The sequence below is a fragment of the Paramormyrops kingsleyae genome, chromosome 7, assembly GCF_048594095.1.
Source record: "Paramormyrops kingsleyae isolate MSU_618 chromosome 7, PKINGS_0.4, whole genome shotgun sequence".
NCBI lineage: Eukaryota > Metazoa > Chordata > Actinopteri > Osteoglossiformes > Mormyridae > Paramormyrops > Paramormyrops kingsleyae.
This window is the reverse complement of record NC_132803.1, coordinates 12,904,998-13,049,176: the sequence shown is the minus strand read 5'-3', so window position 1 is coordinate 13,049,176 and position 144,179 is coordinate 12,904,998. Positions and strand designations below refer to the sequence as shown.

The window sequence follows — 144,179 nt, the reverse complement described above, 5'->3', positions numbered from 1 at the left end:
ATCCTTTTACAGAGTTACATATGCGGCATGTCCGTGTTTAGTCCAGGAAAATTCCTGAATTTTGGAATGGGAAGGGCACTAGTGCTGAATGCCGGTCAATCCATTAGGTGACATAGGCAACCGCCTAGGCACCATCTTCTGTGGAGACACTGACTAATTTCACTGTGTCTCAGATGCGGGTGCTGGCAGTGAAGCTTGCCTGGGGTGCCACATAGGGTTTGACTGGTACTAACGGGCACCTTTGGTAATTAAAGGCACACTGGCTTTTTACCATATTTTACCTTACTGCGATTCGCACACGAAGGCTGGTCTGGGCTGTGATGGATGGCAGCCTGTGTGAAGCTGACAGCAACATGATCTGCATTGCAAACAAACAGGGTTAGAGTGAGGGAGGGAAAGGGGGCACACACACACACAGGGTTAGAGTGAGGGAGGGTAAGGGGGCACACACACACACACAGGGTTAGAGTGAGGGAGGGTAAGGGGGCACACACACACACACACACACACACACGCAGGGTTAGAGTGAGAGTGAGGGAGGGAAAGGGGGCACACACACACACACAGGGTTAGAGTGAGGGAGGGTAAGGGGGCACACACACACACACAGGGTTAGAGTGAGGGAGGGTAAGGGGGCACACACACACACACACAGGGTTAGAGTGAGGGAGGGTAAGGGGGCACACACACACACACGCAGGGTTAGAGAGAGTGAGGGAGGGAAAGGGGGCACACACACACACGCAGGGTTAGAGTGAGAGTGAGGGAGGGAAAGGGGGCACACACACACACACACACACACACACAGGGTTAGAGTGAGAGTGAGGGAAAGGGGACACACACACACACACGCAAGGTTAGAGTGAGAGTGAGGGAGGGAAAGGGGGCACACACACACACACACACACACACGCACGCAGGGTTAAATTGAGAGTGAGGGAGGGAGAGGACACATGCACACTCTCTCTCTCACACACACACACACACACACGCAGGGTTAGAGTGAGAGTGAAGGAGGGAAAGGGGGCACACACACACAGGGTTAGAGAGAGTGAGGGAGGGAAAGGGGGCACACACACACACACACAGGGTTAAATTGAGAGTGAGGGAGGGAGAGGACACATGCACACTCTCTCTCTATCACACACACACACACACAGCTCTGTACATGAACTTTTTATTAAATTAAACCTCACTGCCCTGGTCCTACTACATCTGCAGAATTGTGAACTGAACCTTTCTCTTGCAATAACTGCATACCCATGTTTAAAAAAGAAGAAAACCACAAAAAAAAATCATCAATGTTTGTGGATGTAGTCGGAAATGGCGATCCACATAAAACATGCATCTGTAGTCTGAAAATGTGTAGGAAACACTTCCAGGTTTTAAATGGCGGACTCAAAACAAGTATGGAAATGTTGTTATTTTCTTCTTGACTGAACACTGCTGAAGAACCAGATGTGAGATGATTGTTCTGACGGGGGAGTTGGCTGTGGGCACCATCCGCTTCCAGCTCTTCCTTACCTGTCTGCTGAGACTAATCAGACAGAACAGTACAACCGGCTGCTGAATATTTCCCTAAACAAGGGGACGCTGGGGATGGGGGTGGGGTGCCATTGTACCCTGAGAGGCCTTTTTGTTAGCCGGTTACCTCTGCAACTCTTCAGATGTCAAGGACTGTTTGCATCATTTAATTCGCAATATATATACGAAGACATCCAAGCACAGCCGAATGCTATGGAGCTGAATACATGGATGCACGCGTTGGTTTGACTTTTTGCCTCCGCGGGTCGGGTTTGAAGCACAGTATGGCAAAGGAAAGCTGTATGCTTCCTGTTTCATTCATAAACGCCTCTTCAGAGAGCGAGAAGATGCCTGATCTTGTCACTGAGGAATCTGGGCACTCTCAGGACCCATAGATGACCTCCAACTGCCTGTTTTATTGTTCCTTTTATTTCAGTCACTTTTAAGATTTCTCCAAAAGCCCTTTTGCACACTCCTCACCTTACCCACCAAGGGTGAATTTTTCTTTCTGTACTATTTGAGTGGACAACAGAAACACTGGCCATTATAGTGTTTTGAGGTTTCATGCCTGTATATGCGCGGCCTGGTGGCTAGTCTTCACTGATTACACACCAGTAAGAGCAGGGTTAGCAGAGCAATTAGCATTGAATTAGCAGAGCAATATCACAGCTGTACATAAAATATTGCAATCCACATAACATAATGGGAAATATACCGGAGCTCAAAGGAGGACAAATTGTTGGTGCGCGTCTGGCTGGTGCATCTGTGACCCGGACAGAAAGTGTTTGTAGTGCATCGTATTCAAGGTAATGTCAGCATACCGCAACAAAGGACAGATCACATCCGACAGGGGTAACCGGACACAAGAGGAAGCTGTCTGAAAGGGTTGTCCAGGTACCAACCAGGACTTTATCCAAAAAGCCAAGGACATACCTGGAAATCACCTTGCCCATATTACATATTCAAGGGCTTATATAATCAATATTTAAGCCCGTGTCAGGTGCTGGGCCCCCTGAATCTGTCAGGGTATCCATATCCCTCAGATGCCCCTGTCCACAGCTGCCCAACTCACTACAAAATTCTCTCTGCTGTTTCCACCAAAGTGCCTGTCAGGAGCTGTACAGGCACAATTTTCATGGTCGGGCTGATATAGCCAAACCTTGGGTCTCTTGTGCCAAATGCCGGTTTCAGTGGTGCCAGCAGCATAAATCTTGGGCTATGGACAATGTGAAATGTGTTGCTCTCAGTCCATCTTCGCTGTCCACATACCGGAGAGTTACGGTGTGCTGAAGCCCCAGAGAGGGACCAGGACCACCTGGACTGTTGCGTACCCAGAGAGCAGGTCCATTTATGTACATTAGTGTTTGTACATATTCCGTTTCCATGTGATGCAAATGAATTGGTAACTTACTTTTCTATAGCTATTGTTAGCGTTAATAAACTTAGCTTGCTAGTAGGATGAGTATATAATAAAATGCATTTTCCAACATCATTATCTCCTTATAAAAAAGTTTACAATTTGTTGCTTTATTTGAAATTTAACTTTAATTCGAGCTTTTGTTTAAGGTCAGTTTTGACCTGGCCTGTTGTGCAAATTAATTAATAGGACTGTATGATACAAACACATTTTCATAGCTAACTGTCTATTATATAGGACATAAAGTATTAAGTATATACCAGAGATGCCAGGCTGAGGTAAAGGGTTGGACTGGTCTGCGTTGGAGGCCCAGAATCTCTAGTGGCTCCCTTGAGTGGAATCAAAATCCAGTTTGTCTTTTCCACTGCTCCCCCCGGATCTGTGTTCATTTTTAATTGGCGTCCTACATGTCATCTGCTACCTTGGCCAGCAAGCCAGCAGGGCATAGGGATGCAGCCTTGACTGGCACCTACTGACAGAGTGTCAGGTGTCTTTCTGCTGGGAGGGGGGGGTCGGGGCTGTTGTCCTGATGTCATCCTTACGTGTTAGAAAGGGAAACTTAGAAAAGGTCCTTCAGAAAACCCCTGACAGCCTACAATCTGTGGGTCTCCAGGGAATCGCATGCTCTGCTCCTCCGTGGAAATACAGCCCATCTCGGACTTGCGTAATTTCGCTGGGATAAGAGGAAGCCAGAGAGAAGCAGCAGCTGTCTGTCACCTCGGGCCAGGTGATGCTTCCATGTAGTGTCTGATTTCCGCTCCTGACGTTTCCATTTGGCAGCCGATTCCCCGCGTTTGTCTGGTGGCACGTAATTCACATCCGATGGCCGGGGGAATTGGCCCAGGATTTCCACGGAGACATACATGGGCTTCTTTCCCATTTTATCCCACTTTTATTCCCCCTGAGCACTGTGACTCCTGCTCGGGAGATAAGATCGTTTCTGCCACCAACAGACAGGAAAATGAAAGATTAACAGCGAGAAAAATCTATGGATTAATATTAAATACATCCTCTTCCTCCTTAATCTGCTGTTATTCAACATCAGAGGTGTCTGTGTGAAATTGAATTCTGCAGTTGAATCCTGTTATGTGTTACGTGTCTTTAACGGCATCCATGGCTGTGGGCACGATGTCATATGACCCCTGCACTGGAGCAGGGCGTCTTTTTTTCGCTGGTTCGCGATGTGAGGTGTGGTGATTGGCTGCCCACCTGCCATCCATGGTGACACGTTTCCACGTTTCCCATACAGCTTGGCATCGCACGCCCATTGCTGTGATGCTGCCCCATCCACGGGGTCACTCTTCACGGACAGCAAGGGGTAAATGCCCCGGAGCTCAAAGCTCAACCGGACTGTGCCAACAAACACCCTTCTGGAAATTCCTGAAGGCTCTCCCGCATGTTTGTGATGGACAGCCAGGAGTCTGCTGTGGTCTGCACTGAGTGACTTTGACAGGCCTGTCTTCCCCGTAACTATTTAACTGGGTGTAACAAATCGTCCGCAGTCTGAATGTTTCATTAAACATTTAAACACAGCATTTTCAACAGAGATGTTTTCAGCAGTCGTTGTAGATGATGATGACGGCCAGAAGTGGATAGTTCAGTCCAGTAAGTAAAAATCCAGACCAAAATTTTATTTCCACAAACCAGATGAGTATAAAATGTCACAGAGTACTCAGCTGGTTGGTTGAAACAAAATCTTGGTCTGGACTTCTACTCTCTGGACCTGAACTACCCACCGCTAATGACGTAAGACTGCTTCTGTCTTCTGGAAATGAGAAGGACCAGAAGCTGACTGTGAGGCGGCAGGTCTCACATGAGACCCCCGGTCCTTCCTGCTTCCTGACAGGGGGACAGTGTCACACAGTGACACGACAGGGCCTGAAAGGGAGGAAGGTGGTGGACGGCGAGAATGAAAATCCACACTTGTGTTACAGAGAGAGAGAGAGTGCTGGTTCAGCCCTGGAAATGTGAGTGAATGTTTCCACCCTCTGCATTATTCCCCTTGAGGCAGTGCACTTTGCTGAATTGTTCTTTGGTAAAAATCTTCAACAGTATACAGTATTTTTTCCCTACTTTAGTTACCTGACCAGCTCCTTTCCTTGTTAGGAAATTTCTTTACACACTGCAGCAGAGCTGGGTGGTAGTGCCATCAAGCTGCAGGTACCTGACAGCCCTGTAGGAGGTGCTGGAACTGTAGCCAGTTGAGATAATCTGACTGACTTGAACCTTGGCTTTGCCTAGCTGCTGAAAGCCGATTACACTCTCCATGGTGTATCAGACACCTTCTCAAAATACTTCATATACAATATATAATGGAGGAGAATGATCTCCAGAGGTCACAGATGTGACAGAGCCCATGTCTCCGGAGGTGAGGCTCCTCTTTCATTCTCTGGGTAAACGCCTTTGCCAGCAGTGACCGTGGCAGATGGCTGAGAGGGCGGCCTGCTGGAGAGTGTGACCGAAGGCCATTTTCCTCTGCATCGGAGTGACTCAAGCGCCGGAGATAAGATGCAGATCAACTGGCTGCCACAGGCAGTCAGAATGGTAAAGATTAACACTGGTGAAGAAAAGAGGGGGCTTATGTTTTATATAAACCATTTTATTATTGTGAGCACTGAACCCATCATCTGGACACTGGTTCACCTGTAACTTAACCTCAGGTATGGCTGAGAAGTTCACAAGCGCCACCTATTGGTGAAAGCGTTTACTGTAGCAATGCAGACGTGTACCTCAGAAAATAATGGTACGGCAGACATCTTTGTACCCCCCCATCTTTTAACAATCAGCAGCTATTGAATGTCCCTTGTTAACATTGACTTTTTATATTTTCCCTTACAATGTGCATGAAAATGATAAGGGCATTTAGAAAGACTTATTGCAAGATAAGGGCTCCCTTCATGGGGGGGGGAGTAGCGGCATGAGGCTGGTTCGGGGTGATCATTGGTGTTCCCATGGCAACTAATCACTAGCCTTCTGCCCACAGATGCTCGAGCTAATGAAACCCAGCTGGCCCTAATCGGACTAATTGGCTTGTTTGGACCTTACAGTGGGTCAGCTGGATGGACTGGGAGCAGCGAGGTGTGGTTGGAGAGCTCCTCTCTGCACATTGGGTTTCTGTTAAGGGTTTTTAAAGTGCTTTTATCATGTTTGAATTTCCAGAAGGGACCTTGTTCCAATTTTAAGACCTGTACCAGGCCTTTGTTGGGCACGTTCATTAAAGATGTCAGTTGGCTGTCATTCTCCTGGGGGTTGTAGGTGGTGGCTGCTTCTGCTTTCTGCTCCGCTATACTGCCCCCCTGAGTGTTGCTGCGTCACCGAATACATCTCTCAGAACGGCTGCCTCTGTCGCCGTGTGGCGAGGGGGGTGAGGTAGAAAGGTAGAAAGGGATTAATTCACTCTTCAAAATGAAAACTCTGCTAGGATCTAGGTCCTAAATGAATTAAAACAATACAGACCTTTAGAATATAAGACTTAGCAATCAAGAAGTCCCTACACTAATACTAGTAAAAGAAAACAATGGTGAATAAGAGGAGAATGTGCCACCCCCAAATACTGACAGGTTAGGTGTACTAAATAGTAGCTTCAGGACTCACACAGGTTTTCCTGGTAAGAAAACCTTAGAGAAGTCGTGCCAGTCCATTAGTGATGGCCTCCTTCGCTGAAACAACACCCCACCCGGGTCTCGCAGAGACCAATGTTATAAGCGCTGCCTTTCCTGGGAAATCGCTAAAGACTTGCGCGTCCAATTACGGCAGCCCCTCCATCTGCCGCACGCCGCTTGTCACGTCTGACTTCGCCCGGCGGAGCTGTCAGCTAATTAAAGCTCTCCGTAAGGATCCGGGTCTCTGAGTGATCGGGCCGTCATGCCCCCGCCCCCCCCCACCATGCCACCCGGCTTTGGGGAGGTGACACGGCCCAATTCGGATCACGTTTGTCACCCACAAGGAGACATCTGTCATCTCGCCGCAAGCTTGGACAGTCCGGTCACTTTTGTCAAGTGGCTGGGGGTGTTGTGATGCTCATTATTTAGGCACACCCCCTCTGCTCATCCTGTTCGTAGCTCCGGTCCCTGTGAAGATTGATCCTCAATCTCACGGATTTCTGACCTAGATTTGGGGGACAGGGGTGCTGTCACACGCGGCCTCACTGTGCAGTTTTATAAACTAAATCAGTCCTCAGTGTCCCTGCACTGAGCTTGGGACGGTAACGGCTTGCAGCCCCACCTTGGGGGGGGGGGGGGTTTAAAGCTGTTTTTTCCAGAAGGACTTTATTCTTACAGAGAACTGCAGGGTCAGCATCTCCCCAGGTTCCCAAAAGCCAGCTTTTTAAACACTTTCCCTGTGACTCACTTGCTCTCGCCATACCGGTTTGTTACAGAGTTAAATAAAATCTGGGGGCGTCACCTGGGAGTGACGTGACTGCAAAATGACTATCGGCTTCATTATGTCTGAATTTCCTGTTTAATGGATTCTCCTGATTGACCACCCGACACCCCCCCCCCCACACACACAACTGAGCTGTACACACCTTTCTGCTGTAACAAACTCCTTTCTCTGTCAGCTTTTTAAATGTATCTAAGGCAGATTGAATAGTCATTGAATATGCCCCACAGTGGCACTAATGACGTGTGATTTAGTTGCACGTTATTCAGACCAATTTGCTTGGTAAAGTGACATTGCTATGAGGTATCAGCATTTGTATTTACCATAAGAAAAGCTGTAAGAAATGAAATTTCTAAGAGACCCTGTTTCTTAACTACTTCACTTATATGAAACCTTATTGATTTCTTTCAGACTCCGTGATGTGTGCAGTTAAAATGGTCATTCAAGCGCATCTTGTATTTCTCTTTGTTTAATGATGAATGAACCCCCCTTTTACAGAAACCCAAAGACCGCAACAGCTGTTATTTAATCTGAAGTTCGTCTTAGTCTTATTTGACCTTATTTAACTCCTGTGCTGTTGATGACTCACTGGTGGTCTTTGTTTTGGGACTCAGCTGTTATGTTTGATACGCGACGTCTCCTCTTCTCAGAGTCTGCTGGAGTCAGCGTGTCCTCACATCATACCCTCTGCAGAGTGCCGTGATGGTTCTGTGTGTAGCGATCCTCCTGACACGTGTAAAACTCTGAGGGACTGGTCTTTGGGACAATGTCAGACTCATGTCGTCAGTTTCACACAGGGGAAGATCTGAGGGATAATCAGTGGTGAGCATAGGCCCCCAGACAATACCTCAATCAGCATCAACCTCATTAAACATCAGCCTGATGGCTGCCTCAGTCAACATTTACTGCAAGTGCCACTGGTCACACTCCACCATGTGGGTCCTTCTCACCTGTGTGTATATTGGGGGAATGCAGGGGTGCAATGTCTGTCCCCTGTGGCAATGGGTGGCAGCAGAGTGTAAACATATTTAGAGAAAGTGTTGATCTGCTGTGCTTTGCTGATTAGCTACACATCTTGTCCGATTCCTCCTCCGTCTCCACGGTGACAGTCCGCCAATGTCTGACACGCGACCTATCGGTCATCAGCCTGGGAACGGGAGATGAGGATTGGCTATGAATAACCCCGCCCGCAGTGAGGGTAACGGAGGTCCGTAGATCTCCGATGGTGCACCTGCGCATGTGTGGCTCCGACGTGCCATTAATTACCGTAAACAGAGTCTGGGCGAGGTCACACAGAGCATTGCTTAACGAGCACTCCCCAGCCAGCATAACGAGCCTGACACTGATGGATGAGATTACAGGAAGCGTTAGCAGGAAAAGCTAAGCTCGACATGACAGGCTCAGGGATGTGATGACAAATCGATATGCGCCGGAGGGGCGGAAGATGGAAAAAGGTGCGCACTTTTTAGAAACTACTTTTAGGTACAATTTCGGGCTGCATTCAGCAGAAGCGGTTTGCCTCCGATTAATTTCAATTAGTGTCAGAATCTTGCAAAGCCAGTTCTTTTGGAAAAACTCCCCCTAAACATCCCATGGGTAAAAACAAAGTAAATACTATAAAACATTTAATCTAATGTTTTTGCGATATGAATTGCAGTTAATCCGAGCATTACAAATTTTTGGAAAATCTAATTACCAATGTCTCTCCCGCAACCCTGACCTGGATCTGCACTAACATGGATATCAGTGTCTCTCCTTTCAGGGGGGGGGGGGGGGGTAGGTGGTTACTGGGGTACTCGGGGGGGCAGGTGAATTTGGAGAGCGTTTGGATTAGATTATATGTTGTAATGACCCCCCCCCCACCCGCTGCACACTGACTTTAACTGAAATCTGAGATTGAGTTTTTCCCCTCCGGGACGCTGGAAGGTCCTGCGAGATGCTGTTTCTGAGGCTTCATTTTCCCAGATACATGATGCTATGATTCTAATCTGATCTGACCAGCAGATCAACTGAGCCTTTTTTTACAAAGCGAGACAGACATCCCCTCTAGATGCTGCTCTTCAGCACGTCTATTTCCAAAGTCAGAATGTCGAATCGCTATGTATGAGTCTTGGAATTTTAGAGTCCTCATTAAAAACACAGACCACATAATCAATATGTCTCGTCTTATTGGCTAACAAGTATTAGTAGCCCTTGCTTTAAATGTTATTTGTGTGTTTGCACTGTTCTGTAGCTGAAGGCAAGCATGTTTATGTTCAGATTAACCTGTATTATAATAAGATTAACCCGTAACACACCTGCCATCACTGTCAGCTCTTTTTGTGCCCTGACTCTTTTCCAAGATTAAAAATCGGTTTGTCCAAATTGTTGGTGATGACCTGACCTGAGTGCTCTCTGATCTGAGTGTCCCCAGAAGGCCATCTGTGCAGAGCTTCTCTGTCTATGTGACCACACTCTTCCCGAGGCCTACGGTAACAATGCAGCCTGGACCGACGTTCAGTCGCAGTCCTACGAGCTTCCAGGGCCCCTACTGTGGATCTGTCACAGTGCCGTTTGCCCTTTAATCAGTCTGTACCAAACTTGAAAACCTTCCTCTTCTACTGGAGAGGCCGAGAATGCTGGCTTTGTGAGTCTCTCAGTCACAGCATAGCACAAAAAAATAAATTAGCAAGCGCTGCTGTGCAATTGATATGTATAAAATAATAGCGGAATTAATATTTTGAGTGTTTTTCAGGTACCACAGCCTGGATTTTTTTCTAAAGTTACCCCCAGCCCTCCAGTTTCTCTATATACTAAGTGAGGCCCTCCACCCACTAGAGCAGCCCTATTCAATAGGCGGCCCACGGGCCAAAACCGGCCCATCAGTCATTTTCGACCGGCCCGCTGACTACCTCTTACTTATTAAATAGCTGCGATTTAACTGTAAGCGCGACAGTTTATAACATTTTACGGGACGTCGCGCAGCTGTTTACGCTCTTGATGGAAGGTTTATGACAGTTTACAACAGCGGGAACATGTCGCATTCAAAAGAGAAAAGACGTAAGGTTGACAGCGAAAATAGAAAATTTAACAACGAGTGGACTGATAAGTATGCACACATACAAAATGCTGAGGGAAAACCCATGTGCCTTGTCTGTCTTGTCATATGCTCGGTAAATAAAGAATACAATGTGCGGAGGCACTTCAAGACGACTCACAGTAACTTTGATAATGAATATCCCCCGGGCTCAGAGGCTCGACGGAAGTTATGTTTGTTCTTATTTGTACAATATGATATCGTTATTACTGTTTATGTGAGTTTATGACTGTGACATTTGCTCTTATTTGCACAAAATTGTAATTATTGTTTTCTAGGCTTTATTTTATTTAAGCAAAAGCAAATACTGTCACTGTGAGTTTGTGACTCAGATGTCTGTTAAAATTAAAGCTGGCTATGTTTTGCAGTTTTTATTATTTGCACTAGAAGCCAGTGGTTAATGCTATTTGACTCATTTAAATAAAATGTTGAAAATGCAGTGGTGCTTTGTATTAATGGGGTACAATACAAGAAATACAGAGAAATGTGCGGCCCACTGGCAAAAGCCGTATGACAATTTGGCCCAATGAAAAATCTAATTGAATACCCCTGCACTAGAGGAAGAACTTTTGCTGTTTTTTTACTGACGTGCTGGTCAGTACCAAGACTAAATGGGCATCTCTAACTAGAGATGCACCGATACCTATCGGCGCCGATCCAGACCTATTTGACGGATCGGGTATCGGCCATGCGTGACCGATCCACGTCCTATACTTACTTATTTAGTTTTTGGCAATCAATCGCACGACAGCTCTTTCCCATTTTACATGTGTTTTTTGCGGCATTCAAATCGAACGCTATCGCTAACCCCTCAGTCTTTTTTGCTACGGTGTGAGTACAGTGACTTCCGCCTTCTCTGACGTCATGCACATACCCTTACCCCTGATTTACACTGGATGCGTATCAGCTGCGGTGCAAGTGCCATTCCGTCCGAGGCCGTCCGCCAATTCACACTGGACGCGTTTGTGGTCCGTATCTGATCCGGCGCGCCGCTGATTTGCGAGATCACATGACCACGGGAGAATAACATTTAACATAACATGTATCTATGTTTCTATGGATAAAATAATGTGCCACTCCTATATAGGTTACTGAACACTTTATTAGGAGTTTACAAGTACTTCACAGTACAGGTTACTTTCATTAATTAAAAATCAAGTATATACATAGTTAATTGGAAGATTCAACTTAGAGTCAAATCCCAAAACTTCTGAAGTTTCACTCCACGCCTTCTCCTTTCTACTATTATCCTTGTAAAAAGGATGTCTGGGGTCGTACACAATTCCGTGTTTTTCCACCTCCAAAATTATTTTTTCCTCGTCCATGATGTGACGGATAATTGGCGCATGCGCTCTGTGTTGCGTTCTTGATCCGTATCCGTCAAAAATAGACTTGATGCGCATCTCGACGGACTGCCGGACGCGTGACGGAACAGAGACATAGCGGAGACGCAACGCAGCGGATCTGGTGTAAACTGATGCATTGACTTTATTGGCGGCGATTGCCTGCGGCTGGCGTGTCGGAAACGCACCGCAGCGGATACGCATCCAGTGTAAATCAGGGGTAAATCAGGGGTCAGCAGTACGAGGAGCGTAAGATAAGACGTGACGATCTGGGAGTATTTTATGCTTTTAACGGAAACCAGTAGCAGAGCGATTTGCAATCTATGTAAAATAAAGTTTTAAGGTGGGAATAGCGTTTAATGGACAATCCCATTTAACAAAGCACACGCAACTGCGAGACAAAACAAAGCAATGGATGATTTGGGAGTCGCTAACTTAATTGGACTGTTTTGCGAACTCGCTGCAGTTTGTGATACAAGAGGGGCTGCCATCGCAACAAAAGTGTAACTGCGCTGACGCCAATGGGAGAAAAACTGTGTTAAAATTTTAAGCATTCGCCACTCGTGTATACTTGCTTTGAAGATATTCATATTGAACTGCAAATGCCTCAAAAACGCTTAAAACAAACGAGGTAGAACAGTACGTTATGTATGTTTGTAGTAGCCTAATTAAATATTTTTTGTCGTACAATTTTTTCCGTCTGTATTTACTAGCTTAAAAAAAATAATATATAAAGTATAACAAAGTAAACAGAGCTCTTGTATCGGAATCGGATCGGAACTGAAAATATGGATCCCCCCCCCCCCACTGTAAAGGCTCTCAGTACACTAATGGGTGGGAGCATGTCACCTCTTCCACCACAGAGATGGAATGTTCCGGACCCCTTAGTTGCTGTTGCTGTTTGGCACATTCCATGCATTGGTAGGGGGGTTCTTGGGTACTCAGGTGTGCAGGGATTGACAGGTGGGTGCCATAGCAACTGCCCACTGCATGTGATTGGTGACCCTGGGCCTGAGCCACCTGCTGTGCCTCTCCCAGGCTGTGGGTCATGCTGATGGAGGGTTGGATGGGGAATGAGCATATGCATATTAATTTGAGACACGCAGCAGTGTTAACCCTTCAGGCCCCGCAGCCTCTCACCTATTTATCTTCAGTGTTTTGTGTTAATAATAATCCGGAAAGTACACTTTAAAAATTACACACATACATTTCATAATATGTCAGTCAAATAAGGAATTAATTAACATCTGTAGTGATATCAGCTTGAGTACTAATAAAAGTGATAGTCAAGAGTGTAAGATTCACTCCCAGGTCAGGTTGCCCCTGGGGGGAGCGCGGGGAAACCTGACCAGCACCTGACTTATCTCCGAGAGTGAGAAAGTTTCCATAGAAACATTTCAGAAGGCAACTGGGAATGTGGGTGGGGACGCCAGAGGCTGGTCTGCCACAAGGTCCTTCGGCATTTGACATGCTCTGAGCTCCAGTGACGTTTGAAGAGGGATCAAATCCCCCACAGCTGTCAGTGGGATGTCAAAAAGGTGTTAGTCAAAACTAAGGTCTGTCAGCATGTTACAGCAATGAGCCCCCTGAACCACCAAAAGGCGGGCTACCGTATGCGACACTGAGACCTGCATAAACAGAGGCGGGCTACCGTATGCGACACTGAGACCTGCATAAACAGAGGCTAGCTACTGTACGCAACGCTGAGACCTGTGTAAACAAACGCTAGCTACTGTACACAACGCTGAGACCTACGTAAACAGAGGCTAGCTACTGTACGCAACGCTGAGACCTGTGTAAACAAACGCTGGCTACTGTACACAACGCTGAGACCTGTGTAAACAGAGGCTAGCTACTGTACGCAACGCTGAGACCTGTGTAAACAAACGCTGGCTACTGTACACAACGCTGAGACCTGTGTAAACAGAGGCTAGCTATTGTACGCAACGCTGAGACCTGTGTAAACAAACGCTAGCTACTGTACGCAACGCTGAGACCTACGTAAACAGAGGCTAGCTACTGTACGCAACGCTGAGACCTGTGTAAACAAACGCTAGCTACTGTACGCAACGCTGAGACCTACGTAAACAGAGGCTAGCTACTGTACGCAACGCTGAGACCTGTGTAAACAAACGCTGGCTACTGTACACAACGCTGAGACCTACGTAAACAGAGGCTAGCTACTGTACGCAACGCTGAGACCTGTGTAAACAAACGCTGGCTACTGTACGCAACGCTGAGACCTGTGTAAACAAACGCTGGCTACTGTACACAACGCTGAGACCTACGTAAACAGAGGCTAGCTACTGTACGCAACGCTGAGACCTGTGTAAACAAACGCTGGCTACTGTACACAACGCTGAGACCTACGTAAACAGAGGCTAGCTACTGTACGCAACGCTGAGACCTGTGTAAACAAACGCTAGCTACTGTACGCAACGCTGAGACCTGTGTAAACAAACGCTGGCTACTGTACACAACGCTGAGACCTACGTAAACAGAGGCTAGCTACTGTACGCAACGCTGAGACCTGTGTAAACAAACGCTGGCTACTGTACACAACGCTGAGACCTACGTAAACAGAGGCTAGCTACTGTACGCAACGCTGAGACCTGTGTAAACAAACGCTGGCTACTGTACACAACGCTGAGACCTGTGTAAACAAACGCTAGCTACTGTACACAACGCTGAGACCTACGTAAACAGAAGCTAGCTACTGTAAAAATGTAGGCAGTGCATGTGCAAGTGGGCCTCATTAACCAGCTATCCGAAGACTGAACACCTTTTGGTCTGTAGAGGATCATATGAAGGGGAAAGAAGCTCCATTATCATCCATCGTTCTACATTTGCTGTTTAATTCTCGTTTTGGTACACAGACATTGACCACACCGGCCCTTTCTCTGGCCTTTGTATTTTCAATCTTCTTATCCGCTCGCACGGAAAGTCTGTTTTATAACTGACTGGCTCCTTATTACCTATTCTATTTCCCTGCTAAATTGGAAGGGGGTTCTCCCATTCATTGGTATTCATATTATAGCCCTTTTGTTATTGTGTTTTTGCTTGTAATTCACATGCATACAGAGTTTGTATATCACCCTGTTTAGCTGATGGTCCTTATAGATGAGGCTGGTTCTAGTAGACTGACATCAACACTAAAGTGGCTGCTGAAGTATCATTATTATTTCAATATTTTACACAATATTCTGTATGAAAGCAACTCAAATATGATTAATTGTGATGTGGCATTTGACTCAAAATGAGCCCCTGTCTAAGGTGTATAACTGTAAACATGAAGTCTGGCGCTGACTGACATGCGCAATATATGGACTAACTATTGGTGGCGCTGTTCCATCTTTTATTTGTCTTTAGTTTTGTGCTTACAGTGTGTTGTGCTGCTCTGTGCAATGAGCAGCTGTGTTGATACTGAGCTGAAGCGCAGTGCAGTAGATAGAATATCGATCCATCTTCTATCCTCTTATCCTGGTTAGGGTCACGGAGAGGTCTGGAGGGCCGAAGGTAGGGGCACACCCTCGACAGGACGCCAATCCACTAGATGGAATATTATCACACAAACGACACGTGCCTTAAGGTGTGACAACAGCAGTTTATCATTGGTTAAACTGTATGTGTGAGTAACTGATGTGGTTTGATCCATCCTATTTGTGGGTATAAGCACCTTCAGAACAGCCGCATCTCAGCCCCAGCTGAGTCTGCTAGGGTCAGACAGTGTTTCCCAGGATAAGTTTGCTACATTTTCTCGGACAAGATCCGTGGCGAGTGTTTCGAGTTGATAAAAGTGGAAGATGAGGATTGTGTTTCCTCATCTGGACAGCTGTGCACTGAGGGGCTGAGGTGTGGTGAATATACCCTGGGATTAAGGAGTCTTCAAAGGGACACGTCAGGTCTGTTGTTCTGTGGTGGCGTGATCTGTTGTGTAATAGGGCTGAAGCTTCTACCTTCTGCAGCCAAGGTGACCTTGTGACAAAAGTGTACAGGATGTTAGACATGTAGAGTTAAGCGTATGCTAATTAATTTTACTGTTATACATATAGAGAAATGATTTGTCATGTGGCTGTATTATCAGTTAATTTGTGGTTTGCTTAAATGATGAATTTGTGGAATGCAAAAGTAAGACAGAAGAGTGGCATTGGGATGGTTCGGGGATTTCGGTATTGGAGTGGAGATGCGTTGGACAAAACACAGTTGAGGAAGACTGATATTTTTGTTTCAGCCCCAAAGGAAGGAGCTGAATAAAAAGACAATGCAGAGAATAGGTTTGTCACAAATGTATTTTATTGACACCATTATGAAACTTGCTTTTGATCTGAGGAACTTACTGGTTAAAATCTCTCTTTTTTGTCTATCCTCCAGAGTCTTTTTGCGTGGAGTCTGATTCCCTATTGTCAGAACAGAATTGTCTGAGCACATTTGAGTAAGTTCTGATCCAAAGCTCAGATTCTGAATTAAGATGTCCAGCAGCACGCACACATCTCCTAGCCAGCGCTGGGGGTGAAGAGTCTGCGAGACCAGAGCAGTGTTGCTGTGAAATTCCAGAGACAAGCTTTGAGGAGCGACGTTGCGCGTCCTAATTAATTCTCAGTGCCGGTTCATTTTCCTTGCTGACGCGTGTTTAAAGGCAGCTGCTGTTTATCGGTGCTCTGGACCACACAGAGCAGAGTTTCCTGAAGAACGGAGCCTCAAGCTACAGGTCCTGCTGAAGCCTGATAAAGTCACGCGTAAATCAGGGCAGAGGGCCATGATCTGGGGGGGGGGGGGCTGGTTTTCTCCAGGAAAAGAAAATAAGGAAATGAAATAAACTGCAATGGAGCGTTAACAAGGCCCGGCAGGTACACTCAGCTCTCCAGATCCTAGAGTGAACACCATGAGGATGATGCCGGTGATGATGATGCCGGTGATGTGCATCAGAGCACATCTCCGCGCCTGAGTCTGAGGAGCTCTGAGGTGCCTCACTGTCAAGAGCGCCGAGTTTCTCACGCTTCATGTTCGGCAGTGCAGATTTATGCTGCAGACCTCTGTCGAAATCAGGCCACTGCTTCACATATTGCCAGACTGGTTTGCATGGGCTAGACCCAATGATTTTGCTGGGGTGGCAATGGGGTAATATTTTGCCAACTGGGAGGGGGGGGGGGGGTGGCTGGGTCCCTTTGTATATTTTGGCAAACAGAGAGGGGTCCCCCTTGGTTTATTTGGCCAGTCGGAGGGGAGTCCGCACAATCAACATATTGAAAGTTTGGGCTGCTCTGGTTCACATACTATTATTTTCCTAGGGGTGGTAGCTGGAATGACCACATATTTACTGGTGGGGAGAGCCTTAAATTCTGCCCTGTGCTAAGCTGCTGAAGGGCCGTTTTTACCAAACGCTCCCGATCAAAGTGCCCAGAACCAGGGGGGCCTTAGATAGACCCAAATCCTCATTGTTTTATTGAAGTTATATCAACATAATTTGCCTCGTAATATGTACAGCATTCTGTTAAGGACCCTGAATTAGACGTGTTGCATCCCTGAAATTGGTAAATGTGTGACGGCCGGAAATTGTTTCAGACCCAGCAGACCATGAAATGTAGAACGTCTGAATCTTCGCGGGTCTGCAGCTGTGAGAGACGCGGGACTCCGTCACCTTGTGTCAGGGCCGCATGGGCAGGTATGCGCAGCACCACAGCTGCGATATTCACACTCCTTAAGTCATTAGTAATTACCAATGCAAATTCTATCACTGCTAAGATATTACATGGTGGCATCACAATAGTAATCATCAGGCACATTTGTTTTCTGTAATTGTTAATAAAGTAGTATAAATGAAATGTGAAAGGTTCACTCTGGAAGTTAGTGCTTCTCTCTGCATCACAGTTTATTTTTTTCCCAGGTTGGTAGAATGTGGGGTTGATGCTGTCTGCTTGCGTTTAATCTTCCTGCTATCCTGTCACGCATGTGGTAAGATTAGGGCAGTGTGGCTAGTCTGACCTGGTATACTGTGTTCCTACTATCTCCGATGCACAAAAATGTCTTCTAGGTGTCAGGTCAGACAGAAACGTCCTAGTTTTCCATAACCCCCAATCGGAAGCAGGGCCGCGGTGATACTCGGACATATCCTGGGAAAACCCGATCGTAGGCCAGAGGTCTCCCTCGATGCAGGCCCATCGCAAGCACACACATACCTACACATACAATCACCTTGGGCCATTTAAACACTCCGAACCACCAACCAGCTGTACCCACACGAACCTGGGGAGGCTTTGCAAAGCCCACGCAGAGCTGCGGGAAATCAAGCCCTGAGATCCCAGAGAGACTGCAGCGCCACCTAGTGTTGGCCTAAACTCCTTCCCTGCAGCTGTATACTCTCTGTTTCCCCCCTGCTTACCCATCTTACGCTCCACATCTTCTCAGGTCTGGTGCCCAGTAAGTACATGGGTAGGCACTGCATCATTTTGTTGCCAACAAAACAGAAACAGAAACAAAATCCCCTTATGCAACTAAATGTGCCCAGAAACCTGCCACACGGTTAGTGTCTTTAGCAGAGCCCCACAGAATGGCTGCGCTGCTGCCTGTGCTCCCGTGTACATGACCTCCAGTGTGCGTGTGCTGGGTGTCCAGGGTGAGGCACTGGGGACTGGGACTGACCACCCAGAGTCCGTCTGTTGTGCCATGAGGCCAATCGGCGCCCAGTGGTCAGGTGAGTGATGTGGGCAGGGCATTAAATCATAAGTGAGCCTCCGGCTATGGCTGAGAAAGTCATCTTGGGCGTAATGAGAATAAGCAATGAATGGTCTGGGAAGGGGGCGTGGCCATTGCCGGACTGAAGAGTCAGGTGACCAGTTTTCTTACTGATAGTTCCACATAACTGCTTATAAGGAGGTGTTTGATTGGTTGCTCGGGTGCTGTGGTTTTTGGTGGCTTGAAACCCTGACACTTTGCGGCCTAATTCCTGTGCCCCATGATTCTGCTTGCTGTTCAAATTGTTTCTATTTTTAAAACAATCTTTAAAAAATCCGTCCAGCAGCTGTCGTGTTTCCCATTCATATCCCTAGAAAAATGATACTGTTCCACATTAACATGCCCGTGAAGGTTAGCTGTTCACTTCTGAGTCATCAAGGCGTCTGTGTATGAGTGTAGGCAATTTTGTCAGATGAACAAGGCCAATATTAAAATGAACTGCTAAATTTAGGCAGACTTGCCGGACAGATCTTTTTTGCGGTGGCCATTAGGAGCCCCACGTTGTGTAACTGTAGAGAGGCATGCTGTGAAAACCGCAGCACGTGCATAATGCTGCCGGCTCCATGGCCGCCCCATCACGGCGTCGCCGTCCCTTTAAATATGCATTGCTTTTTAGATTGCGCCCTGCGAGGATTCAGCTCTCCCCTCTCTCCACAATGAGCTCGAGCTGCAGCATTGACACTGATAACAGCTAATTTCAGCTTCAGATCAATCCAAGCTGACAGAGGACGGATCAGAACGGGAGCCACGGCTCTGGGGAGCGTGCCGATCAGCGAGCATCTCGGCGGACGCGGTTTACAGAAGGAGGGCAGACCGTTAGTTTTAGCACTGGTTTGGTCTTTTTGGTTAAGACAAAAGAGGTGGTCAGCTGAACCTTTGGGGTCTGCGATTGGCTGCTTGCAAGCAGACCGCCTTCTCTGGAGAAGACTTTACTGTGGGTAATTTGGAAGGTTTTACAGATGGCTTAAAAGCTTTAGGGACAGGGCTTCTTTCATTAGTTTAGTTCGAACTGGATCAAACAGGTGGGCAGATCTGGAGTCTTTGAACATCAGATGCTAAGCATTCTGGGGGGCAGGGGGTGATTTGTAAAAGTTCTCAAAGAAATGTTGAATTAGTCTTGGGTAACTTTTTTTTCATAACATCATACCTTCCAGAAATTACACCATGGTAAAGCAACGTGAAGGCAAATTTCAAAATGCCAAGATTTTGAAATACCGTGGTATACCCAAAATACCATAATATTGTCCAAGCCTATGCTGAACCATATAGTTTCTAAGTGCATTAAACAGCAGTAAAGTTTTGTAAATAAGGGTAGTATTTATTTATTTAGAGAGTGTGTGTGTCCCAGTGAAGGACCATGAACTCCCTGTGCCTCCTGCACAGTCCCTCTTACAGGGTAAGGTGGTAACCCACTTCAGGAAGGCTGGCTGACTTTATTTGGAATATGTTTAATTGCTTGGGAGTCCCCAGTGGTCTCTCTGAAGGAGCTACCATTATACCAGTTATCGTATCCAGGCAACCAAACTAATGCGGGCTCAACGCTGAAGACGGACAGGCGGCAGCCTCGACAAGCCTCTGGCAGTCTCACCGCATCATGCGCATCTCTGCAAGCTGTCAGTCCTCAACTGCTGCCTGTCTGTCCCTGATAGCAGCCCCAGGAGAGCCCTCTAATTCCCAGGCTGGCAGAACATTAAACGGCCCCAGCGGTACTGGATGCCTGGTGGCCGCAGTGTCGCGTGAAGGGGACCAGTAGTGTCAGGGACCCCCGCCTTCCGCAGACGGCTCCCTGCGGGGATGTCTGACCCTCTGACTCTGTGGAAATGATATACGGTTAGAGGATCACGTCAGCAGTGAGAGCCCCCCTGCCATGAGTCTGATAGACTATTGGCTGTGGCTTCAGGGGTTAACAATGGGTTTGCCAGCTGGGCCCTGAATTTTTCAATGATGAGTCCAATTCCTTCCCCACCTAGTGCCCTTATAACAGATCGCTCCACTTCGAAGTGTATAACAAAACTGAGGCATTATACCTTTGGAGTCAAAAACCCTGCTTTACTTGTGTCAATAATCTCAAGAAACAGCTGTAGTGCTCCACCCATGAAACTGGCCACAGAATAGTGATACATTATTCATTCCCTTCTCCACCTACCCCATCTCGTTCTCCATGGAACACACCGACAATGTACAGGTAAGAATATGGGTTGGGGTCAGCAAGTGTCCAGTAACCCTGGTGCAACTGGGGGTTAAGGGTCTCACTCAAGGGCTCAATTGTCGCATCACTGCTGGTCGTGGGGTTTAAACTAACAACCTTCCGGTCATGGGCACTCCTAGTCCTAATCTGCAGGGCCACAAACCACCCGCAATAAATAGTAGAAAAACAAAGTTTCCGGGATGGTAAATAGATGTCAGACAGTTATCTTGACTGAGGTGCGTATGGCATCTGGCCATGATTAAACGCCTTCTGTGGTGTTTCAAGCGTAAGGTTATAATTGCCCGCCCGGGCTCCGATCCGCTCTCCCTCCCTTCATCCCTTTCTTGCTTTCTGTGAGTAGTTGCTTTGGTTTGACCGTTTGTCCTCACAATATAGAGCGAAACTGTGGGAACAGCGCGTCCAGTACTCCGCACAGGATATCAAGCCCTCGCCGGGGGACATGTATTAACCCCCATGGGGTTACTGGGTCCCTTCTCCAAAACCCGTTTAGATAATGGATTTAAAGCCGCAAACACACTAAACTCTCCCAGCTGTCTGTCTGATGGTGGAGCCATGTCTGTCCCACTTCTGGGTTTAACGTATTACACTTGATATATTGCGTAGATGATGGCGTGGGGGGGGGGATGAGAGTGTCAGCGCTTCTCAGAGGGGTGGACTGGTAGGCGGCGCAGCTGACCCATGGCCTAGGTCCCCTGCTGACATGCAAAACATTCATGAGGATTAAGGAGCTGACGTCAGGCATATTATGCAGACTCGTGACATGCTACTTTTATATCTCTCATTTTTATGTATACAATCTCATCATGGTGGGAGTCAACACGAGAAATATTTGGTGCAACATTTAAAATAATTTTGAAATGTAATAGTTTGCCCCAGGGCGCAGTGTACAGTTGTTCTGCCACTGGCTGCACAAGTCGGAAGTGTCCCTAAGATTTGCACCCGGATGGTTTTCAGATGATCTGCCACATGATGTTCCTGCTTCTCACTAAACCATATGTTAACCTTGTTCACTGCAATGCATGGCTCAGCGCTGGGGGGGGGGGGGGGGGGATTTCATAAAGGCCCTGTCATTAGGTTTATGCAACAAAACAGCACCATGGTGTCACGTCACTGGCAAGGATGAAGGCGAAGGCAGGCGTCGGGGAGGAACCAAAAGGGGCTTTATTACGGGAGACTACAATATGGACAGGGCAAATGAAATAGCCCACAAGGGGCTACAGTACAACGGGAAGAGGAGAAGTAGGCAGGAGCACAGGGCACACGCAGGAGCACAGGGCACACGCAGGAGCACATGCAGGTAGTGACATCAATGACCGAACTGAGGAGCACAGGACTGAAGGACACTTTATATAGGGAACATGAGGGAGCAGCCGAGAGGCACCTAGGGTAATCCACATGAGGGCTTTAAACAAGTAACAGGTGTGGCTCGTTAGAGAATGAGGGGGAAGGAACTGTGATGTTGATGGTATTTTATTATTATTCCCCTCACACTAGGTTGTGCCTCAAATCCGTGCGTGCCTAGTATGCATCTTCCTTCGTGCTGTGCCGGTTTCCTCCCGGTGATTCGGTATCTCTCAATCGGATGTGCGTTGCGGTGACCCTTCACTGCATATGTGCTTATGAGAAACTCATGGATTGCTGTTTCTTATTAAGTTTCTCGAAGGTTGTCCTGTTGAAGTGTATACGCTTCACCTACTTCGGATGAAAGCAAAGAAAATCTATTAGACGCCTTTAGGCGATGATTCAGTGCCGTTAAAAGCAATATACCTGTATCTGCAGCAGAATATAGGCACCGTAGCTTTATGATTTATTTTTTTACTTTCATGTCTTTATATCAACTTATTTATGGGTTTGTTGCCACAAAAAAAAAATGACTTGTTCTTGTAGCGGACACAGTGCTCGTTACTTACTGAAACCACAAAGATAATCCACTGCTGCATGACATTTTATATAGTAAAATGAATTATATCCTCCTGAGACCCAAGGAAAAAAGTGTCCTTCAATTTTAGGATATTTGTCTTTGGAGGAAATAAGACATCTTACAATTTAGATTTTTTCAAATTTATTTTTAATTTCACAGCATGTCCTCTTTAGCGCACAACAGGAATAAATACGTTTCCTAACATAAGTGAAAAGATAGATGCAAAAATAAAATGTCCACTACAATGGACATAAATGAATGGGTGGAGTCTCAGGAGGATATTCTAGTGCAAATTACTTATTAAACTGGCTCATTTGTCTGCTGGATATTGCTGTGGTCATTTCAGTCACATGTAATATACCGATTAATGAGGTGAGTGGCTAGTAGTGTCACCTCACACCTGGCTAGGGGTTAAGGTTGTCATAAGGTTCTCCATGGAAATGAACAGACAGTCCCCATAACGATCGATATGAATACAACCATGTGTCTGCCTGTGCAGGCACCCCATCCTGGGTTGTTCCTTCCTTTGCGCCTGTAGCTTCTGGGATAGGTTTCGGACCCCCACAACCATGCACAGGACAAGCAGGTACAGGAAATGGATGGACAATGATCAATGAAAAACCTTTCGGATGAATGGACTCAAAGTTTTATGTGCATTGTGGTGATCAGGACGTTAGGCGTATTTTAGAGGGGACCTTTAGCCCGCCCCCCAAAAAAAAACCAAACAAACTTTTTAGGCCCTCCAAATAAACGTCTATTTATTGGCTTAAGTTGTGAATAGTTTTTAATATTAGATATAGCAAAATGGTTAACAATACATACTGTAATCTATCCAAATGTCACATTGCTTCTCCAAATACACGCTGTCGGCTACCTTTAGGACCCGGGGGAAGGGACTGCACTATACCAGTATTTCAACGAAAAAGGCTAAGGTGGCAGCGGGCTGGGCTTCGGAAGGGAGACGTGAAAGGAGGTATGTTTTGAGACAACTTTCAGCTAAAACGGGAAATCTGTGCAGCTGTACAAAACCTGATAATGTGAAAAAGAAAACTACATTTTAAGACAGTACAGTAATGTTATAAAGTATACAGTAATGTTATAAAGAACACATTTTGCAAAAGCTTCTCATGTTACCTCAGGACGTCTAAAAATTTCCTTTGAAAAAAGACTTTGAAGAATAAACCAAAAGAACAACATATTATAGCTAAACCCACAAAGAATTTAATAAATATATACATTTCAAAAACATTCACCTTAAGTTTTAAAACCCAACAATAACACAGATTCCGTTGTGAATTTTACCTCCGACTACATCCCGCTTTCTTCAGTGCATTTAAAAGCGCGTCTCACGCACTGTAGTCTTTCCGTTGCTGGTAAGATTGAGTCTGGCTGAACTGCTTTCCTTTGTCACTGTAAATTAGAAAAAAAAAATCCATCCGCTGTTTATCTAAATCAACCCACCACAAAATATGTCTGTTACGTAAAGCTTGTATTTATTCATGGGGTTGCGCCCCCATAAGTTTCAAATCCTAGAGTCGGTGATTATGGTGGTGATTATGGGGACATTACTGGTGTAAATTCTACAAATAAATAAATAAATAAATCACATTTTCTTGCCTCAAGGACATGTCCCTAACAATATTATGGGAGTACCGTGTGTGTTTAGGCCGGGGAGAGGGAGGGGGGGGGGGTGGAAGCAAAATGCCCTAGACAAAAAATGCCTCAGATCCATACAACGTATAGTTACTTTGAAGATGAATGGTATAAATAAATAATTTTACAGCATGAGATTCCACTGTGTTACCTATTTAGCAAAATTATTGTAATGGTGCCACCTGGTGGATGGAACATAGTAATACAGGCAGTACACTGTGTTGCGTAAAAGAGGTGCAAACGACAGACAAGAGTTGAGAAGTGAGACTAAAAAAAAAAACACGACTCTGAGAAGTGTTCACATCCCCCAGTGACTGGGGAAAACAGGTTTGATGTTATTTGGTCTACAAGGCAGCTGTTGACAATGAATCATTTCTGTTCACTGGAGGCCATAGAAACCTCAAAGAGGAGAAATCCTAATTAGAGCCCTGCATATTTGAGGAAAGGCCCTGGAGAACATGCCTGAGGGTAGCAACTCACTAAGTGGTAATGTAGCTGCCTTTTGGTGGGGGGGGACAAGCCACACAATGTCAGAGAGCCTGAGTCAGCTCTCCTTTGCTGCAGAGATATAGTGTGGTTTGGGGTGTCCTAATAAGTACATGGGAGAGCATTAAGGGCTCTAGGTTGTGCAGAAAAGTTGGGGGAGGTTGTTTATGGCATGCCTGTATGGGAGCTGTGCCTCTCTCTGCACTCAATGCCATTAACTGGGTTGATCAGCAAGTAATTTTGAGACTGGGCTGTTGATCCCCTCACAATAATAGAAATTTTAGATTGCAACTCCATCGAGAGTTCATTAAACATCTCTGTGCCTGAACTAAATTGTTCTGGAGCTTCCAAAATGTCAAAAGTGGGGGGATGTGGTGCAGATGGCTGTTTGGGGGACCGGTCAAGGGGGGGTACTGGTGACTTTCAGCCTCAACGGACAACGCATCACATTTCCCTGCTGAGCCGCATGGAAGTATGGATCATAGTCACTCCCACAGCGGGCGAGTAATTAGCCCCTGTCTCCGGTGCCGTCCCAGTGCTAGGATGGGGGGGGCAGGGGGGTCGGTGCTTTGCTGCGGTCTGAGTGCAAAACGCTCAGCTGTCGGCGACGTGTTGATAGCAACTAAGGGAGACATTTTTTTCTCTTCTGCAGACATGATTATTTCCATCCTGTTTTTATCACATACGGTGAAATTGAACTTAATTAGATCCGGATTTTTCAAAAAGATCTTTCCGCCAGATATCATCTGGCAGCCGGATAGTTTATTTATTTTGACACACCTGTAGAAACTTGTGTGCAAGATGATCAGAGGGAGGTTGCCTGGCATTTTTAACCAGAAACAAAGAAAAGTGAAAGATGTCTGGCGTGGCTTTAACCGTTAGACATAGGGTACTATTTTGTTTAAATATGATCATTGTTTGTTTTTTTCCTAATCCGATCCTCGGGGATTCTCAGTCAGTCCATGTTCTTGCTCCTTCTGAGCCGCCTACCAGACCGTCCACATTTTTGCTCCTTTCTAGCTTCAGCAAAAATGTGGACTGTCTGTGGGTCCCTGATGATTGGACTGGGAAACACTCTTCTAAAGAACAGGATTTAAAATTGGTTTCCGCTTTTGGTCAGATATAGGATGTACATTTTTCTAAAATTACACTGCGTATGTTGAAGGTCATATTTAACAATCCTAGACATTTAGTACATTATTTACATTTTGCGATTGTTTTCGTAAGTGAGAGACTGCTGGTGACCTTTTCCGAGACTGTTACATATGAGAGCAGTTAGTCTCAAATTTGTCTCGTCTGCCTCCCAATGAGAACACACAGACATAATTCCTCTCTCCCCAAGCATCAGGGTCCCTTTTTTGCACCTTAAAATAATAAACCCTGTCACACATATTTCAGCTCGTTGTGCCAATACTGTTAAAGAAATAGCGCATGTTTTCTTCACTCTAATAAGGAATTTCAAATTTCTTTCATTATATCAATCGGTGTTCCCCAATCCAGTCCTTGGGGACCCACAGACAGTCCCTGTTTTTGCTCCCTCCCAGCTTGATTGGGAAACACAAATTTAAATGATTTAATATGGAAGGGCAGAGTGGTAGTGGTATAGCTTCTTGCCCCCGGGGTTGTGGGTTTGAGTCTTGCCCCAGCTCTCTTTGTGTCCAGTGTGCATGTTCTCCCTGTAGCTTTCCATCCACAGTCTAGAAACAAGCAATGCAACTTGATAAGTGTCTCAAAACTGTTCATACCATCTAATTCTGTGAGTGAGGTTGTGCCCTGCAATGGACTGTCTCCAGCTCCAGCATGTCTGCTGCCTTATGGCCTGTGCTTCCTGCAGACTCCTCAGGACCTTGCTTTGGGTGCACTGGTTCTGAAAGCCATATAGATTAATGCAGTGCTTACGCTGTAATGTCCCAGATTAATGGATTGTGGTTTTCTCAAGGAGTTTCAAGGACAAACAAATTGACTGCATTGCAAAAACTGTGGCTCTCTGTTAGAATGGGTAGCTTTAAGAAGTGGCCTGACTCTTGAAGCTTTGCACTGCACTTGTTTAACTTGGCAGAATAGTCATTCTGAAAGTCATTTGGATCTCTTGTCTTGTCGGTCTGTTTGCTGTTCAAACAAAGCAGGCTTTCTCTGCCAGACTCCTCACCCATCTGTGATTTGGGGACATGTTTGGTGATGCGAGCTGCATTGTGCGGCTTAATGGTATCAGTGCACTAAGGCAGCACCCGACTGGAGGATGGAGAATCAGAAGGGAGGAGCCAGCTGGTCTACCCTTAATCTCTTTGGCGCCAAACCTGGACTAAAAGCAGGATATCAAACTGAGATCTAATCTTAGGCAAAACTCTTACTGTTTCATTTAAGGTGCTGATTTTACATCTACTGTCTGCTGTCGGGAATAATCAGCTCAAGACAACACATGGGCGTGTGCCCAGTTATATTGCAGAGAGATATTACTCTGTGTCGCACTTAATGCCTGGCTTTTATCAGCCATTTTCATTTCCTCTGGTCCCACTTTCTGTCCTTTTGAACTTTTTCCTCATAAAACCTCAGAAAAACCATAAAAACCTTTGTGGAAGATGACCTCTACCTTGTCACCCTTATGGCTCGTTTTTTCCCCGGCTGTGTATTAGGCTTGCCACGATAGACGGTGTTGACGGTGTTACCAGTTTTAAGACGCAACACCGGTGACATCACTTTTCCACCGTGATACCGTCCCCACATTTTTTATTTTTTTTTAAAGACTGCTGACTTGTCATTTTTGTAGCCTAATGTAATTTTGGAAGTTTTTCTTATATATTCGTTTCTTGTTCATTCGTTTAATCTTATTTAAACTTTATTTATTTATCTTTCTATTTTATTTTCTTATTCGTTTTAAAAACGTTCTAACATAGGCTACGTAATAAACGTTCTATGGTTGTTATTTGTTTGGTACCAACTTCCACAGTTTTTTCAGCCTGTAGCATTGTGTTTTTTGTTGTGCTATGTTAATAAAAGTTCTGTTTAATATCAGTGATTTTTTTTTTGTAGTTTCGTTGTCGTCCATTCAAACAATTGACGCCGAATTGCCAATTCCCGCAAAACTAAAAGTGAAAGTATAATACGCACGCATTTATAAGCTATTTAAAAGCAGGAGGAAAAGAGGAAACCCCCACGGTGATACAGGTATTACCGGTGTCGTCACATGTCCATTAACCGGTGGGGAAATTTCCTCATCGTCACAACCCTACTGTGTATGCAGTCCATGCCCCTACTGACAGGAGCGAGCTGTCCGAACGTCCGAATAGACGCCCCCTACATGTAGTGTCGACATGCATATGTGGCCAGAGCGCTTTAATCTTTCTGTCACGGGTTGTCAGTTGAGATGACAATGAAATGGCACTTTATTTGCCATTCGTGCTAGTACAGGTATCTAGGAATACTTCAGCTTTAACATATCCCATCCTGCTCTCCTGTGAGACATATATAGGTGGGAGTGAGGCTTGGGGTCAGAGCACAGCTTCAGACATTTATCCGGATCATCTTTCGAGGTTAAGGCCTCAACGGTGATGCGAGCGCGGAATTTGAACCCACGGCCTTCCGGTCACAGGTACAGAGACCTGACCCTCAGAGCAACTGCTTCTTTGCGTTTTTGAAAAGTCAGCTTGTGTGACGAAAGACGACCCTGTTGGCACGGACCGAGGGGCCTGCCAGCCGCCTGCGTGTGAGCGTGGATGGTCAGGCAGATGGGCTGTGATAGGCTGGGCGGGAGGGGAGACCCAGTGAAAGATCAGATGGATTCTGGGAGAAGCAGCCCCAGTAAACAGGGTGTCGGCGGAGGGTCTAGGGTCGGGGAACAAGCCGGAACTTCCCACAGACTGAAATGTGACCGACAGGATGGGATGTGGCTGCTTGAGCTTCTGATGGCTTTTTTATAAGTATAACAAGAGATGACGTAAAATCAAAGGTACTGAGAGGTCTGAGGACTTTAACTGGGCCTGACCCCACGTGGCTGTGGGCTGCGAATGAGAGAAGGGGGCTCTGACCCCTTTGGGGGGTCAGGTGGGTGGGCAGGCGGAGGCTAAACAGTGTTTCACCTCTAAGGGTGACATGACTTTGGTAAGGAAATGCCAGCACGTGACCTGCAGTCGTGATCAAGCTCTGATAGGGAGATGCCAGGGTGTAACCTGCAATCCGATTGGCTCTTGTAAGGAAATGCCAGCGCGTGACCTGCAATCGTGATCAAGCTCTGATAGGGAGACGCCAGGGTGTAACCTGCAATCCGATTGGCTCTGGTAAGGAAATGCCAGCGCGTGACCTACAATCCAATTGGCACTGGGGTTTATTAGACCTCTGTGATTTTGCAGCCTGGGTGCCAAGAGTCAGGTTTGACTAAAGATGTCCGTATATAATCACACTGAGGGTGTTTATCAATACCAAGAATGTACTGTATTCTTGGCAAGAATGTACTTGTTAACTTGCCTCCCAAGAATGAATTTTGGATGTAATGAATCGTGGGATTGTTCTCGTTGGCGAGGATGCAACCGCTGGATCCCTGATATTTGGGGTTGGGCAAGAAAGACATCTGGGGATTTTTATTGTTCATCATACCTAATTCTTTTCTTGAGCATTGGAAGATGAACACAAAAATGGTGTATAAAATATATTCATTGCATGCAAAATTGAGTTTATGTGCTTATGTGCATATTTTCGGGAGGGAGTCTGTAGCTTTCATCATGTTCAAACAGGGGCCTGTGACTCAAAAAAGGTTAAGAACCACTGGCATAAGGCATCTTGTTGTTCTTAAAGGGGCCCCGTCCCCATTTTCTCTTTTGTTTACATGACAGTTGAAACCCTCCAGTTTGTATCACGTGTGATTCTACGAGAAAGTCACCTATCGACTGCTTTGTCCTCTGTCGAAACTGCAATCACGCTGTGCTTAATGTTTTATTAAAATTGTTTTAAACTAGCGCAAAGTGAGGCACAAGCCAAAGTCTTTTCTGAATACGGTGTGTTAACCAAAGCATGTGAACAGCAGTGCATATGACGGCATGTTTGGGAGAACAGTGATGCACAGAAGGAAGCTATGGCTAGCTGAGAGTTTCTGAGTCTTTATTAATAGGACGAATAGCACTTAGGTGGAGAACCGGTCTTCTTTTATTGGGCTGATTTACCAATACATGCCTCTTGATATTGCCAGGTTCTCGCATAAATCTGCGAGGCTGGCCATTCCCACAAGCCTTTTACATCAACGTGCAGAAGCAGCATAATTGGGTTTTAAGCAAGTTGCAGCATTAAGGGTGATTAAACTGCGGGCCGGGCCGCTCTCGGAGCTTATCGATCCCAGGGCTCAGTTTCAGATGCAAAGCCCTCAGTGTAATGTGAGGCAGGGGGGGCTTACACCAGAGAGGGCGAACTTGGCGCTGATGGCCTTCAGGGGGGCGGGCTTCCTCAAGGGGGTGTTAGAGATCTGAGAGGAGCTGAAATCTCATTAAAAGTGGGATACTTGCACTGTCTTATGTATCTCTTAATTGCTTGAAATGACTCAGTCCTTTCATATTAGTGTCAATCTCTTTTTACCTCCTACTTACAATCAGCAGTTAGACAGAGTAGTTCCGGGGGGCATAAAGCTAGATTCTCCTCAGGTCGTTTCCATCGAAACACAGCGAACCATGAAAAGTCCCTTAAATGTGATCACTGTTATTACTGAGTCATGGTATCATTTGGTCTGTAACAAAGATCCATCCATGCTCACCATAAATTAGTGATGACAGCCCGTGGGAGCCAAAATGCTCGTTTTCCTCAAGAGTTTCAGCATCTCGAATTGCGATTCTCCTTCAGACGAAAGACCTTCCCAGGAAGCACGTTGTTTTTATGACTTATGCTGCCGTGCATGTCCTGCATCCGATATCTATGGTGAAATGTTCACTGATTAAAGGTACAACAGCAGAGCTCCATGTGGGATGGTGCCTCCAGTGCTTTAACTGCTTTTCTACCTGCCCGCTCCGTGCTTCTTTCCCCGGTTCCCCCAGTAGTCTTATGCTTCCTGTTCCATGGTGTCACCACATGGTGACAGGCCGCTCCATCACCACACAGGCAGTCACCTGGACTTGGGTAAAATGGATCGTATTGCACTTCTGCTGTGAACCTGTGATACCCTGAACAGGAAGTACCACAAGGAGTTTTGCATACCCTGTCCAGAGGAAGAGCATGAATGGTGGGGGCAGGGGCGGTGTTTGTGTAGTATGGGGGCATCTGTATCTGGCCTCTGGTTGACGGATCAATTTAAACGATCTCGTCTGTTTTTAAAAAGGCACGTGGATCTTAAAGTGCCGCTTAAGGAGCGTGTTAATTAAGTTGGACTGCTCCATTCCAGAGCAATTGGATCAGGAATCAGGTTCTCCTTTACCTCACTGTGTTCAGAGCGAAAGTTAATTCCCTTGAGGATTAATCCTGCAGACAATGAATAAATCTGCTGGGGGGGGGGCTCCTGCCGACAAGTCCCTCAGGTCAGAAAGCAATTCCACGCAGTACTAAGTAATTGCAGGTGGAATTTAAGCATATGAGGGTTCCTGAGGTGTTAGCACCTCCTACAGGTTGGACATGTGCCTGCAGTTTGACATAATGACATTGTATGCACTTTGTAGTGATTTTAACTGTGCATTTAAATGCACACATTGCCGTGTTTTTTAGTCATGAAACTCATTTTTAAGCTGATGAACACCTGTGTGGACAAATTATTTTTTTCCCTTAAGATTACATCATACTATGGAGCAGATGCATTTCATTAGTTAGTGTAAGGCTTTGAAAACCATGGTGGGCAGGATACACATGCTGTGAACCAGACTAGTTTCCCTGGATGCTGAAGGGCAGCATATTATAGATATGCCCACTACAGCTTTTGAATACTGATCTCATCAGCACTTCCTTAAGTTACACGTTAAGTCCAACTGCTGTTGGCTGCATTACTCAATAAAATAGGCTCATAACCAGTCAGCCACTGGGACCAGCACTTGTCCACAGGGCTCAGGCCACAGTCCCACATTGGGTCTGGAATTTCGGGGAAAGTGAGCACAGGCTGTGTTCCTTAGCGCTTAGGAAAAACACCACTGGGGGCCGCTGGGATTCCCGCAGAATTCACTCCTATCCCACCCCTGCGAAAATTGCAATTTTTATTGTGCTGCAAATTGGAGCGGTTGTGCTATTGATTTATTAGTTTGCGAGGCTGGTTATTTATCGCAGTGCTGCAGCCTGAAGACGGGGGCTGGCAGCGTGCCGAGGGAGGGGTTTCTGCTGTGGGGGCTGGCTTCTCAGGACGGCTATCCCCGTCCCCGGCTGGTTTGGGTGAATCGTGTCCAAGGAGCTGGAGCCTTCTCTGGCACTAATTGGATTTTAAATGTGCGTTTTAGTTATTTTGATTATGCATAATACCCCCCGCCCCCCCAGAACAGACTCCCATGCCCATTTTGGTTCGCTGGCTGGTTCCCAGGGGGGCATAGTGGGGAGTCTGCAGATTCTGCTCACCGCTCCACCCTTGACTTGAACATCACGCACAGCCTCCTCTCATTTATCCTATCCATGCATGAGCTTTAGGTGGATGGTGCTTTTCTTTGCTGTAAACGTCCTGGGACTGGGACCGGGGGTGGCTTTGCAGGTTGAGACTCTGTGCCCATGATGAGAAAGTCCCTGGTTCAAATCCTGTGGCTGGCAGTGATGTTACCATTGGGCCCCCAGTTGCTCCAGGAACTGGGTGACCTTGCTCCCTCACTTGGACAATGGTTTATTAATAATGAGCAGCAAGTGGTGGACGACCCAAGTCAAAATTTCACCACGCTTTGCATCTGCTTCGCTGGCGCTGAGGGTGGTGTTTAAACTGGATGCCCGGCTAGATTCAAAGAATCCCAGGATGCCATGCAGATCTTTCCCACTATTACCCACGTGCGTGGCCAGGGTGTCCCATGGTGTCACCATCCTTCTGGAAGCCCCATCGGTAGCTGGCTTCCTTTAGTCAATATATATACAGTGGTACCTCAGAACTCGAACTTAATCCGTTCAGAAGTTGGGTTCGAATCCTAAAAAGTTCGAGTTCTGATCGAATTTTCCCCATGAGAAATAATGGAAAACCAATTAATTGGTTCCCGGCTTTTTTTTGCACATTGTGTGTTGTTTATATAATATCTATCAACAGATATGTATAATGAAATTTAGTTCCATACTGCTTAAGTAAACAAACTTTGTGGTTTTTGTGGTTTTACTGAGAGATGTTCAAAATACCAAACAGCTTAGTGTCAGTGGTTATTTCTGTCATGGGTGTGTTTAGTGTTAACTTAGCGCGTGTCCTTAAAGTTCCCTCACTGTTTTTTAAATATTACTTATCTGGGCTTCAGTTCTGCAGGCAATTCGGAGAAGTCAAATGCCTTAAAAATGGGACACTCAAGACTGACGCGGATAAACGATCTCGTTAGAGCCCAAATCTCTTTTCTTACAAATTGCATAGCCTTGTGGTGGTAAATATTCAGTTTGCAAATGGGTTTTTTAAAGGTTCTGGTGCTGTTTGTTCTTGCTGTAGAAAACCAGACAAGTTAAAGGGCAGATATATTAGAGATCAACAGCATGATTCATCACATCTAGACGGAATCAGAATATTTTTATCTGTACGATTCAGCACATTCATATTTGACTAAATCACTGTTGGACGCCTTCCCATATCAGATTTACATTTAACTAACTGCCTGTTTTGGGCTTATATTATTGTCTCATTCACTGTGGGCTTCACATCTGTCTGACGAGTTGCACATTGATACAGTTTCATATTCAGTTGGAGTCATTCAGGATAAATACTTTGTTCAAGGGTCCAAAAGCATAGTCTTTGTGCTGCATTTTGTGAGGTTTCACCTCTTGTAAACCCCCACGCTGCAGTCCTGCCTGCCTGACCTCGATCAGCCTGCTGCCTCTCCACCACCCCCATCCACATCTTTCCCTCTTTTTTCTACTTTGTCCTCAAAACTCCCCAGTTTACCAGCACTTAATTCAGTCCCAGGTCTCACTTTGCTGCAAATATAGAGGAATTAAAAAGCCAGCTCACCCTCAGTCTTGCCAAAACTCTACACCTCTACCCTTCATCCTCTTTCCGAGTCCTAGCGTGAAGTCAGGGTCTGTTCAAAGCTAGGCCTTCCAAAGGAACAACCCTCCTGCTCTGTGACTTAGCCACCCCCCGGTGATTATTCTCACCGCTCGGTCCACAGGATGTGACATCATTGACCTCAAGATCCTTCAGACATTTGTGGATAAGCCTGGCGTCACGGGTCCAGGATTAACTTGCATCCTTTTGTCCTCTGAGGTCCAGCTAGGTGACCTTGCACGTCTCCCCCTCCTCACTGCAGACCTTGAGTTCCCCCAGGGCTCTTGTGAAGAGAGCTAATATGTCTGCCTGCATCCTCACCGCATCCCCCCCAGCCTCGTTGGCCCCCCCTTCCTGACATTGCCTGCCTACCTGATCCAGACCATTAGTCCTGCACCCCCATCACCCGATGCGGTTTATAGGATGTGTTGGGGAGTCGGTCAGACTCACCCAGAACCTCCTCTCTCTCTACCAGCTACCACCTGAAGGCTAAATCAGATTTGAAAGCCTAGAAAAAAGCCACGTAAAACCCGTGTGATTTTAGCAAACTTTATACCCCACGAGGTCACAGCAGTCCGCCATTGTGACCTCTTACTCCCCCTGTCTCAAGAAACAGAAATTACACTCTCTTTGTCTCACTCCTCAGGCTGTGGAATCACCTCTTCTCCAAGAAATAGCCCATAATATCTCGAAACTGCAGTTTAATGGGATATTTGGTTCAATTTCTGCTGCTCTACCAGTGTATGTTATTACTTAAAAGACACCCTTAAACCTTTTTAATGTAGAGCTGTATGAGAGCAGCCAGGCTCTAAAGCTGACCTTTACTTTAAAGCTGATCTTTACTTTGTTCTATATGTGCCTAATGCTTGTATGTGTCGACCTGTAGGTGCTGTTTGATAAAAGCTCCCTCTGAGTGTGTGTAAGTGCACTTAGCTGATCGACTAGCACATGCCAGCTAGAGGGATGGGTGTGGAAATGCTGTGCAGGCAGTGCTGAAGGGTCACTTCCTTTGAACGAAGGTCTGTCCACTAATCCACGCAACGTTAAACATGTTATGCTTATTCCTTGTTGATAAGCTGGACAGTGACTGGTGATATAGTCATGCTATTGCCATCTAGTGGCCAGACGTAAAATGTCATTCTTTTTCTTGAACTGATCTATACCGGCATCGAATGTGTCTGTTAATTGTATTAATTTCTGAGATCTGCTCCTTTTTGTGCAGCGTTTAGCATCAGGCTTGCGCCACCCCCAGTGGTGTACGGTGTACCTACAGTTGTCCCTAGCTCTGCCCCTCGTCATGTGATGCCCTTTTAGTGCCACCCTCTGGCCTGAGGCATTCTGGACCTCGGTCATCTCCGCTTTAGCTCCCACGAGTCTCTGCTCACTGAGTCCTGTGTGGGTGGCGTGGGGGAGAGCTACCAGCACCCCTGTTTAAATCCCGTTTTAAATTGCTCAGTCAAATGCACATGCATATATGTGTAGATTTATGCATCCCTGGACTTTTGCAGCAATTACTCCAATGAAATGGATGCAGTCCAGACAGTTAGTGGAATGTGATGGTGCCTTGTAGAATTCATCCTGTAGGGCTGTGGTCGCATTGCTCAGATGTAATGTCTGTCTGACCAGCCACCATGTGGTAAGCAGGGATAAAAGAAGTGAGTTTCACCTCACACAAAAATGCTAGAATGAGCTAATTAACAGCTTAATCAAAGTAAATTTGCCTCTCTGTGTACTGCCTTTAAGGCTCCAGAGGAATTTCGGACCAGTCCGTGTCTGAGCCCACCCAGCCCTGAATGGTGGATTAATGTCAAACGGATAAGGGAGGGGTTGGGGGTGTCTTGTTACTCACTGCTGACCTCTACAGGATGCTGATCCCATGTGCTTCATCCAAGGGACCATGTGTGGAGACCAAAACTTGTTTTATGTGGACAAGAGGCGGAGAATATGTGACCATTATTATCCTCCAGTCCAGAGAGCACATGGGGTGTCGATGGGTCAGGACTTTTGAAGGTTAATGAGATTACGGGGTTGTCTCTGACAGGGGAGTTAGGTGACCTTAGTTACACGTATTGATTCCGATGTCCTGACCAGAGAGAGACTCAGAAGCACGGCAGATTGCACAAAAGAAAATAGTTAATGCGTCCTGAATACCATAATCCTGAAATCTATATAAAGGTCAGATCTCTAAATGTAAATTCCTCTGTTGCTATTTTCCGTTGGCTAAATCTGACCTCCGACCCAAGAGTATGTAAATCTCTCCACACTTAAGCAATGACCTTCACCTGGATGTGTGGACTAGAAAAAAGATGATAGATGAATTGTGGAACGTAATCACTCCACTGTCCACATTGGGGTGGCGTGGTTCAGACCCCTGCTGGTGGCTGCACAAGCCGTGCCAGATGAGTTTAGCATAAATAGTAGGACTCCTTCCTCACATGGGCTATTCACAGCTGCCCTCCTGTACCATTGCTCCTTCTTTATGAACGATGGCTCCATTCCTGATGGCGGCCGGCAGCCTTTCACACCAACCCTCACCGTACGTTACAGCAATATCAGCAACCCAATATAAAATTAGCCCTGACCTATCTACAGGAGTCTGGCCAACTTATCACAAAGTTCTCTGTTCAGTCACAGTCAATAGTTCTGCTTGCCCACACAAGCATATCTGATAGTTAGGGAAACAAGGTGGATCCAGTCTGATGGAGGGGTCTGCTGTTGTACCTTTGAATGGTTTCTTTGCCTGAATCACTTTAGGGACTGTTCAAACAACAAAGTGTAAGATTGGAGTAGCAGGCTGAGGTGCTGATGCTTTTGTATGCCGTAATCTTGGTGACAAAATGAAGATGCCGTTGAAGGTCACTGTCACCTCTGCTCACAAGCGGCTGCTGACTTTTCAGGTCACTATCCTTAGGGTGTGTATTGATCTGGTGTCATTGGATTGCTGCCTACGCGTGATTTATCTAAAACACATAATTAAGGGTCTCCAAGTCATGATGCGATGATCTCCAGGCGAGCAGCAAATCCCAGCAGAATTACTCCTGTCAGACAGAGCCATGTGGAAGATGAGCACTCCTAATTACACAGGTGAAAGGCTGGTCGAGTGTGCATGGCCATGCTGCTTTGGTGATTGGACAACTCACCGAGCATGTGTAAATAAAGGACATACTGATTGGACGGCTCAACCTGACAAATTAAAGGAAGGAGGAAATAGAATGGGTGGTTAAATCAGCTTTTAAAAATATGATAGGGGTGCAGAAATCACAAAAATGCGGTATGACGGAATAAAACAGTCAAACAGATCTAAGGCCGGAAACCTGGGATATGTCCAAATAGTAGCCTTTGAGTGGTGTATGTAAACTGACCTTGACCAGCCATGTGTGTCGCCAGCCGTTTCTGGCCAGCTACCAAAGCAGGTGTATATGAACATATGCAGAAATAAAAGCTCATTACAGTAAGTCACACACTTCCGACACACAGATGTCACACGTCAGGTGAATTTCGCCGCTCTTGCGCTTGGTGATGCGAGCACCCTGATCTGCTCTCCCCATGCGTAATGACACTGGTGTATGACATCAGCACCCTTACATTTCAGCAGCTGTGTCCCACTAAACTCGTTGAGGTCTGGGGTCTGTCCCAGGAAGCAGAGGCTGTACGGAGGGAGACATTCTCTACGGGTCGCCTGATCGTCAGAGGACTCAAATGTCAATTTAGTTTCTTTGTGAACTGTGCGGGGGGGGCGCATACTGAACCCTGCACATGCATAATGTGTTTCATTCAAACCGGAGATTCTGGAGGTGGAGAGCCACTGATCTGGGGTTTGGATCTGTCCATCCCAAAACCTGCATTCTGCCCTACGGAGCTGGAGATACACAGCATACATGTATAAATTCACAGGAAATATACTGCAGGTCTCCATCCTTATCAAACATTCAGTTGCACGGCCTTTACCGACCAGGAGGGGGCAGTATAAGCATGCATGTACGATGAGAGTGGGCTTTGAGCCGGCAGCCAGCTCCCCCCTCATACCACCGCCTGGGTGCGTCTATGAACAATACAATGTGATGTTTGATGTCATTGTCTAAATGGCTGCAGTCTGAAGGACACACTTCCTGAATCCTGGAGATGAAAAACCTGAAGGTCTCATCTTTATGTATCTTTGAAAGTCCTTTTTAAAACCTAGCATTGGACAGTAGATGGTATGCAGTGCTGGACTCCCGTTTATCGCTGGAACAGCATCGATGTTCACGTTCCCTGACCTGTGGTGGTGATCCTTGCTGCCCCCCCCCCCCCTCCATCAGGCTGACCTCTGGTGCTGCAGGAATCATGGGGATGCCCCTTGAACCATAAAACAACATTACTGTCACTGTCTGGGGCTCTCTGAGCAGGTGCCTCTTTGCTGCCGCTCTGTCTGTTATTTATAAGAGCGATTGCTTCTTAATCGATGTCTAACGGTATCATTATAATAGCCCGTTTCCGCCAATGTCTGCATGTGTTTGCTCTTATTCGACACTACTGCAGCTCTCATCTCTGCCCCCTGGATGTCTGCTTGTTGCTAGAGCCCTGAGATCTCGGCAGAGCTGTGACTCAGGTTCTCGTGTTTGCTGTTGTCGTTTCCATTGACTCCATGACTCACGCTCTTCTGTCAAGCCTTGGCATTGTGGGTAAATTTATCTCCACCTTAAGCTCCAGGATCACCACCGGCCTGGATTAGCCATTTCTCCAGCTCTGTGCTTTGCTGAAGAGATTTCAGGTTAAGTACCTGCTCAAGGCTATAACAGCTCACTGACTTCTGCTTAAAGGTACAGCCAGCTGCCTTCTGTGGAATTGAACCCGTGACCTGACATGGTGCACCTCCTCCTTTGTTCTTCCTAAACATGGCAGCTCCCCAACTTGACATCGAGCAACAGATTGGCCAGATTGTTCTCAATTAACCCATCGATTTCATGAATCAATTCCAGCTCGTTACAATCTGCAAACGAACAGCGGTGTGTGAATCCACATGCGCCTGCGAGGTTCATAGCAATGGCTGTATCTTCTCTACACCCGTGAAAACTGCCTTAGGGCTTGATAGAAAGTGACTCCGATGAACAGAAATGGAAATGCTCATTATTAACCAGAACCCAGTTGGCTCTGGAGGCCAGGACTGAACCCCGTGCGTATCACGTTGGCGGAAAGTGTGGGTCAGTTCTGTTTAAGACCAGAACAAACACAGCAGGACAAGAATGAACAGGAGATTTCAGTAGAGCTCATTAACTGCACTCCTCTGTGGCTGAACGTTGCATTTCTGTCACAATTCAGTCTTTGTTGATCACAAAGTATCTGATATTATTTTAAACAAATGGACAAAGACTTTTTATTTGTGAGTTGTATGGAACCCCCCACATTTCTAAGCTATTGTTTGTGATGCATTCGTTCTCTTTATGTCTTTCAATGCAGTCAAAACGTTTCCAGTTAAACTCTCTGTGCTGAATCCCCCTTATAACTGCCATTTTTACAGTCCTAAACATTCTCTTTGTTTATTTTGGCCAAAAGGGCAGTTTTCGGACACATTCCCTGACAACTTCTTATCTCCAAGCAAGCTGGAGTTTCCTGATGACCCTTCTGTTGAATGTACATAATTATTACACTCTGCAGCTCTGTATCTGAGAAGGTTTACAATTTTTGGACGACACAGGACAGTTACAGAAGTTATTAAAGACTTGCAGGAACTTTGTAGAAGAAAATGTTCCTTCACTTAACCCTCTTCCCGGATTCGAGCACACACATGATCACATCCAGTTCCACAGGAAATGGAATGTTCTGAATGGTCATGCTGTCTTCCATAGGACCCAAATCACAGAGGACCTTGTTAATTAATGGACATAATTAAACGGCCTCTGTATTTAAGTAGGCCCATTGTTGTTTTTTTTTTTATATATATAACGTGACTATTTTTAATAGTTCCAGTTAGCACACTGAGATTCCCGGGGGTGGGGGGGGGGGCAATTTTCAACCTAATTCTGATGTGTGAAACATGAGGCTGGATGAATGGTCTGAGTGAAAAGACTGATACAGTACTAGTTCTCTGGTGACGATCCTGGGTATTTTATGATTTCTGCAATCAGTAAGGATCCAGCAGGGACACAAAGAGCAAAGGTCTGTCCATGGGGGCCTGTTGAGCTGGTGATGAATTTGTTGTGATTTCCAGCACAGAGGCTAGTTTATGTTGTGTTAAAGGAAGGATGGTTATGGTTATGATTGAGCCACTTCGTTTTTAACTGTGCATTCCAGCGTGAGGGTGTGGGTGTGGCACAGGTGACCACATGATAGCAGGGAGGCGGCGCTACGTGTCATTGCAAGGCCACTTGATCTGTCAAGGATCCCAGACATTTAAAGTGAACTTGGATAATTAAATCCAGGCTAATCTGTAATACTAAATGCCACTGGATACTTTAATGTTAAAATCACTTAGTTTTATTAACGTTTAGTGTATCCTGTGCTGCTGTGAATTAGAAAATGAAAATGATCATTTGAAAAATTGTCCATGGATTATTAAATTATCTTCAGAGACTGTTAGCTCTTCATTTACTCCAGCGGCTGCAGCCAGGCAGCACTTTGACGATACAATGGCAAGGCCCCCTCTGGAATTCGGACTGTTAACTGGTTAAAAGTCAAGCTGCTTAAGCACCTCCTGCTTCCTGTGCTTGTAACAAATCGGCCTGCTTCTGTGGACCCGCAGGTGACTTTTCAGCAGGACACAGTTTTTGCTGTGACCTGCTGGGGTTCAGGAATGTCAGCAGATCATACAAGGTGCTGTTCCCGTATTGGATTACCCCCGTACGCTCCTTAAGTGTCTGCTTCCAGGTCCAGACTTGCTGACAGCGGGACAAAGGAAACACAGGAGAGGGAAATTAAGTAATTAACCATTTGGCCCATTCAGAAATTAAACTTCCATTCACAGCTATTACAGTGAAGTATGTTTGCCCAATAGCATTATGGGAGTCCTTTAGCTCAGTGCAGTGTCAGTTAATATGTGGTGTGTTGATAATACCAAATAAAATTGCAGGTGAAAAAATGTGCTCTGAGCAGGAAAGGGAGTTTAATAAAAATCTTAATATCCTCGATTCAAGGTTAGTGGTTAAAGTCACCGTGGTGTTACTGCCACGAAAATCTAGCCAAAGACGAACGGTTAAAAGTAACTAGGTAAATTTAGTTTAGTATTTAAGATCTTCAAAGGTAGACAACCCCCAATTGTGTGTATTCATTACATTGTACACTTGGCTACCAGTTCAGTTCTGAGTCTCATCCATTTAGCTGCTGGTTGAACAGGAGAGCCGTGTGGAGCCATATAGTGGAGTTTAGGAGGTGATGATGGTGGCCAGTGTGCGCCACTCCCTAATGTCGGCGCCCCGTGAAATGCCCGCGGGTGTCGGCTTTCGGGACAGCTAGTGCCACACTGTAGCGTAATTGAATTTCCTCCCAGATAAGCTGAGTGTCTCTCCTCCTGTAGCGGGATCTGACAGCCCTGTCTCCTGCATTACCGGCCCCCGTCTGGAATGTCAGCGCCGCTTGCCGTTCTTGCAGTAAACCCGCACGCTGCCACCACTCCCTCTCTCCCGCCTGGCCCTGCCCGCCACGGCACGGGCGGCCCCGCAGAGGTTAGAAAGCCATGCTGTGGGGAGGGGGGGGGGTGCTCGGCCGCCTGGAGTGTCGCGTTACGCTTAAAAGGCGAACGCCATCTGGAGAGAGAGACACGCGAGCCAGTAGCTAAGTAATGGACTTACGGCGAGCAGTCCCAGAAGGGCCTGCTAATGCCTCGTTAAGAAACTGTTGATTCTATTTTGCCCCGTTTTTATTGCCACTAAAACGCTGCTATTGTATTACCAGGAAGGACAAACAACCGCACGGTCACTGAAAAATAGGGTTTAATACGTTATCGGGGGCCAGTTGCCTGACAGTGCCGGGTGCGGGGGGTGGGGGTGGTGGTTCAGAGTTAGGCCTGGACTCCATCTACTCTACTGGCTGCAGTTTGGGACGAGCTGTAGCTTAACACAGCCAGTCAGATGTGGTAAAGTAACATGCGTTTCTTCAATGTGAAAGATCTTGCGATAATGTTTTGGGGCAACTCCCTGTGAACGTTCGGCTCAAACTGCCAATCTCACTCAGTCTGTGGGTCGTTAAAAATTACAATTCCGTACCACTCCACGTGTCCCGGCAAACCCACAGTCTGGGACTCCAACCAGCTGGGCCCGGGAACCCAAAGGCCCATGTAGGTCATCAGGCGGCCGGGCTCTAATGAGCGGCGCTTTGTTCGAAGGTCGTTAATGATTAGCTCGCCGTGACGGGCCCGTTTTGTCATGGAGCCCATCTGCATTTCCGAGAAGCTGTTTTTGGTCAGGATTCTCTGCTGGGACGTGGACCGTGGCTTGGCCGGCCCCTGCACCACCAGCAGGGAACACGTCAACCTTCAGTGGGAAGAGGAAAGATTACCCCGGGTTCGCGGCAGGAAGTCGGCAGGCTGGCATCCATTAGGTGGATGGGGCGGCGCGAGGGGGGGATGCCGTTGAGGAAAATGGGCTGTCAGGCGGGCCTGTGATAACATATCACTGGACAGGCCTCCGTCCGCCTCAGTAATGGCACCTTTTTTTAGCAGGCCTCCCAACACGCTCCTCTAATGATGGACTCTCCCGTCTCTGAAAATCCCCGCTTGCACCGACGAAGTCTCGCTTCTTGGATTAAACACCTCCGTCCCAATGCAAGTCAGAGGCAGCTATTAACCGACCTCCCATTTCTGCTGTAAACAGGATAAATTAAGTCCAGGGGTGGAGAGAATGAGAGATAGAAGACCTGCCTTTGTCTTCCCCTTCAAATTAATTGTTTTTTAAATTCCTCAATCTATATTTGGAGTCACACGCAGCTCGTGCTAAATGAGACTGGGGGAAGGGGGTGGGTCCGGCAGTGATTGACAGTGACAAGGACCTGCCACAGCGCCTTGTCCTGCAGGGAGGCTTCCAAGGACACCTATCAATCAGTGAGGAGCCAGCCAGGGGGGAGGCAGGGTGGAGTCACCCGGGGAATCATCAGGGGCTGATGATGTAGCGCAGGATGGCGGCCGTGGGGCCGGTTTCCACCGCGGCCTTTGATAAATGGACCATGGGCCGAACACAGAGCCGCACATGTCTGTTATAACAAATCCCCTTCCGGGGTGGGGGGGCATCCCATCCAGGCCATAAACAAACCCGGTTGGTCTTGCCAAGGCTACGACTGGCGTTTGCAGAAAAGCAATCAGCTGAACTGCATGTTTCGGGCCGAGTGATGCTGTTTGTTACACTTCAGGTTAATAATCTTAAAATTATGGGGAAATATCATGCTCTGGTTCCTGACACTATCCTGGGAATACTGCTATGGGATTTGGGTCGAGTCGACCAGAACCGATGTTGGCAGAATGCCTGTTTGAATTAAAGGACAGTGCCTTCCTCTTGAGTACATGGATGCTCATCTTCATATCTGGTTTGGTTCTGTACTGTAATATTTCCACCAATATCAGATATTATAGCTGTTAGCTAGCTATCGAGTCAGTGCTAGTCTGCTGCTGCTAGCCATAGCCACTGAACCTTATTTCTGGTCTAAACCAACAGCATGATAATCAACTAAATTCTAATTTTGACATGTTGTGTGCCCAGAGCTGCTGCAGTTTCATGTGTGCACAGAAATCATTGACCGTAGCAGCTAGCAGTCTGCTAATTTCACCCCAGCTCCCGTGGGCATCAGTATGGTAGCCTGGGACTGTGCGAATACCTGAATGGCAAAAAAATGGAGAAAGCGAAATGAACTGATGGCAAAACGCATGGACCAGACCAACGAAAGCTTCAGGCTCGTGCTGGGGTATCGAACGCTTCATGTGGCGTCTTGTGGGGTATTGATTTTTGTTGTTTTTTTCCCCTTAAACCTGCGGTGATATCAAAAACACAGTTTTCACTGAATTCATGTGTGAGGCAGCTGCTGGTTAGAGGTGAAACTGATCGTACTTAGGGTTTGAAAAATTCTTTTAGAGAAATTAAAGCATGGAAGCGTTTTGCTTACAAAGCAGAACAGAATATGTGTTATCAGGAAAGATTAGGCAGGCGGATGCATTCCATAATTATAACACATGGGCTATGATGGAAGGCTGCCTTTCAACCAGCTCTGGTCTTCTGGTCTGGCGACGTCCTTGGTTGTCGAAACGGGCTGTGGTCCCTTAGCTGTTGTCAGTGTGATCTCCGAGGAGGCGGAGCTTCTCCATGCAAGATGAAGCACAACATCGCCCAGAAATGCCCCCCCCCCCCCGCCACTCCCACAGACACACACACATACACATACACACACGCCAGCCATGCCCGCCGGCCATCAATCATCATTAACCCACCGGCCCCCGCCGAAACAAACCGCTGACCCCATCACATCTGGCCGCCGCCGTGGAAACGGCAGCTGGGTGATTGTGGCGGCTAGGTGTCGACCGCGTGCCCCCTGGGGCAGGGCCGGGGAACAGATAAATAGCGCTGTCGATCCGCAGGACGCGATGGCGGGACGATCTCTTGGCCTTTCCGCTAAATCTCCCTTCCACTCAATTAGCGCGCCGACGTCCAAATACCTCATTTATTTTCCATGTGACTAATTTTTATAAGACCTGAAAATTGCATAAACCACCCCTGTGACATTGGGGCCCTCTCTGGAAATGGTCTGCAGAGAGCCTTGAGCGCTCGAAATCACTGGGATAAGGAGACCCTTATTCTTCAGCCGAACGGTATTCGATGTCCATAAACGTTAATTTGAGTTTTTTCTGCTGGCGCTATAGAGGTGCTTCACCAGCTAAGAAAGCCGAATAAATGTGGATGTTTTTCCACCAGAAACTACACAGAGGGTTGACTGTAGCGTGCAAGTGCAAGAGCACTGCAGGGCATGATGGGAAGGCGGGGGGGCACCTCTTTGTGCTTTTTAAAAAAATGATATTTTTATTTTTTGGTTTTTCGTCTTTTGAGGCCTCTGGGGGTGCCCTGCATGCCGCCTCCCCACGGTGATGTTTCCCAGGTTGCCACTGTGTGCCAGGGGCAAGGTGGTGGTGGGAGGGAGGAGGGGGCACATTGTGTGGGTGGGGGGGGTAGGCCATAGCTTTTCAAAGCACACAGGGATGCAGGGGGTGGAGGGGGGCGCAGGTGATGTCGGCCCCCCTGCAGAGGTTTCCTGAAGGGTCTGGGTTCAGTAACAGCCCCCCCATACACCATTTACTCCAGAAAAGAAGAAAATATAATGTGTGGATAAGCTTAAGGTACCTCCTCATCTATAAACGATATTGTCTCTATAACCGATAAAAGTGCCTCGTTAGATGTGTCAGCAAACTGACTGGCTAATTATACAATTCCAGGAAAAACCCCAAACAGAACGCGATGACGCCGGCTCCGGTACCCTGATTAATATGCTTCATGTCTGATGTGTTTCCGCGTCCCTTTGTCTCCCCGGTCCATATGCTCGCCTGCCGCTGCCTGTCCCCCGACCGCAGGTTACAGGCTCCCCATATGCTCCGCGCGGCCTGATTGATTAGGCGCAGGCCCTGCGTCCTGCTATCTGGCTGACCTTTGGGGTCTTGCGCTCGTCACCTTTGTCCACGCCAGCGGGGAGGGGGGGGGGAGGGTCAGCGGGGTGGCCGCTTCCTCGGCTCATCTGGTATTCTCCCGCTCGGCGTCCCCCTCCATCCCAAAGTCATGATCAAAGTCAGCGGGCTGGCGCGGCGGCGGCGGCACGCTGAATACCAACCATATGTAGATGGCCACCACCGCCTCTTCTCCCTTTCTTTTCATTCTCTCTTTTTTTCTTCCCCCCTCTCGCTCTGCACGGAAGGCGGCCCAGTGGAATGCAGAGAGCACGGCTCAAAGCAGTTTCCCAGATGGCCGGGCAGGCAGACGGCTGCTTGGGCCGCTTTGTGACGCGCTCCAACCCGGAATGGAGGGCGATGGGGAACAGAGGCGGGGGTGTCTTGTGGCGCATGGGGGGTTTAAAACCTGCCGTTGCGTGCAGCTGAAAGGCTGTTGTGCGCCGTGTGTCCTTCACTTTGCCCGTGTGCCTGTAGGGTGCCTCCTCCCTTATGTGTGACCTCCCCCCAGGCTTGGAACCCCCCTGCCTCGTCAGCGTGTTTTGGGGGAGAGGCGGGTTGGATCCCAGCTGTGTGACACTGTAATTTGCCTACGCATGGTGACCGCCTGAGAGGCTTGACGTCTGCAGGGCGATCGTGCAATATATAGGACAGGTGCAAACTCTAATCCTGACATATCCCAAAAGACTTAATTGCACAACTTCACTGACATGTTCCTTTTGCACAAAAAAAGAAAAAAATTGAGCAAAAAAAAAAATTAAGGTTCTTATTCACAGTATATACACAGGACATGCATAAGCATTTTAAACTCTTGGCTTTTCCATTTAGAGTGTACCATTTCCTTGTCCACAAACCAGTAAGGAATACTGGTGAACAAGTGAATGTATCTTGCCTGATGACTGAACTCCCGTTCTGAATGGTTAATCTGTATGTCGAGAACACACAAGAGCATGGAGAATTGGAAAGTCTAGGTGGGTAACAGATTTAAAAATGCGTCATATTCCATAACTATCCAATCAATTTCAAAGTAGAAGATCATAAGCAATACTATGAATTCTGTTAACTTAGCCAGGCAGAAAATGTTTTGCTTCACTGAAGTTCCATTTATCAACCTAAGGGTGGTGCTGTTTTGCACAGCACTTTGTCAGACATTTTTTGAACAGTCGCACTTAATTGGTTTCAACCGAAATTGGTTGTTGTGATTATACATTAAAGTCTTGCAAAAACTGCCACTCTCTTCAGTCTAAGAAAGAGACAGACCCTCACGCTTGCAGAGAGTTGAGACTGTGAGCTGTCACTGCGTGAGAGCTGGTCTCTGTGACATGCTCACTGCAGCCTTGGCTCACTGTGCTGTTTCGTATCTTAGTGATTTACAGGTGGGGCATCACAGGTTATTTAAGTACTCTTTTAAAAGAAACACGGGGAACAAGACTGAGGTCTGCTATAATTCACACCAGTGGCGAGGGTCATTACTCATTAATTACGAAGAAAGTGTATCTTCGCAAACATGCATAGAGGATCTTGCATTAGAAACGCAAGTGCTGCGTTTTTATGAAGATATTCTGAGGAGGGGGTGTCACTGTGACCCCAGACCTTTGGGACCTTGGGTCCGATTCCTGGCCTGAGACTCGGTGTGTAGACTGTTCATGTGGGTTTGCCTAAGTGATTATATGAAAGGACAGATACATAAAGATAAAGTAAGTGGAGATTAGTGGCATCACTGGGCATTACGGTAAAAACCCCAGCGTGGGTCTCCCGTACCGGGCAGGTATTCTTAAAGCAACGTCACCCTTCCCTCTGGTCTGAGTCTCAGTGTGCACAGCCTGATCACAGTGGGCCAGTTTGCATAGATGGGGTTTCACAGCACTGAAAGGTGACTAGGGTTGACATGACGGCAAAAGACTCATCGCCGTCCCAGTGCTGTAAGCGTTCTGTCAGTGCGCCCAAAGTTCCTCTGGGGGGGGGGGGGGGGTGATCTCCCCATGGACAAATGCGTCATTTTGAATAGCTCATACCACATGACCACTTAAGTGGATCTTCGTCTGAAAGCCATCTGTCTTACAGCCCATAATAAGCTCGGATCACCTTGACCAAAAGTGCATTCTGATGCGTGTCGTATGTCCACCTTCCCTCAAATTGATAGCCCCTGGAAGGGCGTGAGGTCTGCCGAGCTCTGTTATTTATATAAACGTAATTTTAGCCAGTCTGTGAATTCAGAGCCATGCTGGAATGCAGACGGTGAAGTCACCTGTGAAATATAGCGCCCCCTCCCCAATGGGCTAATTGCTGCTGGCAGCTGGTTTGTGCTGGTTTGTTGCGTTTATTATTCAGAATAGTGACTCAATAGTAAGTTAAGTGAAGGCCATTGCGGGTCTGCATTCAATACAGAGAATCTCCTCTAAATAACGTGAATCTGTGCTACAGTCACATGTATAGCCTGCCCTTTATACATGATGTGTATAAGTATGGAACACAGTTTCCTGTCTTTAAATGAGACCCATTCCGGAGCCTTTAGGATCACTGTCCTGAACCCAAGCGCAGACCTGCAGCCTTGGCAGTATCCTGATAAATGGTGTGGGTCACTACTGGGGGCACCTGCTTGAAGCACGCCTCCCACGAGGCCATTTTCTGCCACCCCCGTTCGACATGAATTATCATTATTGTCGTTTTATTTATGAGGCCATCAGTGAGACTCATGGATAGCTGGGAACTTACCTAGCTGTGCTTCATGAATGCGGTACATCTGTGATTCCTGTTTTTGTGTTACTGTATGTCTGTGACTCCTGCTGTGTTTCACAATGTTTTGCTCTGTCTGTGATTCTTGCTGTGACTGTGATTCCTGCTCTGTCTACGTGTTTTGCTTTGTGTCTGTGATTCCTACTGTGATTTACCTTGTTTTGCTGTGTCTCTGTCATGCCTTATGTGCATCACAATGTTTTGTTCTGTGACTGTGATTTTTGCTGTCTTGTACAGTGGTTGCTGTGTGTCTGTGATTCCTACTTTGTGTTGCTGTCTGTCTGTGATTCTTGCTGTCTTGTACAGTGGTTGCTGTGTGTCTGTGATTCCTACTTTGTGTTGCTGTGTGTCTGTGATTACTACTTTGTGTTGCTGTGTGTCTGTGATTCTTGTCTTGTACACTGTTTTGCTGTGTGTCTGTGATTCCTACTTTGTGTTGCTGTGTGTCTGTTATTCTTGCTGTCTTGTACAGTGTTTTGCTGTATGTCTGTTATTCCTACTTTGTGTTGCTGTGTATGTGATTCCTGCTTTGTGTTACTGTTTGTCTGTGATTCCTGCTGTCTTGTACAGTGTTTTGCTGTGTGTCTGTGATTCCTGCAGTGCTGTTCCCTTGCTTGTATACATAAGGCCATTAAAATGTTCTGTCTTGTATATCTAATTCTACATCACTGATTTGGGTGATTGTTTAATGCATCTTGAAACAGAAATCAATAAAGTATCACATATGCATTACAGGAATCCTACGAAGAACATTTACAGCAATTATTTTCTCCTCAACGAAGCCAGAAAGGACTCATTAAACATGTGTTAGATGTAAACAGTGTGTCCTCGCACCATCCGTTACACCTGTTTTAAAACCTGCTTACCTTTTCACACAAGGTGCCGTGTGACAGTTTCATTTTGAAAATGCTAATTATCACGTTAAATTTAAAACTGTGAGCTGTAAACGGCGTATTAATCGAGTCCCTGGTAACACTTTCACCTCTGTGGGCGAATCGGCCTCTCGGTACTGCCGCCAAGCTCTCGTTGTGGGTGACGCGGTGCTCAGTGTCAGGCCTGTAATTAAAAGCAGGGTTACTTACAAACCTCTGCTCTCCTATGTCTCTCCGGGGGGCAGTCTGGAGCAGCTGTGGGGGGGGCGACGTGACGAACGAGCACCCCCCGCTTCTGTAAACGTAATCCCAAATTGATTAGGCTTTAACAGAACAGTTGTAAATGAAAAATTAATTAGACAGCCCTCAGAGCTGTGCTCTTGCCTGCTCAGGGTCTGTGTTCGATCTCCACGCCTCTGATGCACGCAGGAGGTCAGCGGAGGGCAACCAGCGAGCTGCGGCTGATTGGCTGAGAGAGACCAAGCTGGTGTCCCCCATGCTGGAAGATCACTGGGGTAGTGGAGTAGGGTTACGACAGTGGGGGCCTGTGGTTAGTGATAGACAGACGGGGCGGGGTCAAATACCAATTTAACGCTGCCATTGAGATGCGTGCAGGACGTACAGGAAAACTGACAATGAAACTGGGGGGGTGGCTCGTGGGGGGGGGGTTGCGTTGACTCACTGGTGTCGGCGCTGTGGTGTTTTGCTAACGGCACAATGTGAGGTGTCCTGGTGCCTTGGAGGATGAGTGAAGGGCCAGCTGGCCTGAGGACACGCAACCCAGAACGAGTAAAGCCAAATGAATGTTTGGGTAATGTTTCTGGAAATGCCTTTGATGCATAATACTGTACATTCTGTGTACAAGAGAAAGGGGTGTTGGACTGAATTCATTGCCAAGCCACACCTTGGATGCGGACACCTATCATGCTCTGCTCGTCCGATCCTCCCATGTACCACGCCCCACCCATTACCTCGTGTGGAATCCCCATGTTACCAGCTGTTTCTCATTGTTGTTACTTAGTCTGATGTATTTAAGTCTGTGTTTGAGTATGTTTCCCCAGTCCAGTCATTAACGTCATTTTGAGTTTGTTGCGTGTTCTGTTGCCCTGCTTGTCTTCCCTTCAATTAAACCCCATATTCTCCCTACCCCAGGAGTTCTGCCTTTACTTCCCTGGTCTGTGCCCCACACACGTCGTTACAACACTGTTTCAGAGTGAACACTTTGGGAATCTTGCTGCACAGCTGCTCTGTGTACTGTTTGTATTTGTACTATTTGCACTTTGTCGTGGTTGTTGTGTTTTCCTGTGTCCTGTGTATCTTATCCCCCAGTATTTATTATTTATTGTCCAGTGTGTGTTGTTCAACTTTTCTTTGTTCAGGCTGTCTGCTGAATAACAGCTTTGATTCCTCTGTTTGAAATGACAAAAAGTCAGTTGATGTGTCAGACCCCCCCCCCTCCCCACACACACACACACACACACACACACATTCTCATGAGTGGCTGCCATGGTAGCAGATCTAGAATAATGCTGAAATGAGGCAAGCTCATCCAGATTGAGGTGGAGGGTTCTAATGAGGTCGGTCATGTGACTGGGGGTCTCGCACCTCCCCCTCCCTCAGCATGGAGTATTGTGGTGAAGGACCATTCATCGGTGTAATGGCAGCTGTACAGAATCAGATTTGATGAAGGTTTGGGGCACTGGACAGTATGATGTCCTGTGGTGTGGATGGACACCAAAGAAGGAAAAATGGGGGAATATAAGTAGAAAAATAGTGGTAGAGCCAATCTAGGGGGACAAGCTCTAGGGGGACATAACTCACCATTCAGGGATGAGATGAAGGTGACTGATGTGTGCTGATCTGAGTGTGTTTTAAGTGTGTCTGAGCGCGTGATGATAAGACGAGACGAGAAATTACGAGTAAAAAACATGATCAAAATTTTAAAGGAAAAACTGTACATGTGTATTTTATATGTGCTTTAAATGTGAGCTTTAAGTGGATTCAAGGATTCAACGTTTTTCAAAGCTTTTTATTGTCGTATGTACAAAGTACAGTGTACAGAGTACAAGGAAATTCTTGAATGCCTTCTTTACAGACTGGACAATAAACTTTAAATGTGTTAATAATTAAGTGTGTTCTGAGTGTGCCTTAAGTGTATTCTGTGTGTGCTTTAAGTGTTCTGAGCTTTTGTTATACATTTTATCCCATGGTGATGTCTTTTCGCTCCTCCCCTCGGTTCATAGAGAGTTATTACAGCAGACCAGAGGACATTAGACCTTCAGGGCCCAGATCAGTGAGAAGCACGGCACCTGGAGCCTGCAGACCAGGGGTGTCCACCAGTTAAATGTGAACGATCTGGTCTGGGCACCTCGTCCACGCATTTCCCTCCAGCCTACAGCTGTGTTCACACAAAAAAAGTATGTACAGAAAAGAAATTCGCATTGTTATAAAAACAAAAAAAAAACAGGGAACTAGAGAAACTACAGAATGTTAAAGGAGAGGAAAAAAATAAATCTCCACAGAGAAATCTGATTGGTGTTTTAAAAACAAAAATGACCTTTATTAATGGGAGAGTGTCCTGGATAGCCTGGTGAGACGCAAGTGCCCTGCTCTCCCAGACTGGTGGGTTGGATTATTTTAGGATCTAGGTTGGTTTCAGTCACACAGACCGTGGTGGGCTCAAAGAAACCAGACCACCTTGATTTCTCCTTTGCTCCTCCTTTATTGCTTCCGTAAGTTGGTTTTATGCTTCGATAGTGGCTTGAGACATTTAGATATTCTGAGAAAATCTTTTTGTTTCTTCAAAAATTAGGGGTTAAAATTGTGTATGAGGGTGCTTGCTGTTTGACGAGAGCTTTCCAGGACCTTGGGGGCAGGATTCAAACAGACACATGCTTAGGTTTTGTTTAAAAAAGTCACAAAATATGTGAAGATTGTCCTGATTCCTGCAAATATAATGTATCTCTCTGTGATATTTAACAGAATAGTGTTCTGTAAAAAAAAACATGCACTGTACTACAATTGCCTACAGTTGTTTTTGCCTACAGAAAAAATACATGTACAATTCATGTTTGTGTAAACTGTTATCTTTTCTGCAAAAGTGTGTCAGCTTAGCCATTTCAAAACTTCTCTTAAAGTCTCCCCAGCAACCATCCAATATTCCAGTGAATTTTTTTACTTGACCACTAGCATATCTAAAATGGCTAATCAATACCCTATTCAGTTAACTGATTTTTTAAATTGATTGATTAATTAATTGAACTGGTCGCGAAATAGGGTGCCCCTGAGGAGAGGTTTGGGAACTGAAGCGGTGTTCATTTGGCCATTCATCAAGATATCAGTAACTTTTTGGAGAACAGAAGAAATTCTTGTTGATTTTTATTACTCTTAATCTGAATATGTTCTAAAGTTAAATTGTGTAATTTGTGTAAGTTTTTAATATATGCTTACTACCCAGATAACTAACTTTAAACATTTTCTTTGACTTTTGCACAGAACTGTCTCCTAAAGAAAAGGTAAAATTCCCTACAAAAATTTTATTTTATTTTTTTTTATTAAAAAACCTCAAATCTTCTCCTTATACTAAATGCAAACTGCACAAACCAAAATCCTCCTGTTATGACCACAACCCACATTGGCTTGTGGCGACATTTCTGGGATCGCTGGCATGATCCGTGAGCAGACATGGCACAATTAACTTAATTTTCCTGAGTACCTATTCCGCTCATTTGAGTGAGAGTGAAGTGACTTCTGTCAGCTGCCGTCTCACGGTCGTTCAGTCCTGCACACTGACATGTGATGGCTGGGTCTTTGACACCTTTCCCAGGCAGTTTCTTCCTGCTGTCGGCTGGTGTTTTCCTGTCCCCATAAAGAAATTCAAAAGGAGTCTTTTTTTATCTCCTGTGAATGATTCTGTTAGCGCTCATGGGAGTTTTACTTACACAATAATGTTCTGAGGACAGAATTATTGGTTCAGAGAGATAACCAATCAGATTGTAAAGAAGGTGGGTCCAAGCAACTAGAGGAGGGGGGGATCAGCCAATCAGGTGTCTCTACAATCTGATTGTTTATCTCTCTGAACCAATAATTTTTCCATCTGCCCTCAGAACATTGTTGTGTAAGTAAAACTCTCTGTTAGCATGGAGGAAGTGCTAATACGATACAAAGTATAGCTCGTAATGGCGGACTTTACAATGAAGAATAAAGACTAAATGGTAACGGGAGATCAAAATATCAAAATGAGTTAAACATAAAAAACCCTTTCTAACACTGCACAGATAAATACTTGGAGTTGTAAATAAAATGGAATACAGAGTGTAATTGCAGGGTTTAATTTCCCGTGCAATTGTACGTGCACAGTAGTAACACGCCCGGCCTCTCTGAGTCACAAAAAGGAGGCCTGTGTTTAATTCCCGTAAAGAGGGAAAACCAGGTTAAAGACGTGGTAAAAGGCATGGCGGCCCCGCTGCCAAGGAGGCTGGGGCTCGGTTCGCCTCTGTGCGTGTGAGCGTGTAAGCGAGCGTGCGAGCCGGCAGCCCGGCCGTGCTCAGCGGGGCGGAAAGCTCATGTCAGATCTGCACAAGCTTATTTTGATGTTTTTATCTCCCTGTGATTGGGAGCCATTCTCAGCAGCCAAAACAGACAGACTCGGGGGCGTTGAGTGAATTTTTAGATCCCCTCGGAGGAAGCGGCTTCAATAAAACATTGGGATGGGGCCGGAGCTGCCCGGCTGGGGTGGGAGGGGCACTCATGCGCGCTGCGCGTTTACACTTGCGTGAACATCGGCTGGGCTGAGCCGCCCAGCGTTAACCGAGGGCTCGCACGCAAACAACCCCCCTCACCGTGTCGCCTCGAGCTGGGGAGCCTCCGTCATTGACCAAATTTAACATTACGCATTGCAGGGTGGGTGGGGGGGGGGGGGAGGGAACGCACTTGCTCTGATTGGATGAACCGGGAATGTATTTTTAATTAGGGGGAGATTGTCCTTCACATCTGCCCCCCGCCCAGCAGGTGAGACTGTCACTTCCACTCAGGGGGGTGGCAGGCGGCGTAAGCGAGCGCTGAGTGCTGGACCACACACACGCCACGGTGATTGACCAGGCCCCAAACGGCGGCATGTGCCGGGCCCTGGATGCACGCAAACCCGCGATCCTCATTAACCCCTGAACTCCCAGCAGCTGGAGCTGGGGAGGGAAACTCAGAGCCAAGCCTCCCCCACCAAACATAATGACCAACAGCCAGACCCCTCACTGGTGAACCAGAGTAACTGACACCATCAGCCTGGACCACCTGCACCGCACTTTATATGTCTATATATTTACTTATTTGTCTTTCCCACACTAGAGGAAAATAATGGAAAAAATACCGTACATGCAAACTTTACATTTAAAAAACTGAGTTAAAAACAGTGCTATGTGTCTCTGATACAGACTATGCACAGAAGTATTTAAAATAATACTTGAGCATTGCTTAACTGGCTCATATGCATGTGTCATTTGTTAATAAATATCGATGCATTTTAAGGTACTGAGCAACCTTAAGCCCAGGTGAGAACCAGCTATGAGCCATTTGCAGTATATAGAACTGGCGGCTACTTAATTATACTGTGTGGCTCCACCGGCAAATATTAGCCCTGAAAGGTTATATTTTACCCTGTATTTTTAGGTGGAGAAAATGGCTAATTAGCAGCTACGCAAGAAAATGGACGCGAGCAGCAGCTTAAAAGGGCGCTTTGACAGAACTGGGTGGCGTCCGCGGGTGGTGTTGGGCTGGATGCACCATCTCATCGGAGGGGTAAGATGGACTTCCAGTGCCGGGGGGGGGGGGATGTGAATTATAAGACATTCACATGATGACCTCCACACCCTCAGAAAAGGGTGGTGGTTTGATTTAGGACTCTTATGTGGGGGGGGGGGGGGGGGGGAGTGACAGAACATGAAAACTAAAGCATATGAAAGCACCCAAATTGCCTCCAGGTGGACATCGATGTTTTCGCCCCAATTGCTTCACGTACCCCCACCCCCCAGGTCATCGTCATGGGAATGTCTTCGCCCAGGAAGCAGTGTTTGGCTTCGCTTTGACCGCCTCCTTTCAGAAAACGGTGCATTGCGCTCTCGCGTCCGCCCTGCATAGCTTTAACAAATACAGCCAACGGGCTACTTTGCACACTTAGCAAATATTAAACTTCCCACAAAAAAAAATCAGCATTAAAATGTAAGGGGAAGGGAGAAAGTGAATTATAGAGCAGAACCTCGAATTCAGCAAAAGACCCCCGTTAACGTGGCGTAGATTATATCCAGCTAAAATAACAAATAAAAAGACAGACGTAACCAATAATGAAATTCAGTTTTTCCTGCAGAAGCGGAATATGCACTTATCTCATGAAATAAGGGGTTTTCGATCTAATTTATTTTAATTAATCTGATTCCGTTCCTTTGATGGCTGCCGTATTGATCTTAATCATTGTTTAGCCTTCCCCGGCCTGCCTTTTGTGTCACACTCCTGCACCCGTCGTTAGCGACCCACTTCGTCACACCGCCGTGGATAAAATCTGCCGAACGCATGGAGGACGGAGGTGCTTCAAGGCTGAGCTGAAGGACGCAACTGTCAGGTTGTTTTAAGGGGCCTCTTCCCGTCTCAAAACGTTCTCCAGTTTTCAGGGAGGCAACCTCGTAGTTCATTTGGGGTCCGAGCAGCCACAGTGCTGGATCCCTATCATGATTCTCATTTGTCATTTTCCTTTTAATTGTCAATCCCTGTTAGTCATTGCATTGTGTTTATGTTCATCGCCATTTGTCCAGTTCCGTAAATGACATTGTTATTTACTGTTAGGTATGACTTATTTTAGATAAGCCTCCTCTAATCAAAGTGGAGATCATTATTCCACAAATAGTTCAATCATCGTATAAACACACCTTTGCATAAAAGCCCATGTACTGCTTTTTGTGTCCTTGCGTCTATCAGTACATGAAAAACCAACACAGCTGTATTCTCTGTCCTGGAGCCATGGTCAGCCCAGTTCATCCAGGGCTCCCACGGTGAGGGAGAGAATGTGAGGGGATCCGCACATCGGCCATGTGGAGACCGGAGCGTCAGAGAGGCCCCAGACCTGCTGCCCGGTGGGCACATTAATACTAACTACTGTTTGAATATCCATCCATCTTCCAGCTGCTTATCCGGGTTGGTTTTGGGGGCGGTGTGGCAGGAACTGGCAGTGCAGGGGTGCACCCTGGATGGGATGTCAGGACCGTCTGAACATGCTGCCTGATGTTTGACACATTAAAGGACCCGACGGTGCACAAAGGAAGCGTGTGATTCTATCAATCCCACATCACTCTGTGGAGAAAAAAACACCTCATAACTATTTGAGAAACCGCAGCAGGCCATCAAAAACATACAATATCTCTGATGAGCGTTAGAATAGGTGGGTGTGTTACTGATACTGTCATTAAGATTTTAGATGCTGCGGAGTGAAAGGTGCGGCTGTGGGCCCCGGTCAGGAGGACACCCTTGCGCGAAGGACGGGCTGCTAATTTGTTTATTAATCTGCCACCGGGGCTGGCGGAGGAGGTACTGGAGGGGAGCCTTAATGGCGTCAGACACCGATGACAGGTGTTCATTAATGAGCCTTATTGCAAATGAACGTTTTAATTTCCGTGCCCGACGGAAGCCTGGGAAACCGTGTTGAGGAGGGGAGGTGGGGCCGGGGTTGGGGGGTAGGCAGGGCCAGAGGGAGGGGGGTTGATTAATGAATTCCAGCGGAAACGCTGGCCGTTTCCCTGGCAGGACGTGAGGGCCCCGAGCTGCTGGTGCCGTGCGGTCGAGTGCGATAACCGTTTACAAAGATGGAGAAGCAGGACAGCCTGCAGCAAACACCTGCACTGGCTTCCTGCACACCTGTCAGCCAGTGGGGCAGCTGTGACTGGGGGGGGGGGGTTACAGACTGCTGGCAGGTGTAAATAAGAGGGCCGTTTTGAGGACTCCCTCCCGTACGCCACCTGCTGGCTCCCCCCAGTGACTGAGAATGGCAGTGCTGTTACTGAACGTGTACATCTAAGTGTTTAATTAGGGGGAATTGCGTACTGAACCACCTGTCACTCTAATAAGATACCGATACAATCCCTCTAACTCTGACATGATGTTACAGACTCCACCCACCGTGGATTAGTCATGTGACTCTCCATTTATATTAGGCTCATCTCAGGTGTGGTATTTGGGCTCAAACAACCCGAGATTGACAGTATTTTTTTGTTAGTCATCAGACCGTTAAGAGGAATTCACCACAAATGGATAACGGGCATTTTGATTTACAAAAATCACTGGGAAATGTTTCTGTTTGGTTTATTGTGATTTTTCTGATGCTGAGTTTTCCCTGGATCTTTGTACTGTGGTGAATCATGAGTCCAGTCTAGATTAATATCACAGTGTTTACTCTGAGTTTTACAAAACAGGCGAGTGCATGATGATGCCCACACACCAGAAGGGCAATCACAAAAATATGTCTTCCCATCCCAAGAGATATCTATGGCAGTAAAAATGTATAAAATTATCTAAATTATAATTCTGCTTCGAAATATATGTACCAGTAGTTTGTTTTCAACTAGACTAATAATAGGGAGAAAAATATTCACATTAAACAGACTTAATGTTAAGACACAGAAATGTCATGTCATTGTGTTACATCAGCCGCACCTCACGCTATTCATGAATAATAACCAGGCACAATGTAACCCGGAGCCTGGTCCTGCCTTCTGCAAACACCTGACACTCTCCTGCCGGCTTAAAATGGCTAAAGCCTCGATGTCATATCATACACTGAAAATTATTTTTTCACTTGCTGGTTGAAAAAAATTAAATCGCAGTTAGGGCACAGGATTATAGTTTGATGAACAAGGTGTACAAATTAAGAAAAAAAAACCGGCAGTGCATTTATAAAGATTTTTTTCTTTATATTTGTAGTATTTACTGACTAGACTATTTCTGTGATAGTAGTGATATTACAAGTACCTATAGATAAATGTGTTTTGTTGTGATATGAAATTATTAAGGGGTCGTCTTTATTTCTAAGATGGTAGTTAAATCCGAGAGTTGCTGGTTCCAGCAGCGTTGACTGCATGGCATTCACTGAAGAACTTAAACCCGATTAGCACAAAAACATCGGAAGTCATTTAGGGCAAAACCGACAGAAGCAACACGAGACCGAATTACAGAGTGAAATGAAGCGTCCGCCGAGAGACGGGACTGCGGCTTCGGCTCCTGATCCCGTTTCTCACTGTGCAACTTTAAAGCGCTTTGAAGTCAGGCTGGAGTACAAACAGAAACCTTTAAAACGGTCTGGAGATTTGAGACAACGCTATTGTTAACTACTCATTCTCAAAAAGAAATTCTCTTATTATGCGCATTAATTAGCAAATTAAAATGTATTATCCTTAAAACAAACACGTTTATACATCTGTGCAGAAGAATGTTTTCGGCGATTTTGCAAAATTGTAAATTGAGTATTTTTTCCTGTTATGTTAAAGTGTGTTTTTAAAATGAAATATAGACCTATAATATAATCCAGGCAATGTCTTTAAGAAATTATCATCTCCGCTCAAGTTACGATGCCATGCTGGTCAACCGAGTCTCAGACCAGAGGTGGGAAGACAGTTTTTAAAATCCGATTTATTATTTTTGTGCAGTTGTTAGGGAACAAATGACTTGCGTTTGATATACGCTTAACCGTATAGGTTAATGGCCAATGCAACGGACTTCCAGATTTTTTTTTACTTCAAACATGGTACGGTGACATATATGAATGAAATGTAATAATTCGTTTCGCATTAAAAAGCCCCGGAAAACGCTGCACGGTCAGCAGTAGTTCGCAGCCCCTTAGGGTGGCTAGGGTACGGTGCCCCACTCCGTGTGTTCATTAACTTTAACGATTTCCTACACGGGTAGTGTACAGCAATGCTGAATAAGAGCAAATACTGTACACGCTTCCACCTTTCCAAATATACCAGTCACTTTAAAGTAGATTTCAGAAACGATCCCTGTGATGCATTACAAGAGCGTGGCCGTCTGCAAGGATTATACATATAGAATAAGAAAATCTGCGTGCAGCCCCGTCTGTTTAACGGCCACTCGGGCTCCAGCCGATGCGAAAACGACGGGAAGCAGCCACGGTGTTTGATAGCGTCCTACTGCCCTTTCGGAAAACGGCCGATGGACCTAAGCGCGTCTATTCCCGCAAGCCAGCCTCAGTTATCAACGTAACTCAATACGAGCCTCAGTGAGCTCATTCCCCGATAGCCCTTCAAGCGGAGCCTGCAGCTTTTACCGCTGTATACGGTCTTTCAGAAGAAAGGTGGCAGAATTTTTGTAGAGGCAAATGCATTTAAAATGTTTATTCTGATAAACCAAAGGCAACAATAAACAACCTTTATTCAAGAAGGGGTACGGTTTGAAGGTCATAGTGCAGATGACATGTAGGTAGTCACACAACAAGAATTCATTATTGTCATTTTGTGTAATAGCTACTACTACTAGTGCTACTTATATTAAGTGAGCATTAAATATAGTTAAGTTTATGATCCATAATGTGCAGGTTACTAGGTCTTGTCCAGATTTGGGCTCTGCTATAGAGTCTTTGAAGTGGGAGCTTAACCTGAATGCAGCACATCCATCTATCCATCCTCTTATCCAGTGTGATGCAGGTGCTCACTCCCCCCTCATACACGCACACACACACACACACCCAATTCGACCAAAACCTGTGCCAAGCGTTAGCTGAGTGTAACCAAATGCAGGAGATGCCACATCTCCGTTAATACATGTTTAAAGGTTGTGACGTTGCATGAATGGTTTTAAAATGCGTCAGTGGGAATGGTGAAAGTGAGCGTCACTCGTCAAGGCCGTGTCACGCCCCGGCTAGGGGCCAGGCCACACGACACATGCTCCCGCAGCTCTGCATGACGGCTCCTTGTCTTCGCGCTTTCATAGCGCTCGAGTGTCGAGCATCTGTCACATACTTCCGGGGCGGATGTAATCCTTTCCCAGCTGATTCTTGCAGAAAACAGGTTTCTTGGAGCTCAATGTGTGAAGGAAAGCTGTGATCACCTATTTAACGGCGTGTTTTATCCTTCAGCTGAGCGAGAGCTGCCATACCATTCCCTTGCCACTTGGGGGCATGCTGTCTACTCCCCTAGGGCCAATTCCAGAATTCCTTTAGTAGTAGATTGCCTGGTTTTTAAATGGATGATATGCAGTCATCTTACAATTGAAGAATCTGATGATCTTAATAGATGCAGGGCTGAAAATGTGCCAGCGTGACATGGATGGACAGGCTCATCATCCTCAGTTTACGCTGCGTGTTTGTGATGAGTCAAATCAGCGAGCTCTAGAAAACATCACTGTCCAGACTGTCAGAATGGCGGCGTGTGGCCGTCACGTCTCCTGTCAGTTGAGCTTGGGTTTTGTGCGACCAGCATCCTGTCACAGACGACGTTTAATCCATGGCACGGATTGGACGTGTGATGAGAAAGTGCCACCTTAGTGGCTGGTCTGTGTGGCGGGGGAAGAAACATGAGCACCGATGGGCCTTTATCACAAAAATGATATCCGGGTGAGGACGGAAACATCAGCCAACGTCAGGAAGCTTTCGGTGAAATCGATCATTAGAAAATGTCTGTTAAAAGCAGAGGTGGACCTGCGTTAAGGTACAGAAACTGTCTCACTCCGAGATGCACCTTAAATACCACCTCCCATCCCCCAGCCAGTATCACCATCACTGCCATTAGTATTGTGGTCAGATGCTTCTCTTCTGAGAGCACGTCATCATTGCTTTAGTGGGACCATCTTAAAACCCACAATGGGAAAAAGTTGCCGGTCACCTTAACCCGACATGGACGGGGCCATTAGGGGCAGCTTTGGCATCTGGTTACTGGGTTCATACGCACTGAGCTTTAATTGTGGCTCTTATGCGTAGCAATCGGAGCCTTCCGTCTGGCTGGAAATTAAGCCGCATGACATCATACATTTGATGCTTTCTGAAGACTGTGATCGCTGATAAGCCTTTTCCCCATTAATAAACTGAAATATGTGATATCAAGCATTTTAGAGTGATGAAAAGCCAGCAGCCCTGGTTCCTGCTTATACATTGAAGCAGGACTAATGACTCTTTTATATTTTGAAACAGAATGAGGCTTTTGTTTTTTTAATTTTTTCTTTATAAACTACTGAAAGGCCAATAGAATGCGAGATGCTTCTCTGTTGCTTTATAATCCAGAAAAGGGGGAGATGATCCACAAATCCCAGAATGCCTCACCAATTAGCATGGTGAGGTCACGGGGCTAAATGCTTCCTGTCTACCGGAGGAACGCTGCAGGTAATATATTTTCATATCTATGGACAGTTCCCAGGATCCTTCAGAATATGCATGAATACAAACAAAGACATTTATATGCAAATAAGCTCAGCATGTGGACTAAAGGGTGTTAGTCCAGAGGGGAAGAGATAGGTAGGAGAAGCAGATGGGCAGTTTTTTCTTTTGGGGGGAGGGGGTGGCATTTGAATGTGGAGCCGCAGCAAGAGCATTTCAGTGTGCTGTTTGGAGTGGGGGGGCTGTCATGGTTGGGAATGACTCTGTCTGAAGGTTCTAGAGGGATGGAAACTGTTTAATTAATAAACAGTATTTGGAAGGTTACTTTTGAAATGTAATAGGTTACCATGTTAAAATGTAATGAGTAATGTAACAATTTTGATTACTTTATCAAAGTAATGTAACTTATTGCATTTGATTACTTTTTCATTACTTTTCTAACTAATGTTTTAAAGTGGGCAATAAAGCTGGAAAGTCCCAACGGCTTTGCTGACCTGTGCTGTCTGGAAATCTGCCAAAAAGGCATTTCTGAACCGTGAAATGATGCAAAACAACAGAATGAATGTTATGTTCTACATATAAGCTTTTTACCAAAAAGAATATATTGAGATGTAACTCCTTTGAAATCACCATTTTGATTAGTAACTGTAATGTAATTGCATATTTCTTTCTCAGTAGCTGTAACAGATTTACATTTATTTTGCAATGTAATTATGTAATACTGTCACATGTAACTAGTTACTCCCCAGCACTGTTAATAAGGTACCTTTTAGACTATTGCTAGCATCTGACAAACTATGAATCAGTAATAATGCAGCAGTAATGTATGCATCTCCTGGGGTGAGGGTTCAGTTCCCACCCTGATTGTGAGGGTGGGGTGTGCATGTTCCTGACACTCAAAGACAGATATATATAGTGCTGGGTAGGGGTTAAGGTCGTCATAGCTGGCATTAGGGTTTTGACCTAGAAATGAATGGACGGCCACCACAAGTGTGTGTGTGTGTGTGCGTGTGTGTGTATTATGTTTATATTACATTGTAGGGACCAAATATCCCCCACAATGTAATAAAAAATATTTTTTCAGGTAACCACAAAGATCTGTGAATGCAATCCCGAAACTAAAAATTGCTCATATTTTGTTTGATTACTTTTAGTTAAGGTTAGAGCTGGGTAGCGATTAAGGTTGTCATGCTGGGATTAGAGTGTTCCCCATAGAAATGAATGGAGTTTCCCCACAAAGATATACAGTAATTATAAATCTGTGTGTGTGGGACAGGCTCCTGGCCAGGACAATATGGAAGATTGAGGGATAGAAGTTCAGCATGCATGTACTATGCTGCAGAGAGCATGTCAATACTCCACTACAGACAGCATGCAGGTACTATTCTGCAGATGGAATATGGGTTCTACATTGCAGACAGCATGCAGGTACTATGCTGCAGATGGCATGCAGGTACTACGCTGCAGACAGCATGCACCTCTGCTGCACCAGCATGTAGGTGCAGCAATGTTCAAGGGAAATGTACAGCTCAAGTCTTAAAAGTGATGCAAAGTGTTCATTTCGGCAGAGAGCCATGTTTGATGGGGTGTGTTATGATACATGTGTCTAAAACCATCACAACAGATGCAGGTCTGTTGAGATCGGCTGCCGGCCTCTCTCGGTAAATAGGGGCCCCGTTACCTGTTCGGTAAACACAGAGCTCAAACAGCTGCCCCCCACGGGACCAATTTGCGGTCGCACAGTTTTTCAAAAGTAAAAAAAAAAAGAAAGAAAAAGCAGGGCCGTTGAGAGGCGCAGAATGGCCTCGCATTCTTATTTTCACACTCGCAGAGCAGGGAGCCCAGATGGGCACGGCGACTGAGCGCACGGGGTGTGAGGAAGGACTCCTGTCGAGATTCTGGCAGCTTCAGCGTGAGATTCTGTCAGGATTCAATCTGCGAACAAATCTCTTAACACCCTCTCTGAAACTGGAAACTGTTCACGTCTCACACTTATTTTAAGAAAAAAGTGTGATGGAGGCGGCTGCTGCTAGTTATATTTGTCCAGAAGAGAGCGAGATGGTTGGGGAGTCAGGCGAGAGTCACGCGTGGTGCAGGGAGCTTTCCTGAAGCTTCACTCTGCCTCTCAGGCCTTCAGATCTCACGATGTTTCTTTGGAGGCCTGGGAAGGGGTTACTGCTAGTAGCTGCCAAGGAGAGCATCGACACGCTGTAAAAGTAGTCGCTTAAGGCTGAGTAGCAGCTTGGGGGGTGAGCAAGGAGGCCCGGAAAGCACACCGCCATTTTGGAAGAAACCACTCAGTGCGGCACAGCTGCATTCAAACCAGCCAGTTCAACTCCCAAGCTCAAGATCGGCATCTCCCCGCTGGGCGCTTCTGTCATACCCTAACCTAAAAATCCCAGGACTTCACAGGGCTCTATAAATGGGACAAGCTAGACGCTGAACAAAGTGCTTCCCAACACAACAGCACAATCTTGCCACGTGTGTTTCTGAACTTGAAGCTGAACCCACTATGCGTGGGAAAATCTACACGCCTCATCACGAACAGGCTCAGATTTTAGAACTGCTTTTTCAGCCCAAATAAGGTAGCAGAAATTCTCAGTTCTCACTCGCATCCTTCTGTTATGCTGTAGAACAATCAGCCAGACACTCTGTTTTCCTCTCAGCGCTCTTCAGAGAGTCAGCATCTTTGAGAACCAGATTCAGGCATAAAGCTAAATAATTTAGCGTAGCGTAGCATTATGTGGTCCTGCACTGTGCTGTGACCACCAAAACTCTGCAGAAGATGTTTAGGCTTCCTATTGGGGCAGCTTTTATCGACCCTCATCCTCGAAGGGCCAATCCTATGGACCCCATGTGTAACAGATGTGTAATTACCGCATCGTAGCTATGCCTTCGGCACAAACCGCAGCTGCAATTCTTTTCGCCATGCAGAATCGCTCCTGTGGCACAACAACAACAACAACAACAATAGAGCTCCGTAACATGGGAAGCAGAGAAAAGCACGGTAATCTAAAGACACCATGAAGTGTTGTGCTGGAGTTCACGCAAAGTTCACGTTTTTATTTTTATCCTGTCGATAAAGTTGCTTTTAAACGGCAGGCAGTAATTATACATCATAGTCTTTCAGGTCCCCTGTTTAAAGCACAAGAATTAATAAACCAGAGCGATTAACTTTCTGTGGGTAAACACACTTTGTAACCTACACTTACATCGCTCTGTCGGATCAATAATTCATCGTCCGTTATGATTCATTCATGAGGCGCTCTGCACATTATTCATGATGCCTTGTGAAAAGTAGGACATGTGTATATATACCGTGTGTGAGGCTGTGGCAGAGGACTGGGGGGCCATGAAAAAGGGGGCGGGGGCTGCTGAAGTGTGGGGGAGATGTGTGACAGACAGCTAAATTAATTTGTACGGCGGGTTTTTTCTCTTAATGTTTAAACAATGCTGCTTGACGTGGTGTAAGTGCACAGCGCTGGCCCAGTTTCTTGTCTGCGGCACGGAGGAACTAAGAGATACGCTCTGTAATTGAGACGTACTGCGAGAGGCAGCGCCTCAGCCCTCGCCTCGCCGCTTTGGTCTCCACGTTTTCAGCTCAAGGGCAAAATATTTCCTTTAAGGTAACGTCTCACGGCGGCAGTGCCGGGGGCTGGGAGACGGGGGGGGGGGGCGCATCTCTGTGTGTTTGTGTGTATAACGTGGGTTGGTGTCTTCAAAATTACCCCATGTCAGAATCCTTCCGCCTTGTGTTTGGGCTGGCACACCCCCCCGCTTTTTCGTTACGTGCCAGTGGGGTGGGGGGGGGGATGCTTTATATGCTCCTTGTCTGTGTTTTAATCCCGCTGCTGTCATTTGATAATGGCCAGGCGCCATCCTTCCGAACGCCACCCAACGGCTGCCGCATTATGCCGGCGTGTTGCCGTGACGATGGCATCCCTGGTTTCGTAGGCCCTGCCCTGGGGAGTCTTCAGAATTCAAAGCACGATAGCGATTGGGTTTTTAAGCACTATCTGGGCAGAAATGGGTCCGCAACACACTGCATAAATCCTGTGAATTAATCACGGTCTTCCACTGTCTTACAGTGTTACACTTTACTCCATTTAATTATAGTATATTTCTTCACTTTCATGCAATATAGTTTAAAATATATATATTTTTAAACCCATGGTGTTTTATTATATATATTTTTAATTATAATGAACTGCAAAGTTCAAATACCACACTATCATCTCACCTATGATTTGGCACAAGGTTATTTCTTAATCATATTTGTAAATTGGTAGGTGTGATGTGGGATTTTAAATTCCAACGTTTATCTATCTGATTTCCAGACAAGCACTTTCGTTTCAGTGTTTAAATGGTCACAGCGTGACATGTTACTCTGTAACTCCCCCGCGCTCTGACTGTATCTACACAGAGGGTACCAGCAGGAGGCGCTCAGAAATCAGCACCACCAGAGCTGTCCTTCAGCCCGCCTCCTGTGCCTTTTCATTCGTCCTCATCCCCCGAAGCCCCACCCACATCCAAGGTGAGACGGGTGGCTGTGCAGAGAGCGAGGCGTGCCGCTCTTGATAGCAGCCCCCGCTGAGTCCTTTAATTTTATTAATGAGCCCCCCGCAGACAGCAGTGGCGGCCCTCCCCCTCTCACCTCAGCTGTCACTCAGCTGCCCTCGTATAATGAGGGTCGTCTCCCCCCCCCCCCCCAAAAGACGGACGGCGCTTTCAGCTCAGCTCGTTCACACAAGTTCGGGGGTAATCGAGCACGGCAGGGGGCCACCTTTTGTTTTCCGGCTTCCCCGAATCGACACGGCGTCCGATTAAACAGCCGCTCCTGTTGTTCAGAGCCCGTGATACGGCAGCCTGTGTGTCGCTCTTGTTTTTCCCAGTTTATTCTCGGCTATTTCGATAAACAGTGTCACTGTCTAGTAGGCGAAAAATTATGGGGGGCAAGGATTGTGAGGGAAAAAATAAATTAGTATATTTTCGTTCAAAGAAGACATTTTTGTGGCGGTGGTGGCTGTAATCTACCAGGTGAGATGGATTTAGCCTGGGATACTGCAGCACCAAAAAATCCATCACTGCTTCATAAAACCCAAAACCTACAAGTGGCTGACCTTGTTTACAAAAACATAGACATTTGACCTTAACTTTCGAATTCATGTCTGATTAAAATGATGTTTATCGTATATTTAGATTTAATGACTTCTGTCCGCGCAGGATGTCCTCGCTGGATGGTGCCGCTCAGGCAGATGTGAGATGATGCAGAGTCGAGGGCAAATACGGAAATGAGTTTCCCAAGGCTGGACTCATCCTGGAATCGCACATTGTTTTTTTTTTATATCAGTACTGAATGAGCTTAAAATCACCGCCCTCAATCGCATGATTTGCACGTTTTGAAAATGCCTTCAAAACCCTTGCAGGTTTTGAGACTCATATTAATGCAATGTCTTCCAGGCTGTCTCCTGGTTCCTCAAGCGAGGACGCTGCTCGTAGCCAACATCCAGCTGGTACCTCCACGGCCTGGCGGGCCTCGGAAAAGGGACTTAATGGCAGGAATTATGATGAGCTAAACAGGAATCTCGCAGGTATTCGTTACACATAAAAATATGTAGGAAATCTGCAGTCTTAAATTCTGTAATATGCTGTAAACACCTCCGACTGTATTTCTAAGTTCTAGGTTTTAGGTTCTGGGTTGATTGGGGGGGTTCTGTGCATAGACTGATCTGATCATCTGAAAGCTTGACGCGTTCGACGTCTCTCACCATAGCCTGTCTGCCTTCTGGTTGTGATTCTCATCCGTGGTTTAGCCTGACAGCCATGCTAAACTTGAGACGGTGAACATCTTGAGCTGCAGTATCTCTGAGACAGGCTGGTGTCCCAGCGGACGTTGCCGGGGAGGGTGTCTGAAGACAGCCCACACATCCTCTGTAATTATGAACACAGCCAGGGTGAATGGGACACCGGGGAGCTTGTGGGAAAAGAACAGAGAGATGAGTGAACCAATGACCAGAGAATTACACAGCCCCCCCGCCCCCATCGGTGCAGAGAAAGCGTGTGCCAAGCCTTTTTCCCAGAGAACTGCGTGACCTAAAATATCCCAACAGAGTAGACAAGGGGATGAGAGTAGAGCCTGTCCTCCCTCAGCCTCCCTCTAACCCCCCCACCCTCAAGTCCCCCCCCCGCCGCCCCTGGTTTCCCGCAGAGAGGTAACTCCACTGCAGAAGCGCTCCCGCCTCCCCAGGGGCGGTGGCCTGGTGGAACCGCCAGAAGGAACAACCTGGCCGACCAGGAGGAGGAAGCATGCTTCACAGGTGGAGAAACACGGAAGATAAATCTATTTGCATGTCGGGGATAAATAAAGAATCCCACGTTTCCGTTGAATGCTGCCCCCGGAGGTCCACGCCTGCTATTCTTAGGGCCGGCTGCACCATCCAGGTCCGCATTTGGCCCAAATCTCCTGGGATGTGAAGTTTTCTCTTCGCTTTACTTGTTCTCCGCTCAAGGTGGCAGAATTGTAATTACAAACCTAATTGCTACCACCCCTGAGTACGACAGCAATATACTCCATTCTTATATGCCTCCTTTGGAGCACTGAGAATCTACAAACTGGATTTTGAGTATCTACCCCAATGACCCCCATCCCCCCCCCCCCCCGCCCCCCCGGGTTATTCTGCCCTAAAATTCTATGGGTTAACTCCCTCGGATGTGCTTGGCTGTGGGATTTCGAGTGAAGCTCTTTGGAGGCTGCAACAGTGACTGCAGAGCTTCAGCAATCTGCATGTGTAAAATCCCAAGCTGTTTAACGTTCTCTGGACGGAGATCGTGCTGTGGACAGACTGCACTCTGGACAGACAGAGCTCGCAGCTGCGTGAGCCTTCTCCCGCTTATCTAATCAGGAGCCAATTTTACATGCCAGCTGCTATGTCACATTCTTGTGTTCTCATAAGGCTCACTTCATCACTGTCATTGTGTTTCTCATCTGTGACCTTTTGTGGAATTAGAAGGCCTCGCAAGTGAGAACTCAGTGTGGCCACCAGCAGGGGGTGCTAGCACCTGTGAGGTGTAGTTGCCCAACCAATGCTATGACTTTACCCTCTCGGATGGGCTTAAGGTTGCAGATACATGAAGTCAGATACACAAGGTCTGTGAAGCAGCTTGTGTCAGAACATGACACTACAGGAAACGGGCGTTTGTGGCATCACCATGTGGAGTCGTCATTTTCCAAAAAATCACCAGCAGAGGGTCTATTTTCAGTACAGTGAAGACTAGGTGGGAGCAATTAGCATCAAGCTAACAGGCCCCTGTGCATATGGTACCTATTCACAGTGGAAATTAGCTTCTAGTCTTTCCACTTTATAAAACTGAATGTCTTATTAACATGACTCTTTAGAAATAATGTGATATAAAACAGTTCAGAGTTGGGATTTTCAGCTATCTGCTGTCAGGCCTGGTTCCTGGTCTAAGGATGTTTAAAAGCCGATTTGCGGATCTTATGAATAGAACCCCAATGGGTGTGTTCTCTCCTGTGTCTGTGAGTTGACAGGTTTGTGATTTGCCGTAGTGGGATGACGGCATTCCATGTGCCGTCCCATTAACGCAGGCACACATTTACTTATCAGCACTGCTATGAAGGTGATATCTCTGCCTGACTCTACCGAAAACTTTGTGAGTCTTTGAGATAAATGGAGACAAGTTCTTTCCTGGGATCACTGACTGTTAAAACATTCAGCTCACGGTGATGTAAGATAAGTGCCCACCCAAACTCATTAGTGGGAATGCTGGGTAAATATGTAAGGCGCCAGAGCGTGTCGAGTCGGGAGAGCGAGCGGTGATGGGCGGTGCGGGCCGCAGGCGTGTGGCCGGCCACTCTCCGCTCCTGACCTTGTTGCGGCTCCAGCAGCGTGAATGCTTAAGCTGCACCCCAGCCGCCATGCCGCCGCCGCTGCAGCTCCTGCCATTTGTATGACTTAACGAAGCCTGGGGGGGCACATCCTCAATCTGTATGGTTTGGAATGCTAATGTGACGTAGACCATTGGTGAGTTTTGCAGAACAAACTTAAAACAGTTGCCATGAAACAGGTATTCCATATGTCCATCCATTCATTCATCCAGCTATATCATGAACGAGATGCAGTGGCAGTGCTTGAAGTGGGCCAGTATTCACCGGTACCCAGTACCAGTACTACTTAGTTTTTCTCTTCAGAGTACCAGAACCTCTCAATGTCTGCTGGCACCTGGTACTAAAAAACAAGGGGAGTACCAGAGCAAGGTACAAAATAACAAGGGGAGTATTGGCACCTGGTACCGGATAACACGGGGAGTATGGGCACCTGAAACTGAATAAAAAGGGGAGTATTGGCACCTGGTACCGGATAACACGGGGAGTATGGGCACCTGAAACTGAATAAAAAGGGGAGTATTGGCACCTGGTACCGGATAACACGGGGAGTATGGGCACCTGAAACTGAATAAAAAGGGGAGTATTGGCACCTGGTACCGGATAACACGGGGAGTATGGGCACCTGAAACTGAATAAAAAGGGGAGTACTGGCACCTGGTACTGAATGACAAGGGGAGTATCGGCACCTGGTACCGGATAACACGGGGAGTATCGGCACCTGAAACTGAATAAAAAGGGGAGTACTGGCACCTGGTACCGGATAACACGGGGAGTATCGGCACCTGAAACTGAATAAAAAGGGGAGTATTGGCAACTGGTACTGAATGACAAGGGAAATACCAGCACTTCCCCACTTCGAGCACTGACCTGGGGTAGAGTACGGACAGATGCCAGTGCACCATAGGGCATCACCCAGTTAAAAACAAGTCAGGCTTGGAGAACGTGGGGAGTATTGTGGCTGTGAGGCCGGGTCTGAGGGTAACAGAACCTCCTCTGGCACACACATTTGAGTCTCCGAATCCTTAATGGTGGCATGTGACTGATTGACATGTGGCTGACAGGTTTCTACACTTACGGGGAGACGGATCATGTAAACCTGGCTGTTAAGGCCTTGCTCGAATGGCACTGATGTCCCCTCCTGCCACCCACCGGCAGAGCGGAGCATGACGCCGAGCCGCACCAGTCAGACCCAGCCTCCCCTCCGCATGCCTCCAGCAGCCGCTCTGCACCCGCAGGCTGGGTGAGCAGGTCATTCCCATGACACTCTGGGTTTTCCTGAGTGTCTTGCGAGGAGGATGCTGTGCGTTTTGCAGATGCAGATCCACGCCATATGACGGCAGCCCATTCTTCACACACTGAAGAGTCTCGGCTCTTAATTGCTTGCCACCATGATCCGTCCCTGTGGGATAAACACGTAACAAAGCCGCTTAGCCGCTCCGTTAACCGGAGATGACAGCTTTAAAGTTCTATTTTCTCAAGTCCTTTGAATTTTTTATCACCCCGCCCCCTGCGCCCCTGCTCTCAGAAACCGTATGATACCAAACTTCTCTTTGTGAAACCAAACCGTCTTTCAAACCCAAATTTTACACCGTTCTGGCATGTGCTGCTATGTAGATATGCCTTATGATTCTGTCACATCTGCTGGACTGCGATGGAACCATTCAGCAGAAAATAAAATGATAATAATAAAATCTTCAAAGCAGCATAAGTCTAATCCTGCGATTAACGCCAGTCTGACCGAATATGTTTTTTGTAAATGACTCTGAGAGATCACAAGTGGGGTTGTGTATGAACTAACTGACAGGGAAATTCTCCTTTCCATTTTGCCTTTGAAGGATGTTTTTTCCCCTGATAATGAAGGATATTTCCAGTGAGACAAACTGTCCCCACCTTATAGTGTACACACTGCTGAATTTTTGCGGGGGGGGGGCTCTTCTGTGTTCGTGTCTGCCCTGGGATGTGTTCTGCTGGGTTTAGGCTATTCTGATTGCCTGATTGCATAACTTGATTTACATCATTCGATACTCTGTTGCTGCATGGAAATTATGCTGATGGCATTAGTGTCTTATAGAAAATGTGAAGTGACATGAAGCACAGCACTGTGTTTCGTCTGCTTTCATTTTTCAAACTCTCCGGCGTGGTACCCGACATCGGGGCGGGGTCCCCTCTCTGGCGTGGTACCCGATATCGGGGAGGAGTCCCCTCTCTGGTTTGACATTAGGGTGGAGTCCCCTGTCCGGCGTGGTACCCGACATCGGGGCGGGGTCCCCTCTCTGGCTTGACATTAGGGTGGAGTCCCCTGTCCGGCGTGGTACCCGACATTGGGGCGGGGTCCCTGGTTCGGTGTGGTAGCCGACATCGAGGTGGGGTCCCCTCTCTGGCGTGGTACCCGATATCGGGGAGGAGTCCCCTCTCTGGCTTGACATTAGGGTGGAGTCCCCTGTCCGGCGTGGTACCCGACATCGGGGCGGGGTCCCCTCTCTGGCTTGACATTAGGGTGGAGTCCCCTGTCCGGCGTGGTACCCGACATCGGGGCGGGGTTCCCTCTCTGGCTTGACATTAGGGTGGAGTCCCCTGTCCGGCGTGGTACCCGACATTGGGGCGGGGTCCCTGGTTCGGTGTGGTAGCCGACATCGAGGTGGGGTCCCCTCTCTGGCGTGGTACCCGATATCGGGGAGGAGTCCCCTGTATGGTGTGGTACCCAACATCGGGGCGGGGTCCCCTGTCCGGCGTGTTACCCGATATCGGGGCAGGGTCCCATGTTCGGCGTGGTACCCAACATCGGGGCGGGGTCCCTGGTTCGGTGTGGTAGCCAACATCGAGGTGGGGTCCCCTCTCTGGCTTGACATCAGGGCGGGGTCCCCTCTCTGGCTTGACATCAGGGCGGGGTCCCCTCTCCGGTGTGGTACCCGAAATCAGGGCGGGGTCTTCTTTCTGCCCCGACATTGGGGCAGCATCACCCTGCTCAGCCAGAATTGTCAGCCTGTGAGTTTCCATGTGCAATTTCCTCAGTAAACTTCTAGCCTACAAAACATGTTTCAGATGCACAGAAAAAAAATGCTGTCTTTCCTGTCGAAAGGGAGCTTGGTTGACTTCAGTAAATAACTCACCTATACAGCTGGGTTACTATGGAATTGTGTAAACAGTGTGGAGCCTCTTTGGAGAAAAGTCTCTCCTAAAGAAATACAGTAATGGAAATATATCAGGCAGAGATGTGTGAACACTTTGACCTTTTTATTATGGAGACCTTTCCTGCTTACTGGGTCATCACCATATTCGACACTCAGCTGCCCCTCGGGAGGCAACGGAAGCCAAAATCAAGCTTAAATTAGGAGGCAGTGTGAAGGAGGTGTGTTATGCTTCAGAAGGACCATACACTGTCTGCTCTGCTGTCCTGCCTGTGTACATGTATGTATTTTCAGTAAACACACATACACGCACGTCGTTTGTCATAATGAGCTTGTCTAGAAATCAAACCGTAGGTGAAACTGGATGCTGCAAATTAATCAGCAGATGGTCAAATTTTACCTTCTGCGATGGCAGGATTAACTAGTAATCTAAATGCAGAAAACAAGAGGGCGTAGCTTAAAATCAGGGGAGGGAGTGATTGGATGATGCTCAGTGGCAGGAAAAAGCAAATGAACATACAGGATTTATTGTGACCTCCTTCCATCTTAATAATTACACTAACGGGCATGTGGAAACCTGTAGAAGCGTGACAATGTGGCAAACGCACATCCGTGCTGCAGTCCCGAAGTGCCGTCCACAGTTCTTTTAATGGAAATCCAGAATTTCAAACCCAGGATGAATGCGACCTGCGACGGGACTATGGCCCGGTTGTCATGTTGGCTAATAGCTGTGGCAGGAGCCGCCCGCGGAGGGGAGGGTGATGAGAGCGCAGGGGGGTGTTTAGCATGCTGGGGGGTGTTTAGCATGCAGGGGGCATCAGCGGGCCACTTTCCCCACCGAGCCTGAGAGATCTGCCATCGATCCAGCTCAATTGGGTTCCAGTGGCCCCTCCCGCCAGCATCCGACGAGGAAGAACCGGCTTGCAGAGCTCTCTGTTTAACATAAGTATACTAATACCGCACACGGCAATTTCAGGGGGCCGGTCTGGATGGGCTGCCGGCCCCTCAGGGGCCCCTCTGAAAGCCCGCGAAATCGGCGTGGAAAGCTGTGGCCGTCAAGATAATTTAAACCCCTGGTTCAGATTGACACATGCAATGATGGCCGCCCACACTGTTAGGCATGAATACCCCAGGATGCAGGAGAAACACACAAAAAAATGACAGAATTAGAGAATACATCAGAACTCTCTTTTGCCTATTAAACCCCCATTCGCCATCACAGACGTTGGACAGGTTTTAAGAACTGATTTTAAGTTGTTTTGCATTCCCCTTCTCTGCAAGGTATCCCAGGATATGCCCCTAAAATATTCCATGTTATGTAACAATATGTCTTTATTCCGGTCATTACCATAATTTTTTTCTCCAAACAGAATTTAAAAACTCAGCATTAAATGTAAAACCAAAAAAATGGAGCCAAACCTGGGGATTTTACTGCAGGGCTTTGAAATTCGTCCTGTGAGAATGACTATAAATGTTTAATATGTCCCTGCACCTTTGCATGGTAAAATCTCCTACAAGCCTCCATGTGTTTTACGATGATGGGGAAATGTGTTATTATTTTTCTCCCATAATCGCCCAGCTGGTCATGTCTTGTCCAAGCGGCAGGTGAGAGCGCCCCCTGGTGAGCGTGTTGCGCGTTCCCGCTGCATGAAACGCCCTTTTGTAAACGGTCCCAAGTGGCCTCCTCCCTCACCTGAGCCACCTTTGTCTGGTGCCTTTATCCAGCCTTGTTTCGGATGAATTTCCACCTCTTAAGCGAAGGCGATTCGCTGTGTTCACCTGAGACCCACATGGTGACTGTGGCAGCTCAGAGGCGTGAGCTGAAATCAGGGTGAAAGGAAGTAAGTGGGGCTGCTGCGTGATGTTAATCAGCGTCACTGATCGCGATGCGCATCTGTGCACATCAGCAGCCAAGCAAAGCCAAGTGCATGCGAGTGGAGAGCTTTGTGTTTCAAAGGATGTCTGGTGTGATTTTCTGCTGTACTGGAGAACCCCAGCTGCATAGACAGGTGATGCTGTGATGTCTGTGTGCAGATTAACCCGAAATGAGGACATGTCCCGTCCCCCTCTGCTATGCACAGCCCTGCCTACCTCTTCCCTGTTGCCCGTTTCTTGGTGTGACTGAGTGAAACTATTCCCGACTTGAGAATGCGGTCAGCGTTTTGGCCCCGAGCCGCAGCCCCATGACTTGGTGCCCCCTCACCTGTACGGAAAGCTCTCCCACACGTGTAGCAGCCACGTCTAGCGAAATCACATCTAAAGTGCAGCGCCCAGACGGCCTTCCGGAATGATCCGTGGCTGCTGGAGAAGCGCTGCGGCTCTGACGCCACACAACCCCCGGTAACAGACGGCCCCACCATTTTAACGCGGTCGTCACTCCCGCTGTGTTAAAGGGATTTGCGCCATGGACAGATGGGCTCGATAAAGGATGAGTGAACCTGTCTTTTTAAATATGCGGTTAAAGGGACGGCTCAATCGCGGCCGGTCCCTGTGCAGCTCTGCTGGCGGGGGGGGGGGGAGGTGTAATCTGGCCCAGGCTTGGAACTTGTTCAAGCCTCGCTTTCGCTCCACCGCACGAACATAATTGGTGTTATATTAGCTGCCCATGAACAGCACAGACACACCGAGGAAGGATGGCAGGTGAGGAGTGGGCTGTCGCCTTTGTGGTGGTCTTTGAGGTTCAGCTAGAGCAAAAGAAGACCTCAAGCCATGTGGAGTAGACCACCAAGTGAGGAACGCTGAAGTTCGTAGAGGATGACCACACCCAGTGTGCAGTCTGGCATGCTTATGGTCACAGAGGTTTGGTTTTACAGGCATCTGAGTAACTCTGAGCTCTAGGCTTCCTGAAGGTCGCATGTCACAAACGTGTTACTGAGGTTTGGTACCCGACATCGATGTATTTGTACAGTCAGTTTTCATAAAGATTCACACCTGAACATGGAGTAGCATCTGTTGCCATTTTCCATGTACCTGGTGTGTTTTAGAGATGAAGCAGGTGTGGAGGTCGGCTGCGTGGGGGCCAGCTTCACCGTCTGCAATATCAGCCCAGCTTCACCGTCTGCAATATCAGCCCAGCTTCACCGTCTGCAATATCAGCCAGCTTCACCGTCTGCAATATCAGCATGCTTTCTGCGTCTCAGTCCTATTCCAATCCACCCTTCTCTCCCGCTTGTCTGCCAGTGCCACAAAATTGAAGAAAAGGACTTCTCTGCAGATGAACAGTGAGACATTCATGCAGAAGATCCCTTCCCTAGCCTGACGTGACGTCCAGGGGCCTGGATTCTGGCTGTGGTATAGCCAATGCTGGTGGCTTACACAGCCAGCCCACGCTGGGCTTGGAATCACACCGGATTCAAATGAATTCCAGCCTCAAGAGCATGGAGTAGATGAAATCACTCACGTACGGTACCATGGGAACCAGAGCTCATTTTGCACACGCCTTCTCTTTAGATGTGTTGTTCCGACCTCTTGTACTGGGCTTGAAACTGGGTTTGGTTATGAGCTAAAATATTTAAATCCCATAAATATTTACCCGACAGGCAGGACACTTTTCTTGGGCATTGTTTCACACTGTTTAATTTCCTCCTCGGGAGCCCAGTCTTCATGGCTTGCAAAATTAGAACAATATTTGACCTTATCTCCATGGTAGCGGCTCACCCCTCATTCTGATTCAGGCCACGTTACATTTTCCAAGCCTTATACCCGGGACTCCTGTTGACAAGTCCAAAAACAATACGTCATAAATATTTATGGCTGGAAAGGGCAGCGCGCGGCTATGCTACGTGCTAATTAACGGCCCTTTCGCTGACCTACGACCTGCTGCATTTGTTTTACCAGGACAAAGAGCTTGGCTGATTCCCACTTACTTCTAAATTTCCGGAGGTGTCTCGGTAATATTTACGGCACACGCCGTGCCGGGAGCTCGGTGGCAAGAGGGACTGTGTCACATGGTTAGTGGGTAATTATTGTTTCTGAATGATGGCACATTAATGTTGAATTACCCATTGCTTGAGCTGGTGAAGTGAGCACACTTACCTGTTAACTTAAGAGGTAACTTCTTTCATTAGGCTACACCCCATGGGTAAAAGGGCAATATTAATGTAGTCAACGGTTTACCTGCTTCATATGCCATGTAATACATGTAAACCACTCAACACGGCATAGTTGGGGGGAAACCTTTTTTGTCAATAACTAGAACTATTGTTCAGTAATTGATGACCACTCCACCCGCAGACGGCGCGCCATTTAAGGAACTAAATGTGTGGCCCTTTGAATGGCACTTCATATGAATGATTCAGCACTATAACTGACCCCACCCATCGATCTGGGAAGACGCTATCCCTGTTTCACCTCCAGTACTCCCTCAACCTGCTTCCTCTCAATCCTCCTCTGCCTGGAGTCATATCAGGGCCCCTCTGTTGGGCCCTAGCAGTGCCTGGCGGTGCCACAAAAGCCTGCTGGCAGCCCTCTGGTAGATCTCGTACCCATAGCAGGCCAGAGGTCATTCTCTGCCTCCCGGAGTAACGCCACCAGCCAAATGCTGCTCCCTCTTTGCACCACAGGGTCCGACCCAACCGACCAAAACCCAGGGGGCCTGTCGCTTGGCCTGAATCATTCTAACCAAATATGGGCAGTATAAATAGTCATCCCAAGGTTTTACTTGACCGCTGGGGTTCGTCCACATTGCCTGGGGAAGGAGTGCTGCTCTGTGCATGGCAGGCGGGCGTGGGAAGCTCCAAAATAAAGAGGATAAAGGGATGTGTAGAAAAGAGTACAGCACCGGGATGAAGCCTGGGCTATCAGGAAGAGGCAGGAAAAGGTCACTCCTACCACGATTAGCCTAATTAGTGTAGCCTCTCTGATCAGAGCCTTATAATCCAGCACGCCAGACATGCCGTGTCAGTGTGGGATCAACGTGGAAGCGAGCTGATAGCGGAACTGCGGCACGGCCATTCAGTTAGAAGGCGGCCACCTTGACCTTATGGAGGCACACATGCTGTCCAGTCAGCACTGGGGATTTATTTTGCCTGTTTCAGTATCTGGTCATGTGTCTTAATAATTTATCAAGCTGTGTTTGGGGGCTGCCACCGTCTGGAAGCACCACCGTCAAGCTCTCTGATGGCTCCATCCTGTTTGTCCTGGATGGACTAATTCATTTCTTATTAATAATGATTTAGGCGAAAAATGCCCTCACAAGCACAGAACCTGCCCCTGGAACCGATTTAAGGTGGATAAAATCAGAATGCAGATTTGGACCGGCAGTCATCCAGGGGGTGGTGAGGAACGTGAGACACCTTCGGTTACCTCGGGCAGCGAGCGGCCCGGTTACGGTGACAGTGTGGTGATGCGTACATCCCGCCGCGGCTGCTTCTGCGATTACGTGCCGCTACTCTCATCCCTGCCATCTTCCCCGAGATGCAGCAGGCCAGTCAAACGCCGTTTGTGGTCCTGGCGTGACCCTGCAAATATCACGCGGCCGCTTGTTTGTTCAGGATGCATTTCGCCAGCCTCAGGCATGGGCTCCTGTCCATTTTTAGAGCTTTTTTTGGGCTTTTTAAATAAGGGTAGGGAGGCCTTCTTCAGCCAGCATTGCGCCACCCGCAGCATGTGGTGCTCAGTGACAGCTGGTCTATCATCTTTGGCGCTGGGAACACCAGGGGGGCGGTCAGCCGTTCCCTCGGACAGCACGGCTCTTGAAGGGCTCAGGGTCCCCGGCGGGCTGCTGAGAATCAGCCTGACTGATGTGGAGATGGCGCAGCGGCTCTTTCCAGCTTGCCTGTGGCTCCTGTTTCCACCAGCCGGCCTCTGAAGCTGTAAAGAATGTTGGGGGGGGGGGTCTGTTTTGGGTATTTACATGTAGCTCAGAGGCTAATCTCTTGAAATCCTGGAACCTCAAAGACAGACAGTGGTCAGTTCACTTGTAAGCAGAAACTGCAGTCTTCCCCGCTTCTGACAGGGAAAGTGGGTCTTCAGTGAGGCCTCTGGGTTTGGGTCCCATGATGATATTATACTGGAGCCCACAGTCCACATCATCCAGAACTGAACTGAACATCCCGGTGCTGAACTTATGTTGGGTTCCTGCTGGATATCCTGAGCCAGGTCCTACAGGGGCAGCCCGAACATGCTAGCAAGTATATTTCACCAAGTGCTTCATTTGTTTTATTATTTTATGGTGGTTTTACCGAATCCCTCCGTGTTTTCCCACTCTGGGTTCAGCAGCAGCGAGCCCCAGTTGCTTCTCGACTCAGGATTGGCTGTAGGTCACACTTCTCATTTCCAGCTAAACTCACCCTTAAATAAAATCAGTTGTCATAATTAATGCTTTTCCTTCCAAGCAGTGCTCCCCGACCCTGATCTAATGGTACTGTTACTGTGCGCCAATTAGACGGCCTGCTTTTATACGGATCCTGTGTTTAGTAAAAGGCTCTCGCCTCGCAAGCACGGAACTAGCCACCTCAGATGGTGAGCCTGCATCTAATACGTTATTAGCGAAAGTATGCTGTGCTACTTTAATAATTACATCTATTAGCTAACGTGATTACCGCCTGGGGCTTTGACTGGGTAGCTAGCTAACTGGTCATAACTAGAGCTAACTATATTAACCAGGCAGGATAATGTTTTGCAGCTGTTTGCTTATCTGCTCCTCATAATATTTAACTAGAGCGCCACAGACATTTTAAACTGGGCACCTCTAGTTTCAGACATCTGTATCATCTTTGATGCCGTGTTCTGTCACAGGAAAGGTCCGCCCTTAAACAGATTGGATTCTCTGTGAACCATTCGTCCGTGATCAGAACTCGGCTGCTCCTCGACATACGGTGGATTAAACTTCCACAGCATCTGTCCATTTTGCAACCGCATATCCCATATGCGGTCACCAGCCTGGCAGCACTGGGCACTGGGCACAGGGCTGGGGTATGCCCTAGAAGGGATGCCAGCCCATCGCAGGGTACACACAGCCATTCATACTCTATGAGCAATTTACAGAAGCCGGTAAGTTCAACTGCATGTCTTTGTGCCATGAGAGTAGCTGAAGTGAAAACATGCAAACCGCTCATAGAGTGAAGACATCTGCTTCAGAACTAGAGCACGGGAATGATGATTATGGTCATAAAAGGAGCTGGTTTATTGTTTTACCGACTCCCTTATTATCTGCGAGTGTCATGTGAAGCCTCCTTTCCACAGGTTTAATATATTGGCTGTTTGAGATCTCCACACCAGTAGGGCCCCGAGAGTCACTCCTCCACTCCGGTGGAGAGGTGTGTACCTGAGAGTCTCTCCTCCCTCCTCCCATCCTCGCCGGTGGAGCAGTCTGTGTGGCTCTGAGTGGGAGTCACCCCTCCCTGTCTCGCCGGTGGAGCGCTGTGTGTCTGAGAGTCACTCCTCCCCTCCTCGCCAGTGGAGCGGCGCGGCGCGGAGGACGCAGCGCTTAGATGTGCGCCTCTTTTCCCCCGGCACCAAACAGCGGCACCCATGCCTCCGTATCCCACGCAGGGGATCGCGTCAGTACCGAGCTGAGCCAGCAGTAGCGAGAGCCGCTGCTGTCGCCGTGTTACAGTCCTAGTTGTTATTGCTGTTTTTTAAAGCACGTTTTTCCAGATCAGTATGTTTGCGCTGTGGAGTTGTACCCGACGCCCGGTCTCCTGCACTAAAGTGTGGGTCAGCCTCCTAACCCTCGCAGCGCTCCGGACATCCGCGATCCCGAATAATGAAGGTAAGAAGCACGTTACTTTAACGAAATCCCCATCGTTTGCAATTAACCCATTGTATTTAAAAACCGCTACCTGCCCATCTCTAATTATCCCTGCCTGTCCGTAAACGCAAAAACAGCATTAAAATGATACGCAACACGCGTTTCAGTGAGAGGCTAGTAAAATGCACGCAATTTATTTTAATAGTCAAATCGTGTATTTGGCTCAGTTGGCATTTACCGAGCTATCAGCAGATGCACTGAAGTATTGTACCTATTGCAATGCAAGACCATCGCGCAACTTCTGCAGGCGTGAATGTTTATCACAGACGTTCATATCTCGCTCTGTTATAAATACGCCGGCAGCTTGGAATTTGATCAGTTGCATGAGAGGTTGGTATTATTTAAAAACAAACGTATGGATTCATTTGACGTATTAGATGATTTTAAATAAGACAAAATGTGTCGTCCAGTCTGCAGACGCGGGCTCCAGCAGACCCTTGCAGCAAAAATATAAACACTAACCACACAAATAAAATGACTTATTGTACGCGAAGCGACACGTCCCTGTGTCACCATTGCTGTCACTGACTGTCAAATAGTTTTGCCGCGGTGTGTGTCTGGAACTGAACCCGTGTCATTTAAAATGAACCTTTTTGACGAATCCTTAACACTAATACAATAATATTTATAATAATAATAATGTCGATGATTAATTTGGACTGCGTAGCACGGAAGCGCCAGATCAGATTTTGCGCTTGAATTAAAATCTATAATTTAAAATCATTTGCCTCCCCCCCCCCCCCGCCGCCTCGACAATGCAACAGAATAACAGGATCCGTGCGCTGCAGGTCCGAAGCTGAAATGTACCCGAATGGCGGGGGAGATTTCTTCGGTTCGGGAAGTAATGGACCGTAAGATCAGATCCGGCAGGACCCGTAGGAGAGGTGCCGGGTACGGAGCCAACGCATGTCAGCCCACGGGCTCCTGCTATTGGTGTCCCGGGTCCGACAAAGTTTCGCATTGCAGATCGGCGCCAGTCCGTAGCGTACAGGTGTATGCCGAGGTCCAGTTCGGTGCAGGTGAACCGCACCGAGTGTCCTCACCTGGACAGTTCTGACATGCGTCTGCATCCCGAATGGTGTGCACGTATCATTGGTTTACTGTCACTTTACGTGTCTGGGAAGCCTCTCCGTTTTCTCGGTAACATCCGGTTTTATTAGGCCACGCACACTAAAAAACGAGTTATTGCTGTGTATTTAATTATTTTAACTTGCTATCAAAAATTGGGTTTTAATACATTTACATCACACACTTCAGCAAATTTTACCTGCATATGATCGACGTCGGATATTGGCATATAAGGGTACAAAACCATGTAATTGATCATTAAGCTAAATTAAATTAGACACTGGAAAGTACTAAACGTGGAGATATGTACTATGACTAAGGATTACGTATCAGATTAAGATTACTTTAGAACAAAGTAAAAATTGTAATCTATGGCCTGTATAAATGACGGTGTGCCCAATATATACAGCGTTTTAGATTACTGAACAGGCCGTCGAGTTTTTGTAGGCTAGTTAAACTCAGATCTTAAATGAAATGTCTAGGCTGTAGTGTCGGTCTTGAACGGTGTGATTTTCAGAATAATATCAATTGGATCCCATCGTATTTCGTGCTGGCCGGACCGATTTCACTACCGTTTCAGGTCTCCGTAAAGGCCGGTAGATTTGCGCGCCCTCGGCCCCTGTTAGATGAAAGAGATTTATTAACGCGGGATGAAATTGTCTCTGACACAGGACATTGTCGCTCCAGCGTCTTTTTCTCTATTATCTGAAAGGAGACCCGTTAAGGCTCCGAGCTGGCTTTTTGTATCCTGTCTGGATTTTTGCTTCCCTTGATCACTGTTGTATGGTATACTTCCCCCTTTCAATCCCAGTTGACCACCAAACAATTAATTTAGATAAACAGGAGTATTTAATTAAACAAATATTAATATGTCCAGTTAGCACAGACTGTGCAGGTATAAGACGTGTCTTTAGGCAGTTTGTAAATTGTGAAGGATTGTGCAGCATTACGTTTATTAAAAGTAACCGTTTTCCACATGTATCACTTTGGTCAAATTCGTTTAAAAAACCGAGAGACGTTAGTAATGTTATTAGGGTGAAATAGTCTGTTAATTTGAAGGGGAAACTACTACTGTATGCGCAAATTTTGTGTGTTATCGCTACATTAAAAGAAGAATGATTACTATGAAACTGGAGAATAATAATGTGACATTTGTTCAAACTGACCTTTTCCAAACATGCAAATTTATTAACAATAATATCATATTTTATATACAGCAACAACAAGAGCCTGGTTTATCTCGTAGAGAAGTCAGCAATTGATTGCAGCGTATCCTGCATATAATAATTCAGAAACCAATTAATGAGACCAATTTTGTTTGAAAAACAAAACCTTGTGTAACAAATAACCCAGTTTTGTAAATAGACCCTTTTTGTTACAGAGCATATATTAGTGATGACACATATTCTATACAAAATACATGTAAAATAACTAATAAACTAAAAAATAAAGACCCAGTGTGACTAGTGCTGTTTGACAGTCAAGAGGGCTGGAGCTGGGATTGCTTTGAGGACTTGAGATCAACATGGCTTCCATAGCTCCCTATGTCTTGTGTGTATTAATGAAGTTCAGCCATATTGTGGTAATTTAGGTAGGAGTTGCATCCTTAATAATGGGAGTTGGAGCCCCCCCCCCCCCCCCCCCCCCCTCCAAGGGCAGGGCCACCATCAGAGTAAAAGGCAGGATAATGGATGGTGGCTTTCCGTGGTGTGATGGGTGACGGATGAGTTATGTGATAATGACATTCTGAGATGTGCCCCTGGGAGGCCATTCGGGCCTGGGTTTAGCTACATGCCCTATCTGAACCCTCAGAACCCTAAAAGAGTAAAATGATCTCATAACAGTACCTAACCAAAGCCTCCCCCCTGGATGTGTTATAGTTTGCTACCTAAAGGGGATGTTTTCCACCGTGTAATGAGCTCCTCTTCCAGTCTGGTCTTGCCTGCCCGTCAGGGTAGAATAGCAGAGCCTTGTTTGTTACTCCGCTTCTTTTCAGATGCTTCCTGAATCTGTTTGCCTCTTTTATAAACACTCTCTGAGAGTGTTTTCCGTGTTAATACAACCCCCTTTCGCTGCTACTTTCAGAAGCCCAGAGCTCGCAGTAAACCCTGGCGTTTTTCTGCGATGGATTTCTCGAAGCTGTGTGATGTTGAATGGACATGGCGTGCGGGGCCGTTAAGTTGGGACACGTCCTGCATACATCATTGACCTTGGAGGGGCCTGTGCCTCTCTTACTAGCTTATCTTTGAATATAAAACTTAATTCCTCATATGTACAGCTCTATTGAACCATTTGGATTACTTGATTTGGAATAAAATGTTTATTCCTTTTAAGGTGTGTTTTTTAATGGACCAAGAACTAGCTTGTCAGCCGTTGGTACTGTAACAGGGTCAGCGGAGATTGTTGCAAATTCTTCAGATTGTGTGTCGTGCTGTTTGTTTTTGGAAGTTTGTTACGATGCATTGAGGTCCCCGTCGCGGTATATGACTGGTTGGACCGTAGGACACTAGATCGGGAGAGGTGTGATCTGCGATGTGGGTTTACCATCCGTCCCGCACGGCGTGACACTGAGCCTTGCGAGATCGGGCCGTTGTGATCCGAAACCGTCACGCCTCAGACCCAGGGCAGGAGCAAACGAGCGATACAAATCGGACACTGCTGTGTGGCTGGATTCACCACAGGCGCAGAGAATTACACTATAGCTAAAAGGCCCGGTGCTGTGTCCCTGTGGGATGTGACACTCGCGCATTATTCGCTCACTTTGAAATAACGATTTTGCGGATTTTATGCCCAGATGTCTCTAAACTCAAGCATGTCTAGTTTCTGATTTCTAAATCCACAGTATATGCACTGGGTTAAAAACCAGCTTCCCCACAGCTATGCCTCTAATGCTGCCTCTGCTGCCTGACTGCCTTTATTTATTCGTTATTTTAAATTTTTTTTGCAGTGAATTTACTGGACTCCCGATCTGTAGTGGATGACCTGGGGTGGATCGCCTATCCCAAGAACGGGGTAAGTCTCGTCACTCGAATCCAGCCGCGGTCTGCATAGGCACCGTCGAGATACATCTCAAGGTCTATGGCTCCCTGGGGCAAGTAAAAGAGAGATTTTAACGGGAAAAGAAATGTATAGATAATGGTTACAAGATCTCAGTGTTGCTCTTATGGCGTGTCAGTAGGGAGAGAAGCTTGTGTTGAAATTTCATGCAGGATTCCATCATCCTCATGATTCTGGGGTCATATCATAGTGCCTGAGAGAAGGAGAAGTCCTCTGGGTTATCCTGCGCCGGCAAAAAGCAGGCGAGGAACCCCCAGGATCCTGTAAGCCTTTTCTGTGCACACGGGAACGCCAGTGTTGAGGATGAGTGGGTAGCGGGTGGGGTCCTGACCTTCGTATGAAGCCTGCCTGGATACTGAGCCGTGATTGAACCGTGACGCCCGCTATCTCTCGCGGTAGACATTGACACACGCGGGTGAGGGTTTGCGAGAATATCCTCTGGCCCGGCTGGTCAAGGTGATCTTCTGATTATTTAGCTCAAATCCCCCCCTCAGGTTGCTGGTTTTCCGGATCATGAAACACGTCAGTTTGCGAAGGAGGATTCCGGGATCGGCAAAATCGCTGAGACTTGTTTTATGCCATGGCCAGAGAAGGACCGTAACCTAGTGACTGCAACCCAGCAGCAGATTAGCTAATCCTTCTGACCTTAAAAACAGTTAAATATCAATGAGGCTAAATCATCTGCAATTTAGTGCTGGAACCTATAAAGAGTCGTGGCTTCCAGTTTCTTTTCTTTTATTTTTATTTTTTACTTTTATTTGTCCTTATCTGGGGATCTAAATATCAGTATTTAAATACCACTTTTGTAAAAGACCCCCCCGACCTGCAATTTTAAATACCAGTTAAATTTTTTTGTAAAAGTCCCCCCTGCCCTCGATTCCCTACCCGGTTCCTCGTGGGCTGTCCTGTGTGGGTGGGGCTGGCGATAGATGTCGCCCACAATCCGCCGTCATGCAGCCGCTTCCTGATGCACAGATGAAACACCCACGGGTGATTGTTCCAGCCATGCTGCATTTCTGGGGTTCAGGCATGACACCCGATCCTGTCTCTAAAGTCTGCAGTACACGGCCAGACCTCCAGGTGGTATGGTGGCTACAGAGCCAGCACCTACGCATCTGTCGTATGTTTATGTCTTATTTACCTAATCACCGCATCTCTCCGTTATCGCTGTCCTTAAGTGCCGCCCTTCCTGCAGTTCACACCTGCCCTGGCTTGCGCTCGCGCCCCCTCCACCACGTTTCGCGAGGCTGGTCCCCCCCCCTCCCCCCCCCCTTTTGTTGGTCTTTGTGAGTCACTCATCAGATTTAATCACAGATTGGCTTTGGTGACACAACACTTGAGCACAGGCCTGGGGGAGCCAAGAGAGGGTGTTTTACAGCTCGGCAGTGACAAATAAACAAACAGAGAGGTCTGCCAGCGATGCCGACCCTGCCTCTCAGCATCCATCTTCTTTGGGTTGGATGTTAGGTGCACAGCATCACACGCGTTTTATAACGCAGGAACATCCGAGAATCCATGCGTAAGTATTTACGGGATGCAGACATCTATGTATGAATAAGGTGGATGCTCAAATGCTTCTAGATCATTTGTTAAGGGAGGGGGCCATGTGTCACCATGACCATCAACAACAGCCCATATATCCTGTAAGCCGCCGGGTCCTGGGGTTTACCGTGTACAGCCACCTGCCTGGGCCTTCCTCCCTGCCCCACCCCCATCCTGGGGGGGCTTTTATGAACATTTTACTGACACTTCTGCCCTGTGCAGCTGTAGAGTGTTTCATGTGCACAGCCTGCCTCTCTGTCTCAGCCTCTCGGTAAGAAGGAGCGGTGGACAGTTATCATGCAGTACCTTCATGGCCGTGTAATGCTCTTACCTGCTCGGCCCGCCTCTGATTAACGAATTTGTACCAGATTAAATTTATGAACAGTTAAACAAGCATGCCGGCTTTTTTTTGCACTGTAAAATCCATTTTATGCCCTGTTCCTGCTTTTACGGGAACGGAGCACATTAATAATGTCACTAACAGATGTTTCTGCCACCTTAAACCCAAAAGTCCACGACTCCAATGAACAAGCACAGATTTCTGCGATAATTTAAGGCAGATGCCTTTGTGTCAGAGATGCGTTCGTCTAAAAATGGAACAAAAAATCCATAAGGGTTCATTGACCAAATTTTCTCATTTAAGGTAATTAAGCAAGCAGACGCAGCAGCGGTTTGAAGTGGCTGGAGCAGGAAATGCTCCTGTGAAGCTGCTGTTGACAGATGTTTGCACAAATGACCAGATGTGTACAGCTGTGAACACCTTTTGCTCCTGCGTTTACCGTCAAGTGCTTATGGAGCTTTCGGGAGCGAGACTCTCTCCACGGAGTCAGGATAAACGGCCAGAGAATGAGCAAACACAAGGCTGATTCTGCAGGGTAACTGGCCACCTCTCATCTCCAGGAAGGCTGCAGGCCTGCGGCAGCGGAGAAACCCCTGGACCAGGCCCAGCTTTCACAAAGAGCCCCGCTGAGTTACAGCAGGATGGGGGGGGGGGGGGGGGGCTAAATCCAATCCCGGCTTTTAGGCTAGCTTCTGGCATCAGGGAATCTCTTCCCTGTTTTCCCCCCGGAAAGAACGGATCATCCTGCATCCGGTCCTCAGCTGGACCCCGGCTCTCCTGCCCCCCACCACCCCCCCCCCAACTCAGCCCATGGCTCCTGCACTTTGAGTTGGGGGGAGGCTGCCAGCTTTGAACTTGCCGCAATCGGGAGGCTGGGATTTGTTTTCTTTAGTACTGGGAGGCTGATTTCATTGCTTTGGGGTGGGGGGTGGGGGGGCTGGATGGGAGCCTCTTTAAAGTTGCCCCCCCCCACCCCTCAACTTGCTGGGTGCCACTGGAGGTCGACGGTGAGCCGGTGTCCAGGTGCAGTTTCTTTTCGGTAGTGAGCGCTGTGGTGACTCTTGAGCCGCGGTTTGGTGAGGATCCCCGGGGAGGCCTCTTTGCGGGTGGGGGTCGGCACGTTACCACACGCAGGGTGGGCTTACAGATCGCTGGGGGGCTGGTCGGTACACACGTCCTGAGGAAGTGAAATACAACCACTCCCTGTTTAGTGGCTACCGTGGTTTGCGGCCATTCGCAAATACGACGGTAATAAAAAATTCATTTTCCAACTAATGTGCTCATTTACGACCGAATTTCAAACACATGCTGGAAGGAAACAGATCTTTGAAGTACAATGTACAAACTGTCGTTCATGCAATTGAGTATGGACAGCTAAAGTAAAGTCTTAAGCATGGACCCAACCATTTGGCTTAACAACCTGGTTATAGGAATCGACCTTGTCACTAAATTAGGAGCGGTTGTACACCAAAATGGGGAAGATTATCCCCGTTGAAAAATTGAGATAAAGATATGAGGATGGTCCCTGTCGTAGTATAATAGATTAAAAAAGGGGAGATTATCCCTGTCGAAGGCGTGCAAACATTATCTCCAAACCCTCTTTATGTTACGTTTCATTGACATTTTTAAAAGAGCAAACAATGGGAAGTAAAAAGAACAAAATTGAGGTGTATCTATGGTGCATCGTTGAATTTAATAGCACAGGGTGGCCGATAGAGAGCTTCTCATTGCAGTTGGACAGGATACCAGGCAGAAGAGAGACAGGAGGGAGGGTTTGCCTCCATTGCTTTCTGAAGCATATTTTTAGCATCTGGCCTTGTTTTAGGCTAATAAGTTTGTCTTCGGTTTCTTAACCAATCATATTATCTCCAGTAGATGTCACTCGTGGTAATATCTGACATGGGTTGCAGTTAATTGTCTGTGGAGAAAGATGATGTATTCCTCAAAGGCCTCTCCTAATGGAGCACTCACCCCATGTCAGAAGTCTGTCAGCGGTAAGAGTAAGGACTCGATCTTAAATAAGCGTATGGCAGGCACTATGAATTTTTTCTCTAGCGCCTTTAAGGAGGAGCGAGGGAGAAGCCTTTCCATAGAGCTTTGGACAGATGCACTTCTGTTGGACCATTTGGCGAACATACGCTGTCTTAAAGCCAATCTGTTTCTTTCTTAATGATTCGTGCGCGCTAATAGGATTTTACCCCGAAGGCCGTGAGCCAATGGACACTGCGTAAATCCGGCCAGGCCTCAAATGTGCAGCGGCGTCGCTAAGGTGCCGTGGTGTAAGATTTCGATATTTTCTGCTCATCGAGCGGCGAGTCGCGCTGCCAAACCTTGTTATAACCGTAGTGGTGCTAACATCTTGCACCGATGACTTCTTCCGTGCCATTATTAATTCACGCCACGGCGTGTCGTGACGCAGATGGCCTGGAAGGATCTCCGATGCAGGAACTACACGTATGTGTGTGTGGCAAGCAGTGAGGGAAAGGCTGGCCGCGTCTGGGGCCGTGGCGGCGGTGAATTCAGCCTCCGAGGGCCGGGCAGCGATTAGTGCTCAGGGGCACCGACTAGGCTGGTTTGTCCTGGTGAATAATCTTTTTTCTTCGTCAATTGTGCCAATTTTGGTGACCTGGGTTTCTACCCTGCTGCAAGCACAGGTTCATATGCAACACATCGTTTGTGTGTGTGTGAGTCCTTTCTTTTTAATTTCTGTGGGACTTTTTCTTACAAATGCAGAATAAATAGACGGAGAGATAATTCATACAGATATTTAAATGGATGTGCTGCTCTGTGAAAGCCTGACAGTGTACTAATTACTCGGCGAGAGTGTTTTGTCTTGGAGATTTAAGACGCTAGGGCTTCACTGAGAGATGGCCTTACCCCATCTGTTCTCAAGTTGTGTGGCTTAAGGGTGAAACTGCTCTGAATTAATCACTTGCGAAGCCTTTTAAAAATATATATATTTAAAGTGAATTATTTTAATCTGAAATCACTCTTGTAACTTGTTAACAGGCTCGCTTGCTTGAGGGGTGTTTTATATGTTAATGCCATATGCGTTTGAGGACAGAGACAGAGAAAGTCAGGAAATAATCAATCAGTCAGTCAGTCAATTAAATTTTTATTTCTCTTGTGCATTTCCACGTGCGACTCATCAAAGCCCTTTACATTTAACAGGAGAGATAGAAACATCCAAAACACATCCAGTTTGCCCATATTGGGGAATTTGTTCCCCCGACCACATTGTAGGAGAACAATTGGAAAATGCTCGTGGAAAATAACATCTATAAATATTGTCTATAAATAATACGAATATGTCATCGCCCCCCCCGAAGAGTGGGAAATCCAGGGCAACAATATGGATGTAAAAAATAAAATGTGGTCATTTAAAGGTGAATTTTTAAGGCCCCGTTCGCTTGGAACCGGAGAAAATGGGGCTGGTTAATAAAGCAACAAAGGAAGTGATCACGAAATAACCCTAAATGAATCAGACAAGATCGAAGCTCGCCAAGTTCATAGCCTTAGGTGAGAGCGTGAAAACGTGTTATTCTTTCATTCAGAAGTGTTGCGGTAGGTATACGCAGGTGTACGACATATTGCCTACCCATCGCTAAAAAATGGATTTACCGTATATCCATCTAAAAATGGCCAGAAATGCGTATCAGTCAAAGAAATACGTAAACGCAATTATAACAGTATACCCACCTACCAAAGCACCATTACGCCACTGATTCAGGTTATCAATCAAAATAATGTGCGAAGTAATCTTGAGTTAACCAAAGACGCACAGGTCGGCTGTAGACGGCGGATAACACTGGCGCATTAGGGAGCGCAAACGCCGGGCATTTACACTGATCGCCGGCGGTTCCTGGGCATTAAGCCGGGAAGGGGGTGCACGCATGTTTCTCTATTTTTTTTTTGATGGGTGCACGTCTGTCTTTTTTAACGGTATGCTCTGTAAACAGGCCACAGAAAGTTGTATTTGGCTGGAAATTAATTATTTAATTATGCATTATTTAAGCCCGAAAATAATTTTTAACCTAACGTGACAATTTGGCTGAAATGAAATGCAAATTTGCTTGCCAGTGACATTTTAAAATATTGGCTTAAAAAACCCATTTTAAATGGGCCGAAGTGTCAGCAAAAATAACTAAAACCAGAAAATAAAGCAGTGTCCCGAAAGACTTAAAAAGGGATTGTTTAATATTGTTTACAATGCTGCAGGTTTTTAAAATGTATATTTTTAATATTTCTGGTCGTTCTCTCTTTTTTTTTTTTCCTTTTTCAAGTCAATCATGAAAACAGGCTGCAGAAACGCAAAAAGCGGCGCCGACCGAAGAATTTAAAAAAAAAAGCGCAACTCAGGCAAGGTTGCAGTCATTATTTCGGTACCTATCGGAGTGCCCTGCAGTTATTTTAATGTTTTTTTTATATCTTTTATTATCAACTTATCAAGCCCAAGGAGCAGATTAATAACATGTATAAATTCATACACCTTGAATTCACACAGCTCGAAAGGTGTGAGAATGGCTTTGGAGAGTCGGCGAAGACTTAAAATACACGCAGTGTAATTACTAATATGCATTTTCGCATAGTTCATTTGACGGACTTTTAGTTGGCTTGAGAAAATGTAGCGTTCTCCATCTAGAAAGTGGTGTAAATGACTGATCTGTTTAATTAATCAGGTCTTTCCTAGCAGGATAGGCGAGATGGAAAAAAGCAGCAGGAGGTTTTAAAATAATTTGCGCTATTATTTTAAGAGGTCTTTAAATCGGATCTTATCTGCGCGCCGGGCTGTATAATGTGAAAATTCAGTGGGCGGAAATAAAATGAGCCACGGCCAGGTTTTCAAAGCGCAGACGAGGATCCGAAACAGACGGGGGAGGCGGTGGCACGGCGCCCGGGCTCAGCAAACGCCGCCCCGTGTTTCTTATGCGCCGTAAGCCGACACCTAGGACTCGGCGGCCAGCCTTTGCGAGGTGTCCCGATCCCAGGGGGGCGATCGAGCCCATCGTAACCGTTAGTGCCCGATCTGTGCAAAGAATCACAAGACGGGAGAAGATTTTGCCCTGGGGAACGCTTGCCCCCCGTCAATATGCCGGCATATCTAGTGTTCATTCTTTCTCAAATATACATTCATTTACCGTCAACAACGTCTTTGTCTGCACTATCATAAGCACAAAGCGTCAGGCTAAGATTAATGAAACGTTTAGACAAGCCTGTGAGGACTATTGTACCATGTGCGACATTTGAAACCTACAAGACACTTTTTTGGTGGTGATGGTGGTGTGTGTGTGTGTGTGTGTGTGGGGGGGGGGGTGGTTGGTCTGTATTCAGGTATGGGCAGAATTTTGAGACAAGATGCTATAATAGTGTATAAAAATAAACTACAAAATACAGCCACCACGCAAAGTATTAAAATAAACGACAGTATTTTGTATCTTAAAAGTGTATAAATCCATTTCACACATTCCTTTAGTGGCTTGTTTCTTCACGAGCACACTTGCCGAAATGGCCAAGCATAACAGTAACGTTTTTTCACTACTAAACGAAACAATGCAAATGTAAAGGCAAGTAAAAGAACGAATATTTTTAAGTGTGTAAAATACATCCCAACTACTCACATGAGCAATCAGGTAACGGTAAGTCAATCGAATGAACAGATAATCATAACTCTCTTTTTTTTGTAATTTAAATAATTACTTTTTTGTGTGTAATTTTAACAAAACAGCTTCTTTTTTTGTACCACAGATGCAAATAACTAACAATAAAATGTAAAATAAAAATGACAAACTAAGGTTAAATGCTTCACTCAGCAACATCTTAAAAACTTAATCACAAATAGCCCTAAATGGACCTTGTAAGTATTTGGCTTCAAGACAGTGATCAGCTATTTGCTCTAATGACAATTAATAAAAATGTATAAAAAAAACGAAGCATTTTTCAGACATGACGTCATCACGCATATATTACGGGGGAAGTCTTTCGTGTATTTTCAAAAATACTAAATTACTGAACATCGAAGTGTATGGATAAAGATTACATGATCGTTTTGAATACAATTTTACATTTAAAATACATATTTTAAATACATGTATCAGAAATACTGCCCGTCCCTGTCTACATTAACACCAGTGCTTCTTGATTAATTCCGGAAAAAGACATGGCAACCGCTCCCCTAATTACAGTGAAGCAGCCCAATAAGTATTTAACACCAGGATCTAACCAGCTAGGCCTCCTTAAGCAGGAACTAGATACTAATTACTTGCTGCACTGCACAAACACTAAAACAAAGACAGCACATCACTGTGTAACTGATATTGTAGGGCTGCTATTGCTGAAGTTGTAATTGAATGAATTATAGGCTTCCGAACAGGAATCACTAAGCAATTCAATTAGAGCCACACAACAAATCCAATTAAAATCACGAATACCAGTTATGCTCGTTATGGTTGCTGTATGTGTGAGGCGCGGATACTCACAGACCCAAAATAAAATCATATTTCCTGGTTTGTTCTCCTCCCCAGTGGGAAGAAATTGGGGAGGTGGATGAGAACTACTCCCCAATTCATACGTATCAGGTGTGCAAGGTGATGGAGCACAACCAGAACAACTGGCTTCAGACCAACTGGATTCTGACTGAGGGGGCGCAGAGGGTCTTTGTGGAGCTCAAGTTCACCCTGAGGGACTGCAACAGTCTCCCCGGTGGCCTAGGGACCTGCAAGGAGACCTTTAACATATTCTACTTCGAGTCGAATGAGAAGCAGGAGCGTGTCATCCGCGAGAGCGACTACGTCAAGATCGACACCATCGCGGCCGACGAGAGCTTCACGGAGCTGGACCTTGGCGACAGGGTGATGAAACTCAACACGGAAGTCAGGGACCTGGGGCCTCTGACCAAGAAGGGCTTCTACCTGGCCTTCCAGGACGTGGGTGCTTGCATCGCCCTGGTCTCCGTACGCGTCTTCTACAAGAAGTGCCCAGCCGTCGTCAAGAACTTGGCCCTCTTTCCGGATACCATCACTGGGTCGGACTCCTCTCAGCTCCTGGAGGTTTCGGGGATCTGCGTCAACATGTCGGTGGCAGAGGACCTTCCCAGAATGCACTGCAGCGCAGAGGGGGAGTGGCTGGTGCCCATTGGGAAGTGCATGTGCCAGCCAGGTTATGAAGAGCAGAATGGAACGTGCCAAGGTGGGTCTGTGCACATGTACGTGTGTGTGTGCCTGTGTGTTACTGCACAGAATAGGTGTGACTGATTGTCAGACGAATGTGACTATAAGCCTGCTGGTTTGGACAGTGTAAATGATAGAGCCATATATATAAATACCTAAGTGATGTTGCATCTAAATCAGGGTTGGGGAACCTTATCCATGGAGTGATGGTACGGGTTTTTGGGATGACCTCTCAATCAGCCAATCACAGTGGGTTCCTGGAGTTGAGAACCACTGCTTTATTGTTGGCTGATTGAGAGGTCATCCCAAAAACCTGCACCCACACCAAGCCTCAGTGGATCACGTTCCCCACCCCAGATCTAAATGATGAGACCGTGAGGACCAAGAAAATCCACATTAATAACCCGAAACAGGACAGTGAGACTCACAAGGCCAAAGCCTGAAGGCAGATGAATAGCTAAAATAAATAAAGTTACTTTTTTCCAATTTAAATTTAAAATTATTTAGTGATGGATGGATTCGCAACTGTATAAGTGCCATAATTAATGAGCAGTAATTATACAGCCGGTTACGGATATGTCACTCACCGCAAATAAGTCATGATTACCTCATTAATCTAAACGCAGCGAGTGCTTCCATATTGTAATTCGTCCAGTGAGCTTGGTGAATTTCTGATTACACGCTAAAGAGTTGGAGATGGCGGCAGGTGTGACAGGTGAAGTTCCCATTGTGGAGCTATGACTTTATAGCCAACATGGCGAGCCCTCATTGGCTCCTCCCTACTAACATTGTGCACGTGGTTGGATAACGTTGAGGGGAAGAACCGTGTGTGAGTTTCTGACGCTTTGAGATTGCCTCCCAATTTATGCATTAAATGTGATGAGTCAGCACCTTCTCATAGGTAATGCAGGTATAGAATAACATCCCTTTACAGAATATGAATCGTTAAACTGTACCTTGCATTTCCCTTGGCCTCAGGCCTGTACGACTCTCACGTTTTGTTCCAGTTTTTATTAAAAGCCAGATCTAACTCTGGAGCAGCATATATACCTTTCACTTCTTTGGTTCCAAGTTAAATTCAGTTTCGGAGTGAAATAAATCACGTTCTACGTACTACCACCATGTCGTCCCATGTAGCATGTCCTAGGCCTTGAGTACTGTGCTTTTTGAATAGACTCCGAGTGCTTCTGGACGCTGGAAGGACGTGTTTCTAGTACAGTGTCTTTCCTGTTGGATAATCTGCATTTTTAGAGGTCTGAAAGTGTTCCGCGTATGATCCGTATTTTACCAAAATGCCGGCACTGGATGGTTGTGTCAATAGTACATCAAAGCCCACGGTGTCAGCAGATAACCGACCAAATGCCAGGTAGTGAATCTAAGCAGGCAGTACAGTGGCTGTGCGGGTGGAGGGCATTGCTGGCCGCGCCGGAGAGCTATCGGCTAGGCCGGGGATCCGGTCGCCAGCGAGTGCCAGCTGCTGGCAGATGGGAGGGTGACCTGCCTGGTGCTCTGAAAGGCCTCCTAATGACAGTGGTCACTCGCCCCGCTAACTTCTTCACTGCTAATGGCCAAAAAATACTTTTAACCTTTGCTACTTAAAATAATAGGGAAAAAGAACTAGTGTGGCAATTCAGACGGTGATTGCTCTTTGGAAGCTCGGTAAACTGGTCTTCACCAATGAGGGCCCCGGAATGCTCTAGAAACGTTCGCCACCCGGCGTTCTCGCACCGAAGACTGGGGGGGCCTGCTGTGAAGACAATGGGCCAAGGAATCAGTATGCTGTCCCAGCACATCCGTCATAATGCACAGGTGCATGATGGGAAGAAACTGACAAAGCAACAGCTGGCCTTCGGTGGGGGAGGGGGGGGGGTCACCGCATTGATTAATTAGACGAGGGAACAAAAAAGACGGCGGGCTGAACGGGCCTGTCATCGGAACAGCTTGGTTCCGGCACCCTTTGGGCTCCAGCTTCGGGGTGACGTTCCGACTGCAGCGGCTGAACCGCAGACAGACGCTAATTGATTTTTTTGTGGGTCGGACTGCGAGCCCGGATATTTAAATTCAGGCCCCATATGGAGCGCGATACGCAGGCGCAGCTCTCCGGTCGTCAGCGTCCCCGACGTGTGGTTCGGATGGCAAGAGGCCGAGCTTCCGCCAACGGCCGCCAGTGCTCTGTGGCTCTTACCGTAGCTTTCGGTCACTGGGTAGCTCCGAAGCGAGCCAGTGGGGCCCCCGTGCGAGCCGTACCTGTGTGCATGCCGGCCCCCGTGCGAGCCGTACCTGTGTGCATGCCGGCCCCCGTGCGAGCCGTACCTGTGTGCATGCCGGCCCCCGTGCGAGCCGTACCTGTGTGCATGCCGGCCCCCGTGCGAGCCGTACCTGTGTGCATGCCGGCCCCCGTGCGAGCCGTACCCGTGTGCATGCCGGCCCCCGTGCGAGCCGTACCCGTGTGCATGCCGGCCCCCGTGCGAGCCGTACCTGTGTGCATGCCGGCCCCCGTGCGAGCCGTACCCGTGTGCATGCCGGCCCCCGTGCGAGCCGTACCTGTGTGCATGCCGGCCCCCGTGCGAGCCGTACCTGTGTGCATGCCGGCCCCCGTGCGAGCCGTACCCGTGTGCATGCCGGCCCCCGTGCGAGCCGTACCCGTGTGCATGCCGGCCCCCGTGCGAGCCGTACCCGTGTGCATGCCGGCCCCCGTGCGAGCCGTACCTGTGTGCATGCCGGCCCCCGTGCGAGCCGTACCTGTGTGCATGCCGGCCCCCGTGCGAGCCGTACCTGTGTGCATGCCGGCCCCCGTGCGAGCCGCTCCCAGCATGCGTGTGAACACCCAGCCAAAGTTTCTGTTTTCCCACGTTTGTGTCCCTAGCCTCCAGTAAACAGATCCTTATGCCAGTTTCCATGGTAACCCGAGACCTCGCTTCAATCTCTGACATTCAGACGTATTAAATTCAGAATTTTTCTCCGGTTAGCGAGGCGGGTGCACAGGGATGCAAACGGGGCTGATCATCTTTTTTCTTCAAAATAAAATTTAGTGTAAGTGCATTTACAACACACCATCAAACATTAAGATTTGACCTTGTACAACCTGCCTGCATATCCTTCTTATATTATTTATTTATATATCCGCAAATATATACATGCCATGTATTTTTAATATATGTTGTATTATCTCAGTTATAACTGTTCTGGGGGGAAATGAGCATTGTAAAGCAGACCATTTTAGTCTCAAAATAAAAGCCTGTGGTTCCTGCTATAAAATTTCTCAACAAACAAACATATATATATATAATTTATTAATTTGTTTGTTTGTTTATTTATACATGCACTCATACATACACAAACATGCACACACATGTAAAATCGGGCCTTTTTGCCAGCCATGCCCCAGCAAGGTCCCGACCCACTCGGCACAGATTCGTGTCATCGAGCAGCCAATGCTCTGTGAGACAATCGACCCCAGCAATTTACCGTGGCTCCGTCACGGTCCGCCGAGGAAATCCCCGTCGTCGCTCGCTCGTTTACCGTCCAGTGCGGTGTGGCCCTCCGGCTCCGCAGTTTGGAGAGCGGGCCTTGTGTGTTTGTGTATACACGCATGTAAGTCTGCGTCTTGGCGTGTTGCCGGATTTCGGTGTCCGGGATCTGTCTGGCACCGTTCCACCCAGAAATTTTTGGTTTGGTTTTCCACCAGCACGTGACATCCTGCATTCCTGTATGGAGGAAATTGCATCAAATGCAGCGTAAACGGGGAGGTGGTTCTTTGTCCCGCCGCCGCTCTGATTTCCGTGCGGCGTCTGCAGATGCTGTGTGCGCTGCCCATACTTTTGTGTTCATGGTCGATCGGCACGTCCGGTCCTCCGCTTGGAACTGCGGGGTCCCCCCCCCCCACCACCCGTTCTCGACAGATGATGTAAATAGTGTAAAAGGCTCTGAAAATCCCAGTGCAGATTGTTCTGGCTGTGATTCAGACACCAGGGAACAGAAAACCCTGGAAGCAAAGAGCTATCGAACCAAATCATCTGGAGAAGGTTCTGGATTCCATAATAATGGGGTAAAGGAGAGGTTAGAGTTTCTGTCAGCCGTGCAGCCGGAGACGGCGACCAGACCGACCCCACCAGTCAGACAGCAGCCCTCGGAATGCCCTCCTCATCCACCTATGCCACTTTAATGTACACTAGGCTACTAATGAGGTTGTCCTATCATATTATGCTCAGATTATGCAGATTTCGCTTCCTTCGGTTGCAGGACATTGTCATGTTTTGCTGAGGTGTTAGCTGCACTGTACTGTTATTCGTGATGGTATTTGTTTGGGATTTGTGTGCCTGAAGTTTCTGCTTGCCCCGTGGGAGCACCGTCCTCTTCTCTGGCTGTGTGCTTGTATCTACGCTCTGCATTCTGTTTTTTGATCAGCGACGAGAGCCCCCACTCCCCCATTCTGAGAGACAACCGCAGGTATAGCGGGAATAAATAAGGGCTGCATGCCGCATTTTCAGCAGCGCAGAGCGATCTTGGATCTCAAGAATCAATTCCGAGTTTGACCTTTCGTTTATGCGTGATCCATTAAAAAATGCTAACTCTTGGGATCGATGTGGGGTGTCTGAGGGGCCCTTTAATACCTCCGGCTGGCTTTGTGGACGCAAGGGAGCTGGATGCCCTCCCCAGCCGTGCGCCTCCCCAGCCATGAACCTCCTTGGCCGTGTGTCCATGTCCCTCCTCAGTGGGAAGGCCTGTGTCTCCATGACGGACATGCTTGTTTGGAGCACAGATGTGTGGTTTTTAGCCTGATAATTTAATCCTTTAAACGCCCACCGTGACCAAGCTGTGCTACTATAAACCAGTTTTCCCCACACCCATGCAGAGAAAACATACAGATTAACCCAAAAGGTGATGATCTTTCTAAATCCCAGTAACCACTCTGGTGAATTAAGCATTTCATGACTTATCAAAAACAGGCTGAATTGTTTTTGATAATAAAATAATTGACATGATTCTGTTTTGCTTTAATTCGCTGGAAACAAAAACATTAATCCTAAAAAATGTGTCATTTATGAAAGGGGTTATGAAAAAGTCACGTACAGCTTAAAAGGCAGACGATTTAGTTGATTATGTACCCTTTTTAAATGATTATTTCTGGAATGTGTTCCATGAATAATTCCTCTCTCGCAAAGAGTGTGATGAATTACGAAGTTTTGTGACCCAGTTTTGTGTCCAGGCCTGCTCTGCGTATAAAGCGGGCGCTTTACTCTAACGGCAAGCCACGCCTCGACGTTGCACCGCCAAATCCTCCACACGCCAATCCTGCTTCTTGATTGTCGTTGGGCTTTTTTTTACAGAACAAAAAAATAAACAAAGGTAGGCCTTCAACAGCAGAGCTAAAACAAACGACTACATAAATGTTTATTAAAGGGCAGGAGGGACGGCTTATCATGTGTGCTGTTTGAAGAGGGAATTGGAACGATCCGTTATCAATTCATAAAGCTGAGCTTGTCATTTGCAAACGGCTAGGTTTTAGAAAAAATGCTTTGCAATGCACGAGAGAGGCGTATTATTATTGTGGTGCATCACAATCAAAATGTATTTTTCTATTTTTAATTTGCACTGTTTCACAGTGTGTCAGGAATGTGCCACAGAAATGCAGATCAGAGATCCTCTGGCCTTCGCGTGGGGGAGGGACACTGGGCAGGGCCGGACTCAGCCGAACATGGTGTCCGTCCTGTTGATGGATATTCTTCAGCAACCACTAACCCCAGACCTCCCAGTCCCTGATGACCCAGACTAATTTTAAACGCTAGCAGTAAAGCAGCGGGATAAAGTGAATACTTGTACAACGGCTGAAGCTATATTTACATCTCATCTGCATCAGACGCTAAATACATTTACTTTGCATCAGTCACTTGACTCTTTATCAGAAGTCGCGCCTAATTTAGGGCTATTAGCATGCAGAATGTACGCCCCATTCTCACTGGCAGCTTATTGAAATCAGTGTGGATTAAGTGTTAATTAGAACCAGAAGCGCCTGCACTCCTGCTCCCTCATCACAAGCACGTCGCTATACCGTTGTGTCATTACACTAAGCTGCATGCTCCTTCAAGATGCTCACTTACAAGGCTGCCCGTGAAACAAGGTCAGGAATACTCAGAGTATTGGTCAGTCTGCTGTTCAGTTTTTAGTCGTTTGGCTACAGGCTAAGAGGGGGAACAAGTAACTCGCACATTAGAATGGGCCAGTTGTAGTCCAGAGGCATCCAGAAAACCTTTATCTAGGAAGCTCTTGATCTCCTGTGATGTACCCTTTGCTTTCATTCTTGTTATCTGCTGCTGAGGGAGACGTTGAGCCGGATCCGGTGAGTGTGGCTCGGGTAGGAGCATGGAGATGTGAGGAGGGAGCCCGCTTTCCGAAGCGAAAGCGTCCCGGGGCAGTGTGCTGCAGATATTACGTCATATCTGGGCCTTGAGCCTCTGCTGTCTAAACATTCCAAATCAAGACATTGTGGAATATCCGACATTCTTTGGCATTTTGGAGCAATTAAATGTTTTTAAAATGGAATACTCTAGAATGTCCTGAGGATTCTCAGGCCCTGATTTGAACTGATATGTCTGGATTCTCTGTAATTTTGATATACATTTTGCATTGTAAATTCTAGTGTCGGTAGTATTTAAACACCACCTGCAGAATGTTTACTGTTTTAATTTTGCAAATAAATTGCGTCAAATCCCGATTTACCAGCTGAATAGATACATGTATGTTTATAAGTATCACCTGAGATTAAAAAATAAAAAAATAACGACTATGTTTTAAAAAACAACAGATGGTAAAATCATATTATATTGAATGGAAACATTTCAGTCCTTACTTGGCTGATATTTTTACTGCAATGTTTCGGATGTGACTTGTAAAAAAACAAATAACAACAAGAAAATAAACCGGAAGACCTGAAGCCACAGCACACCTTGAGAACTAAACTGATTTATCACCAGAAATGCTGTTCTCTACATTTAAAGGTGGGGGTGGGGGCTGGGGGAGAATGATCAGGAGTCTGATTCATGAACCATTAAAAGTTCCGGGCTCCGCGGGGAGGCCGGCATCACAGGGTACTGTCAGTGTTGGCTTGTCGCTTTTTTCCCATTAATTATTTATTTTCCCCTCATTCGTATTTATTTATTTACTCCATAGTGGCAGGTTCCTGGAGCCGTGCATTTGGCTGACGCCCTGTAATAGGATGGGGGGGGGGGGGGGGGAGTGATGCGGTAGCGCTCAGGCCTGTCCGTATTTATGTCACGTCCATTGGAAGCTACGGAGACCCAAGCACAGTGCAAGCATAGATGTGCAGTGGGAATGGTTTTGTACTACCTGATGAGGTTCTGCCCCATTCCACCCCATCCCTCCCCATCCTGCCCTATCCCACCCCATTCTGCCCCATTCCACCCCGTCCTGCCCTATCCCACCCCATTCTGCCCCATTCTACCCCATTTCACCCCATCCTGTCCCATTCTTCCCCATCCTTCCCCAATCTACCCCATTCTGTCCCATCTCGCTGCATTCTGCCCAATCCCGCCCCATTCTGTCCCATCCCTCCACATCTCACCCCATTCTGCCCCATCCCTCCACATCCCACCCCATTCTGTCCCATCCCTCCACATCCCACCCCATTCTGCCACATCCCTCCACATCCCACCCCATTCTGCCCCATCCCTCCACATCCCGCCCCATTCTGCCCCATCCCTCCACATCCCGCCCCATTCTGTCCCATCCCTCCACATCCCACCCCATTCTGCCCCATCCCGCCCCATTCTGTCCCATCCCTCCACATCCCACCCCATTCTGCCCCATCCCTCCACATCCCACCCATTCTGCCCCATCCCTCCACATCCCGCCCCATTCTGCCCCATCCCTGCACATCCCGCCCCATTCTGTCCCATCCCTCCATATCCCACCCCATTCTGCCCCATCCCTCCACATCCCACCCCATTCTGCCCCATCCCTCCACATCCCACCCCATTCTGCCCCATCCCTCCACCCCCCGCCCCATTCTGCCCCATCCCTCCACATCCCGCCCCATTCTGCCCCATCCCTCCACATCCTGCCCCATTCTGTCCCATCCCTCCACATCCCACCCCATCCTGCCACAGCATACCCAGCCTTTCTAAACTGCCCCTTCTGTCATGAAGGTTTAAGTGCCTCCTGAAGGCCTTACAGACCTGCGACAGTTAAACCGCAGCTCAGATAAAGTGCTTTCCCTTTTTATCCTGAGCCCCTGTTGATAAAATATTTAATATTTAGCTTTTATTAAAGCGCTGGGGCTTCCTTTGCTCTGCAGCCGCGGTGACGCTGCTTCAGAAACCAGAGGTGGTCAAAACAACTTGCATCAAGCCTGTCCGACGTTTATGTGTATTTGTGTGTGTCAGTGTGCGTGTGTGTGTGTGAGTGAAAGAGAGAGAGATTCCCCCACAATGTGGTAAAACCAGTTATTTTTCAGCTTCTGGGGACATTTTTCAGGTCCCCACAGTATAGACCTCAGTTTATAAAAATCTGTGAATGCAATGAAAAAGCTAAAAATGCGAAGAATCTTATATTTTGTTTGGTTACTTATGGTTAAGGTTAGGGCTGGGTAGGGCTTTGGGTTATCATAGTTAGAATTAGGGTTTGCCCATAGAGAGTCCCCACAATGATAGGGATATGAGAATTGTGTGTGTGTGTGTGTGTGTGTGTGTGTGTGCCCTGTGACAAAGTGGCATCCCAGCCAGGCTGCTCTCCTGCCTCGTGGCCCTACGCTGCCTGTGAAAAGCTTCTGAAAGTTGGATGGATGATATCTGAACACACAACTTGACTTTTAACATTATAGTTCATTATCAGAACATTATTATGTTTGAATGCATGCAGATCATTTCTAATAAAGGAAACATAGAATAAAAAATATTAAATGCCTATTCATATGATACAAAAGGGTACTATGGTTTTCTATTATTGTACACAGTATATATAGTAAATACTGATACATGCCCCTTGTGGTTTTGCCCACTGGGCTGTCCTTGTATTAGATGCTGTGCTGGGTCTGTGTTCACGGAGAGTGCAGGCGGGTCCTTGGCTGCAAACCAGGCCTGTCAACTTTGGTCAGCTGGCGGTCATGAGATTTTCAATTCAAGACAAATCTGCGCACTCATTTATATGCATGCAACAGTTTTATTATCTTGTAAATAGTCTGAAGGGTTTGCAAACTACCCCAATGCTTTTGATGTAGCTACTTTTATGTTTATAGTGGAATAATATAGATTTACCGTAAGATTTGCCGTAAGATTCCGTGCGTGAGAGTGAGTGTCACGCCAGATGTGTGAGAGCTGGCAAACCTAGTGCAAATAGTCTGCTGTTAATCCAAATGTCATACAGATTGAAAGACTGTAACTTTTCCAGTTTAAGTGAAGGGAAGACGCACAATGTTAATGATGGAGCTTTTGCTCAGATTAAAATTCAGGCATATTTGAACAGGAGAACCTCTGCCTCCACTCAAAGGGCAGAGATATTAATATTAATTAGCTCTGTGGGCTCCTTGATCTCCGCTGATGGTGAGGGTCCGTGTGTACAAAATGCGGCTGTTTTATCCCGACTCGCCCTTGTGATCTCGGCAATGGGATGCTCGTTACTATGGCGCTGCTGGCTCTTCACGCGCAGAATGCGGCGCCCCCCAAGGCAAAGCCGTTCTGATTTATTCCTGCTGGGAGCGGCTAACAGCTCTGGGTTTAAATCTGTTTGTTTAACACGGAGGGATCAGCCAACGGTTTGTTTCTCCACAACGACTCCTGGCAGACGCCGGCGACAGCTGAGCAACTCTGATCGCTCTCGCCGGGTCGCCCGTTTTCCACCGGCGTGCAGAGTTCGCTTAATTCCAAGCCGCGCCGCTGCCTTTCCAGGGGCGGCCGCGTACCCAGCAAACATCGAGCACACATCCTCGCAGGATCATCATTATCCTCGCCGCAATCTAATTCGATAATTAGTTAATTCATTTTCTTTTAAAAACAAAATAATTTATAACCCAATAGTTGCTGATTCAAGTCACGAAAACGATTGTGCTTTATGAAATACCGATTTCAATAAAACTAAACGTAAAAATAGATGTTTTTTTTTGGTTGAGAACATGAACTCAACAAATAAATGTGAAATAAACTATTGGGTTACACTGTAACACTGAATAAGGGTGCAGATAGGGATGAACAGCAGGGGGTGCTGTTGTGAGACTGTAGAAACTGGAGATGACTGATTGGAAGATGGTCAGCCCCCCTGAAGCTGCCTTTCCTTCATCTTCACCCACAGTCTGACCATACTTGCACACCCAATGCCTCGAGCACGCGTTAATGGGTGCTTAGTGACGGGAAGGGTGCATGTCGATCAGGATGTTTATGAGTTTACCTGTCTGTCAAATCGTCTTGGGCATCGCGATTATACACGGTCTGCTGTCAGTTTTTTTGCAAATTAAAATTTCCAGGGAATCTGGAGTAAGAGTTTGGTAAGGTGACCCTACAATGACCCGAATCTCTACTGTGTCAGACTTGTGTTATTGCTGTATATATAGGACGTCTTGCCATATTTGAAATGGCTCTTTCATAATCTTTTACATCAGTGTTTCAAGGCTTAAAAATGACGTTCAAGTATATTGCCTGGGTTTTATTGCCTGAACTGATCCCCATTTGGAAAGATGCCATGGTTGAACCTTTCGTCACTGTAGAGATACGTGCGGAAATGAAGGGGTCCTAAAATGCCATCTCATCAGCAGATTAAATTCGAAGGCTAGCCCTCAGCTGGATCTCTGATTGCATGGCCTTCCAGTCTGCGGGGCAGATTAATTACTCATTAACCTTTGAGGGCCGCGTTCGGGATGTCAGTTACTGCCGTGTCATCAGAGGGACGCTGTCGGGAGGGGCATGGCTGAACCCCCGCCCCCTTCTCCTCAGCCTATCAAAACCGGATTCAGAATGAAGAGGAAACTATATGATCTGATTGGGTGACATGGTCCTGGCACTTTTACTGGTGGTGCTCAGGGTGGCAGCCAGCCCCGTTTGGGGGGGGGAGCTGTAACAGGTACCAAGTAACATTACCTGCCTTGGGGGGTATGTTTCCAAGGCGACACTGTTCTGTAAATCAATTAAGCTTCTGGCAATGGTTTCATCTCTGGTCTGGAGTGGCAGAGTGGGGGAGGGGATTGACCCCAGACAGAGAATGGAAGATCTTCTCACACTTGTGTGGAGGAACTAAGATGTGGAAAGTAAACTTCTCCCCCCATAGGGGCCCCCTTCCTGACTTCCTTACCTCGACACAGAGGATCATTTCCCGGCCGTTAAGCCTGACGGATCATCAGACTCGCCCGCTCTTCAGGAGTTAACGAGATCACTTTCCTTTGTGGAACACATGTTTGTGGGAAGCCTGTGCGCCTCTTAGGCTGTGACCCCAAATGTTTTGGTGATGAATGCTAACCAGGACCAGACAGCACGGGCGTGATGAAAAGGCCCATGTGTGCATATTCATTTTAGGGTGTGAGTGTGACTGAATCCCTTTCCGTAGCTCTGTGGATGCTGACAGGCCTCTGAAATAGAGACTGCTCTGAACGTTCAGCGAGGGCATCCCTTTAAAAGGCATGTTTTGTGGGATCGGCGGTAACGACGCTTAGCTCGTCGTGTGAAAGGTCTTCTCTCCCTTCAGGCTCCTCCCTCCCCTCATCAGACCATAATCTGCCTGCTTATTAAGCTGCCCCATGTAAGATCATCACATTCATCTCTGATTCCCCTGGAAGTCTTTTCTGTGGTGCATTTACTCACTTGCTATGGGGGTAAAAAGGGCTTCTTTCACCCCAGGGAAGGGCTGAATCACTGGGAACATGAAGAGGGGTCTTTCGGGTGCTGTCGTCTCTCGGAGTGTTTACGCCCCCAGGAATACCGCGTGTTGCTCGTTGGAATGGGCAGGGCTGCCCTTAGGTGAGCAGCTGTTTTGGGATGGCCTCAGAACCGTACCTGGGCGCGGTCTGGCCAGGGCACAACACTGCCCCCGCCAGCCATATGATGAAGGACAGATCATCCCAAAAATATCTTTTTCCTGAGTTTTCCCCGTATGAGAAGGTAGGGTGGAACCTTCAAGGTGCTGAGGAGGCAGTGAGTGATAAAAGCCCCCCCCCCCCCCAACTTTTCATGCCTTCCGGAGAACAGCGTGAACGCGTCTCTGCTGGGTTATAGATGCTCTCCAGCGGAGGAGGCATGGGGGCCTCTTGAGGGTGGGGTGTGACAATAATCTTTCATTTCCTCAGTGTGTCTGATAGAGGCTGATTGAAACCCTCCACCCCTCTCGCAGCGCAAGAGGGAGTGAAAGGAGGATGATTCTTAGATCCAGATACAACAAATAATTCCTTTTTTTCTTTCATTGGGGGGATTGGGGCTTGGCGAGTTTATGGCTGTGGGACATGATGTCAACAGGGTCGCTGATGGAGAGATCCATTGTGATTCGCCAGTGACTCAGATCCCTGTTAACTCACCCATCCTGCTGAATGTCATGTATGCTAACCAGTCTAACCAGAGACCAGTTAACTCATCTGTCCTGTCCATTAATGCATCTGATTGCTTTAATGCCCTTTTCGTCAACTCACCTGTCCTGCTAATACTCACCTTCATCAGCCTGGCTGACCAGCTGAATGACCTGTTAACTCACATACCCCCCCCCCCCCCCCCCTCATCATTTCCAGTACCCCATGCAGAGTTTCCCACCGTCCCGGTCAAGTCGCCTTACCTGCTCAATGTCGCCCCTGTTAATCTGCATAACACAGGCTGTTAGTCTATCTGTCCTCTCTGCTAACCTGCCTAACTAGCCATCATGTCCGTTATCCCCTCTGTCACCTGTTACTAAGCCATTTATTTCTGATGTCTTGTAGCCCCCCCCCCCCGATTAGTGCTTGCTCCCCCCCAGCCACTCGGTTTAAGAAAAACCTAGAATCGCTCCTGACTTTGACATCCCCCCCAAGGGAGAGATGAGAAGGTTATGCCCTTATTTAATTATAATGACAAATGACTTAATTTAACCTAGAGTGAACCCAGCTGACTTTAGGTAACTGTTCCTTTCCTGATGTGTCTGGTAGACCATGTGACCACCGTAACCCTATCGACCCTGAGGGCCACCAACTCCGTGGCCTCTTTCCTTACTGTCTCCGCCCCCCTTTTTATTTGCCATCCCTAACGTGGACTCCCGCCTTCCTTTGCCAGCGGGGTGAACTACGGCACGAGTTTCACAAAGTTAACTGGCTGGGTTAACAAACCCTGATTGCGACAATCAGGGTCAAACGGTACATGACAGTGGTTATCAACTTGGTAAGTTAACATCAGGGTTTATCTGTGTGAGTTTGCATTAAAGGGACAGTGTTGGTGTTGCAAACTAAAGACGCAGGGCTAACAGTCGCCCTTTGATATGCTGGAGGTAGGTAATACCCACCCCACTCAGCAAACCCCCCACACCCCCCTCCCCAGTAAATTTAATCCGCCTCTGGCAAGTGGCCACAGAGGGACCAGCAAAGAATATCGGTATTGGGATGAAAACATTTCATTTCATCAGTATCAGATGATGAAAAGGGAAGATTTTGTATTCCCCATAACTATTTAGTCAAAGGTTGGCTCTTGTATTGCCTGATTTTTGGTGAAGAGGCAGTTCACATATATGTTTTAGTGAAAAGACTGGACTGTTTTAAGCCAAGAACAGGTTAGGTGTACAGCACAAATTACCATAACTGTATATATATATATATACACACACACACACACCTATATTTATAAATATATATTATGTATATATGTGTGAAATGTGCTGTGATTCTTAGTACCCAAAACCCTTAAGAAACCACACTAAGCCAGTAAACTCGCCTCATAGTGCCCCCCCCCCCCCCCCTGGTCTGGGTGGTGTTGCTCCTCGCATTCATCTCCTCTGCATTGGCTTCTGCATGTGTCAGACGCGTTCTCACCAGGGGGGAGGGAGAGGCTGCATCCATCCTCTGGCTCGTCGAGAGGTTGTTCCCAGGCCTGATCCACGACTGTCTGCAGGTGGGTGACTCGTGAGATTTGTGTGACGCGTGTGACTCACGGCGCCCAGTGGGGACAGACGCGTGTCGCGGATCGGCCCGGCCCGGCCCGGCCTGGCTTGGCGGTGAGCGGTACTTAATGCCCCAATCGCAGGGGAGCGAGACGTGGACACCTGCCGGGCTGGGATCCCGCACACATGCCTCTCCTGGTTAATGCCCCATGACGGGGGACAAGGGTCTGTCAAGGTGAATTGCTTACTGCCTTCTAGAAGGTTCCTCACTGGTGTCTGGGAAGCAGGGATCCTGTGATGGTTGGAGCGGGCCGACTCTTTTATTACTGCTGCTCTCAGGAAACCAAAAATAAACAAAGAGACGGATCTTGCGGTTGGGATCCATAGTAGTCTGGGTTCTCAGGGTTGGGGTTCGTACAGTAAGTGTGTAAACGATCTTGGGCCGAGCACCCCCGCCCCCCATCCCATCTTAAAGGTGCATCATCAGGGCTCTGCAGCAGCCACCTTGTGCCATGTAATGACTAAATGTTCTTTTGCGGTAAGGGGAGTGGGGTGCTTTAGGACCCTGGGGATACGTCTGACAACCGGAATATGAACTGTGGCTATGAACAGGGGGTGATGATTAAATACCAGGGATTCATTGCTCTTTAAACAGCAGTGGGTGGAGTCCCATCCCATCGCCATGTAATCCAATTGGTTACCTGCAAACCACATTACTGCACTCTCACATGGGCTGTTATTTAATTTGAGGTCATCCGTGGGGGCAGCCCATTTCAGCACCACGCTACCTAGGGGGGGTGGGGGCAAACGTTCTGTTGATTGAAGGGTGGGAACACGCACCCCGCCCCCGCCCCCCCCCCCCCCCTCCAGCTGGGTTAGGGTGGCAGATGGCAGTAATCTGGAGGTGCAGTGCATTAAAATGACTGTCTGCGGAGGTGAGTGGTTCATGACCCAGGGGTGGAGCGTTTTTATTTCGGGGACTCCTGGTCCTACAGTCCCTTTCACCAAGCAAAACATTGCTGAAAGAAGAGATGATGAAATAAATTGTAATGTGAAATAAACCTGACATTATAAAGGTAAAGTAGAATGGATGGTGTTGGATAAGCCAGGCTATGTGTCTGTCATCAGTGAACCTCCCTCTTTGGAATGGGCTTGAGACAAATAACCAATCAGAGAAGCATTGAAAGCTGGCAGGGGGAGGGTCATTGTGTGAGCTTGGCCAATCAGAGAAGAGATCAAATGACAGGCTATATAATATAAAATAATGTGGGGAATGTAGTACCACACACTGTACCACTGCAGGATGGCTAAAAATATGGAATTAAATAAACTGCAGCTAGAAAGATTTAGTGGGGTTCCAGAAGCTTCTGAGTTTCCATGGTGAATCCATGCTACCTGTGTGGAGAGGAACAAAGGTTAGAGTCACTTCCCGCATCCCCGTGCCGAGACTGCGCCGTGTCCTCCTGCGAGAGGCCGCTGATGAAAACCCCCACGTTGCGACAGCGGGCCCCATGGCGGCCACCTTTGGCCGCTGATCAGAAGTAAAGCGTGTTTCCATTAACGACGGGCTGTGTGGGGCCCATTTGAAGGGCCGTTTGTCAGCTGGCGCAGCAGGAGAGAGGCTAATGGTAATTGCAAGGTCGCTGTGAGCGCCCGGTGATTTGAAGTGGATTCCTTCTACGAAGCGGCGCTCCTGACAGGCCATTAACAGACGGCCAGCCCTGGCGGAACCGTGGCACTGACGGAAGCACGGAAGGGACAAACTGCACAGCGGCCCGAGCAAGTCTAGGAATGAGGATCTTAATTTGCATTACAGCAGAGGTTCTTACATACTGATCCATGCAGGTCAGCTAAAGGTGTTTATCACAAAACATCAGTAAATTCAGTGGTGGCGATCCTTTGGGGCGTCTGAAATAAAGCTGCATCCCTAAATGAATTGCAAAGAAAGATCTTTTATGGATCAGCCAGTCAGCACAAGATGAAAGTGGGTTTTTCTTAGCCATCTCCTGCTAACTGTTTTGGGAGAGTGGATCGGGGGGGGGGGTCATTGTTTTGAACCCTATTGATTTTTGCCATGGAGTTAAAATGCCAGCCGAGGCCTTGGGGTGTGACTCAAGCGCAGGGGGGTAGGGGGGTGGCTGGCTGGGGGTGGGAAAAGCGGGGCTTTTTTTAAGCATTGTACATGTGGGAGTCAGAGGTCAACACACCAACAGGTACCCGCCAGGCGTCTGGAAAGGAGCACACTCCACCCCCCTTTACTGAGCCACTAGCTTGCCCCAAGACTGCCCAGCATGTCAGGTAGGACTAAAGTCCGGAATGTTCCCTGCAGTAAAACACACGCCTTTCACCAGCTCTGCCAATTAGGGTAGAACACCATGAAGTATCGACTTTACAGCACGATGCTACAAGAGTTGCTTTTATTTTGTGCTGATCGATCAGCCCACAAAGTTTCACCCATAGCAATAATGTAAATGTTACATTTAATAGTGCACCAACATAGGGCTGATGTACAAATGCGCATTTTAGAGCTGACGGGTAGAGTCTACATAAATGAGTGGTAAGACCTGTTCATTTCCTGTTTTTTTTAATCACTTCCTGTTGCCTAAGATCCTTGCTAGGATCATCCTCAACAGGACCCATGATCACTACCAGCGACCAGCTCATCTACCCGCAACCAGACCAGTCTGGTTTTACGCCTAAGAAGTCTGCCATCGACCGCATCCTGGCACTCTCTTCAAGTGCAAAAGTGAACATTGGCAAAGTTCCTTTGCAGCATTTGTTCATTTTTGTAAAGCGTTCAGCTCAGATGATTGAGCTGCCCTGTGGGACATCCTGAGACTTTGCAGGATCCCCCTGAGGATGCTGGACTTCACACTGGTACTGTGAGTGCTGTGCAGAGTGGAGGCAGAACCTCTGCATTCTTCCCAGTTGATTCTGGGGTTCGCCAGGGGTGTGTTCTTGCTCATACCCTGTTCAATGCTTGTATGGGCTGGGTGTTGGGCAGGGTTGTGGGGTCCAGCAGCTGTGGGGCATCTGTTGGTGAAGAAAGATTCACCGATGTTGCTGTGATCTTATCGGGGTCCTGGATAAAAAAATCCAAGGTCCAGGCCTTTAATGACCTCTTGGGCACAACCATCATCAGTGTGTCTGTCTGCGGAGAGAAGACTGGACTCCTTCGGTACTGTGTCTCTTCGGAGGATCCTTGGGTACGGCTGGTTTGACTTTGTGTCGGCCTTGTGGTGGGTTTCCCTGAGGGTGACCCGGCTTGAGGACCTGAGCAGCTGAACCAAGGGGACGCCCACATAACACCTGGCTGTGGCGGATAGACGGACATTTCCAGAGGATGGGACTGGACCGCGTGTCAGCCTGGGGGGGTTGCCAACCATGACCCCAAGGTGTTTCATCGTGTTTGTGGGTGCGGTAATGTTCTGTACCAGTGCATGCTCCTCAACCTGACCTGACCTGCCCTATTCCATTTAAATGTCCATCTCCTACCTTGCATCCTGTGATGGTCACTATATTATGTAGGGGATTAGGCTCATTCAGTGGTTTGGGAGGGGGGGGGGTGGTAGCAAAATAGAGCCCCTGGGAAAATTTCATGGTGACCCTGACCTCTTGGGGGTGGGGTGGTCACCCTGTCGTTCCCTCACCTTCTTCGTCGAAGTTAGTGTACCGACTGCCTCTCTGAGCAGTTCAACAGCCCCTCCAGACAAGGGTGTCCAAAACCACTGCAAATGCAGCTGAGTGTTTGCCGGCGGGCGTTTCGGGTTTAACTAAGCAGGGCCGAAGCCTGTCCGACATGACGGCCCAGCATGAGAGCATCTGGTTCAAGGTGCTGAGGGACACGGACATGCAGCTTCACGACCCGCTGGGCACACACGTTACCGCAAACACTCTCACAGTGGCGGGCCCTCAGTGTCTCCGCCGTCTGTGTCCCCAGAACGGCCACGTTTACCCATGTGAGTGCTCACTCTTAACACATTATAGTAGCACTCGTGCAAATATATGTGTTTAAATGTGATGTGTGTTCTGCTCTTGGTGCCAGTCCTGCCTCCTTCACTGTAGGGAGTCCCCTAGTGGCCCGGCCCAGCACTCCTAGTGCCGCGCTCCTCTGCGCCTCCTGGCGCGGACCGTGCTGCTCATCCATCTTCTTTTACTGCGATAAATGATCCAGATTTATTTTGGCCTGTCAGGAATGCCGGAGCACCTGGCGCTGGCGATGAAATTAGCTCCCGAAATGCGTGTGTGTGCTGGCAGCCTGTGATTGATGCTTAATACCCGATTATTTTATATTTAAATACCCTCCCGGCACCAGAGGACACGGGGGGAGAGAGAATCGCCTGCCATGTAGAAAATGATCCGGCCTGCGATCGCTGTGCTGCCAGAAAGCGGGACCCGGCCGAGCGCAAAAACAAGCCATTTAAGACGGCAGCACTGATAGTGTTTGATAATCATGCAAATCAGAGCCTGTAAATGTCCCGACAGCCGGCTCGCTCGCGTTCGCTCCCTGGCGTCAGTCAGAAAAGTGCTGACTGATAAAAGTGAAACTGAGGACAAATACCTCCCACTCCCTGAGTATGACCTTTTTAAGCTTAAGGTTCTCTTAGCTGGGATTAGGGCTTTGCTCATAGAAATGAATGGATGATCCCCACAAAGATATCAAAACAAATGTGTCCGTGTGTGTGGGTGCGGGTGTTTTCTCCATTTCCTCCACATAACACGCTCCATTTAACATTTTCACTTCTCGCTGACCTAACATTATTTTTTATTATTCATTTACTTCAGCATTATGTCATCCCGTCACAAAGACAATGGTGGGCACAGTTTCTCATGGTGATATAATCCACAGTGAGTATATAAAACCTTGTGACGTGCAGCAAGCGTTCGGGCCGCTGAGCTGTACAGGTATTTACAGGCTTCAGCTCTGCTGAGCGGGGGTGCTCATGCCCCCCCCCCCTGAGGGACACGTCCAGCTCAGCACCCCCCACCCCTCACCTCATGTCGTCTGTCTGTACCTCTCCTCCTCACAGCCTGCAGACCTGGCTTTTTCAAAGCCTCTGCCCAGAGCCCCAGCTGCAACAAGTGCCCCCCCCACAGCTTCACCAGGGCGGAGGGCTGCACATCCTGCCAGTGTGAGCCGGGCTACTACCGTGGAGGCTCGGACCCGGACAACATGGCCTGCACCAGTGAGCGCGCCCTCCATTCCTCTACGAAACACACAGGCAGAACGTTCTAGATTTAATGGCGAGATTTCGTTTCCTCCTGGGAAAATATGGCACATCTGCTCTGACCATTATTTTTAATGTGTTGCTTTTAATGTGAACCTTGCAGTAAAGAGGAAAGTCACATGAGCTGCATGTGACCAATCGGCGCGCCTGATGTGTCTTACGGACGTCGGCCACATTCTCGCACCCCCCCTTTCCACAGAGCCCCCATCTGCCCCCCGTAATGCCATCTCCAATGTGAACGAGACCAGCGTCCTCCTGGAGTGGGCCCCCCCCGCGGAGACGGGTGGCCGGCGTGATATCAGCTACAGCGTGGTATGCCGGAAGGTGGGCTCGGACCCGTGGCGCTCCGAGGAATGTGGCGGCCATGTGCGCTATCTGCCGGGCCGGACAGGCCTGCGGAACTGCTCCGTCATGGTGACTGACCTGCTCGCTCACACCAACTACACCTTCGAGGTGGAGGCTGTCAACGGCGTGTCCTACCTGGTGGCCCCGGTCCGGCGGTTCGTCACCCTCAACGTCACCACCAACCAGGCCGGTGAGTGGTAGGACTGGGAAGGGCCCCTCGACGTCACCCACCAAAGCAGCTCTCTTCGTCATATATTCCTCTGGTCGGGAAAGCTAGGCATCGCCGAAATGATCTGATGATAAATTTATTGATAAGCAATTATTTTCAAGTTAGTCATTTAATACAACTATTCATCCCCCCCCCACGCACAAATCTGAAATTCTCATTAACATTTTGATTTATTAAAATATTTCTTAAACATTAGAGCATTATTAACAAAAAAGGCTAATCTTAAGAGATTCAATAGGATTTCTATGTTAGACTGAAGTTAATAATCACTGCAATAGTTTTTACTTAATTATTTCAGTACACCAATTTGACTTTAATGTTGAAATAGATGCTAAAACATGGAATGATTTCATAACTAGAGAAACATGTTTTTAACAAACACTAACAAAGGTAGCTTATAGTTAAGCTTACTTCAATGAGCATGGAACGATTTAAGGCTACAGTGTGTAAGAGTCGTCATAAATGATCATTTGTCTCACTCTGACTGACAGAATAAGTAAACAGAAAATGTAAAATGGCTGAAACAGCGTCATTAACGTCAGCTACAGTAGAGGTGCAGTAAAGGTGTCATGACTGAAGTATTCCCAAACTCTGGAAGACCGTGTGCGAGCCTGTTCTGCCCCGTGTTTCTCCAGAGGCTCTGGAGCTCTGCTGGTAGACGCAGCCATGTTGTCTCATGCGCGGGGGGTGCGGCAAATTGCCTTTTTGCAGGTTGGAAGGAGATGTCTCATTAATATTTATGAGAGGAGTGCTACATGATTGGCCAGTGCATGCCTTACAAATAGTGCGGCAATGCTGGCACTGGCGATATTAGACAAAACTATACCGGAATTCAGTCTATAACTGATATAGTTTTAACGGTGCCAGCAGTGAAACAGCTTAGCCAGCTTATTAGTGGAATAACTTTTTATTGTAAATGAAAACAATGCCGCAGGTCTAATAAATAAAATATTGTAGCTCTCGAGTGGCAAAGAGATCATCAGGTGGACAGTAAAGTTCAGTTATTAGCAGATTGTTTTACTGCGCGATTCTTAAAAGGACAGCGTTAACGTGCTCCCAAGGGGATAAAGTACTTTCCCTTACATTACGTTTAGCTTATCACTTAGGGCAATGCAGTCACTTAGTTTTACACAACTATGACACTAAAATTCTACGTCAACGCTTTTTATAACCGACATCGTCGATTACGTCGAATAATCGTCCCAGCCCTACATAAGTTGGTTGTCCTCTCTGGCATTAGAAAGTCGCTTCTGCCCTTTACCTGGCTAGTTTTTGGTCATTTCCAGTGTCTCCTGCTTCACTTTATTCTTGTGTACTGCTGTCTTAGAAACTTTGAGCCTGGAAGCAACCAGCCACTCAGTGTAGCCTTCTGCTAGCAGAACCAGGATTAAACCAGGATTTATTAATGCAGATTCATAAAAAATATGGAGTCATCTCTTAATTTTTTCTAAAGTTAAACAGTGCCAGGTCACTGTAAATTTAAGCAGAAAAGTCTCTGCCAAAAAACAGTCAAAATAATAGTCCTTAAAGACTCTTCCCATGCTGTCAGCAGTGTTCTCAGCCATCCTCACTCTGGCTGTCCTTGAGTTTCCTCCCAGCCAGAACAGGTCGCATGACACACGGGGCAGCCTAGACCCCCTGGCCCTATCGTTTAGCAGTCCCTCTGCTTGGTTAATATCTGATTCCTCCAGCTCCCCGCCAGCCGGCCAAGCTGTCGGCGCTGAAGCCGAGTTAGCTTAGCTTCACAGCCTTCAGCGTGCCGACTCTCGGCGCAGGTTTGTGAAATAGGGGCGCCCCCTGTAGAGCGGGCTGTTCTGCAGTAGGGCAGCCCTGTGGCCTTGTTTGAGATTTAACACATAAGAGTCCAGATCCTTAGTGCTTTCTGATCGTGTGAGATTCAACGGAAAGCCGTTCTTTTGTTGATAGTTAAGTGGTGATTAGATGCTGGTGAAGGTCCAGTCGAGCTGGTCAGTTGTTTACCCAAAAATGCACTCGGTTTGGTCAAAGATACAGAGAGTTGTGGAGGTGAAGAATTAGTGGAACAGGGAAAGTCAATTCTGATAGGAAAAACAAATAAAAAAAGCAACAAAGATGACCATAGCATGGTGAGTACGGCACCTGCGCTGAAAGATATCAGTGCCCCGCTGTACCCCGGTGAAAAGGAACAAGGGTTCGAGGGCTTGTCACCTCCTCACGCCTGTACATTAACTGCCCAAACCTCGGCAGGCCAAGGGAAAGGCGGCTGTCGACCCCGGTTAGAGAAATGCCCTCACCCTGGGCTGATGAGTAATCTGCTTTGTCTGACTGATTACTGTAATTACCAGTATGGCTCTCTCGTGCGTGAAGGGTTTCGGTGAAATGAGGGGGCCTTTCCCCACTCCTCTTTTAAGGCTGGGATGGATTTACAGTCTTTGGTGACATTAGCCTTTATTGCATTACTGCCCATTATGCACCCCCATTTCCCACTAATCTTTTTAGCTTCTATTGACAATAATGCAGGTCCTTTCATGTTATTTGTCTTTTAATGCCATTGGTATTTGTCAAACTTGAGGCAAAAAGCAGTCTGGTATTAAGAATCACAAACCTTTTTTTATCAAATGTTTTCTGTGCTCTGTAACTAAAGGCTTGACAAAAAAGGATTTTCAAATACATTCATGGTTGCCGTTTGTTTCTGTGTTTTTGTGAAGTGGGGATTTAAATTTCTCGGGTCAGTAGCCTTCCTGAGACGCGGGACTCTCAACGTGACATGGAGAGGTGGGGAAAGCCAATGAAACAGCGACGGGAACTTTGTTCCAGACAGATTAGCATTTCAAACGCGCAGGAAAACTAAAAGGGCTTTAAAGAGGATTTATTATCACCAGGGCTTCCTGGGGGAACGAGCGCTCGCTGAAAAGCCACAGGAAACTGCTCGCCGGATCACGCCGCCATTACTGACGCACAGGGTGGGCGTTAAAGCCAATAGACAACAGCCCAATGGGGCGCTGTAACTGGGGCCCCCTCTGCTGCAATCGAACCCCACCGTAACCAGGGTTCCCTCTGCCAAAACTGAGGTCTCTTCAGCCATAACCGTGGCCCATACTGCTCTAATCAATTCCTCCTCAGCCATAATCGAAACCCGCTGTAACAAAAGTCTCCTCCAATGCAGTCAAGCCCCGCCATAACCAGGGTCCCCTCTGCCAAAACTGAGGCCTCCTCAGCCGTAACCAAGGCCCCCTTCACCATGACTGAGGCCTGTTTTACCATAATCAAGGCCTCCTCTCCACCGTGACTGATGGATTTGTCCCTTGCAACACCACAAACTACACTGACAGTAACAAACACACAAGTGCAATGAACGGAGTGCTTGGGAAAGCACCACACTAAGACTGGTAATAACTGTTACTAGCATGTGGCAGTATCCTATTTGAATGATGTATGGATATTGAGATTCTACACAAGTTTTGAGGGTGGAGTTGTCATCTGGGAGTATGTCTCACGGCCCTGTCCCGTCCACGTTAAAGGGCGCCTCGCAACCACTGCCGAGATCCGAAATGCAGGGGCCCCGCAGGCGTTCGCTCAAGCCGTGGCCCTGCATTCGATGCATCCCGTTAGGGGCCGTGGTGTAAATGCCACATAAATTAGCATCCTGACTTGCAGACGCCCTTTTCCATGGAGTGACGTGGAGCCTGTTTGCTCCTGAAAGGGCCCCCATGCTGCGCTCATCTTCATTAACATCTTTTTATACCATTTTTGCTGAAGGAGCGAGACCCTTTTTTACGAGGAACCAGGTGCAGGTGTGAATAATCACTCTTTTTAAATGCGGGGCGTGAGGGATGCACCCCTCCCCACCGCACGAACACGCCATCGATCCGGGCCGCCTGAGCCCACGTCTCCTTTCCTCAGTCAATATCCTTAATTACTCGTCAGTTAATTGGCCTCGTTCTCCGGTGTGCAGTTACTCAGGGCTGTAATGTGCCTGCCCGGGTGGACGCGCGCTCGATCTGTTGGGTTGCCGAGGAAAAATCGGGGGGCTGCTGGGGATTTGGGGGGAGCGTCTCCAGATGGCGACCCCGTCAGTGACGTCAATAAATCACTCCCAAACTAGCGTCTCCCTGCCCGCGTGCCGCCTGTCGCCAGCGGCCGAGCCTCCGGACGGGTCTTTGTTCCGGAAGTCCTGCGAAATTCAGACAGCCTCGCTTTAACTCCGATAGCTATGGCTCATATTTCAGAATGAGATGCACTTGATAGTAATAACACACATGATCATTATTGCTTTCCAAAGTCATGCGCAGAATACTTTTGGTATGTTAATACCGTCATGTTTGTAAATGGCTCACAGCGCTATGTTAGGCTAATCTGCTGCACCGTGGTCTTATTGAGAGCTGCTCGCCCCCCTCCCCCCCATTTGCCCGCTTGCAAATCGGTCCCCCTCGTGCCAGTTGCATTTCTGTCCTTTCAAAGTGTCCCTCGATGAAGTACCAGCTTTGGTGGTGGGTGGGGGGCGCTGTTAATGGGTCAAGCCCTGGCATGCTACCCACCTGGCAGAGGACAACGTGCGCCCTGCTTTGTGTACAAACCAAAGAGCGGCTGGGGGCCATGCAGGGGGAGGGCGGTACTAGCCAGACAAAAGATAAGCCGTTTGGAGGCGCGCCGCTGCAGAAGCATTTAAAATTCAGACTGATGCTTGGACAACATAATAAAAGCAAAACAGAAGGGAGCTGAGGAGTAGTGGCTCAAAACAACACTCTCAGTAGCACTGTCAGAAGTACACTGTCAGAAGAACACTGTCAGTAGCACTCTTGCAACATTTTTGTCTTTGTGGGAAAATGTAAGGCTGCTAAAATCACGATAAGATGCCAGAATGATTAATACAGCATCTACACAGCCTGGAAAACATTAACATTGTGTAAAATATTTTCCTTACTGTCTCAAAGAGTGTTCCAGGAAGCTGGAAACTGTTTATGACTGGAAACAGTTTTTTTTATTTACATATATTTTATTTTTTGAGTGGTTCAAAAGTTTAAGCACAAAGTATTGGCTGGCTCATCTGTAGGCTTCTCAGGAATACTTGGAATAAACTCAGTGTCTCAGGACATGGCTGAGTTTCCACTGCGGAGGGTGCATTTCGTGACGCTCGTGGAGAGAAATGTCTGAGGTGTTTGTGAGGTGGCTGCTTCCTCGTTGTTGCGGGGGGTTCGGGGGACAAGGCAAATGGCAGAGCCAGAAATTCTCCATTTATTTCGGCTCCACGTTCCTCCGCTTGCCAGGAATTCCTGCAGCTTGCATCGGCACACGGAGCGAGCAGCTTTGGCGTTTGAGCAATGCGGCCCATCTCTGTCGGAGGCCTTAATTAGTGCATTTTCACTTTGTCACTTTTCCCAGGATGTGTGCTTCCTGCAGTCCAAGTGCTCACTCTGCTATGGAGCGTGTGAGCCAGATGGGGTGGGGGGGGGCACTCTTAAACCGCCAGCCTGCTTCCCTTTGCTCTTTTGTGAGAAACGTGTCCGATTTCAGACTTATGAAAGGAAATCAGGCATCTCTGGCTGAGTGAAATATAAAAGCTTCCCACAACTGAAGGTTATTTTGTGTACAGCACTGAGTTCTGTCTGTCTGTCTATCTATCTATCTATCTATCTATCTAAACTGTGTACTTGGGAGAACTGAAAACAAGGCCTGGATTTGCAATCGAGGTCCAGATTTGAGGAGCACTGGTCTGTATGGTTCCATTCACAGACACACAAGTATACATGACAGTAAAAATATGAATTAAAATCATATATGGTAATTATCATTACATCTGGTAAACATAATTGGTTTAACCTCGTAAACAGCTTTGAGAGTCTCCAGAGGACCTGTGGCACCGTGTTTATGAATCGACGCCGTAGCTGGTTTTGTGTTTGTGTTTCTCCTGTCATCCAACTCGGCTGTGTCTGAGGATCGGGTCCTCTGAGAGGGTCACCGCTCAGCCCACCCTCGCCCAAAGTGGATCTCCCTCATCCCCGTATCCCCTTACCGTGTATATTCCATTTCAGCCTTTTAAGATTGGGCCGATTGTTGTGTGTGTGTGTGTGTGTGTGTTTCCCTCCCTGTCTTTTTGAGTTGGGGGGGTAGGGTTACCCTTTTGTTTGGAAGGGCCAATCTGAATGGGATACTGTAACATAAAGGCTGCTGCCGATATCAGGTCTCCACCTTAGGGATCACTTCAATGCACTTAAATGCTCTTTATCTCACGGTTACAGTCTGACACTTCCTTTGAGATACACAGAATGGGCTTGAATTTCAGCGTTCCTCATTTAACCGGACGGAAATCTGGCAGCTGCAGGCTCAGCAGTGCATTGAAGAGAAAAGAAAATTCCTGAAAAAAAATTCTGGTTAATGTCCCTGCGAACCATATCCCCACCCAAAAATCATGACCAGTTTAAAGCCCCTGTGCACCAACGTACAAAGCGAACATCGAACTCTGCGGATCTCGGTGCATTTTCATAACCTGACTAAAAGGAGACAATCGATCATACGGTTAAACCAATGCTGGTGTAACCAAGCAGTATCTTACTCATGCTAACATCTAAAATCCAGAAGCCATGCTTCTTTATAAAAATTGTTAATTACTTTTTAAGACAGCAAACCACTGCCTGTCGTATTGTTGGATTCATAAATAAGTAAAAAGGAGAATAACAACCCCCCCCCCCCCCACCCCGGCAGCCCCGTCCCTTGTGAGCGTGGTGAAGAAGGGGAGAGCAGCCAAAGACAGCATCGCACTGTCGTGGAAGGAGCCGGAGCGGCCCAACGGCATCATCCTGGAGTATGAGATCAAGTATTTCGAGAAGGTGTGTGAGACTCCTCCCTTCTTCAGCCGCCTTTGACCTTATATGGTAAATCAGTAATAAATAGGGCAGTAACAATATTGGTCCACTATATCGTGTTTGCTGTATATTTTCCTGTTATTTCCAGTCAATGGGGCTTCATATTCAGGGCCCAGTGTACCCATTATGAGATGCCGGACACGCGGCAGGTCCACATTTAAGCGTGGTATCAACATGCGGTGCAGTAAAGCTCATAGTGTGTTGTACTAGTGTGCCAGACTGCAGGGAGGATGGCTCTTAGTGTCCGCACGACATCATGGGCTTTTTAAAAATCAGACGGTGCTCTACGGCCTCTGGAATCGCCTGGCCGGCCACGTCTTGACTGGCTCTCTTTGGGGCCAGCAGGATCAGGAGACCAGTTACACCATCATCAAGTCCAAGGAGACGGAGGTGATCGCAGACGGCCTGCGACCCTCGTCCGTCTACGTGTTCCAGATCAGGGCGCGCACCTCAGCTGGCTATGGCGGCTTCAGCCAGCGCTTCGAGTTCGAAACCAGCCCCTACCGTGAGTATGGTGCCGGCCAGACACTTCTGTGGGGGATTATCTAAAACACGCGTGTGTTGTTTACAGGTGAGTGCTGTGTAGGTTTCAGGGCAGGCTTCTCTCCATGGTAACTCACCCCGACAAATCCCCGCGCGCCTTCAGGGCTCTCACGCCGGCTCGTCTGAGAGTCGCTCTCAGGCAGTCTGAGGAGAGTCATTATCCCGCGTCTCCACTGGAGTGAAGCACTCTTTCCCACGAAACGTCACACTGCCGCAGAGAGGCAGATGCCTCTTCTAGACGAGGGGGTCGTTATGTCGCGGGCCATTCTCCGCTCTCTGATGTCATTCTGAAAAACGCGGCTTGACCCCCCCCACACTCCCAAGCCTCATTCATGCATGCGGCAACCGTTCTTTAGGAGTCCGAGAGACATCCGAGGTTGAGTTGTAGCGCTTGTTACCTGGGGGTGCTCTGGGTACAGGGTTGCCATAGAAACGCATAAGCAAACGCTGGCCTATTACGTGACCTCCACCTGGCTGTAGCCATCCATCTCCAACAGAATAGTGGGGAGGGAGGGGTCCACACACATAATTATCAACTTCATTTGTGCTTTATTCTGCCATCAAAGCCAAAGCATATTATAGGATTTTTATAAATTGTAAAATGTATATTTGAACTATTCTAAAAATTTTATAATTGTATGTTTCTGTTATAATTGTATGCGTTGGGTCAGAGATGAAGCCTAGCGTGGCACTGCTGTTAGCATTAGCATTAGAACCGGTATTAGTGTTGGCATTAGCATTGGTGTTAGTTGCCATTAGCATTGCCATTAGCGTTGTTGTTAGCATTGGTGTTAGTGCTGCTGTTAGCTTTGGCATTGGTGTCGTTGTTATTGTTGTTAGTGCTGCCGTTAGCATTGGCATTAGCATTGCTATTAGCATTGGCATTAGCATGAGCATTAACAGCTGCTTCCTTTCCTCGCTTCAGCAGTAGCTGCATCCAGGGACCAGGGCCAACTTCCCATCGTGGCAGTGGCCGTCATCGTGGGCGTGGTCCTGCTGGCACTAGTCACTGGCTTCTTGCTGAGCGGAAGGTATGGTGTCTCGCCGTCTTCCCCACCTCCTCCCCGGCCCGTCTGTCGGCGGACGCCTTGGGGCCACCTGCACATGCTGTGCTGAATAGCTGATTGGTGCTTGGTAATTCAGCATCAGCACCTGAGCTGTGATTGGCTGTAAATGACTTGGAAAGAAAATACCTTGTTAGGGGCAAAAACTATGTTTTTATTCGTCCTGGCAGCGGCCAGTGACCAGTTAAAAAAGAACAAGCTGTAATTCACATAGATACTGGATGTGAGTTACTCATTGATAGATGCTGTACGGCCTGTCTGTGTGTGGCCAAGTAGCTGCGTCTGCGTCTATTTGGCCCAGCGCCTGTGTCCATATGTTCTTTTTCAGGCGTCTGTCATTTTCAGCTTATTTCTGTGAACCAAACTGTAATTGAATTAGCTGGAGGTGTGTTTTTTTTTTTGTCCAGACCTGGGCCTGAATGCGTCATTCCATCTCTGAGCTGGCGGAGCTGTAGCGAGGCTGGTGAGAGGGCAGCGGCGGCGATTAGGCGCCCGCACGGCTGGTTAAGTCAGCGAGTCATTGTAAAATGCCGCATGACTTGACTTTCCGGGGGGATTGATTCGATCCCCTGTCATGTAATGGTGTCTCCAGCTCAGCAGGGATCCTCGCTTGGAATCTCCTCGCTGATTTTATGGCACATAAATTAGAGAACTGGCTCCGTGTCCCGAGCCGCCGTCATCTGACATACGTCATTTATGATTTTGGGAAGACTTCTATGAATATCACTTTTATGAGGAATATCCGACTGAAATTGGACTCCATCACTAATTAACCCCCCCCTGTCCTGGGGCCACAGCGATCCGTCGCACCAGTGACTTTAACCATTCGTTTCACGCACACGGATATGGCGTTTGCAGGAGGATCTCCGTCTACCTGTCTGGGTCTCAGGTGCACTCAGTTATCCAGCTGTTGGTGGTGGGGGGGCCTGCTCAGGTGAGGCACCAGGGCAGAATTTGATGGGACTGTGGGTTGCAGGCGCTGCGGCTACAGCATCGCGAAGCAGGATCCGGATGAGGAGAAGATGCACTTCCACAGCGGCCTGCGTGAGTCAGCCGTGGGGGGGGGGGGGCGCTCGCTGCTGCCCCGTGTGGCTACCTCAATCAACCAGTGGGAGAATGAGTTTGCTCCTTTAAGTGTCTGCCACCTTAGCGCCTCTGCCATCCCGCTGCAGGGGAACCTCACATGCATATGCATGCGTTTCAGGTCTGCTGGTACTTGCACAAAGGGAGTGACTCCCTTCCTCTGTGTTACAGTCCAGCTCCCCGGTGTGCGCACATACATCGACCCGCACACCTATGAGGACCCCAGCCAGGCTGTGCACGAGTTTGCCAAGGAGATCGACGCTTCCTGCATCACCATCGAGAGAGTCATCGGGGCTGGTGGGTATGGGCTGGCCTGTTACCGCTGGGTTTGAGCATGTTTAACAGGCCAGGAGGCACCAACTGGACCTGCTGGGTATACGTACAGTATCACGGATGCCATTTCTTTCTGCTTTTCTGGAGACAGAGCACAGTCTGTTTCTGAGGACCTGTTTTTTTTTTATATTTTGGTGGCGGGGGATGTAGTAAGTCTGACCAACGACTCAGGGCCCATTTCGTTAAAACACCAACGCATGATCGCTTAATGAGTAGTGATCATGGGATTACTCACATCTGGAAGGGCAGCTGGATGTAACCGTGCCCAGACAGCTGCCTAAACACGGTGTCCCCCCGTCCCCCCCGCACCGTACGGCCCCAGAACGTAGCATCAGCTGGAGAAATCCGGCTCTGGTGTGGATCAGTTGTTGCTCTGCAATCCGCCTGATGACGTGCCAGCGGGGGTCATCCTGGGGGGAGGCATGATGAGCTCAGTTATGTTAAATGCATGGTATCCAATGACCCCCCCCCAACAAACATCTACCCTAAAGAGGACCTCGGTTATGTATCTTTAGCAAACACACACACTACTAATTTCATCTTTAATTATAGGGGGTAACAAATGTCCCCCTGTGCACTTTTACCCTAAATGTCACATTTTATCTCTCCTTATTGCACATTTTTATCTCTGTTTAGTATCTCTATTTAGAAATGAGTTGTATCAAATTTTAAATACCAATGATTTTAAATACCAATAAATGTTAAGGACAAATTTAATCAGGGTTAATATTGGGGTTATAAAGTCAAGGTTTTTACAAACAGGAATCAATAAGTAATGAATTTTTCACAAACATAATGTGTAATGAGTATTTTTCCACAAGCAGTGAGTGTGTGGTTCACTCAGTTTGTCCGTCCGGCTTGCCGTAGGTGAGTTTGGGGAGGTGTGCAGCGGGCCGCTCCGACTGCCTGGAAAGAGGGAATTCACGGTGGCCATCAAGACGCTGAAGGCGGGCTACACTGAGAAGCAGAGGCGGGACTTCCTGGCGGAGGCCAGCATCATGGGCCAGTTTGACCATCCCAACATCATCCACCTGGAGGGCGTGGTCACCAAGAGTAAGTGTGTGGTTATGCAGACACACAGTAGGTGGAGGTGGAGGCAGGAGAGGCCGTGCTGTTGGTCTTGGTGCTGGAGGCCGCCGGCTGCAAATCTCACCGACATGGATACGTCCGACCCAAGGCTCCGCTTACTTGCCAACCACTCAGAGGGCCCCAAGTCAGCATCTCTGCTGCCGGCCCTCAGCACCTGCTTTCTGAGATTTATCTGATGGCACTGACTGAGCCAGCTTTCCCCCGTCGGCCATTCTGGGGAGGGGGGGGGGGGGTCATAATGCCCATGTAACGTCTAGATTGGCTGGACGTGGCCCCTCAGGTACGTATTGAACACGGACCTGGGGGGGGGGGGGGTTACGCCGTCTGTATGGCAGTGTGCACATGACCTTGAGAAGCCGGGAGGAGCAGCCAGGCTGAGCTCTTTTGGGAAATACATGTGACAGCAGCGGCGGGGGGAGCGAGGCCCCTCCCGGGACGCGCGGGATGATAGATTGTTGGGACCGTCTCTGTCCTCCATTATCACACCAGTCAGCAGGAACAGGGGGCTTGAAGGCCGACATCTGCGTGGGGGGAGGGGGCAGCCCCGCCCTGCCCCGCCCCGTTTGGGCTGGAGGAACAGAACCGCCTTCTGAAATACAGGGGCAGGGGCCTGTCTTTCATCCGTGTTTTTGCCCTATTCCGCACATGTCACCCCCTCATTAGTCATGTCAGTCAGGTGACTGCCTTAACCGTCTCTGTGGTGATCGATGGGGATTATGGGCAGGGATGGACATAACTGGTACACGAGTACTCATTCACTTTTAAGAACGATACTTGTGACAATCGATTGCGGTAATCGTATAAATGCGTACTTATTTTATGTGGATTTGCGCTGATATGAAAACAAAATATAATGCATTTTAATCTTTATGTGCTAACTCTACTTCGTTTGCAGTTTACAGGTTCAAATGCAAGGTATTTTCTTGTCACAGCAGCACAAATGCACATATAATAAGTATGCATTGGCGCATTTACAAACAATCGATTGTTGCACGTATTGTTTTTAAAGGTGAATGCGTCCTTGCGTACCAGTTATGTCAATCCATGATTATCGGCAATGAAGGATTTGACTTCAGTCTTTGTGAAATTTTCCGCATTTCTACCCATCTGGACTAGCCGGTTAATCCCGTCGCGGTGTCTCCCTTAAGGCACGATGCCCCAGAGGGCTGAGCGCTGGGGCCGCAGAGTGCACCACCGCACCATGCTCCTCAACGCCCCGCAGGTTTCCTCCGGCGATGTGGGCTCGGTCCGTCCGCAGCCGCACGAGTGCCCTGCTGACTGCTTACAAGAAGGCGACGCAGTCTCCCCGATGGGATATGGCCAAATGTGTTTCCTCAGGGCCTTTTTGTGGACAAATAATTACAGCCCAGCAGGGGATGCACCCAGTCCCCGGCAGCAGGACGCCTGTATTGGGGGAGGTTTTACAAACACACACTGATGCTGCTCTCAGTGTTTATGTCACTATTCCGCCCAAGGCGAATGTTTGAGGACAATTTAGCAATTATTTACACAGTAGTGCTTGTATAGTTCAATACAGGTATGCATCACTTAATAACCTACCGATTAACGACCTACTGCCTTAACGACCAAGCCCCCATAGAGACAGGATTTATCAAATCGGATGGCATCCTGAATCGGACGTAAGTGGACGTAAAACAATGCCGTCGTGACCTTCTTTCAACATGGTTGGTGGTATGTAAACAAACCCAGTTACAGTAATATTCTCAAGCCAGTTCTGTAATTTATGTGATATTCTTGTTTATATGTGATATACTTGTACGGCACATATAGTGGCGTATACAGTACAGTACTGTACACTACAGCTGCCTTCACATCCTAGAAAACTCCATTACAGGTAATAAGATGTGTATGAGATTATTATTATCATTATTAATAATAATAATAATAATAATAATAATATTTTATTATTGCTGTATTATTGTGTGCATGCCGTATTTTATTATTTGTAATTAGTCGTTATTACTGTTGTATTACAATATGAGATACGTACAGTTCTATGTCTGCTGTATGTATATACAGTCTATCCTGGATCTGTACAGTTTGTATTTACAGTAATATATATGGGTTTGCCTAATGATCAAATCCCCTAACAACTGCCTAGTCAGAACCATATGTGGTTGTTAATCAACGCATACCTGTATCCAAACTCTGCACTCTCTTATATTCCATAGGATGATTTTAATTTTAATTTTTTTCCTCCTCTGATGTTCAGTAATTTGATTTACTCTCTCCGATGTGAAACTAACAGCCTTAATGCATGATGCCACCTCTCTGTCAACATTGCCGCCACTTTCCATTATCTCTGTACAAAACACCGCTATTGATTTGTAATACAATTATGCAGTTCTTTAGAGCATTAACATCGAAATAAAAAGGACACATCTTTGGAGGTTTCTCTGTTAATTAATCTTGTGGCACACCAGCAAGCCAGTGGAAAATTAAGTATGAAAACCCTTCTGTCGGTGTGTAACTGGCATGAAATTCGCTCGTGGTCGCAGGCGCTAATTACGGCAGAAAGGTGAGAGCGCGGCTGTGTGTGACAGATCGCCGTGTGACAGATCGCCGTGTGACAGATCGCCGCGTGTCGAGTGGCACCCGGGAAAAGCAGACAATGCGCTAGGAGCTAATTCCTGCCCGCATCTCCCTCGCTCAGGTAAACCTGTGATGATCATCACGGAGTATATGGAGAACGGGTCGCTGGACACCTTTCTGAAGGTACACCTCTCTATATGTCCCTTCGGGGCTCATGCTTTATCTGTTGGGGGGTGTGTGTGAGCATGTCTTTTCACGGGGGTGTCGCTGAGGTCTGTGCGTGTTCCATCTCTCATTATTGCTGTTGATTATGCGCTGATTGCTGCACTCTCTTTCTTAAACCTGACTGGAAATATCTGCATTTGGCCACTGGTCCACAGTGCTGCACGTTTATTTACAGATTTATGGATTTGCTTCAGTGGTGCGATCCAGGTTAGGCGGACGGTCAAGGGCGTACAGTACCTTTCCCTCCATTTTTTATTTACTGTACTGCCTCCCGCCCCAAGAGGGCAGCCTTTGTGATGACAGCAGTTCAGAGGTTGTACTGTACAAATTAGAGCTCTCCTCTTGCTGCCATTACTGACTCTCACAGTGTCAGCGTGAATTAGCCAGTACAGCAGAGCTGAGAGGAAAGGCAGATGAGCTTGCCTTTGCATCACATTTGCATAAAAATGAAATCATGTTGAACAAAAACAAGATTACAACTTAAAGACAAGGTTTTCTGCTTAGACTTACATTAAACTGAAATCTTAATTATATTGTGCGAGTCACTGCAATGTGTTCCTGTGCTGTTGGTTTTTTGCGTTGACAGCAGTTTTCGGATGCATAATTAAAAAAATATTTACTTTTTGTTAACAAAAAAGTGTTTCCTGAGACGTCTTGCCTGGCAGCGGGGTTAATTTGGTGATGCATTGACTGTGAGGTGAAGTGCATGTCAGACATAGTTCCGTCTTAGATGAGGTCCAAGAATCACACCAGAATGTAAACTGTGAGTGGTGGTGACGAGCACCGTCAGGCAGTCTGTGCAGCCCAGAGGATAACGAGCCTCCCAACAAACTGCCGCCTAATTGGACGAGCCCCGTTTGTCCCGCCCACAGAAGAACGACGGGCAGTTCACGGTGATCCAGCTGGTGGGGATGCTGAGGGGCATCGCGTCAGGCATGCGCTACCTCTCCGACACGGGCTTTGTGCACCGCGACCTGGCCGCCCGCAACATCCTGGTCAACAGCAACCTGGTGTGCAAGGTGTCCGATTTCGGCCTGTCCCGGGTTCTGGAGGACGATCCGGAGGCCGCCTACACCACCAGGGTAGGCAGCAGAGGCCGGTCCTGATGGACCGTCCCGGGTTTCTGCGTACTGATGTGTTTGAGAAATATGAAGCAGCCTGTCGCTGAAGGCAGGATAATTAAATCCTTCCGCTGTCTCAGGTATACTTTCTGTCAGTAACCCCCCCTCCCCAATTTGAAGCCACTCCTGTGATTCCCCCCCCTTCCCACTTCCTTCTTAAAGACAGCCTGGAAGAGGCCTGGCGGACTCCTGTCAGGGATGTAAAAGCAGAACCTCCAGGAAGCCCAATTAGCCACTCTGGTCTGAACCGGGCTCCTTCCCCCGCTCCCCATGTTTCCTCTGTCTTCCGTGGCGGGGGGGGGGGGGTAACTGCCTAGGGGCGGGGCTGTCTGAGGAGCGAATCTCACTGTACATCGCTAGCGATCAAACTTTTCACACGTGTCTGTTTTGTTTCAGGGGGGGAAAATCCCCATCCGCTGGACGGCCCCCGAGGCCATCACCTTCCGCAAGTTCACGTCGGCCAGCGATGTGTGGAGCTACGGCATCGTCATGTGGGAGGTGATGTCGTATGGCGAGAGGCCCTACTGGGAGATGAGCAACCAGGACGTACGTACGCCCCATACTCATATCATGGGTTCAGGCAGAGAGACTTGTGCGCCTGGTGCTGAGGTCCATGTGTACAGCACATAAATGGTGTATAAAATCCACACATAGCTTAGGCGTTTAATTTGACAGCCTCGCACAACTGGCCTGTGCAGTATGAGAGCCTCGCACAACTGGCCTGTGCAGTATGAGAGCCTCACACAACTGGCCTGTGCAGTATGAGAGCCTCACACAACTGGCCTATGCAGTATGAGAGCCTCACACAGCCTGCCTGTGCAGTACGAGAGCCTCACACAGCTGGCCTGTGCAGTATGAGACCCTCACACAACTGGCCTGTGCAGTATGAGAGCCTCACACAGCCTGCCTGTGCAGTATGAGAGCCTCACACAGCCTGCCTGTGCAGTATGAGAGCCTCACACAGCTGGCCTGTGCAGTATGAGAGCCTCACACAGCTGGTCTGTGCAGTATTAGAGCCTCACACCATTTGCCTGTGCAGTTTGAGAGCCTCATATAGCACACCATTAGCCTTCTTAGCCTTTCGCAACGTTTGGCGAGCAGGGTGTGGTAATACTCAGTGAGATAAAGGCCAGGCACACGGACAGACAGGGGCTTTGGGGAGGCACAGAGACCCCTAAAATGAGTGTCTGATATCTCCCTTGACCCTTGCACTTTATATCAAGCACGTTAATGAGGAACAATCACGGTGGCAATTCTCTCCTGTTTTCCTCCCGTCTCCAGTAAGTTAAAAGGCATATTTTCTGGGGACAGTTAGTTTACCCTCTTAACCAGGGGGACTTCAACTCTGACCTGTTTATACAGCTGGGGCGGTTCAGGTTTAGTGCCTGAGTCACGGGAGCCATGGCGACCGGCATCGTGGACTCGCGCCTCTTTATGTCTCCAGCACCTCATAGGGATTCTTCTCCCGCCTCTGCGCAGATTGTTTTATTTACCTCCGGAGGAGGGTGACACTGGCTCTGGGGGCTCGACAGTGAAGCGGGCCTTCATCTCCTGTCGCGGACGAGGGCGGGGGCTGGTCTCGGGCTTTGCGGGGGCGTCTCCCTGAAGGAGGTGCAATCTGCAGTCACGTCTGTTTCAGACCGTACCCGCACCCCCTCGCCTGAGTGTGATGGCTTCATCCCAGCGTCTGATCATTAATTCCGCTACATCATTAATCCTCTACGGCGCGCCGGGGGGGGAGGGAGGGGGCGTGTGATGTTTTATTTAGGACTGCTGTGCCAGTTCCTCTGATCCTCTCTGGCTGCGGGGTGGGGGGTGGGGTGCAGCGGCTGGCGGTGCTGAGCACTCACGCCCGCATTCTGTTTGGGGGGGGGCGGCCGCACGGCCATGGGGAGTGGGGCGGGTCAGCTGACCTGCACCCAGGGTGCTGCTGCCCCAGGTTTGGCCGGATCTCACAAACGGGGCCGGCCGTCCTTGATTTGAATATTTTTCTGAAGAACGAGTACAGCATCTCCCTGAGATATGACACAAGATGAGATAAGAGCAGAGAAATCAGACTCCCAAAATAAAGCAGGCAGCTGGACCTGGGGCATAACTCCGTAAACTCAGTAACGGGCAGGTCCCCTGTGGGCCGGGCTGTGGGACGGGAGCCGTTGTCATGACAACTAGGACTGGGCACACAGCGTGGTAACGATCTTGCGGCGGTCTGCCCCCACCCTCCCTGGCCCAGGTGATCAAGGCGGTGGAGGAGAACTACCGGCTGCCGGGCCCCATGGACTGCCCGGCTGTGCTCTACCAGCTCATGATGGACTGCTGGCAGAAGGAGCGCAACAGCAGGCCCAAGTTTGACGAGATCGTCAGCCTCCTGGACAAGCTGATCCGGAACCCCATCTCTCTAAAGACCCTCGTCAACTCCTCAGACAGGTGGGTGCTGGGTCCAGTTGGGTTCCCCCCATTGCCTGGTCCCCCCCCCCCCCCCCCCAGTGACATCACGTCCCATGATAAACGTGTCAAAGCCGTCCCTGCAGGTGCATACACTGAACACGTGCAACAAAAGAAAAGATGGTGATCCGTATCGTTACATATTCTCATCAATTCTGCAAGTCTTCCTCGTCTCCATCTTTATATCACTGTTTACTCGCCTTTCCTGAGAGCCAGTTTTCCACAGTGAAGGTTTATTTGATATCGTATAATGTTTAACAGTAGCTGTCTGAAGGGTTTGTCAGCCAAAACTTGGGCAGAAAGCTGATGCAGCACTGGGCCAGCATGCACGCAGAGTGCATGCGCTCGCGCACCTGCGCCCCAGCGCAGCACAGCAGCCTCCCCGCGGCGTGAGTGACATGCCTGCCCCCGCCGGCCCGCTCACCGGGTCTCTCCCCGCAGGGAGTCCAATTTGCTGGTGGAACCGAGGTCCCTGGACGGCCCCATCTTCCAGTCGGTGGAGGATTGGCTGGAGGGCATGAAGATGGGCCGCTACGTGGAGACCTTCGTGGAGAGTGGCTACACCACCATGGAGCTGGTGGCTCAGATGACTCTGGAGTGAGTCGTCCGGCCGAAACACCGTCTGCGCACTCCCTGTCAAAGATACCGAATCGCTGTCGGCTGAGTTGAATTGCCTTTTTATCCGTCTGTTGTTTGCCAGTGATCTGCGTAGGGTGGGCGTCAGTCTCGCCGGACACCAGAAGAAGATCGCCAGCAGCATCCAGGAGATGCGCGTGCAGCTGATGAACGGCAGCGTGACGTTCTGAGCCAGGGCTGGGGCCCCCACCGCCTCTCCTGCACCCCAATCTGCACTATTTTCCTGGGAATGTTCGAAAATTTTTAAACGTACACAAAAAAATTGTTTTCGGTCATTCGTCAGAGTCGTCAGCATGCGCAGGGATAACTCCAGAACAGCGGCCGCTCGGAATGGCCCGGCAAGTCCCCGAATTCCCGAGAGCAGCTGACTAGCCTCCGGGCCCAGAGAGCACGGCCCACACAGACCTCCTGAACCCAGAGAGCCCGGATCCGTCCTCTAAAGAGCACGGGAAGTCAGACTTTCACAGGAAGGTGTTCTGCAATCACACGTTACAGTGAAACCCGAGTATCAGAAAGCAATATGTAATGTAAAGCCTGTTTCTTTTTCATCACAGACAGGGAGATAGTTGCCATATTCGTGTATTAAAGAAAAATCCATAAAAAACGTAGATTTGCTATTAGTCTTTAAGGTACATCGAGGTGTAAATAATGTAAAATTTGGTACAAACTTCAGGACCTCATTTTTGAAGAGGTTGCTACTTTGTACACTGAGATATAGACGTGTGAGAGCAGGAGGGCATGCAGAGCGGCTTAGAGAAGGAGGTACTAATGCGGCCCTTGGTGTTTAGGCCAGACCTGGAGACTAAATGGGTGTTTCTGTTCTTTGTCCATTCTTAAATTTGCCTTTGCTGATCAAACGTGCAGCTTACTGTTAAACCAAACCCACGGAGAGTGGCTGCTGGAATCGTTTGAACTTTTTAAAGTTTGTTTGTAATAGCGCTAGGAATTTAGGATCACGATGGCGAATCCTTTTCAGAACGTGACCCATAAAATGCTAATAGCCAGCAGTGTTTTTAATTCCAGCTAATGATTAATCTTTGAAACGTAGACATGTGTATTAGTGCGCTGAATGCGATTTTCCTTTGATGGTGTAGCTAGCGCCAAGTTAGCTTTAAAGTAAAGCCCTGACCTGCATCCTGGGAGCTAAGCACAGCCAAAACAGCAGGCCGCAGGCAGACCGCAGGCAGGCCGCTCTCCCCTCAGTCCTGTCAGGGAAGGCAGATAGTAAAGAGCACAGCCGGGACAAACCCCAGGGACACCCAGTGCACCAGGTCACTGGCACCAGGGCCAAGATTGCCTGCTTTCATCTCTTTGTGTGAACGGCGTGTAAATTGGAGTGGATACTCTGCTTCTAAATAGGTTCAGTATTTATTATTAAAGCTTTACTGATTATTTATAAAAGTAGTGTAATTGTTGATTATATATTGTATATTTGAAGTTTTTTTTTTTTTTATTTGCTTTTTACAAACAGGCAGGTAAAATAGACATGTTCTCTTTTTGTTCAAAGACTGACTGGCTCTATGATTTAAATGTGTAATGAAAATGGGACGGGCTGGGGTTGGCGAGAGCAAAGGGGACCCCTTCGCAGCCCATGCAGTGGTTCATCCCGTTTCTGAAGGGTTTATTGGGGCCGTGTGTGTCTGTGAGATACGTTAGACTCTCTCTATATATGGACAGTGATTGTTTTGTATATCAGGAATTAATTTATTGCTTTTAATGAGTGTGTTTGCACATATACTTGATTAAGAGTACTAGGTAAGACCGTTCTGCATGAGAAACTGTACTACGGCATCTCGGGTTGGGTGAGGTGAATGGTGCTTAACTATGCTGTTAGCAGTTGATAAAGGTTAAGTGACCACTTGGTGTAAGCGTTACTTAGCGGGTTGTGGTTACACAGTATGGCTGATGAATCACCACTCAGAGATGTATTTTCCATCCATAATACCCTGATCATTTCCTATGTTGACTGCAGCCATTTCTTAAATAGCTTAAAGTTAATGAAGACAAAGTCAGTCTTTTCATACCAGGAGTGGTATTTAAGCGTAAGGTAATAGGGGTGCTTTGGTATTTACATTAATATAAAAGTCTTTTGTAGTCAAAGTGAAGGATCCCTTGTAAAAATGTTAGTCAAGGTTGGGAACAGACAAATTTCCACAACTGATTAGACAGAAAGGCCTCTAGTGTCTCTCAGACAGAAGTTGAGATGTTTTGATGGTAGTATAGGATACTGATTATTATTGAGACAGAGTGATTACTGTCTTGCACAATTTGGTGGTTGTAAATTTCCCAAACAACCCTTGTAATGTCTGTGACTCCAGTGAGTCAAATCGGTGGTCACAGCTGATAAACCTGTCCTACTCCGTCTCTTCCCTGTATTCCATGTCTTCTTGTCCACATCTCTCCTCCTCCTCCTTACCGTTATCCCACATTTTAAGTGCCTCCTTCTTTTTGGCCAGGGTTGCATGTGTCTCCATGACCACCCAGAGTAGACAAGCTGAGGTGCCTCTGCTCCTCTTCATCATCTGCTCTTCGATCATGAGACAACTTGATTATACTTTTATCCCCCAGTGCCCCCTAACACAATGCCCGGACTAACCCGGGCTATGGAAAGCACTGCGAGTTTACTGATTACATAACATATTTAAGTCGCACTTTATACACAAGTCCTCCTTGATCCTATTGACACTAAATGATAAGCTGACAGATTTTGTTCCCGCATAGACTGTGAATTGGTTGGCTGAACCTGGCTAATGCATTTTTTAAATCTAGTTTTTCTTTCTGTCATTCGCTAAATAACGCTTTCACAGATGCTATATTGAACATGCGCAATTGAACGCCAATAAATTAAGGCAAGTCATTTGTTACAATGTGCTCTTTGAGGTAACAACAAACTTAACAGGTCTGACTGTAAGGCTTTGCTAATTGCTAATTCCCCTGGATTTCCATGGATATTCCATTGTTAATAGCTACATGTCTCATTCTGACCTGCTTATGTTCACAATAGTAGTTGGGATCATGGATTGATAGAATGTTCCTGATGTGCAGCACATGAATGCCATTGGTTGGATGGACAGACTAGATCCATCTCATGTTTTTATTGCACTTTTGTTATTAATTTTTGTTTGGCTTGTGGATGTACATCAACCCAGCGACCAACCAGGAACTGAGGCTTCGGTTTAGTGAATACTGCTCTGCTGGGGCCGCCAGTTAACTCAGATTTGATAAAAATATATAGATTTTGCTGATGCCAAATCAGAAACTGAGATCTCTTCTGCTTAGATTTTGTCACATTTATGCTTGTGAAACACTTTTTGCGAAGCTAATTGTACACCGGTCATTCTGAAAGAGCTAGTCACTGAAAGAAGCTAACAAAGGTTGGTGTGAGTGCAGATGGCTTTGTGTTTTTCTGGTTCACGAGCAGTGATAGGATTCAGAGCAGGAACCGGCGCCGTTCAGAAGGATGAATCTTTGATCCTCCTTTGGTTGATAGCGGGACAAGAGTGCCACTGTCCAGACGTCCAAAGCTCAGCCCCTGCAAACATAGTCTCCTGTGGAGTCTGGACCTCCTGACCTTCATGCAGTTATAGAAGAGCTTTGAGAAGTCATACCAATGGTGTTCGTTCGTCGGCCTCCTGGAACTGTGTGTGTATTTGGGTTGTGTTCATGTTTTTGTAGTGTAAGATATGAAATTTTATATTTTTTCATAAAAAATAAAAGCAAGTGACACCATTTCTGTGTCCATAGTGAGTTTTTCTTGGTTCCGTTTAGTATGCAGACAGCAGCGGCGATGTCATAATGGGCCACCAATCCTGCCCACATCACCCAAACGGCCTCAGTGGTGCCGTTAACATTCTGGCTGCAGCTAGGTACCACTGAACTTCCAGGCCTGCTCTGCTAAGGAAACAGTCCCCAGGCCGGGTAAGTAAGACCAGCAATTAAGAAGCAACATCTGCTAAATGTGCTCAAGATGGTTAAGAGTGTCCCTTTTATGATTGTTGCGGGTTAATAAGCACATTAGTGTATGGGATGCACTTGTCAGAATCGCTCATGTGCGCTGCTTTTTTTTAGCAAATGTTCATCTATTAAAGGCTGAATTCATTTAGCCTGTTTCTGATTCGTATTCGTTTTTTTTCTGACTGAATGCCCCAGGCCTGGAAATTACCACCTCGCTGTGGAAGGTGTCACCATGCCACCAGCGTGCAGGTATAAAATACTTCTCGATCATGGAGAAGCACTCAGCGCTTCCTGAGAAAATAAGGATCCGTGGCATCTTTAAGCGCTCAGGACAGGAATCTCGCGGCGAGCCACCCGCCTGTCAGAAGTACGGGCCACGAGCTTTTGTGGGAGGCAGTTATGTCGACAGCTTATGGGGGAGAAAATACATAGTAGCTGGTAGTACTGCTCATCGACTGCAATAATAATCAGCCAGTGGACAGAGCCGATGGGCAAAAGCTGATTAACATGCAGGACTGCAGTTTGGCGTAATTGCAGGTCCCGGAGTCTGGCTGAGGCGCCACGGTGTCGGGTCCTGGGGCTCAAGAGCGGCCAGATTAAATCACCCTGCTGCCATGTGTGTAGGGGCATTTCTGCCCAGTGCCTGAAGGGAGACCCCTCTCCGCCTGTGTCACCTCACTAATCTTTATGGAAATGACCAGCATGGCTTAAAATGTATGTGCGGGGCTAATGCTAATATCCATATTTATTAAACAGAATCTCACAGGGATAAATGGCGGGAGAATGATTTCACAATGTCCTCAGCGCACAGTTATGTATTTACGCTTGGCTGCTGACCACACACAATGAATAACCATTTCTAACAGATGTACGTGCTTCCGTTTAATGGCATTACGCGTAATTAGTCCTAATTCTCTGAGGAATTAAATACTTTTGCACAGGGCAATTAACATAACTGTTGCCAGGAGCTATGATGGAGCTAAACAAATCACTGCACTCAGTACAACGGTGGCAGTAAGATATCGTCCTAATACTGTCCGTGGATTTTTATTTATTTTTTTGACAGCGAGACACCGGCATTTTCTCTGATTTCTGACCAGCCGCCTTGCCGAAAAGGCGAAATACGCAAACCCCCCCCCCCCCGCCCCCCCCAGAGCAGTTCGCCACCCAGCAGTTTAACAGGCCTCATTAGACTCCCATCGCTCAAGGCGGCGTATTATTCAGGGTCAACCGAGGTGCTGGAAAAGCAGGGAGGATGTGCTTTGCGAGTTGCGTGGAAAGGTCACACGCACATTTCACTGTCAGCTAAACGCGCTATTGTCTTTAAAATATCACCCCTAAGCGCCTTGGAAGGCACCGTGTTTAAATCAGTTTATTTAAGGTGTTGTCAAATAGGTACAGTTATAAACTGAGTCACTGACAGATCACTTTGAATAACTCACTACCTCAATTTTCTTTTTTTTTATTTATTAAAATTTAAGGATTAATTATGTCAAATTTTCATTCCCTTCAGAATATTTTTACATGTCTAAACTATATCTTTTGTAGGAACATTGGATACCATCGTGCAGGGTCTTTGTTGCCAGATTTTTTTCAATTGCTGCTGGAGAAATTCATATTATTTAAAAAAAAAATAAAAAATCTAAATTAGGCACCGCAGGTCACATGAGAAATAAGATGAAATTTTTGCCCAGGGTGTGTGGAGGTCAGGAGAAGGAACCGATATCTGCTAGTAATCTCATTTCAAAGTGTCCTGAGATAGCTGGAGTGCAGCTAAAAGGAGGTTTCACAAGGACTCTGCAGGAATCTGCAGGCTTTCTGCGAGTCTTTGAATAAAAAGCTAATTTCTCACAAAATAAAGCAGAAACTAGGATTGTGGTAAAGAAAAAGAAGAGCTTCCTCTGGATCAGCATCTAAATTTAAATTTTGAATTTTAGTAGCTTAAGCTGAAACCATTTACCAAATAAAGAAAATCTTCTCAATAAAGAGAGAAACACTTCGCCTTTTCAGCAAAAACCGACAGTTTGACTACTCCCCAGATGTAATTTTCTACGTATGTTTTATTGAATTTTACAATGCATAAATGATATTTTCCTTCTGATGAACATAACTGGAAACAGGTCAGTCTGGGGATGGACGGTCACACCCAGTGTGGCTTTTCCTGTGTTCCAGAACTCGGCAGATTAATGAAAGTCAGCGTCTGTACAGAAAACAGCATCGCCTGGCTTCTGCTGATAAAAATGAGCCTTGGACTGTAAAGTGGCCCAATCGACAAATTATCCACACCTGCGAAAGGCCACCTGATGTTATTTTATATCCAAACATGGATTTAAATTAATCAGATGGACACAGGGACGATCCACAGACCCCACAGCCTGGGTGAAGCGATCGGGAAAACAAAGAAGTGAAAAGCAGCCCAGGCGAAGCATTTGGGAAAACAAACGAACGAGAAGTGGCCTGGCTGAAATGTGGGGAAAACAAACGAACGAGAAGTGACCCAGGTGAAGTGTGAGGAAAACAAACTGACAGGAAATGAGCTGTCATTATTTTGTTTGTTGATGTTTTCCTTTGTAGTGCTTATGTCTCTTCATGTGTTTGTTGGTGGCATCGATGCCACTCCCTCAAAGCTCCTCATTTTGATGCGAGGGCCAGAATTTGCGAAAAAAAGAAAAAGAATGAATTCATTACAGGGCAGAGTGAATCCTGACGTCTGGAATGGGGGGGGGGGGGGGGTCCCATGTGCACAGCAGTCTTCAGTTCGGTGTGAGGTATAATCTAGCCGCTCATTATCTGCGCGGAGGCCCCTCTGAGCACTGCTTTGGGTGATAATTACGATCAACCCGAGTCCTTTTCTCACCCCGGGGGGAAGTTAATTTCTGTTCATATCGGGGGCATTAATAACGACGCTGCAGATTGACCAGTAGTCAGTGCTGGCCCCTCCCCCCTCGTGGCCTCCTCCAGATTGTTCTACTGAAGGTGTCTCGCTCCAGGCCAGCATCGGCTGCCGTCCCGGTCCCTTAGCACTGGCGTTGGCTGGTAATACAATTTCCTTTGTCGCTTGGCGCGGATTGGACCGGCGTTCCCCCGGGTCATAACGAAAGCACGGCGGTCTGATTTTAATCATCGTGGCTGACCTTCATCAGAGCCTTCTCCCTCGGCCCGTGTAGCCGACAGCGCCGGACCGCTCGGGGCTTGGGGTCCAGTGAGCATCTCTCTCATCCCTCACAGACATAGCCGTTGAAAGCCCAGCGCCGTTCAGATTTGTCACCTTGCTTTGTTTGCTGCGTTCTGTCCTGTCTGGATGTCAGTCTTCAGTCTGGCTGCTGTTCCCACTCATCCGGGCTGTATGTGACCTTAGACACAGGCAGTTTCTGTAAATTTATTTAGCCCTACAACTTCTTTTTACACAAGAGCTGAAAGAGAGAATCTTATTTTTAGATGTGATATACTGAAGTCTAAATAATTAAGGACCTGATAAGTTTAAAATCAATATAGAAACATGGGTTTTGTCAGTATTAATGTTTCCATATTGTATGGCTCTGCATGGATTTTGCCAAAGGTCCACTACCCAATATTACTGATCTGGAAAAATGTTAATTGACGCAATCCTGTATAATAATTTTGGGGCTATTTCTTTTAGGGAAAATGAATTAATTGACCTGGGGTGCATTTCCTGAAAGCTTTGTAATACTAAGTACTTTGTTATCTTGTACATAAGATCATTCGTTAATTAGTTAGTATTTCTCGAAATCCTTTGCGACTAAAGTAGTTTGAAATTTCATTCATATATGAATAAGTGATCCAACCCACATGATATTTTCTATATTCTTCTTTATTGAGCAACAATAATAATACTATTTGGTCAATGTTGTTATTCACAATGAAACATTTGAAGTGTCTATGAACTGTCATTTTGTGTATCATGTGGAAGAGTCCTTCACACAGTCATACGAGTAACCTATTTACAACTCTATCCATCTGACAACCCACGGACACTCACTAGAAAATCTACTGCAGACTCCTCACAAAAGCTAACACACATAAACAGTTAAGTATGCAAAAACATTAAATGTCCATCGGGCATCTCAGTAATAAACCACTAACAAAGAAATACAGGCTGGCTTGGGGCGAAATAACGAACCTCCTTGGTCTGGTGCAGGATAAATTGAAAAGGAAGACACCGGAATTTTGCCCTCAGTGCACCGTGCAGCTTCTGACAGCTCTCTGCTCCTACGCCACTGGTGGATTCCTGCAGATATACAGATGTACAGGGCCTGTGTCCTGCATCTCTGCATGCACTGATCACATTTCTGTTGCACCGTGCGCACAATTACATACAATATCCAGCGGGAGGGGATGCCTTGTATTACACTTAAATTGGTTTTCATGCCATTGTGGGCACACCTGGAATTGTAGGTGCAGTGGATGAAACCCTCAACCCCATGCATATCTGCAGCCCCTTGAATCCCACCTGCACCTGTCGAAAAGGGTTCTTGGCACTAGACCTCAATGTCCAGGTGATATGCAACCATCAAGGACATTTTACAGACATTGTCGCCAAGTGGCCTGGGGGCACACGTGATGATTATATCTGGTCCAGCTTTGGAGTGTGTCAGATGGCGAAGGATGGTGTATTCGCTGGTGCCTGCCCGGTTACTGGGAGACAGCAGGCATCCTCTTAGCAAATACCTGCTGACTCCAGTGTTGAATCCCCAAACCGTGGCTGAGGAGAGGAATAACGCCGCACACCAAAGAGACACACTGCTCTGGGCATGTGGAAGGGGCTGCACAAGTCCTCAGGGGCTCTAAGATTTTCCCCTGAATGCTGCAGTGCTGTTATTCTTCTGTGCGCTGTGCTGTACAACATTGCAGTAATTGTTTTATTAAAATGTATTTTTGGCCACCTCCTCCATATGTTTCAACTCTTCTTCTGAGAGCCATTGTTCTTATTTTACAAGGAAGCAACATCACATTCTCAGCCCATTTTATATAATTTCAACTAGTATATTAATTAATTTTGGTCTTAATTCTGTGTGCTTTCATGTGTTTTTATAGATTTGTAATGTTTTTTGTTCCTGTTATCGACCATCTGCGTTTTTCTCACGCGGGGGGAGCCAACAAAGAACTACTTTAAGTCTGTTCATTAAATCTCAAACAACAAACGGTTTTGGGAAACACGCAAATCCCATTCGTTCCTTACCTGCGTCGTTCATTATTACATTCATTATTTGCTAAGATTGTTCGTTTTCGGGAAACACATCCCTGTTCATTTTTATACAAGGTCCCTTTCTGCACCAAAGCACTTAACAGAGACTAAAAGCTTGCCAGTTAAGATGGCCGCTTATACAACAGAGGTCAATGTTCTCCATTACAGGGGAAAGTGATGGTCTCGGCTCTGAATGGACAAGGACGCAAATGCCGGTCTCCTTCAGCTGGGGGGTCTCAGGTAAATCAAGCTGCCCCAGACCGCCCGGCCTATGAGCCTAAGTGGCGGGGGCGGGGGGGGGGGCTCCCAAGGTCACTAAAGTCTGACCTCCTTGTGAAAGGCGAAAATGGCTTTGGTCAGCAAATTAGGTACCAACCCCCCCCCCCCCCAGCTATTATACACATCCCCTCCCAGGGTCACACAAGGTGAAATGGAATGGTAGTTAACCTCCGACCCACTGAGCAAAGCCGTATTTGTAACCCCTACACCTTGGCCCTATTGCTTCTGTATAAAAGGACTGTCAGCATCTCCCCCCCCCCACCCCTGTCACCGATCTCAGCCATTAGAAACTAAACAAACCCAGTGAAACCCCCAATAAAGGGCAGGCTCCCTGTTTAATGAGGGGGACTGTGTCTGTATGCATGCATATGTACACACAGCGGGAGCACTGCAATGAAAATCAATAAATACTAAACCAAGTGAGTCAGTTACCAAAGTAATTTTCCATAATGGCTGCTGTTTACCACTATAAATATGCGCATACAGTGAATTCGCGGCACAGGGACGTGAGATACGGACAGGCAGCCGGAAAGTTCCCCCGCTCTCCGCAGCCCGCAGTAATTAAGCTGCATCACAGCTATTCATTTGTTCAAGGGTCTCGTAAACAAGCCAGTGAATAAGGTGTTTCGCTGAACTATGAGAAGCATTTGAGCTTAATCGTGGCAAGAAAAACTGTCTCAGTACCAGCTGCTTGCTGTTATCGTGGCAAATCAGGCCGGCGATCCCAAAAAGTGCAATAAGAGCCGCAATAGCAAAGCGACCTGCATAAACATCGCAAAGTGGATGAGGAGAGAGTGGGGGCTTCGTCAGGCCCAGCCCTGCTGCCGTTAGCGACCCCCTGAGCGCGAGCGGCTCGACCAATCGGGGCCGAGCACCTGCCGTCCACCCATTTATCTTGGGTGCAGCTTCTCAGCAGGAAACCCAGGGCATTCTGGGAAGGCCGTAGGTGTGCTTTTTTAAGGAGCGGGAAGTGTGGCCACGGCGGCAGTGCTCCTGAGGGACATGCGGGGGCTGTTCGTCATTCCACTGGGCGTCCTCGCGGCGGAGTCACCTTGTGGTGGGGTTTCCATCCCAATGAGGTGTGGGGGGGTGCTAGACACACCTCGACTTAAAACATTCAGACTCCCTCCTCCCCACCCCAATTACCAAGCCCTTTGTACCACTGTGGAGTCAACAAGATATTGAATATTTTAGTAATAAAAGTGTGCTTTTTATAATCAGTGTGCTTGAGTAAAATGGAATACCATATTCATTATTCAGGCCCGGTTCCAAAACTTGTAATAATGTCCCAAAAGGCCTCATTGCTTATGTATTTTATGGATTTAACAGACAGAGATGGTTCCCAAAGCTGACTAGGATATCCTGAAACAGGCACGCGAGATCAGGGGGGTCCTACCGCACAGAGCTCAGCCTGTGCAAACATTCTAATTAAGCGATGTTCAGCTGGATCCCCTCTGCTTCAGGGGTAACATGAGGCAGCTGGGGTGAAGCATGAGGCAGCTGGGGTGAAGCAGGAGGCAGCTGGGGTGAAGCATGAGGCAGCTGGGGTGAAGCATGAGGCAGCTGGGGTGAAGCAGGAGGCAGCTGGGGTGAAGCATGAGGCAGCTGGGGTGAAGCATGAGGCAGCTGCCTTCGCGAACAGACCCGAGTGTCCCTGCAGCTCGAAGCCGGCCCCGTGGCCACCTCTCCTGACAGCTGGAGAGTGAGTGCCTCCAGTCAAAGTGCTGGTTTAGCATTGCTCCCCCACCCGGGTCTACGGAACAGAAGCACCCAGGGGAGGCCGGCGAGAGAAACTCCCCGAACCGAGATGGGGGAGCTCGTCACCAGTCAGCCTGGCGCAGAGATCGTCATTGTATTAGGACTCATTACTGCTAATAATTACTGTCAGAAATCCTGCAGGGCGTTTGGAGAGGTAATTATCAAAGATGATAGAGGCAAACCTCCCTGCCTCCACTAAAACAGGAACAGCAGGTGAGCAGGACTCAGCATCAGTGGGAACGCGCTGGAAAAACGGGGGTCCGTGTGACCCCTGACTCATGGGGCCGCCAGCCTGATTTCCCTCAGATCAGCAGGTCCCTGTAACTCTGCAGTGCTGGGCAGAAGGGTGTTTTATTGCATTGTCTTTGATACAGGCGGAGGTAACAAATGAGAGGCATGGCTACACCACAGCCCACCCACACCGTTACTTCACCTGATAAAAGTGTTTGTAATGTTGCCGGTTGTGTTTTTTTTTTTTTTTTTTAAAGGGTGTTATTTTTTGGTCTGATGAAAGCTTTTGTTTTCTGCAAATGCAACTTAATGATGTAAAACCAGGTCAATCCGTGTTATTTTTGTTTCCACGGCTACATTTTGGCTCTCATTACTTTGTTCGCTTGCAGCCAGACTTTCCGTGACCTCTGACCTCCCGCGAAGACTGACGATGTGGACACGGCGGCGGTGGAGCCCGCGGCCGGGGACGCATCCTTTACCCGCGACCATCCACTTAATTCACCTTGAGTCGCCTGACAGTGAAAAATATGGCGCTGGCTGGTTGTGGCCCGGCTCAGCAAGGCTGACGCTTTATCGCCTCCTTGTGTACGCCGTGTTCCACCGAGGATCCAGTAATGACCGCCATCCATCAGAGGGGGACACTTTTACTCTGCACAAAAAAAAATATATGTATTAATTATGTCTCTATCCTGCAGGAAGGGGAGAGAGGTCTGGTACGGCCTGCTAGAGCAACTGGAAAGACCGGAGAGGCGGATTGAGATGAACCGTGGTCCGGAGCGATATGTACCATAGGTAGGAATGCAGACCACAGGCACAAGGACGGTCTGGAGCGAGACGGACTGCGGCCCCAGGGCTGGTCCAGAGTGAGACGCACGCTGGGTGGGAATGATCCAGAGGGAGATGTACTGCAGTGTCAGCGAGCTGTGTGTTTGCCGCTTTGGTCAGTGGCGTCACGGTAAGACCACTGAGCCACCGGGACGGCGTGACTGGCCGAGGCAGGCGGCTCATGTGGCGGAATCCGAGATTAACAAACACGATGCTTAACCCAAACTGGGTTTTACAAGACTCCCCCCCCCCCCTCCAGGTGAGGGGGTGAAGGGTATTTATAAAAAAAACAAAAAAACTAGCCTACATTTATTTTCAGACCAGCTTTCTTGCATGGGGGGTCACCTTCCATGGTGTAAACCGCATGAAATCAAAGACCACCCAGCTTGTCGCCGATAGAGAGCTCAGTCACAGCCCAGCAACCTCCCCTCCCCCACCACCAGCTCGCAAGGAGACCCTCCCCGGGAAACAGTGTGACACCCAGGCCCTCTCCCAACTCCCCGATTATAGCCTCGCTCCGCCATACCACAGCATACGCTGTTTTTTTGTTGTTTACACTGGGGACAGAAGGACTTGTAAGAATGGAGTAGGAGACTATGGGGTTTAAAAAAATATTGCAGATAATTATCGTTGCATTCGTGCCATTAAATTGTGGGGTAATTTGCGCTGTGGGCTAATCTGTTCTTTTTAATCTCTGTCTCTAAAATTGGCTTTGAGACAGGAAGTGAGGGGGCACCTCAGCTGCTGTCTGATGGAGTCGCTCGTATTTGTA

General features: G+C 47.5%; 1 protein-coding gene and 1 long non-coding RNA gene across 16 annotated transcripts; one reads left to right on the top strand and one right to left on the bottom strand.

Moving 5' to 3' along the window:
* The first annotated feature begins 23,496 nt into the window (after positions 1-23,496).
* Positions 23,497-133,520, top strand: LOC111842111 (ephrin type-A receptor 5). Of its 15 annotated transcripts, XM_072714313.1 has the most exons (22): positions 23,525-23,578; positions 51,301-51,474; positions 54,722-54,850; positions 55,528-55,667; positions 56,021-56,175; positions 66,876-67,006; positions 84,218-84,282; positions 92,731-93,394; positions 112,452-112,607; positions 112,849-113,184; positions 119,905-120,029; positions 120,408-120,570; positions 121,534-121,639; positions 122,649-122,716; positions 122,927-123,052; positions 123,956-124,141; positions 126,852-126,913; positions 127,828-128,037; positions 128,473-128,622; positions 130,307-130,500; positions 130,960-131,115; positions 131,219-133,520. In XM_072714313.1, the coding sequence occupies exons 5-22, from the start codon at positions 56,132-56,134 to the stop codon at positions 131,322-131,324; spliced, it is 3,048 nt and encodes a 1,015-aa protein (XP_072570414.1). In that variant the 5' UTR covers positions 23,525-23,578; positions 51,301-51,474; positions 54,722-54,850; positions 55,528-55,667; positions 56,021-56,131; the 3' UTR covers positions 131,325-133,520. The 15 variants fall into 15 exon arrangements, with proteins under 15 accessions (XP_072570421.1, XP_072570420.1, XP_072570418.1 ...); XM_072714320.1 differs by lacking the exons at positions 51,301-51,474; positions 55,528-55,667; positions 56,021-56,175 and adding exons at positions 75,630-75,849; positions 79,635-80,163 and having other exon boundaries at positions 23,497-23,578; XM_072714319.1 differs by lacking the exons at positions 51,301-51,474; positions 55,528-55,667; positions 56,021-56,175 and adding exons at positions 75,630-78,911; positions 79,188-80,163 and having other exon boundaries at positions 23,497-23,578.
* Positions 133,521-138,924: 5,404 nt separating this feature from the next.
* LOC111842241 (uncharacterized) lies at positions 138,925-143,123 on the bottom strand. Its single transcript, XR_002837858.2, has 2 exons — positions 143,085-143,123; positions 138,925-139,357 (listed from the first exon to the last, which is right to left on the bottom strand). It is a non-coding gene; the product is annotated as an uncharacterized lncRNA (long non-coding RNA).
* Positions 143,124-144,179: the final 1,056 nt, after the last annotated feature.

What these genes read in the sequence shown, in the direction of transcription:
- LOC111842111 (XM_072714312.1), top strand. Translation starts at nt 56,132, where the DNA reads ATGTGGAGACCGGAGCGTCAGAGAGGCCCCAGACCTGCTGCCCG. An exon ending in GTTCGAAACCAGCCCCTACC is followed by an intron (nt 120,571 to 121,533) that starts GTGAGTATGGTG and finishes TCCTCGCTTCAG; the next exon opens with CAGTAGCTGCATCCAGGGAC. An exon ending in GGAGGGCGTGGTCACCAAGA is followed by an intron (nt 124,142 to 126,851) that starts GTAAGTGTGTGG and finishes TCCCTCGCTCAG; the next exon opens with GTAAACCTGTGATGATCATC.